This window comes from Papio anubis, chromosome 11 (genome assembly GCF_008728515.1).
Source record: "Papio anubis isolate 15944 chromosome 11, Panubis1.0, whole genome shotgun sequence".
NCBI lineage: Eukaryota > Metazoa > Chordata > Mammalia > Primates > Cercopithecidae > Papio > Papio anubis.
Window position 1 is genome coordinate 76,816,336 of NC_044986.1, and position 144,179 is coordinate 76,960,514.

General features: G+C 45.0%; 1 protein-coding gene across 1 annotated transcript; it reads left to right on the forward strand.

Annotated features, from left to right (window-relative positions):
* Positions 1-2,907: 2,907 nt before the first annotated feature.
* On the forward strand, positions 2,908-113,677 carry SH2D4B (SH2 domain containing 4B). Its single transcript, XM_021943334.2, has 7 exons — positions 2,908-4,111; positions 38,749-38,911; positions 40,021-40,168; positions 54,886-55,033; positions 70,072-70,288; positions 75,934-76,058; positions 111,104-113,677. The coding sequence occupies exons 1-7, from the start codon at positions 3,928-3,930 to the stop codon at positions 111,190-111,192; spliced, it is 1,074 nt and encodes a 357-aa protein (XP_021799026.2). The 5' UTR covers positions 2,908-3,927; the 3' UTR covers positions 111,193-113,677.
* The last annotated feature ends 30,502 nt before the right edge of the window (positions 113,678-144,179 follow it).

Genomic DNA, 144,179 nt, shown 5'->3' on the forward strand with positions numbered 1-144,179 from the left:
ATTACAGGTCCCCACACTGTTAAATTCATTCCAAATTAAAGGATCTTTTCTTTTTTTCACATGGCATTTTCTAAGTAGTTGTTGCACTCATATAGGAGATGCTGTTGATTTTGACATCCATAATTTTTCAGTGGAGACAAGGCAGACACTACTCCAGACTCTCACTTGCTATCACCGATCCTTACGTGTGGCTGTGCCAGGCTCAGCTGCGCTGAGATGATGGGGCTGTCTGGCCATCGTTGGTCATATGGACTTCAGATTTGAAAGGATTTTATGGAGAAGCAGAGTGCCTGATATGACTCTCTGGGACCCCCATTTCTGCCCTCCTTGGCTCCCACTGGCCAGGCTGACTCAGTTCCTATCACCTTCTCCTGGACTTTGGCCAGAGTCCACTGGCTGTTCCCCCTGCCTCCTGCCCTCTCCACACCAGTGCCCTCTCCACACCAGTGCCAGAGCTGCTTCCAAGAGATGCCTCAAAGCCCGCTTCCAGCTCAGGAACCCCAGGGGACATGGATGGTTTCTCCATTGCCACTTCCTAGCCTTCCTGGCATAGGCAGGTCTGGTTTGCCTGCAGGTCCCTCTCTGGGGTGGGTCCCTGCTCCATAGATGCTGAGCCTCCAGAAGTCCATTCTTTTATATCACATTTGAAAACATCTGAAATGCATTATAGTTCAGTCATATGAATTATGTAAGTATATCCTACTCATTGTATAAAACAACACAGAATTGTCTAAAGTGTCATCTTTCTCCCCATTCCAAGAAGGAGCTAAGAAGCAATGCTAAACAATTAGGAGTGTGATCTTCCGTATTCTTCCCTTTGTCTCCACAAAAGCATTCAGACATTCAGAATTTTAAAAATTACCCTGTGCACAGTATTCTGCATCGCGTCTTTTCTTTTTCTCAACGGTGGTCACTTCCCTCGCCAAAACAGACAGTCGACTTCATTGTAACAGGAGTAGAGCTCCATGATGGGCAACCCACCCCCACAGAGGGACACTCAGGTGGTTTCCAGTCACTTGCACAACATTGTTGCGTGCGTGGGCCTCCAGGGCCCGGAAGAAACTGCGTTCGCGTGCAACATTAAACACGCCACATGGGCTGATGAAAAATGAAAGCAAAATAAGACCAGTTGAAAGCCGGCAGGAAACCTGTGTGACTACTCCGTGGCTCCCCTGCCTGGTTTCCAGCCGCGGACTCTTGCTCTTCGGCGCGACCCCTGCTCCTGGGGTCCTCCGGGGTCCTCCCGCACCCAGGCCCCACACACTCGGGTTGCGAAGCCGAGTGCCTCCCCGTGCGGCCGCCAGGGGGCGCCCCAGGCCGGGCCGAGCGCCGCCCCCCGCCCAGGAGAATTGACAGGCGCGCGGGCGCCGAAGCTGGTCTTTCCAGAAACCGCACCCCGCCCGCTCCCGGGCTGCCATGCGCGGCCCGGTCACGCTCACGTCTCCGCGATTCGGTGTCTCTTGGCCTCCTGCCCCACTGACCTGGGAGTGCCAGGAATCACCCCACCCCCAGCGAGGTCCCCTCTGTTGCACAAAATGGGCGCTAGCTGGGGTCATTCTAGTTTGGCCGCCTCACCCTCCTCCAGGGTGGCACTATCACCATTCTTGCCCGCCTCCAGCCGGCCCAATCCTGCTGCTCCCTACAGCGTTGTCCCTGCCCCGTGCCCTCTTGTGGTCGTAGGCATCTTGCAGCCCGGGAAAGACAAAGAAGCTGCCCGCAGGACCCCAGACCCTGGGAGCCTTCCTCCCCTTGTCTCCACTCTGGACTTGGGGGTCCCCCACCAGCCACGGCGAGAGTGAGAAAGATAATAGCTGGGCGGAGGCTGGGGAAGACCCTCGGTCTCAGAAACTGAAGGGAGCCAGGACTCCCGGTTGGGGAGTCGGTGCAAGCCCTGAGGTGGGAGAGGAGGGCGGATGGGAGTCCAGGACCACAGCTCTGCAGGGGACAGGCAAGTCCTGTGGCGGCTCTAGGAAGGTCTGGGTCACACTGGGACCAGCCAGCTGGACCTGGGTGGGGAGGGGTGGGGCGCCTGACTCTACTCCTGTGACCTGGACATTGCCCAGCTGAGCAGGAGCTTTGACCCTGTGGGCTTACAGCTCATCTGAACCTGCTTAGTCCGTCTTCCTGTTGTGTTAACCTTGCAGAGGGGGAAGAGTGCCAACTCTCCACCCCCCTTCCATCACTCCTGGGTACCTGATCCACCTTCCACCCTCATGGGTAAGGAAGGGGACAGGAAGGTCACCAATCCAACCAAGCCACAGTGCCAAATCCTGTTGGTTCGTTTGTTTTCCCCTGGTTGGGTTATGTTTTCATACCATCAACAGATTCATAGCTGCTAGTGGATGTCAAATTTCAAAATAGGGGAGTCCCAATGGTGACTTGTCCATTAGGAAGTCATAGGCAAGCCACTTACTTTCTCTGAGTTTCAATATCCTTGTCCCAATAAAAGGGCATCTGTGATTAGCTCTGAGCACATATTTAGGGTGAGCTTTCACCCTAAAGATCTCAGCAACAGCAGCTTCTACTCACTTTCACACATCAAAGAGAGGGTGGGTTCCCTCCCAGCAGAAGTCCTCCCAGCAGAAGTCAACATCCAGCCCTTCCAGTGTGCTTCTGATCAGGCACAGAGAAGAGCCAGTTTCATCTTCTTTCTTTCTTTCTTTTTTTTTTTTTTTGAGGCGGAGTCTCGCTCTGTCGCCCAGGCTGGAGTGCAGTGGCCGGATCTCGGCTCACTGCAAGCTCCGCCTCCCAGGTTTACGCCATTCTCCTGCCTTAGCCTCCTGAGTAGCCGGGACTACAGGCGCCCGCCACCTCGCCCGGCTAGTTTTTTTGTATTTTTTAGTAGAGACGGGGTTTCACTGTGTTAGCCAGGATGGTCTCGATCTCCTGACCTCGTGATCCGCCCGTCTCGGCCTCCCAAAGTGCTGGGATTACAGGCTTGAGCCACCGCGCCCGGCCCATCTTCTTTCTTTTTGGTCAACTCCAGACATCTGCAACAAACAAGAAGATTAACAACAACCATTAAAAGTGGCCCCTGGAGAGTTTATCTGTCAGCGCACGCATGGCTGCAGGATCTCATTATAGGCCAAAGGCAAAGGATGTCTGCTTCCTTTCTGTCCTGGAATTCTGTGATAAAATCCCCTCCAGTTGTCTCTACTGATTCCATTTTGTTTTCTTTCTTGGCTATAACACAGATAGGAGGAAAAATCTTTCCTCCCTCAAGGCAGAGTTTTAAACGCATCACCTCAGAATGCCAAATGTTCTGGAAAGGAAGAAAGTTGGCAGCGAAGGAACCTGCAGAGAGAGGGACTGAGAGGGCTGAAGGGCCCAGCAGCTCCTGGCAGGCTCCTCTGGTCTCTGTTTGAAATTGGCTGAAAAGACATGGAATTTAGTAGGCAAGTCTGCCTCCTCCTCCTCCTCTTATCTGCAGAGGAGAGATCGGTTCCCAGCTGGCCGGGGCAGTGTCATTGATACAGCTGGTGTCATTGTTACCTTCCACTAACAGATCACTTGACACCTACCGGCTCAGGCAGGGCTGGGACTGGGCATTTCCTGGCTGAGCTGGAGGCTTGGGCCCTCCCCATTGTCCCAGAACCCCAGGTGAGGCCAAGACATGGGCTCTGCTGGGATGCCATGCTTGGTGACCCAGCAGAAGGACTAGATTGCTCCTAGTGGGTGCTCCCCCTTGCAGAGTCCCAGCTGCCCCTTTGGGTCCTGTTGCCTGGCCTCTTTTGCTGTCCTGGGTAGAGGAGATGAGTTTGTTGCTGGCTGCAAGCTGAGGCTAACTGACGCTGCTGCGCAAAGAAGGGGCACTGAGAGTGGCCTCGGATTGAGGAGCCTGTAGTGCAGAGCAGCCCCTCGGGCCTTCCGCCTGGCCCTGCTTCCCTGGCCGGCTGCCCTTCTGGTGAGTGCATCCCAGGTGGCATCATGCTGCAGCAGATCCTGCACGACATGTACATCGACCCTGAGCTCCTCGCTGAGCTCAGTGATGTGCAGAAGCACATCCTCTTCTACAAGATGCGGGAGGAGCAGCTGAGGCGCTGGAAGGAGCGGGAGACTTGGGAGTCCCTGGCCCAGGACAAGGGTCTCAGGCCTACGAAGACCAAGCGAGGTACGTGGCTGGGAGTCATGGAGGGGTGGGCCACCAGTCCCCCAGGAGGTAGAAAAATTAGCAGGGCCAGGCTGTGTCCTTCTTCAAGATGGGCACTGGGGTGATGAGGCCTGGGGGCTTGAAACCCTTGTCCTGTGGGCATCAGGTCCCGTGAGCCTGTGCTTTTGTCTTTTGGCCAGGAACTTAGGGCTTCGAGGCTGCTGCAGAGGCTGCCCAGGGGACCTTATCGGGGTGGGGGAGTTGGACTAGCTTTGTCTTGTTGTGGAAGGCCCGAGTTCTGGGAAGACACCACTGAGACTTCAGATTGTGCTCCAACGTGGTTGGCAATGGTAGGGTGAACAAGGGCATGTTTGTGACCCTTGCCATTGGTTCTGGGCCAGGGTGTGGTATAGACATGCAGTTCCTCTCTCCTTGGCAGGCGTGGCAAACCAGTTCTCGGCTAGGGCCCCATCTGTGGACTGTGCCTCTCCCTCCAGGTCCTCCGGCAGGAGGATGCTGTGGGTTGTCCCTGGAGTCCCACTGGGCATCCAGAGAGAGGGCATCAGGGAACATCCCACACAGAGAATGACCATCCCCAAATGGTCGTGGCAACTGCAGATGAGAAGCAAGGGCCTAGCCTACATTTCAGGTGTTTTGTATGCAAAGTCTTGTGCTAGTCAATCCTATGGACTGGTACACCTGGGGGTGAAGGAAGTCGTTTGGGACCCCTGGGCCAGAAACTGGCAGGCCGCTGAGGCTTGGCTTGGCACAGGACTCAATCTTGCTGGGGATGGTAGTTTCTGTGGATGCTACATGCACTTTACAGTTTGCAAGGCTTTGCCTTTTGAAGTTTTCAATCCAGGACAAAGTCCTGTTTCAGGGCTGAGCACACAGCTCCCTTGGTGATCTGGCTCTTCTCCATGCCAGACTCACTGCTGGCCATTCCCCACCAGGTGCCACAGGCCATGCTCGCACCATCTGGACCTGCTTGCTCTTGTCTCTGGTCTTCACGTGAGTGGCTCTTACTGTTGGGAATGTCCTGCCTTCATCCACCTGACAGACTCCATCAGGACTGGCCCCCTGCCCCGGAATGTTCACGGATGCTCTTGCATAGGGCAGTACTTGCTCCTCTGTGGCTGCCTGGCATGTAGGACCCACCCCTGCCCTGGCACTTGCCACCCTGTCATTGTCATTCCTTGTCTGCTTGCCTGCTCTCCAATGGGCTCAAAGGCCCTGGCGTGTGAGGCCTTACTCCACTCTGTCTTTCTCCCCTGGGCCCAGCACAGAGCTGGCACACGGTGTTAAAGACACAGCAGGACCCTGCCGGGGAGGTTGGGTCAGAGCTGTGACTTGGCTGCAGATGGCTGGTGCCAAGGCTGGGGCCTTCCGGGCTGGGCTGCGCTGGCAGCTGCATCACTAACTGGTGGAATGACAAGCCACCTTGCCAGCCCCACCCGGCCTGAGCCCTGGGGACTCGCGTTGCCTGCATGATGACTCTTCTGGGAGGGAGACGGATGCCTAAAATTTTAACTGCAAAAATATTTGTACAGAGATTTGTCACACATTGACATCTATATTTTCATGTATAAATTATACATTAAACTCATTTGAGTTTCTGGTGCAGAAGATCCTTTTTCTGGTAATTAATTTTCTGATTTATAAAGAATGGAAAAGCAGGGAAACACGCTGAGGAATGTGTGTATCCCAGGTCAGGATCCCACTCGGATCCCGGCTCTTTGCTTTGGTCCTGCCTTCTGGAACTGTCTGGGCATGCCACTGCGGAGCCTGGGGGCTGGCCCCGCCCAGGAGCCCGAAGAGCTTTCAGCTGGAGGGTCCAGGATGTACAGGATCTGCTTCATGTCCTGGGGTCGTGTTGAAGGGTGGCAACAGCCTGTGAGCTTTACGTTGACTGGGTGCCTACCCAGCCCTTGCTGCTCCCATATTCCTGCAGAGTGGCAGGGCAAGCTCCCTGATTTCATTTCAGTTAAGGAAGGTGAGGCTCAGAGAAGTGATGTGCTACATCCAAGGTCACCCAGCTGCTACATCTCATGACTTGGACCTGGAGTCTAGTGACTGATTTTTTTTTCCATTCATTCACTTCCAATCTCGGGACTCCAATTAAACAAATGAGCTGTGCACACATTCACTTGTTCACTCACTCACTAATTCGTTCGCTTATCCAGCATTACTATGTGCTGACTTCTGTGAATGGGACAGTGCTTGTCCTGGAGACAGCGGGTAGATGGATCATAGGGAACACAGCCGACTCGAGTGCCAAGGGTGAGGCTTGGTGCAAAGCAGCCGTGCCGTGTCCCAGGGCGGGAAGTGTGCGGGGACAGGCTCCACGGAGGAATCTTCTCTTCCTTCCCTTGATGTTGCCAGAGGACTCAGAAGGTTCTCCAGATGCTTGTGAGACCCCAGCCCCCAGCTGATGTCCAGGCTCTTGACACTGTCTTGAGAAAGAACTCAGGAATGAGTCAGAATGATAGGAAAGGCAAGAAACTGCTAGTGAGAAGCGAAAGTACACGTTTGAAAGAGAAGTGCGGGCGTGCTCATGAGAGTGTGTCACGCCCAGCAGAATCTGGGTTTCTAATTTTATGGGCGTTTCTTTAATTAGGGGATGGAACAATTCTTAGGTGTTCTGGAAGAGGAGGAGATTTCAGGGAACCTCTTGGGTTACTGTCTCCTTTCTCCCTTCTTTGAGTTTGCCCAGAAGAGCCATGGACAAGTCACCCTGAGTGGGATTTCAGCCGTTTTTGCTCTCTTCCTTTCGGTTTTCTGCTCTCTTGTTGGTTTTTTGTCTTGTTCTTGTTTTCGCTGTTGTTTGGGTTTTCCATGCTCCTGTGACCACCCAGTGCTATTCTTGTCTCATTGACAGGCACCCTCTTTCCTGGTCCCCTCCCCACACATTTGTTCTGAAGGAAGCACCTGCTGTGGCCCTGCTGAGCTGTTTGCCGGCCCCTTGGGATCCCTGAGCACGACCTGGCTCAGTCCTGGTCAGCCTAGAGTGACACCGGGCCTCCTCTGGGCCATCGTCCCCAGTGCTCTAAAGCCTCCCTTCTCCCCTCTTTTCTGGGAATATTCCTCGCTCCTGGCAAGCCTGGCTTTGCCATCCATTGGGCTCAAGTAACACTCTCCGTGGCCCTACAGACAGGCAGGCGGGACAAGGTGTGCCTTGTGCCCGAGGACCTCACAGCCCCGGAGTTGTGCGTGGTGAGGGCGCAAGTAAACACTGGTGATGTGACTCATTCTCGTTTACAGAACCTAGGAGGTTTTCTTGATTCTGGGATCCACATTTGGAACCCACGGGAGTAAGCTGGGGTGAAAGCTTAGAGGCGGACTGTGAAAGGTAGGAAGGAGAGGAGACGAGGGCGTGGCTGGACACGTCACTCCTCTGAGCACATGGCATTTCTTTTCTGTTTTCACTTTATGCTTTGGCAAGAACCCCCTGATGTTCTATACTGTTGTGGATGGTGTGGACCCCTCAGCTTGGTAGGTTTTTTTTAATCTAACATCATGTTTATTGCTCTATCGCATTTCTGACAGTTTGTTGTCCAGTATGTTGAGTATATTGAGACTCAGAGAAGGCATGTGATCACATTATGTCCCAGCAAGACTTAAGTCAAACCCCTCTAGCATGGCCACGACCTGTGCAATCTCGTCCTCTCCTCATTCTGCATGGCCACCGCAGGAACGCACACCCCGTGTTAGGAATTATGAACTTCACAACCCTGTGGACTCCTCTCTGCTTACTCAGTCATCCTAGGTTCTTGGGGCCAGAGCTGGATGTGACCTGGGGACACATGACTCAGGACACATGTCCACACTACTGACCAAGGAAGCTTCCCTGTTTGGACCTGTCAGTTCTATATATATATATATATATTTTTTTTAGACGGAGTCTTGCTCTGTTGCCCAGGCTGGAGTGCAGTGGCGTGATCTTGGCTCACTGCTACCTCTGCCTCCCAGGTTCAAGAGATTCTCCTGTCTCAGTCTCCCAAGTAGCTGGGATTACAGGTGCCCACAACCACACCCAGCTAATTTTTGCCTTTAATAGAGACATGATTTCATCATGTTGGCCAGGCTGGTCTTGAATTCTTGACCTCAGGTGATCCACCCGCCTGGGCCTCCCAAAATGCTGGGATTATAGGCACGAGCCACTGTGCCTGGCCCTGTCAGTTTTATCTTGATTGACAGTTTCTGCCACTGTTAAATTGGTTCCTCTGTGACCGCCTCCTCATCCTTCTGGATGCTTTTGCCTGGGAGCCAGACGTCTTTCCCTCCTACTCTTCCCACTCTCCTATTTGTGAACCAAGTCTGCACACTCAAGAAGCTGCTTCTTTCCTTTGGGTTTCCTACCAGGCAGTCAGCTTTCCTATGCCTGCTCCCTGGCTTGCCCTCATTCCAGCCAGTGGAGTGCTCTGAGCCCAGTGGGCTCCAGCCTCCACTGCCTCCATTCTCCACAGCTGGGCTCAGGATGTGCTCCCAGATGCAGTCCTGACCCGGGGCCTAAAGGGCTCATCCTCTTTAGCATCCTCTTTATTCCTCAGCTTCAAGTCACTCCCACTGCCCTCATGGGAGGTGTGTGACACCATCCTTCTCACTAGGCATCTGGCTTCCCTGTTTCCTGAGCCCATCCGGTAGCCACAGCAACCTTGCCTGCTGGGCTTGGGCCCTCCTGGCCTCCATGTGTCCTCTTTCCAGGCATGGAAGTCCCGACCTTGCATGCCAGCCCTGCCTAGACCCCTGCACGGAGCCCTGCACCTGCCTGCCAACATCCCCATGGTGGCCTTGATCTCAGTGCAGTCCCTGCCTCAAGCTCATCCCTACATTTCCTTCCCACAGCAGCCGCAGACCTTTGGACACACGAGTTAGCTGACTTATCCCTCTGCCTCAGTGGCTTTCATGGCACTCATGAAAGGCACAGGTCTTTGCTGGCACCTGCCCACCTCTTCAAGCTAATTTCCACCATGTGCATCCCACTGCGTGGAATGCTGTTTCCCCAGATCCTCATGAGGCTCTTCTGGGACATTATTCATCTTGGTTGAATGCAGAGTTCTTCACTGGCCACCCGCTCTCAATGAGCCGCATCCCAGTCTCTCTCTTTGAACACCTGCCTGCTTTTCTTCCTAGCACTTAGCATGTCTGCAAGTGTCTTTACAAAATTATGGTAAAATACATGAAATTTACCATTTTAACCATTTAAAGTGTGTAATCCAGTGACATTTAGTACATTCAGAATGTTGTCCAACTATCACCACTGTCTAGTTCCAGAACATTTTTCTCACTTCAAAAACAAACCCCATAGCCATGAATGGTCCTTTCCTATCCCCCCCTCTGCTCAGACCCTGACCACCACTGATCTGCTTTCTGTCTCTGTGAATTTGCCTCTTATTCCTCTTCCTTCTCCTTCTCTTTCTTCCTCTTGTTCCTCTCCTTCTTCTCCTTCTTTTGCTCCTCCTCCTCCTCTCCTCTTTCTCTTACTTTCTCCCCTTTATTTTTCTCCTTTCTCTCCTCCTCTCCCTTTTCTTCTTCTCCTTTTTCTCCTCCCTCTCATCTCCCTTTTCTTCTTCTTCTTCCTTTCCTCCTTTCTTTTCTCCTCCACTTCTCCTTTTCTTCTTCTTCCTCCTCTTGCTCCACATACCTGTTTGCTTGTTTACGGTCCATCTCCTCCATTAGCCTGAAAGTGCCATGAGACCATGGATGTTGCTTGCATTGTTCCAGTTTCTATCCCAGCATCGAGAACAAGGCCTGGGGCAGAGTTGGAGTGTGCGTGGGTGAGTAGCGGCTAAGGTGCTTACATGTGTGCTGTGGCAGGGGTTTGACTGGGGACACAGATGCTAAAGGATTGCTTTTTTGAGTGAAAGGCTGTGTGCTGCGCATTGTGACCCCTCCACCCCACTATACATCAAAAATCCTCTCTGAAAGTATAGAAATCAGAATATATGTGTTCTTTGGGATTTGTTGTAGAGGCTGATATATAATAATATATGTATAAGTAATGACAAATCTGTCACCTTTTCACTTTTACTTATCTCTCATTCCATTTTCTTTTTATTTTTTCTCTCTTTCTTTTTTTAAAAAGAAATTTTAAAAAGAAATACTTTTTAAAAAGAAATATTTTTTATTTTTTATTTTTTCTTGAGACAAGATCTTGCTGTGTCATCCAGGCTGCAGTGCAGTGACGCAATCTCAGCTCACTGCAACCTCTGCTTCCCAGGTTCAAGTAATCCTCACACCTCAGCCTCCCGAGTAGCTGGGACTACAGGCATGTGCCACCATGCACAGCTAATTTTTGTGTTTTTTGTAGAGATAGGGTTCCAGCATGTTGCCTAGACTGCTCTCAAACTCCTGGGCTCAAGCAATCCACCAGCCTGGGCCTCCTAAAGTGCTGGGATTGTAGGCGTGAGCTACTGCGCTGGCCACTCATTCAATTTACATTTCTTGTTTTAGGATTTGAACTTGGGTTTTAGCCTGACCAATGCTCCTTTTTTTCTTTGCATTCACTTGGTGCATATTTGCCTGTATCTCCCACTGCAGCCTTTTGATGCCATTTTGTTTTAGGAGACTCTTTTGGAAAATGTATATTAAATAGCATACGGTATTTTAAAGCTTACTTTTATTTTTTTATTTTATTTTAATTTTTATTTATTTATTTTTTTGAGGCGGAGTCTCTCGGCTTGCTGCCCAGGTTGGGTGCAGGGCTGGATCTCAGCTCACTGCAAGCCCGGCCTCCTGGTTCACTTATTCTCCTGCCTCAGCCTCCCCGAAAGTAGCTGGGACTACTCGCTAGTTTTGTATTTTTTAGTAGAGACGAGGTTTCACTGCAGCACAGGATGGTCTCGATCTCCTGACCTCGCGTGATCCGCCCATCCGGCCTCCCAAAGTGCTGGGATTACAGGCTTGAGCCACCGCGCCCGGCCAAGCTTACTTTTATAAATGTATTCAAGCCCATTATTTTTATCAGGAATGAAACATGGTCTACTGAAGATGAGAAACATAAGCCTATTTTTATATTCTTCCCCATGATTTCGTTGGTGTAATCAAGGATGGTAAATCAGTGGTTGATTTTGTTTACATTATGTATTTCATCTCTCAAGATTTATTTTTTATGCTCATAGTAGAGGTTTTATAATGAAATCCCAATAACAATAGTTATTTGCATGTTAACTCCACTTTGTCTGGTTTCATTGCTCCCTACATGTTTTCTCTCTGAGGGGCAGTGATAAATGCTTTATTTCCCCTTTGCCCCACTGCACAAGTGATTTGTCCAATCAAGCAGTGCACCCCTCACTGTTGGGATTCTTAGCACATTACACTGAAGTCACTAAACACCATGAGAAATTCTTGCTTAAAGCTGCCTTGCGCCCCATCCCTATTCTTGCTGTCATAATATGTTCTCGGGACACCATTGATTTTGGCATGCTGATTTTCCTCAACCTCCTTCTTCAGTTTTTTTTTGTTAGTTCCAACAGCTTTTTGGTTGATTCCCTTGGACTATCTAGGGAGCCATGCTGCACAGGAACACTGGGAAGTCAGTAGAGCACATGCCCTGGATATCTGGACCGTAGCTCTTTGTAGCTGTTGTTTACAACCCCTTTCCTGGACACTGGGGACAGTGATTCTAGGACAGCGCTGGGAGAGGGAGGAAGGGGTTAGGGAGGTGACTGACAGAATCTCCTCCCTGGTGTCTCTTAGTGATGTTTATTTACCATTAGTGCCCCATTTCTTTTGTTAAGAAAACATTTCCTGTCACCATGCAAATATTCAAGGAACAATTCTCTGGAGGAAATACTTGATCACATGTGTATAAGGAGAGAAAATGAGGTGTCTAGAGGTGAGGGACAGTGTCCAGAGCCCTATGGAGGACACTAATTATTTCCAGGAAGACAAGAAGTAAGAAGCCTCTTGTGCCATGAGAGTTGGGAAGGTGGGACTCAGTGTGGGTCTGAGGGACCAGTTAAGGCAGCAGATGGTGAATGAGATATTGCCAGCTTCTGAAGGGGAGCCCCAAAATCAAACAAGAAGAAAATCATTAGAAGTGGATTTATGGTGACATGGGGCCATCCACCTGACCCCAGAGAGATGTCGTATCACCTGTCACCTGTAGGTAGGTACCCCTTGAACCTCGGGGGGATATTTGAAAGGCAAGCAGACCCTGACACTCTTCCAGACTTCCCACCCAAGGGATGCTCCCTTAGCTCATTTTCTGAGGGATTCTACAGTGGGAAATAGTGTCATGGATCATTTTTCTTTTTTCTTAGACAGAATCTCGCTCTGTCGCCCAGGCTGGAGTGCACTGATGTGATCTCAGCTCACTGCAACCTCCACTTCCCAGGTTCAAGTGATTCTCCTGCCTCAGCCTCCTCGTAGCTGAGATTAAGGTGCACGCCACCATGCCCAGCTAATTTTTGTATTTTTAGCAGAGATGGAGTTTCACTATGCTGCCCAGACTGGTCTCAAACTCCTGACCTCACGTAATCCGCCCACCTCGGCCTCCCAAAGTGCTGGGATTACAGGTGTGAGCCACCGCATCCGGCCTCATTTTTCCACCCTTGGGTGGGCTTGATGCTACTTTCAAAATGCCTATAGCATGGTGGATGGATCCAGGCAACTCAATTTCATCCTGATTCCACTGGAGTGGCTTTGGAAAGTCACCCATGCAATGAGAATAACAACTCTTTCCCGACAGTTTTTGGGAGAATTAAAAATGCTTCTTCAACAAGGGGGCAGCTTCTGCCACCATGTAGACACCTAAGAGCCAGGTTGTGTTTGTCTCCTTCCTTTCTTGGTTCTGCTGGCAGATCCCCTTGGAATTAGTCTGGGCCTCTTCCTGAGTGCTCCATTGCTTGCCCTAGTCTATGGGACCAGCCACATCACTGCCTAGCCAAACTCAGTTTTTCTGGAGTCTCAGCAATGGGGGGGGGTGACTTAGGGAGTGAGGTCTTTCCTGTGAGTCTCAGATCATCAACCCTTGTGTACTTTACAAGTGTACTTTTACTTTTTAGGATATACTGGAAGAAATTCAGTTTTTCCAATGAAGGGTCACTCTTGATTCTTGGGATGCTGATGAGCTTTTCAGATGAATGATGTAAAGATGAGGCATCATGGTGGGTGCAGGAAGAGCCCACGGAGAATTGCTGTGATCTGCTGGTAACTGTCGGCACAGCCTGTGGCCTGGGACTCTCTGATTGTGATTGTGTGGCTAAACACAGGGCTCCCTCCTGAGCCAGCCAGTGGAACAAAGACTAGGGATCTCTGAGAGCTGTGATGGGACTTGGGGTGTGTGTGTGTGTGTGTGTGTGTGTGTGAGTGAGTTTGGCTTGTGTTCTGCTGGCATTTGGGGCATGCAGAGAGATGCTGGGGCCAGACCTTTCTATTCCATTTGCCTGAACCATGAGATCCAGTATGGCCCTGCCGTGCAGTGGGTGCCCCACCCAGGTTTGTGGCCTTGACATTGGTGGGGCCTCACTTTCTGGCTCCCAGCCTCCTGTTCTGCCTCCAGATGGCAGCCAGAAAGGTGAGACAGCTGCATGGATGAGTGAGCTCCTCAGGGGTGTAGTCTCAGCATCCCCCTTGGAGCTGAGACCCTTCATCTGTAATGGGCACGGGCTTTACTGAAACCACCTCCCTCCAGGGGAGGTTGTAGGGATTGAGTGAGCCGTGTGCAAAGTGCCTGAAGTCCACCCGGCGTGCACAGCACCTGCCGAGGGCTTCTGGTTCCTTTGCAGCCTGCCACCTTGCTCTTGTTTCCTTTCTGCCTTCCTCAGGCCCAGCAGTGAGGTTCTTAGTGAGGCAGCTCCACCTGCAAAGGCTACCAGGGCCCACTGCTCCCCGTCTTTCACACCAGTGCTTTCCAAAGCTGCAAAACCTCAGCTTACCAGGTGGGCAGTGAGAGGAGCCAGAGCAGAGGCCGCTGTGAGCAGGCATGGAGTCACCCATAGTCACCAGTGGCGACGGCACTTGGCACCTGGCAGGTTTGGGCATCCCCAGGGGTGAGGGTGGTTTTTGTGGCTGTAGAGAAAGATTAATATGTGGAGCCCTTAATTGTCAGCTTTGAGTAATCTGTGTCCACAAGGAAAGAACTTGCAGCCTTAGTCAGCTAAGGGCTTTTGGTGGGGAGCTGGGGGGCAAAGGGGACCCTGGAAGCTAAGGAGGATGCGTCGGGTGGCAGAGCAAGACCTAAAGGCAGCTGCATGCTGTAATATGAAGGCAAACTCCTCCAGATGGAGGGCCTGTCAGGCCTGTGCTAGGCCCTTTAAGGGCCTCAGCTTATCTTACCCCTCAGTGACCTGGAAGATGCACCCCTATGCATTTCATAAAACCTAAGAGTGCTTGATTGAAAGACACACCCTTTACAGACGTGGTGGCTCACACTGACCTTAAAGATTTTGGGAGGCTGGAGGGGAGGGTGATGAGGTCAGGAGATCGAGATCTCATCCTGGTTAACACAGTGAAACTGGCTTACTCAAAAATACATAAAAACTCAGCTTCTGGAGGTGGTGGCGGCTCCTGTAGTCCCAGTTAGAGGTTGAGGTCGGAGACGTGGCGGAACCTGGGAGCCAGTGAAGCTGAGATCAAGATTACTGCACTCCATGGTAACAGAGCAAGACCTGTCTCAAAAAAGAAAGAAAAAAAAAGAAAAAAAAAAGAAAGAATAAAGCACAACAAGGAAAAGAAAAAGTAAAAGAAACATGACTTGATTTTTATTTTATTTTATTTTATTTTATTTTATTTTATTTGAGACAGTCTCGCTCTGTCACCCAGGCTGGAGTGCAGTGGCGCCGATTTGCTCACTGTGCTCTGCCTCCTGGGTTCACGCCATTCCTCCTGCCTCCTGCCTTCCCCGAAAGTAGCTGGGACTACAGACTTCCACCACTACTTCCAGCTAATATTTTTTGTATTTTTAGTAGACAGGGGGTTTCACCGTGTTAGCCAGGATGGTCTCCATCTCCTAACCTCGTGATCCACCCGCCTCAGCCTCCCAAAGTGCTGGGATTGCAGGTGTGAGCCACCACTCCTGGCCAACATGACTTGATTTTTAAAAATCTTAATAACAGATGCCAAACTTAAAAAAGGAATGAAACTGGATATAAATAGAAAAATATTTGCAACATATATAACAGGCAAATAATTAATATCCAGAAAACATAATGAAGTGCTCCAAATCAATTAGCAAAAGACAAATAACCAATAGAAAAATGAAGAAATAAATGAACAAGCAATTCACAGGAGGGAAATTTCAAATCACAATGAAGATGCAAAAAGACATTCAACTTCACTAATAAACCACCTCCATGTAAATTAAAGCAATCAGATTAGCAAGAGTTAGAAGAGTCTAAGAGTAGCCATGTTAATGAGGACCCAGGGAAAGAGATTCTTTCCCACACTTCAAGGGGTGAGACACACAGCGAGTGCCTGTACCTTTCCAATGCTTCTGCAGGTTCCCGAAGAGCTTGGGCAGATGAGGATGGGGTGGCGGTGTCTTAGTCCAGGCTACTATAAGAAATTATCACACACTGAGTAGTTTAAACAACAAACGTTTCTCACAGCCCTGGACTCTGGATGTCTGAGGTCAGGGAGCCAGCACAGTCAGGGGTCTGGTGAGAGCCCTCTTCCTGGATGCGGATGGCTGACTTCTCCTGTATCCTTACATGGTGGAAAGAAAGTGTGCTAGCTCTCTGGTCTCTTCTTATAAAGGCACTAATCCCATTCATGAAAGTTCCATTCGTTGACCTAATTACCTCTTGCCCTAATTACCTCTCAAAGGCCATACCTCCTAATGCCATTACACTGGGACTAGGGTTTCAATGTGTGAATTGCAGGGATACACAGACATTCAGACTTTCAGACCATTTTTAGAGAACAGAGGCTCATGCCCAGGGTCACACAGCTGGTCAGTGATCAGTGGACCAGCAGGGAGCCTGAGTTTCGGTGCAGTTTCCCTTTCCTTCCCTTCTCCCAGCTGCTGCCAAAAGCCCAGGGACTGTTTGAACAGGACTGACTTTTGCTCCACTTTGCATGGAGGGAGGTGCCTCTCCTGCACTGTTTCAGGGCTCCAGCTGGGGGATGCTGACCTGAGCTGCCCTGGCTTCCTCCCTCTTCCCTAGGATTCTTTTCTGTCCCTTCATTTCAGGATGCTAATGCTGTCCCCTCTCTGCTTCCCCATCTCTGCACCTCCCTGCTTCCACTTTCAGCCTGGAGGACAGCAGGGGCAGCTCCCGAGAAAGGCCACCAGTTGCTTATCTTGGCACTCCCTGTAACTCAAACCCCAGTTCTCACTCCAGCTCAGAGGAGCTGGGTGGAAGCAGGTTGTAGACTACCTGTCCCTCTGCTATCTCTCAGAGTGGCTAGCATTACTGCTTTCCAGGTTTTTCTCACCCAAGAATCAGCAAAGCTTCCTATGGTTTTCCCATTTGGAAACAGATTTTGCCTTAGATGTTGGGGTCTAAATTCTTTGGGTTCGTTTTCATGTGTATTTACCCCATGTCCTGTTAGAATTACATCATCCTAGGCTTTAGGCATTATTTATTTATTTTTTGAGACGATGTTTTACTCTTGCTGCCCAGGCTGGAGTACAATGGCACAATCTTGGCTCACTGCAACCTCCATCTCCCGGATTCAAGTGATTTTCCTGCCTCAGCCTTCCGAGTAGCTGGGCTTACAGGTGCTCGCCACCACGCCTGGCTAATTTTTTGTGTTTTTAGTAGAGTCAGGGTTTCACCCTGTTGGCCAGGCTGGTTTTGCACTCCTTAGCTCAGGTGATCCACCCACCGTGGCCTCCCAAAGTGTTGGGATTACAGGTGTGAGCCACCGTGCCTGGCAGGCATCATTTATTTCTATCCTATTATTTCACTGGTGTGCTTTTTTTTTCTGGGCACCATGGTAGGGTTCTCATTCTCAAACTCTGAGATGCTAAAGATTTAGGATGTCCTGTCCCTGTCCCCAGAACATGTGCAGCTACCTCATTTTACAGATTAAGTGATTTGGATCTCAGAGCTTTTAAGGAATGGGACTGAGAGCAGGGTCTGGGCTCCGCACTGACACATTGATTCTGCTATGTCTCTGTATTGAATGAACTGCAGACAGGGAGTAGGGGTTGGAGGTGGGGCATTGTGGATTTCCCAGTGATAGTTACAGCAAGTCCTACTACACGTGGGGCATCAAGGCCCCGGTGAGAGCTGTTCTTGGATTTGTTCTTGTTCTAGCAAGAGAGGGTCCAGGCTTCATAGGAGGTGTGGCCTTGAGCTGGGGTGGGGGGTGCCATTCCACAGTTACAAGGTTGGAGGGCATGATGGTGGTGGCTTAGTATGACCAGCCCCATGTTTGTGTTGCTCATACACAGCAAAGGCAGTGCTGAATACAACATCAAACAGCCTGGCACTATTGGCAGCAGCCTCTGTGCCCACAGAGTGCTAGGCTTTCGCCTTCTTTATGCCAGAGGCATGTATGACAGTAAGAGTGTCTGGGTTCCAAATTTGGCTACCCACTTTCTAACTGGCTGTTTCCCACTTATTAATTTGACTTTGCTAAGATACTTACGACTCTCTGAGCCTCAGTTTCCTCTTGCTTAAACTGGAGATGATGATGATAAGTTCTGCATCCCAGATTTGTGAGGAAGATGAAATGATGGTCCCAGTGAAGCAGGGTGTGTTGGAAGTACTTGATAAACATTAGCAGAGCACATTCCTCCTGTACTTAGTGGAGTTCTAGAAGAACTTTTCCAGAAGACTGAAGTTCCAGAAGATCAAAGTTTACAGCTTAGAACAGAAGACATCTGTGTTAAGAGAACACATTGCTGTTGGGCAGCTACTTCCTTGCAGGATTCTCTGGTTATTAAGTATGATGTTAACTGTAGGTTTTCACAGATGCATTTATCAGAGTGAGGGACTACCCTCTATTTCTAGTTTGCTGAGAATCTTCACTAGGAATGGATATTGAATTTGTCAAATGTTTTTCTGTAACTATTGAGATGATCATATTTTTTTCTTTTTTAGTCTGCTGATAGGATTATTTGGATTGATTTTTGAACGTTGAACCAACCTTAAATTCCTATGATAAAATCATATATAGTCATGATGCTTTATCCATTTTATATATTTCTGAATTTAATTTGTTAATACTTTATTAAGATTTTTAAAAATCTGTGTGATCAATATAGTTCTGTACTTTTCTTGAAATGTATTTAGTTTAATATCAGGGTAAGATCAACCTGAAGAAATATGTTGGAACATATTCTCTCCTCTTCCATTTTCTGTGTTTGTATGCATTTGGTATTACTTCTTCCTTAAATGTTTGATGGAATGTACCAGTAATGTCTTTCATTGTGGGCAGATTTTAACATATAAATTCAAGTTCTTTAGTGTACATAGAGCTATTCAGAAAGTATGTTTCTTCTTTAGTGAACTGTTGTATATTTTGCTTCTTTCAAATAATTTGCTCATATTATCTAAGTTATCAACTTATTGACATAAAGTTGCTCATAAAATTCCCTTGTCTGTAGGATCTTTAGTGATGACCTCTCTTTCATGCCTAAAAGTCATGTCTTCTCTCTTACTATGTTGATCAGTCTGCTGAGAAATTTTTCAGTTTCACTAATGGCTTCAAAAACTAATTTTCATTTGTTTTATTGTGGTTTCTTTTTGTTTCTCTGTTTTCCATTTTATCGGTTTCTACCATTATCTTTTTTATTTCTTTCTTACTTTTACTTTTGGATTTAATTTGTTCTTATTTTCAAGTTTATTAGTGTGGAAGCTTAGACCACTGATTTGAAACATTTCTTTCTGAATATAAGCATTTGATGCTATAAATGTCAGAGCCCTGCTTTAACTACATCACATGAATTTTTACATGTTATTTAAAATATTTCTTCAATTAAAATATTTCATAATTCACCTTGTGATTTTTTTTTTAAATCCATGGGCTACTTAGAATTGTGTTGTTTAGTTTCTGAATATTTGAAAGAAATTTTTTCAAGTATCTTTTTGTCATTGATTTCTACGTTGATTCCACTGTGGTCAGAGAACATAAGACACATGATTTCAAATATTTTATACTTTTTGATTTTTTTTTCAATAGCTGAGAATCCTATCTATCTTGGTGAATGTTCTGTATGTACTTGAAAGAGAAAGTGTTCGGCTGTCATGTGAAGTGTTCCGTAAATGTCAATTAAGTTGGTTGATAACGCTGTTTAGATCTTCTGTAGCTTAATTTTTCCTACTTATCCTGTTAATCACCAGAAGAAACTTTTTTAAAAAAGCAGCTTTATTGAGATGTAATTAATATGCCATATAATAATCATGCATTTATTTATTTATTTATTGAGACAGAGTCTCACTTTGTCACCCAGACTAGAGTGCAGTGGTTCAGTCTTGGGTTACTGCAACCTCCATCTTCTGGGCTCAAGTGATTCTCCCACCTCAGCCTTTCAATTGCTGGAACTGCAGGTGGGTACCACCACACACCCAGCTAATTTTTTTTGTTTTTTTTTTGGTAGCGACAGGGATTTGCCATGTGGTCAAGGCTGGTCTTGAACTCCTGGGCTCAAGCAATCTGTCCAACTTGGCTCCCCAAAGTGCTAGGATTACAGGTGTGAGCTGCTGCACCCAGCCTTAAGTCATGGACTGAAAACATACAATTTAACACTTTTTATTATGTTCATAGATGTGTGCAACCATTTGTTGCTTGTACTTTTGCTGTCATATTTAAGAAACCCTTGTTTCTGAGGTCATGAAGGTCTAACCTTAGCATGAAGATTTATGCTTATATCTATATATTTTCCAAGTTATTAAGATAGAGTAGCACATAATATTCTTTTATAATCACTTGTTTTTTATATTGTCTTTTAATTTCTAATGGTATATATTTTTGTTTTATTTAATTTTTACTTAGGTATGCCAGGCAGTTTCTTATTTTATTACATTTTCCAAAGAACAAATATTTAGTTGTATTTATACTATATATGCTTTGTATTTTACTAATCTTAGCTTTTGTCTTCATTTGTTTCTTCTTCCTACTCTCTTTTATCTTATTTTATTGTTCTTTTTCTAATATCTTAGATTAAAAATTAGTTTATTCACATTATATCTTTTTTACACTGCTTTTAAAATTTCTCATTATAAAACATTTGAATGAACAGGCACAAGAGAAAATAATATTATAAATACCCATGGGCCCATAGTATATTTATCAAATGTTAACGTTAGTGCCTTGTTTTTATTTAAACAATTCAGATTCAATTGAGACCTACTTTGGTGCCTTTCTACAGTCTTGCTCCCCATCTCTTATGCAACCTTTGTTGCAAATTCAATGTTTATCATGCTTATATCTGTTTCTTACTGTAATATAGACTTTGTCCATAAGTAATATGTTGCTTAATCATTATATAAATGGCATTATATGATTATACTATGATAACCTGAATTTAATTTTGTGGTTCTGCATTTTTTTTCTTTTTCGAGTCAGGGTCTCACTCTGTTACCCAGGCTGTAGTGTAGTGGTATGATCATGGCTCACTGTAGCCTCGACCTCCTGGGCTCAAAGGATCCTCCTGCCTAAGCCTCCTGAATAGTTGGAACTACAGGCGTGCACCACCACGTCTGGCTAATTTTTTACATTTTGCAGGAATGGGGTCTCACTGTGTTCCTAGGCTGGTCTCAAACTCCTGGGCTCAAGTGATCCTCCCACCTTTGCTCCCCCAAAGTGGTTCTGCATTTTCAAAAGACTTGTAACTATGTTGTTGAAACCTATTTTCTTGCTATATAGTACTGTATTTTTAAAAATATCCCCCTTTTTTTTTTTTTTTTTTTTTTTGAGACAGAGTCTGGCTCTGTCACCCAGGCTGGAGTGCAATGACACCATCTCAGCTCATTGCAAGCCCCACCTCCCAGGTTCATGCCATTCTCCTGCCTCAGCCTCCCAAGTAGCTGGGACTACAGGTGCCCGCCCGGCTAATTTTTTGTATTTTTAGTAGAGACGGGGTTTCACCGTGTTAGCCAGGATGGTCTCGATCTTCTGACCTCGTGATCCACCCACCTCAGCCTCCCAAAGTGCTGGGATTACAGGAGTGAGCCACTGCCCCTGGCCCAAAAATATACCATTTTAAAAATTGTATTTAATACCACAATGTAGTATTTATTTGAAGTCATTGCAAGCAACCGTAAATAGACTGGTACACTCAAAGTCATCACTTTAGCTCAGGTTTTCTATTTTTAAAAAATTTTTAAAAATTTAAAATTTTTACTTTAAATTCTGGGATACATGTGCAGAACGTGCAGGTTTGTTACATAGGTATACATGTGCCATGGTGGTTTGCTGCATCTATCAACCCATTGTCTATGTTTTAAGTCCTGAGTACATTAGGTATTTGTCCTAATGCTCTCCCTCCCCTTGCCGCCTACCCAAAATATACCATTAAATTTTTTAAAAAGAGATATATTTGTAAAAGAGATGTAACTATATTGTTCAAACCTACTTTCTTGCTATATAGTACTGTATTTAAAAAAATATACCATGCTTTATTTTTCTGTTTTTACTTGCTGGATATTTATCTGGTTTCCAGTTTTTTATATTTTGAACAATGTATTTATCAACCTTCTTATTCAGGCTTCTCTAGGCAAATTTGTAAGAGTCATTAAATTATTTGCCTAAAACTGCTATTCCTTAGTAATAATTAAAAGCATTTTCAACTCTACTAGATATGGCCAAATATTTCCAAAGTGGTTTTATCAGTACCTTCCCTTATCAGCAGTTTGTAAGAATTAGTGTTGCTCTAGATCTTCTCTGACACTTAGGACCATCAGACTTATTCATTCTTTCCAATCTTGTAGGAGTGTGTACACTTGTTTTAATATGCGTATCTTTAATTAGTGATGACATTAAGTATCTTTTAACGTATTAACTATGTTTTCTGTGATGCTTGTTTATATCAATAATCTGACAGGAATGTGTTATGCTGCAAACAACAGAAAATCGAATCACCAAGGATTTCCATAAGTAGGATTTTTTTCCCCCACCTAGAAAAAGAATTTGGAAATAGACAGACCTGGGCCAGCTTAGTGGTTCTATGATATTAATATCTCTGGCTCTTCTTTCATGATCCTCTGATTGGCTTAGCATTTTCGGTCTGCAGTGGCTATTGCGCTTCCTGACATCACATCTTCTCTTTGGTATGAAGAAGAGGAGAAAGAGAGCCAGGGTGGTGTCGATATCAGGACAGCAAAAAGTTTCCCACAACTCCCTGGTAACCTATTTACATTCATTGGCCACCCTTATCTGGCCGACTGAGAAAATTAGAATTTTAACGAGGCATATTGCTGTCTTGATTAAACTCAGAGTACCAGTAGCAAGGAGGCAGTGGAGGGAGGGGTAACAGGTAGGTAACTAACAGCATTTGCCACGATATCTGTTGCGCCTTTTTTTTTTCCAGACAGAGTCTTGCACTGTCGTCCAGGCTGGAGTGCAGTGGCGGGATCTCGGCTCACTGCAAGCTCTGCCTCCCTAGTTCACGCCATTCTCCTGCCTCAGCCTTCCGAGTAGCTGGGACTACAGGCGCCGGCCACCTCGCCCGGCTAGTTTTTTTGTATTTTTTAGTAGAGACGGGGTTTCACCATGTTAGCCAGGATGATCTCAATCTCCTGACCTCGTGATCCGCCCGTCTGGGCCTCCCAAAGTGCTGGGATTACAGGCTTGAGCCACCGCACCCGGCTTTTTAAATTTTTAATTTATTTTTATTTTTTTTTAAAATAAGGCTATTCATTTTTCAATTAATGTATAGGAATTATTTATTTATTCTTTGTTTTTTTTTTTTTTTTTGAGACAGAGTCTCGTTTGGTCACCCAGGCTGGGGTACAATGGCATGATTATAGCCCACTGCAGCCCTGAACTCCTGGGCTCGAGCCATTCTCCAGCCTCAGCCTTCCAAGTAGCTGGGACTATAGGTGCACACCGCCACACCTGGCTAATTTTTTTTACTTTTTTAGAGACAAGGGGTCTTGCTTTGTCACCCAGGCTCGTCTCGAACTCCTGGCTTTGAGCAATTCTCCTGCCTTAGCCTCTCAAAATGCTGGAATTATAGGCCTGAACCACTGTTCCTGGCCAAGTTTACTTTTTTTTTTTATTTTTTATTTTTGGATTTTGTAAGAAAATTAAGCTCCGATACACTGGCGGTGATTCTCAAAGTGTTGTTCATGAATTCCTGGGGTCTGTGACGCTTTTCCTGGAGGTCTTCAAGGTCAACACTATTTTCACAATAACACTACGAAGTTATTTACTTACTTTTTTTTTTTTTACATTTGTACTAATAATGCAAAATCAATAGTGAGTGAATCTTTGGTGGTAGTCATTGTATTTCTCACCATCACACACTCACAATAAAATCAATGATGGTTTCACTCCTTGGTGAAACAGTAAACTTTGTATTGTGTGACAAAATGGGAAGTATGCATGAACCGTTTCTGTTGCAAACTGACGTATGATGAGTGTCTTGAGAAAAGCACGTGTGATTGTTCAAGTTACTTGCTGAATTAGCCTCTTTATTTGTGGAACACCATTTTTACTTGAAAGAACACTGACAGACGAGCTATATATGTTTTTTTCAGACTTGGGTTTTTGAAAATAAAGTGAATCTGTCACTTCAAGGAAAACAACTGATAGAATTCATGCCAATGATAAAAATTCAGCTTTAAAGCAAAAATTAAAGTTTTTGAAAACTTGTGTCTGCCACAATGGGCTTATTAGTTTCCAAATACACAATGACTTTTCTTGTAAGATTCATGGTGATATTTACAAATGTGACTTTTCAGATGTTGCAAAATAAAATAAGTCAGTGTTTGGAAGATATGCTTGACTCAATGAACCAATATTCTTCAAAGAACCAATGAGTAATGTTGCAAAATTATGAATGGGTAAAAGATTCATTCAAAATGAAAAATAAACCAATGGATTTTCAACTTATTTTGCTTTTTAAATATTAAACTTTTTATTTTGAATTAACTTTAGACTTACAGAAGAGTTGCAAAGTAGTTCAAAGAATTCCCATATACTCAGCTTCCTTTTATGGTAACACATTATGTCACTAAGGTACCCTGATCAAACTAAGAAATTAACATGGCTAATAAATATTAATACAATAAAATACAATAAATTCATTGATATGGTTTCAGATACTGCATTGCAACTAACATTTAAGAAATTACTACTTGTTTGAGTTTTGATGTAGTATCAGAGATTATCTGAAAAAATGATTAATTCCCTTTTCTTTTTTCTATATACATAACTGGATGAAGTCCAATTTTTCAAAATATACTTCAACCAAAATTACATTTTGCAACAGACTGAATGCAGAAGCAGATATGAGTAGTCCACCTGCGTTCTATTAAGCTGGGCATTGAATAGATTTGCAAAAATGTAAAGCAAGGCCACTCTTCCAATTACACACACACACACACACACACACACACGTAAATTCCAAAATCTCCTAATCTTCCTCCCTGCCCACAGCCCCCATCCCCTAGTAACAACTTAAAAAAATTCCACATGTGAGATAATGTGGTATTTGTCTTTCTGTGCGTGGCTCATTTCACTTAACATAATATCCTCCAGGTTCATCCATGTTGTTGCAGATGACAGAATTACCTTCAAAGGCTGAATAATACTCCACTGTGTACAAGTAAGTCCTCACTTAACATCACTGATAGATTCTTGGAAACTGTGACTTTAAGTGAAATGACGAATAACAAAATCAATTTTTTCTCATGAACTTTTTAACAAAATGACATTGAACGAAATGACATTATTTAAAAGACTGGCTGTATGTTGTTCTGCTTACAGTTGCAGTTTCCAAGAACCTATCAGTGACGTTACATGAGGACTTACTGAATATGTGCCACATTTTCTCTATCTATTTATCTGTTTATAATCACCTAGGTTGATTCCATATCTTGGCTATTGTGCATAATGCTGCAGTGAACATGGGAGTTCAGATAACTCTTCAGCATACGGATTTCATTTTCTCTGGATATTTAACTAGTAGTGGGATCACTGGATCATAGGATACTTCTATTTGTAATTTTTTTCAGGAACCTTCATACTATTTTCCACAATAGCTGTACTAATTTATGCTCCCACCAACAGTGTAAAAGGCTCCCTTTTCTCAACATCCTCTTCCACATTTGTTACCTTTCATCTTTTTGATCATAGCCATTCTTACAGGTGTGAGGTGATATCTCAATGTGGTTTTAATTTGCATTTCTCTGATGACCTGTGATGCTGAACAGTTTTTTATATACCTGTTGACTATTTGTATGCCTTCCTTTGAGAATTATCTATTCTAGTCTTTTGCCCAGTTTTAAAAATTGGGTTATTTGTTTTCTTCTGTTGAGTTGTTAGAGTCCTTATATATTTTGGATATTAACCCTTTATCAGATGTATGGTTCACACATATTTTCTTCCATTCTGTAGAGTATCTCTTTACTCTGTTAATTGTTTCCTTGGCTGTGCAGAAGCTTTGTAGTTTGACATTATCCCATTTGTCTATTTTTGCTGTTGTTGCATGTGTTTTTGGGTTTATATCCAAAAAATAATTGCCCAGATCAATGCCATGGTGTTTTTACCCTGTTTTTCAATTACATATTTGTTTTAGAATGCATCACTGTTTTTCATTAAATATTATGCAGTATATGTTAATATATGATGATTTACCATTATTTGAAATAAATATTTAAAATTTTCTCAGTTTTAATTAAGGGAAATATTGATAGATATAACCCACAACAACAGAAGCTCTTTGTGATACTCAGTATTTTTAAAGAATGTACAGGGGCTCTAAGAGCTAATTATTTGATAACTCTTGTCCTAAAGGATGCATTATATGTGCTGAGTTAACTCTTCCACAAGGCATATAGGTTGGTACTATCTATATACCATAATTAGGAAAATTGAGAAAAGTCGTCATTCAAATTATGTTTCATAGGGCTTATTTCTCTTACAGAACCCCAGTCGAGAAAAATTGTACTGGATTTCCATATGTTGGTACATATAAAATATGTTGAACTGCAGTTAGTAGCTAAGCCCTCTATAGATGTTAGCTGTTATTATTAGTTTTATTAATAGTTGTGATCATTTGATGGTTACAGGTATTTAAATGTTTTCTCTCATTTGGTGTTTTGATTTTTTTTTAAAATTTATTTTATTATACTTTATGTCCTAGGGTACATGTGCAAAACGTGCAGGTTTGTTACATATGTATACACATGCCACGTTGGTGTGCTGCACCCATTAACTCGTCATTTACATTATGTATATCTCCTAATGCTGTCCTTCCCCCTCCCTCCACCCCACAACAGGCCCTGGTGTGTGATATTCCCCTTCCTGTGTCCAAATGATCTCATTGTTCAGTTCCCACCTATGAGTGAGAACATGCGGTATTTGGTTTTCTGTTCTTGCAATAGTTTGCTGATAATGATGGTTTCCAGCTTCATCCATGTCCCTACAAAGGACATGAACTCATCCTTTTTTATGGCTGCATAGTATTCCATGGTGTGTATGTGTCACATTTTCTTAATCCAGTCTATCATTGATGGACATTTGGGATGCTTCCAGGTCTTTGCTATTGTGAATAGTGCCGCAATAAACATACATGTGCATATGTATTTATAGCAGCATGATTTATAATCCTTTGGGTATATACCCAGTAATGGGATGGCTGGGTCAAATGGTATTTCTAGTTCTAGATCCTTGAGGAATTGCCACACTGTCTTCCACAATGGTTGAACTAGTTTACAGTCCCACCAACAGTGTAAAAATGTTCCTATTTATCCACATCCTCTCCAGCACCTGTTGTGTCCTGAATTTTTAATGATTGCCATTCTAACTGGTGTGAGATGGTATCTCATTGTGGTTTTGATTTGCATTTCTCTGATGGCGAGTGATGATGAGCATTTTTTCATGTGTCTGTTGTCTGCATAAATGTCTTCTTTTGAGAAGTGTCTGTTCATATCCTTTGCCCACTTTTTGATGGGGTTGTTTGTTTTTTTCTTGTAAATTTGTTTCAGTTCTTTGTAGGTTCTGGATATTAGCCCTTTGACAGATGAGTAGATTGCAAAAATTTTCTCCCATTCTGTAGGTTGCCTGTTCACTCTGATGGTAGTTTCTTTTGCTGTGCAGAAGCTCTTTAGTTTAATTAGATCCCATTTGTCTATTTTGGCTTTTGTTGCCATTGCTTTTGGTGTTTTAGACACGAAGTCCTTGCCCATGCCTATGTCCTGAATGGTGTTGCATAAGTTTTCTTCTAGGGTTTTTATGGTTTTAGGTCTAACATTTAAGTCTCTAATCCATCTTGAATTAATTTTTGTGTAAGGAGTAAGGAAGGGATCCAATTTCAGCTTTCTACTTATGGCTAGCCAGTTTTCCCAGCACCATTTATTAAATAGGGAATCCTTTCCCCATTTCTTGTTTTTGTCAGGTTTGTCAAAGATCAGATGGCTGTAGATGTGTGGTATTATTTCTGAGGGCTTTGTTCTGTTCCATTGGTCTATATCTCTGTTTTGGTACCAGTATCATGCCATTTTGGTTACTGCAACCTTGTAGTATAGTTTGAAATCAGGTAGTGTGATGCCTCCAGCTTTGTTCTTTTGACTTAGGATTGTTTTGGCAATGCGGGCTCTTTTTTGGTTCCATATGAACTTTAAAGTAGTTTTTTCCAATTCTGTGAAGAAAGTCATTGGTAGCTTGATGGGGATGGCATTGAATCTATAAATTACCTTGGGCAGTCTGGCCATTTTCATGATATTAATTCTTCCTATCCATGAGCATGGAATATTCTTCCATTTGTTTGTGTCCTCTTTTATTTCATTGAGCAGTGGTTTGTAGTTCTCCTTGAAGAGGTCCTTCACATCCCTCATAAGTTGGACTGCTAGGTATTTTATTCTCTTTGAAGCAATTGTGAATGGGAGTTCATTCATGATTTGGCTCTCTGTTTTTCTGTTATGGTGTATAAGAATACTTGTAATTTTTGCACATTGATTTTGTAACCTGAGACTTTGCTGAAGTTGCTTATCAGCTTGAGGATATTTTGGGCTGAGATGATGGGGTTTTTTAAATAGACAATCATGTCATCTGCAAACAGGGACAATTTGACTACTTCTTTTCCTAATTGAATACCCTTTATTTCTTTGTCTTGCCTGATTGCCCTGGCCAGAACTTCCAACACTGTTGAATAGGAGTGGTGAGAGAGGGCATCCCTGTCTTGTGCCAGTTTTTAAGGGGAATACTTCCAGTTTTTGCCCATTCAGTATGATATTGGCTGTGGGTTTGTCATAAATAGTTCTTATTATTTTGAGATACATTCCATCAATACCGAATTTATTGAGAATTTTTAGCATGAAGGGCTGTTGAATTTTGTCAAAGGCCTTTTCTGCATCTATTGAGATAATCATGTGGGTTTTGTCTTTGGTTCTGTTTATATGCTAGATTATGTTTATTGATTTGCGTATGTTGAACCAGCCTTGCATCCCAGGGATGAAGCCCACTTGATCATGGTGGATAAGCTTTTTGATGTGCTGCTGGATTCGGTTTGCCAGTATTTTATTGAGGATTTTTGCATCGATGTTCATTAGGGATATTGAACATTTAAAATGATAATTTTATTGAATATAAAATTATCTTTTTTTGTTGTGTCTCTGCCAGCCTTTGGTATTAGGATGATGTTGGCCTCATAAAATGAGTTAGCGAGGATTCCCTCTTTTTCTATTGATTGGAATAGTTTCAGAAGGAATGTACCAGCTCCTCCTTGTACCTCTGGTAGAATTCAGCTGTGAATCCGTCTGGTCCTGGACTTTCTTTGCTTGGTAGGCTATTAATTATTGCCTCAATTTCAGAGCCTGCTATTGGTCTATTCAGGGATTCAACTTCTTCCTGGTTTAGTCTTGGGAGAGTGTATATGTCCAGGAATTTATCCATTTCTTTTAGGTTTTCTAGCTTATTTGCGTAGAGGTGTTTATAGTATTCTCTGATGGTGGTTTGTATTTCTGTGGGGTCGGTGGTGATATCCCCTTTATCATTTTTTATTGCGTCTACTTGATTCTTCTCTCTTTTCTTCTTTATTAGTCTTGCTAGCGGTCTATCAATTTTGTTGATCTTTTCAAAAAACCAACTCCTGGATTCATTGATTTTTTGAAGGGTTTTTTGTGTCTCTATCTCCTTCAGTTCTGCTCTGATCTTAGTTATTTCTTGCCTTCTGCTAGCTTTCGAATGTTGCTCTTGCTTCTCTAGTTCTTTTCATTGTGATGTTAGGGTGTCAATTTTAGACCTTTCCTGCTTTCTCTTGTGGGCATTTAGTGCTATAAATTTCCCTCTACACACTGCTTTAAATGTGTCCCAGAGATTCTGGTATGTTGTATCTTTGTTCTCATTGGTTTCAAGGAACATCTTTATTTCTGCCTTCATTTTGTTATGTACCCAGTAGTCATTCAGGAGCAGGTTGTTCAGTTTCCATGTAATTGAGCGGTTTTGATTGAGTTTCTTAGTCCTGAATTCTAGTTTGATTGCTCTGTGGTCTGAGAGACAGTTTGTTATAATTTCTGTTCTTTTACATTTGCTGAGGAGTGCTTTACTTCCAACTACGTGGTCAATTTTGGAATAAGTGCGATGTGGTGCTGAGAAGAATGTATATTCTGTTGATTTGGGTGGAGAGTTCTATAGATGTCTATTAGCTCTGCTTGGTGCAGAGTTGAGTTCAATTCCTGGATATCCTTGTTAACTTTCTGTCTCATTGATCCATCTAATGTTGACAGTGGGGTGTTAAAGTCTCCCATTATTATTATGTGGGAGTCTAAGTCTCTTTGTAAGTCTCTAAGGACTTGCTTTTTGAATCTGGGTGCTCCTGTATTGGGTGCATATATATTTAGGATTGTTAGCTCTTCTTGTTGAATTGATCCCTTTACCATTATGTAATGGCCTTCTTTGTCTCTTTTGATCTTTGTTGGTTTAAAGTCTGTTTTATCAGAGACTAGGATTGCAACCCCTGCCTTTTTGTGTTTTCCATTTGCTTGGTAGATCTTCCTCCATCCCTTTATTTTGAGCCTATGTGTGTCTCTGCAAGTGAGATGGGTCTCCTGAATATGGCACACTGATGGGTCTTGACTCTTTATCCAGTTTGCCAGTCTGTGTCTTTTAACTGGACCACTTAGCCCATTTACATTTAAGGTTAATATTGTTAAGTGTGAATTTGATCCTGTCATTATGATGTTAGCTAGTTATTTTGCTCGTTAGTTGGTGCAGTTTCTTCCTAGCATCGATAATCTTTACATTTTGGCATGTTTTTGCAATGGCTGGTACCGGTTGTTCCTTTCCATGTTTAGTGCTTCCTTCTGGAGCTCTTGTAGGGCAGGCCTGGTGGTGACAAAATCTCTCAGCATTTGCTTGTCTGTAAAGGAGTTTATTTCTCCTTCACTTATGAAGCTTAGTTTGTCTGGATACGAGATTCTGGGTTGAACATTCTTTTCTTTAAGAATGTTGAATATTGGCCCCCACTCTCTTCTGGTTTGTAGTTTTTCTGCTGAGAGATCTGCTGTTAGTCTGATGGGCTTCCCTTTGTGGGTAACCCGACCTTTCTCTCTGGCTGCCCTTAACATTTTTTCCTTCATTTCAACTTTGGTGAATCTGACAATTATGTGTCTTGGAGTTGCTCTTCTCGAGGATTATCTTTGTGGTGTCCTCTGTATTTCCTGAATTTGAATGTTGGCCTGCCTTGCTAGGTTGGGGAAGTTCTCCTGGATAATATCCTGCAGAGTGTTTTCCAACTTGGTTCCATTCTCCCCGTCACTTTCAGGTACACCAATCAGATGTAGATTTGATCTTTTCACATAATCCCATATTTCTTGGAGGCTTTGTTCATTTATTTTTGCTCTTTTTTCTCTAAGCTTTTCTTCTCACTTCATTTCATTCATTTGATCTTCAGTCTCTGATACTCTTTCTTCCATTTGATCGAGTTGGTTACTGAAGCTTGTGCATTTGTCACGTAGTGCTCATGTCATGGTTTTCGTCTCTGTTAGGTTGTTTATGGACTTCTCTGCATTGGTTATTCTAGTTATCCATTCGTCAAATCTTTTTTCAAGGTTTTTAGTTTCTTTGCGCTGGGTTCGTCGTTCCTCCTTTAGCTCTGAGAAGTTTGATCGACTGAAGCCTTCTTCTCTTAACTCATCAAAGTCATTCTCCATCCAGCTTTGTTCCATTGCTGGCAAGAAGCTGCGTTCCTTTGGAGGGGGAGAGGCGCTCTGATTTTTTGAATTTTGAGCTTTTCTGCACTGCTTTTTCCCCATCTTTGTGGTTTTATCTACCTTTGGTCTTTGATGATGGTGTTGTGCAGATGGGGTTTTGGTGTGGATGTCCTTTCTCTTTGTTAGTTTTCTTTCTAACAGTCAGGGCCCTCAGCTGCAGGTCTGTTGGAGTTTGCTTGAGATCCACTCCAGTTAGGCTACTCCCAGTTAGGCTCTCCCAGTTAGGCTACTCGGGGGTCAGGGACCCACTTGAGCAGGCAGTCTGTCCGTTCTCAGATCTCAACCTCTGTGCTAGGAGAATCACTACTCTCTTCAAAGCTGTCAGATGGGGACATTTACATCTGCAGAGGTTTCTGCTGCTTTTTGTTTAGCTATGCCCTGTCCCTAGAGGTGGAGTCTACAGAGGGAGGCAGGCCTCCTTGCGCTGTGGTGGGCTCCACCCAGTTCAGAATTCCTGGCAGCTTTGTTTACCTACTTAAGCCTCAGCAATGGCAGGCGCCCCTCCCTCAGCCTTGCTGCCACCTTGCAGTTAGATCTCAGACTGCTGTGCTAGCAATGAGGGAGGCTCTGTGGGCGTGGGACCCTCCGAGCCAGGCATTGTATATAATCTCCTGGCGTGCTGTTTGCTAAGATCCTTGGTAAAGCTCAGTGTTAGGTTGGGAGTGACCCGATTTTCTAGGTGTTGTGTGTCATGGTTTCCCTTGGCTAGGAAAGGGAATTCCCTTCCCCCTTGCACTTCCCGGTTGAGGTGATGCCTCGTCCTGCTTCAGCTCTCATTCGTTGGGCTGCACCCACAGTCCTGCACCAACTGTCCGGCACGCCCCAGTGAGATGAACCTGGTACCTCAGTTGGAAATGCAGACATCGACCATCTTCTGTGTCGCTCACGCTGGGAGCTGGAGGCTGGAGCTGTTCCTATTAGCCTATCTTGGTGCCCCTCTCTAGGTGTTTTGATTTTTAATTGTCTTTATGATATGTTTTTTGTGTGTAGAAATTTTAAACTTTAATCTGTATTCAAATTTATCAACATTGTATCTTGCAGCTTATTCTTTTTATGTCTTGTAGAACAAATTCTTCCCTTCCCCAAAGTTATAATGATATGCTTTTATGTCTTTCTCTAAATGTTTTCATATTTCCAAGTCTTCTTTTTCACAGGCTTAGGAAACCACTCATGTCAGGATCACCAGTGACCTCCATGTTGCTGAATCCAGTGTCCAATTCTCAGCCCTCACCTCATCTACCCATTAGCCACACTTGCAAGTTTCCTTTCTTCTTGCTTCCTGAAATTGTTTCTACACCTGGCTTGGGATACTGCACTCACAGTTTGTTCTCCTGCCTCACAGGCCTCTCTCTCCAGATCTCCTTTGGGTCTTCCTCCTCTTTAAGTATTGGAGTGTCTCTCCTGGGACAATGTCCTTGGGCGTCTTCCGTTTTCTACCACTTCTCACTCTCTAGCTGATCCCATCCATTTCCTTGACTTTAAATATCATCTGTATACTGATGACTCAAAAAGTTTATTTCTTAGTTCCATCCTTTCTCCTGAATCCTATTTTATTCAACTGCCTGTTGAATGTCTAATAAGCATGTCAAACTTAATTTGGCCAAAACAGAATATTGATATCTCCAGCCTCTTTTTCCCATGTTCTCCATTTCAGTAACATAACTATTAATTTTGTGTCTTAAACCAAAAACATTCATTCTATTGTTAAAAGGAAAACTTCAACTGAATTAAATTAAAGGAATTTAATTGAGGAATGAATGATTTGCCAATCGGGCAGCACTCAGAATCACAGCAAATATGGAGAGACTCCAGGGATGTCTTGTGGTCAGAACAAATTTATAGACAAAAAAAGGGAAATTGGAAGTGAGGTGCAGAAACAGGTGAATTGGTCACAGGTTGGCGTTTGCCTTATTTGAGCACAGTTTGAACACTCAGCAGTCTATGAGTGGCTGAAGTATGGCTGCTGGGATTGGCCATGACTCCCCTGTTGTTACAGGCTCATACTCTTAAGTTAGGGTTTCAATCTTGTATACCTATTAAGTTAGGTTATGGTTCGTCCACAAGGACTCAAATAGAGAGCAACAGAGTCCTTCTCAGACCATTTTTAGTTTACTTTCACACTATCCAACTATATTTTTGTACCCATTAACCATCCCCACTACCCCCACCCCCAGCCCTACTACCCTTCCCAGCCTCTGGTAACCATCATTCTATCCTCTATCTCCATGAAGAACTTTATTTCTTTTCCTTTTTTTTTTCTTTTAAAGAGACATGTTCTTGCCCTCTTACCCAGGCTGGAGTGAGTGCAGTGGTGCAATTACAGCTCACTGCAGTCTCCAGCTCCTGGGATCAGGGCATCTTCCTGCTTCACCCTCCCTACTAGCTGGGACTAGAGGCATGCACCACCACGCCCAACTGAAGAACTTTATTTCTTAAAGTTCCTTATTTCTCTCAGATGACAAGAAATCTGGAGATGAGATGTGCTGCAATGGGTAATATTAGTTTAGCTGCTCAATAAGATCACGAAGTATCTCTTCCCTTCTATCTTTTGCCTCCCCATCCTTAGCATGTTGCTTTTTTTTTTTTTTTTTTTTTTTTTTTGAGACGGAGTCTCGCTCTGTCACCAGCATGTTGCTTTTATCCTCAGGGTTGCAAAAGTTTTCCAGGGGCTCCAGGAACCATTGCTTCATTACCGGCAGGAAGAAGAAGGTGGGGTAAAAGAATGAAGAGTGGGCCGGGCGCGGTGGCTCATGCCTGTAATCCTAGCACTTTGGGAGGCCGAGGCAGGTGAATCACGATGTCAAGAGATCAAGACCATCCTGGCTAACACGGTGAAACCCTGTGTCTACTAAAAATACAAAAAAATTAGCCCAGCCTGGTAGTGGCACCTGTAGTCCCAGCAGCTCGGGAGGCTGAGGTAGGAGAATGGCGTGAACCTGGGAGGCAGAGGTTGCAGTAAGCCAAGATCATGCCACTGGTACTCCAGCCTTGGCAACAGAGCCAGGCTCCGTCTAAAAAAAAAGCAAAAAAAACCCCAAAAAAAAACAAAAAAAAAAGAGTGAAGAGTAAAGAGGTTTCTCCTAAGACTTATCCATTTGTTTGGAGAAGAACCCTTCACTGGAACATCTGCTTGTATCTTCTTTGTCAGAAATGGGGACATCTTGTCACTCATAGATGAATCACTTGCCAATGAGAATAATATTACCTGGTGGGATTAGATCAATTTTTTTTTTTTTTTTTTTTTTTTTGAGACGGAGTCTCGCTCTGCCGCCCAGGCTGGAGTGCAGTGGCCGGATCTCAGCTCACTGCAAGCTCCGCCTCCCGGGTTCACGCCATTCTCCTGCCTCAGCCTCCTGAGTAGCTGGGACTACAAGCGCCCGCCACCGCGCCCGGCTAGTTTTTTGTATTTTTTTAGTAGAGACGGGGTTTCACCGTGTTAGCCAGGATGGTCTCGATCTCCTGACCTCGTGATCCGCCCGTCTCAGCCTCCCAAAGTGCTGGGATTACAGGCTTGAGCCACCGCGCCTGGCCTAATTTTTTTTTTTTTGAGATGGAGTCTCACTCTATCACCCAGGCCGGAGTGCAGTGGCATGATCTTGGCTCACTGCAACCTCTGCCTCCTAGGTTGAAGCGATTCTCCCAGCTCAGCCCGAGTAGCTGGGATTACAGGCATGCGCCACCATGCCCAGCTAATTTTTGTAGTTTTAGTAGAGATGGGGTTTCATCATATTGGCCAAGCTGGTCTCGAACTCCTGACCTCAGGTGATCTGCCCATTTTGGCCTCCCAAAGTGCTGGGTTTACAGGCGTGAGCCACTGTGCCCTGCCAGATCAATTGTTATTTGTCCTTTGAGGCTGGGGTCAAAACTCACTTTTCCTAAAATAGGGGGGGGATCTCTGCTGCTCCCTGAACCACTTGGGGTTCTGTGGTGAGGCAAGCATGGAGGGTGGGTAGTTAATTGGCAGTATCTGCTGTAATAGCTACCCATTTTTTGTTGCTTTACCTTTTCCCCTTGCTTAGCAGGATTGGTAATCCTCTTATCATTTATTTTTACCCACTATTAATTTGAAAGTTTTATAATTCTAAGTAGTGATTGCCTCTCTGTTTCTATCAGTCACAATTAAATCGCTGTTTCTTTGCTACTATATTGCTTGTAACATACTTAAAAATAGCAGTGTACTCCTATATATATCTGGAGAATTACTGCTGCCATGCGCATATAGAAAAGCCTGAAATTTCAGTAGATTAATATGATGAAGGTTTATTACTTAACTATTTCACGGTTTGATGTGGGTTGGGTATTTCTTCTGTGTAACTTGCTTTCAAACATTGGCTCATGGATCAGGCTGCTTTTTTCCTTGAAATTCCACCATTTATTTCCAGCTGGGTGGACAAGAGTGAAAATGTGGAGAAGGCACACCAGCTGCTAACTGTCTTAGCCTGAAAATGGCACAACAAATCCCTTCCCTGACATTCCGTAGACTAGAATTCAATCACGTGGCCCCACAGAACTGAAGGGAAGCTGAGGAATGTAGTCAGTCATCTGTGGGCTGAGGAAGAGACATGGGGTGGTGGACATTGCATTGTCACTGTCCTAAATTGTCATTCTGGCCATCCACACATTTCATTCTTCTCCTGCCTCTAAAATACACTCACCACCTCTTACAGGGGACGCCTTCAGGTCCCAGCCAGTCACTGCATCCAGCTCAAAGTCCACTGTCTCTGGGGTTCTGCACTCGTCTCCATCAGGTCTGAATGTGCTGAGGAGACATCATTTAAACACCTGTCCCCTCTAAGGCACTGTACACAGTATTGGAGCAGGGTCAGAATACCCACTGAGGAAATGCCACCTGGAGAAGTGGAGAACGTGAAAGTCACAGTCTCCAGTCTATAGCATTTCTGAAGTCCTACAGGTCAGGACCATGAAGTTTCCCTGCCTTGCAGTGAAGATAACTCCTTGAGTGAACATTGACTCCAGCCTGGATGAGGCTTTTTGTCTATAATTCCCCTTGGCCTCCTCTGAAGTGAGTGTTGAGGATCACACCCTCTAGACCAGTGAAGCCTTTGAAACCTGCCTGCTGGTCATCAGACTTGGATGCCCAAGGGCCATTTAAGACATGAACAACCAAAGATTTTTAAATCCAGGCTCAAAAACTTAGGTGGCTTCTGTTTGCTTCCATGTCTCAGTAACGGCATCTAAAATTCTTTTCTAGACATATTTCTCAACTTGATGTTCTTCCTTTGCCCCTTCACCTTTGTGCCTCTCAGTTTCACCTGAAGGACATCTTCCTTGAAGCTTTTTCTAAAAATAAGTGTGAGAGATCACACTTTTTTTTTTTTTTTTTTTTGAGACAGAGTCTCGCTCTGTTGCCCAGGCTGGAGTGCAGTGGTGCAATGAGAGATCACATTCTTAATGTGGCTGTGTCAGTCTGGTTTCTCCGAGGAGTAGAGACAGGATGGGATTAATCATGCAAGGTTTTATTAAGGGAAATGTCTGGGAGAGAAAAAGGGCAGGGAGCTGGAGGAGGCTGAGGGAGTCATTACAAGCTTGACCTTGAGTGAAGGAGAGGGCAAGGGACAGTGGGTGGAGGTGTTGTAGGCAGTTGTGCAGTCCAGGGAAAGCGATCTTTTGACAAGGAGGTGGGCGTCTCCTGGGAATGAGTCTGGCATCCTCAATAAAAGGCTGAGCAGCCTCTGGGAAGCAGGGCCTTGGGCAAACGCAAGGGCACAGGAGTTGCGGGGCCTGGTCAGTGATGCTCCCTGTGGTTGAAGGTGGACGGAGCACATCCTCATGGTCACCACAAGAACTTCACAGAGCCTGACCTGCAGGTGCTATGTGCCCTTCATCACTTTATTCACTTTAGAATTTTCCTGTGCTCTGTCATGCAAAACCTTTAAAAATTCCATCTCTTGCAATGTGGGTCCTGCTATATGATGAGACGCTTTTTCCAATCCTACAACATCTCAAATTTCTGTATTTGCTCTATTCCCTTTTCATTTCAGCTTGCAAAGCACTCAGTTCTTTCTTGAATTCGTTTCTTTCTCTTAACATCTTGCCAAACACAGTCACTAGCAACCAACACTTATTCCTCATGTTCTATTTTTCAACCTCCTCCCTTAGAATGAAAAGTTCAGAAAGCATGGCGTCTGCCTTTGAAGTTATAGTGTCTAGCTTTTTAACTGAATGTTTTGCTGCTGCATAACATGGATCTCTAGCCTGTTAAATATCACTCACCACCCAACTGCTAAGGCAGCAACACAGTTTATATTTCTGTTTCAGCAGCACCCTGCTTCTGGGATACATTTTCGTTTTAGTCCTGTAATCAGTGGAATCTGCTGCAATAGGCAAACTGAGAAATCTCAGTGGCTGAATTTAACACATGCTTATTTCTTGCTAGTGTTACAATCTGTTGTGGGCCAGGGAGACTCAGGGCCCCAGGCTGCGTCATCTCACTCCACCACCTGATTCCTTGTTTCTAGCCAGTGGACATGAAGGAAAGACTGCAGAGCAGGCCCACTATCTCCTAACTGCCTTGACCAGGGAGTGACACAAGTTTCTTCCCTCAGAGAGTGCTGCAATGTCCCTTGATGTTCTTGTAGCAAAGTCCAAAGCTTGTACTGCTCACAACACAACAGCCAATAAGTTGAGAGACAAGGTGTGGGGCAAGGAAAGCAACTTTATTTCGGAGACCCAGCAAACCGAGAAGATGGCAACTAGTGTCCTAAAGAACCTCCTAAGCTAATATGAAGTTTGGGTTTCTTTTATGTTAAGGGAAGGGGGAAGAGGTGGGGGGTTGAGATGGAAGGGTGAGTAATGACTGTGGACATCTGGGTGGCAGCGAGGGTAAACTTCTTTGTGCTTAGTCAGGTCACAATGCTCTTATAAATTTTTAACATGACATTGTTACTTGTGTGTACACCCTCTTTGTCTCCTGAGGGCTTCGTTTTGGGGAGAGGCTATTATCATCCATGCTTTAAACTATACACTAAATTCCTCCCATTGTTAGCTCGGCCTATGTGTGGAGGTAAGCAAAAGCAGTTAACCTAAAAGATATCACTGCCGGGGCCGGGAGGTTAGGAGTAAATTGGAGCTAGTCATCCTCGGCCTCCTTTTCACTGTACATTCTCTCTGCTGGAGATAGAAAGAGAGCTCAGTCTTGGACGCCCACCCCTGCAGGGTGGTGTGGCTGTTGCATTTCTCTCTAGAGGAATAGGGAGTGGGAGATGGTTGTGGACCTGCCAGCAGGCCAGTGTCTCACTGGCATTCTTTTTGTAGATGACAGTGTTCTGTAGCGTGATGTGATGGTTGTGTACCACTCGGCAGCTTAGGTCATTCCTTACTGATTGGAAATCAAACCTGTTTCTTCTTCCTTCTATTGTGAAGCAGCAAGTGACAAGCACATCCAATGGCTCCTAGGGGCAGATGGCGAGGTCTGGGTCTGGATCATGGGAGAAGGCCCTGGTGACAAGCCCTACGAAGCGATCTCTGAGGAGCTGATTGCAGAGAGGGCGCGGCTGCAGGCACAGAGGGAAGCTGAGGAGCTCTGGTGAGGGGTGCTATGGGGTGTTGGGTGGGGCCTGGGCATGGAAGCTATGCTTAGCCCCATACACGGCTAATTCTTGTATTTTTAGTAGAGACAGAGTTTCATCATGTTGGCCAGGCTGGTCTCAAACTCCTGACCTCAGGTGATCCACCCGCCTTGGCCTCCCAAAGTGCTGGGATTACAGGCGTGAGCCACTGCGCCTGGTCTTAATGATGGTATTTTAATTGAGAAATTCTAAAATCATGTAAACAACACTGAAAACTATACAAAATAAAGAACAATTCACACCCACCCCCTAAGGTAACCACAGTGAATGTTTAGTTAACACATGCTTTGTAAATTGTTTTATTCACACCTTGACAAATTGACTTATAGATCCAAAACGCAACTTAAGATTACTATATGGTACAGGTATTTATTATATGATATGAGAAACCCAACTTATTGATCTTATTGATGGACATTTGGATTGTTTACCATTTTTTGTATTATAAAAATCCTCTGGCAAGCATCTTTTACATGCATCTTTGTTTTATTATAAATTTATTATTTATTTATCATTTTGTTTTGTTTTTTTGAGACAGGGTCTCACTTTGTTTCCCAGGTTGGAGTGCAGTGTCATGATCAAGGCTCATTGCAACCTTGATCTCCTGGGCTCAAGTGATCCTCCCTCCTCAGCCTCCTGAGTATCTGGGACACAGGTGCATGCCACCAGACATGGCTAATTTTTTAAATTTTTAGTAGAGATGGTGTCTCACTATGTTGCCCAGGCTGGGCTTGAACTGGCTTCAAGCGATCCTCCTGCCACTGCCTCCCAAAATGTTGGGATTACAGGCACGCACCACCATGCCTGACCTACATGCATCCTTGTACACTTGCGTGAGTGTAGAAAATCTAGGAAACGGGGTTTCTAGCATAGTTTTCCTGGCTTCCAGAACAACTGTGCCGATTTACACTCCCATGCTTGAAACTGCCTGTTTCTCCCCGTCTTTGCCAACATTGGATTCTGATAGACCAAGGAAAAATTGCTCATTGTTTTTATTTCAAGTTCTATTGTCATGTGGTCCTTCAGTTTTTCACACAAGCTTATACCTGTGGTGCTCTCTTGGTAGGAGACAGAAGGAGGCAGAGATCACCAAGAAGTTCCGGGATGCTCTGGCCAACGAGAAAGCCCGGATCTTGGCAGAGAAGTGGAAAGTGGAGATGGAAGACCGCAAGGCAGCCAAAGTCTTGGAGGAACGCATCCAGGAGGAATTCAAGGTGGGCCAGCGCATAGGGCCCCTGTGTGCGGCCAACTGATTAGCCCCGAGACCACTGGGACTGGCCTCTGGTTTGGATCAATCCTTGGCCATTGGTTGGTACTGGGTGCTTTATGAGAATAGAAATCTGTCATGTCTGAGCAGGAAGGACATTGACACACCATTTGGGCCAATCCACTTCTTATTTTACAGATGAGGAAACTGAGGGTCAGACAGAAGAGACTTGGCCAAGTTCACAGGTAGTAGTGGTTAGGGATAGAGTCAGGATCAGAACTGGGGACTTTTGCGTCCCAAACCACTGGTCCAGAAATGAGGCCTTGTTTGTAATATTCAGGTAATAATAACACTCTTCTGGAAGTATTTATGAGGATTCAAGGAGATGATATAGTCACATTTTGTGGTCTAGGATAAAGAGTTATTGGTCTATTGACAGGTGCTGGTTAGAACAAATAGTAGGTTTTCTGGTAACATTGAGCTTTTTTGTTTTTTTTTTTTGAGACAGAGTCTCGTTCTGTCGCCCAGGCTGGAGTGCAGTGGCCCTATCTCCGCTTGCAGCACTGCAAGCTCCGCCTACCAGGTTCACGCCATTCTCCCACCTCAGCCTCCCCAGTAGCTGGGACTACAGGCGCCCGCAACCACACCCAGATAATTTTTTGTATTTTTAGTAGAGACGGGGTTTCACCGTGTTAGCCAGGATGGTCTCGATCTCCTGACCTCATGATCCACCCACCTCAGCCTCCCAAAGTGCTCGATTACAGGCGTGAGCCACCACGCCCCGGTCAACATTGAGTTTTTTAATGGAGGTCTAGAGTCATCCTAGGGACATGACCTTATACTGCTAGAAGCCATGGCCAGAGTTTGATGGAGTTGTTACCTGTGTGCAGAGAGTCATGCAGCTGTCAATATACTCATGGCATTTTCCCATTTAAAAAATTTTAAAACTTTGTTTTGCCCCCATACTAATTAGATAGTGAGGACATTGGCCTTTTCTTTTCTTTCTTTCTTTCTTCTTTTTTTTTTTTTTTTTTGAGACGGAGTCTCGCTTTGTTGCCCGGGCTGGAGTGCAATGGCACAATCTTGGCTCACTGCAACCTCTGCCTCCCGGTTTCAAGCGATTTTTCTGCCTCAGCCTCCCGAGTAACTGGGAGCACAGGCGTGCGCCACCACTCCCGGCTAATTTTTGTATTTTTAGTAGAGACGGGATTTCACCAGGTTGGCCAGGCTGTTCTCGAACTCCTGACCTTGTGATCTGCCTGCCTCGGCCTCCCAAAGTGCTGGGATTACAGGCATGAGCCACCATGCCTGGCCAACGTTGGCCTTTTCAAATCATGTATGTTGCAAATATTTTTATCAGCGTTGTTTTTTTCTTAAATTTGGTTTCAGTATTTTCAGATGTACATAGGATTAAACTTTTAATTGGCTAAATCTATCAGTCTAGTTTTTTTTCATTATTTGCTTCATGCTTAGAAGGATCTGTGACATCACAAGCTTTTAAAAATCTACATTGTTTATATGTCTTTCCTGATTTTATTTCTCTCCAACTAGTTTTCCTTCGCTTTGGAGGGTATTGTAATAGAGGGCTCTTACTTTATTTTCTTCCAAATGGTGAGCCAGTAGTTCCCATATTATTTATTATGTAATCTGTCTTTTCCCTTCTCATTTGACTTGCTGCCTTGATTGGATTCTTACTTTTTACTTACTTGTGGGCCTTTTTGTGGATTTTTCTTCTCTGATTTATTATTCCTGAGCCAGACTTAATTGTTTAATTCTTGTAGCTTTAAAATAAATTTTAACATCTGTTTAGGTAAGAACCCTACCATTACTCTTCATTTCCAAAATGTCCTTGGCTAATCTCACCCATTTTTTTTTTTTTTCTGCCAGGGAAACTTGAATTATTTTGTCATTATCTCCCACCCTCTTAACAACAAAGACCTCGGTAACTTTCATTAGAATTGCATCAATTTATAGCTGTCTTTGTGAAAAATGGACATTTTTACACTACTGAATCATTGAATCTTCTTGTTCAGAAGTATGATATGTTATTCAAAGCTTCTTTTTGTCTTTGCTAATTTTTTAAAACACCTTTAAAGGTGCTGACCACCTAATCCCAAACTTTTTCAATAACTTTTATCTATATACCCATATGTTCTACTTTTTGGACCTTGGTAAAATTTATTTTGTTTAAATGCTATTTTTCTTTGAGATAGGGTCTCACTCTGTTGCCCAGGCTGGAGTGCAGTGGCACAATCTCAGCTCACTGTAACCCCTGTCTGGGCTCAAGTGATCCTCTCACCTCAGCCTCCCAAGTAGCTGGAACTGCAGGCATGCACCACCATCACACTCAACTATTTTTTGTGTTTTTTGTAGAGACAGGATTTCACCATGTTGCCCAGCTGGTCTTGAACTCCTGAGCTCAAGCCAACCACCTACCTTGGCCTCCCAAAGTGCTGGGATTATAGGTGTGAGCCACCACGCCTAGCTATACATTTCTTTTTTAGTTAAATTTTAGGTTTAATGTTCGTTGTTGCTATTGTGAATGAGATTGTACCCATTACTTTTAAACCTGTTGCACTTGCTAGTTATATATTTGGATCCACAGCCTGTGGTTGAGACCCTCAGTGAACCTGAGAGTCTGGCCAGATGGCCCTAGTGATCCACCGTGAGTGTTATTATTCTCCTTGTTTAATTTTCCCATAAGTTGTACATTTTTTAGCAGATTTTCCTGAGTTTTTATTATTAATTAATTAATTAATTTGTTTGAGATGGAGTTTCGCTCTTGTCGCCCAGACTGGAGTGCAGTGGTGCAATCTCGGCTCGCTGCAACCTCCACCTCTCAGGTTCAAGTGATTCTCCTGCCTCAGCCTCTCAAGTAGCTGGGATTGCAGGCACCCACCACCACGCCCAGTTAATTTTTGTATCTTCAGTAGAGATGGGCTTTCACCATATTGGTCAGGCTGGTCTTGAACTCCAGACCCCAAGTGATCCACCTACCTTGGCCTCCCAAAGTACTGGGATTATAGGCATAAGCCACCGTGCCTGGCCTCTTGTGAGTTTTTTTTTTTTTTTTTTTTGAGACGGAGTCTCGCTCTGTCGCCCAGGCTGGAGTGCAGTGGCAAGCTCTGCCTCCCGGGTTTATGCCATTCTCTTGCCTCAGCCTCCCGAGTAGCTGGGACTATAGGTGCCCGCCACCTCGCCCGGCTAGTTTTTTGTATTTTTTAGTAGAGACGGGGTTTCACCGTGTTAGCCAGGATGGTCTCGATCTCCTGACCTCGCGATCCGCCCATCTCGGCCTCCCAAAGTGCTGGGATTACAGGCTTGAGCCACCGCGCCCGGCCTCTTGTGAGTTTTTTAAATGGAGTATAATGTGGAAAACAGTATTTGGAAACAGTATTTACCCTCCACACATTTTATTTTTTTAAAATTTCAAACATGAAAAAAAGTTGAAAGAAAAAATAAAATGAATACTCACATATTCTCCGTTTAAATTCACCAATATTAACATTTTAACACATTTGCCTTCTCTCTCGGGCAAATGTGGTAAAATGTTAATAATTAGTGAATTTAAATGGAGAATATTTATATACTCACACTCATATACACTTTGTTGTTGCTATTGTTTTACTAAACAATTTTAATGGAAGCCATGGATGATGATACTCTAACCCAGGGGTTGGCCAACTATTTTCTGTAAAGGCCCAGATAGTAAATATTTTAGGCTTTGGGAGCCAGCTGTCTCTGTTACACAACTACTCAACTCTGCTGTTGTAGCATAATAGCAGCTACCGACAATATAGAAACAAAAGGATGTGGGCTGGGCACGGTGGCTCACACCTGTAATCCCAGCATTTTGGGAGGCTGAAGCGGGTGGATCACTTGAGGTCAGGAGCTGACATGGTGAAACTACTAAAAATACAAAATAGTAAAAATACAAAAATTAGCCAGGGCTGTAATCCCAGCTACTCATGAGGCTGAGGCAGGAGAATCGCTTGAACCCGGGAGGCAGAGGTTGCAGTGAGTGGAGACTGAGCCACTGCACTCCAGCCCTGGGAGCCTTAGTTTGCAGATTCCTGATCAAAACCTAAGAAGTTCAGCATGCATCTCCTATGAAGAAGGACATTTCCCTCCACAGCCACAAAAGTCATTATCACACCTATTGAAATGAACAATAACTCCATGATAGTATTTCAAATCCAACCCACAGTGGAGAGATACTTAGTTTATGTTGCTGGGTTTTGCATATGATTATTTAAGTCTGCTGGGGAAGAAAAGCAATTATTTTTATCTCTTTCCTAACCATGAGAGCACCTGCTCTAATTTCTGGCCTTCCTCTTCCCCAGATGGGGGCTGAGCTCCAAATACTGGAAGAGTGGCTCTGTGGAGCTGGAGTCCTGGGGCTCAGCTCACGAGGAGATCATGAAGGGATTAAGGTATGCGTGGAGGTTTTCTGCTCAGTGGTCTCCTTGAGAACCTCAGTGACAGAGTGGGTGAGAAATTGTGGGATGTTCTATGCTGGGGCTCACGAAGGATCACTAGGGCCATCTGGCCAGACTCTCAGGTTCACTGAGGGTCTCAACCACAGGCTGTGGATGTTATTGCCAAGGAAGGTTATGACTATTATGTGTTTGTTTTGGTTCAAATATTAATTTGCTAAATGTGAATGTTTAAACTTTATTAGAAATAGTGATCCTGATTTGGTATGTCTTCATTTTGAAGAGCCTCAGAAATGCCTTGGAGAGGCTCATTAGGGCAGTGTTAACAACATTAGAACAAGCACTGTGCAGTTGAATGGTCCAGGTTCACGAGCGGAGGTATTTTCTGTTCGCTCTGGCTGTAAGTGCACTGCCCTTTTGCTGTGTGGAACTCTTCATCACAGGAAATAGTTAAGCCTAGGCTGAAACATGATCTGAAAGGTTTCTGTGGTAGGTTAAATGGGATTTGTGGCAAATTGTTTGCCCCTCCTCCCTTTGAGAGGTGGGATCTAGTCCCCCTCCCCTTTTGGCTGCGCCAGCCTTATGACTAGCTGTGATGTGTAGAATGCAGTAGTAATGACTGATACAACTTTTTTATTTTTTAATCCGAGATGGAGTCTCACTCTGTTGCCCAGGCTGGAGTGCAGTGGCATGATCTTGGCTCACTGAAACCTCTGCCTCCTGGGTTCAAGTGATTCTCCTGCTTCAGCCTCCCAGGTAGCTGTGATTACAGGTGCACACCCACACAACAGCTATTTTTTGTATTTTTAGTAGAGACAGGTTTCACCATGTTAGCCAAGTTGGTCTCAAACTCCTGACCTCAAGTGATCTGCCTGCCTCAGCCTCCCAAAGAGTTGGGATTACAGGCATGAGCCACTGCGCCCGGACTAATATAACTTTTGAGGAAAGACTATAAGAGAGCTGCAGTTTCTACTTTTCCCTCTCTTGTGATGCTCACTTTTGGAAGCTGTCCTATAAGAATCCCTACTACCCTAGACTACATAACGTAGGGAAACCCAAGCTAGCCATGCAGAGAAGAAGAGACTACATGGAGGGGCACTGATGCACCAGACACATGAGCGAAGCCTTGGTTCTGCCAGCCCATTCCAGTGAATGACCCCAACCAAGTAATTGACCTCAACTGATAGCACATGGTGCAGAAGAGCCATCCAACCAAGCCCTTCCTGAATTATTAACCTGCAGAATCATACACAAATAAATGGTAGTTGTTTTAGACCACTGAATTTTCTTTTTTTTTGAGACGGAGTTTCACTCTGTCACCCAGGCTGAAGTGCAGTGGTGCAATCTTGGCTCACTGCAAGCTCCACCTCCCGGGTTCATGCCATTCTCCTGCCTCAGCCTCCGGAGTAGCTGGGACTACAGGTGCCCACCACCATGCCCGGCTAATTTTTTTTTTTTTTTTTTGAGACTGAGTCTTGCTCTGTTGCCCAGGCTGGAGTGCAGTGGTGCAATCTCCGCTCACTGCAGACACTCTGCCTCCCGGGTTCACGCCATTCTCCTGCCTCAGCCTCCTGAGTAGCTGGGACTACAGGCACCTGCCACCATGCCCGGCTAATTTTTTGTATTTTTAGTAGAGATGGGATTTCACCGTGTTAGCCAGGATAGTCTTGATCTCCTGACCTCGTGATCTGTCCACTTCAGACTCCCAAAGCAGAGCACAACTGATGGCAATGATGTGATTCAAGTGATGAGTTTTCAGGCAAGGAGACTAGTTAGGAGATTTTTGCAATGGTCAAGGCCAATGAGCGAGGGTCTGGACAAAGTCTATGACAATGAGGAAGGAGAGAAGGGGATGGATATAGCAAAATGGTGGTGGTGAAATCAATAGGGCTTGGCATCAATTAGATGTTGGGGTGAGGGAAAGCAAAATGCAAAGGCATCCAAGTCCCAGGCTGGGAGATGGGGAGATGGCAGTACCCTCCCACCATGGGGAGCTGGGGAGGGTGTGCAGGTTTGCAGGAAGGAGAAAGTGCTTAGACTGGCTCCACTGAGGGATTTTTACCCCACGGAGAAGGGAGATAGGTGGAGGCTTGAGGAGAGGTGACAGCTTGGGTGAGAAGCTGGGTGATGGAGAGAGATGGGCTGGGCTCACTTTCGGCAGCTCATGTTGAGGATGTAGGCAGGTTCTGCTAATTCTCCAGGTCATGGGAAAGGTAATAATGACAACTGCATTCGAAAATGGAAAAAAAAAATTCCGGAATTTTTGTATTGGGTTACAGAGCGAACTCTGAAGATGGAGACAGCTGGAAACCAGTTTTTAAAAACCATTCTGCTGTGGCTGGTGCCATTTGAATGTAATTTACGTGCATATAAAAGTGTTCCTTTAGAAAAAAGGAGATCCTGAGGCCAGATAAAATTTGCATTTCTTTCCCCCATGCTTTCTTAACTCCTAAAATTGCTTCTGGACATTTCTCCTTCTGTTCAAGACCACAGAACACGGCTCAATAAACATCCTGTGCTCTCCTTCCACCCGGGGTCCTGTGACCTTCCTTCTCTGCTTTTACTCTCCCTCCCTCCTCCCACGCCTACCTCTTCCCGGTTTTACTCTTAAGGAACAGACGTGGTTGATACTGTTCAGTTGTATATATTTTTTTTCCATTTTCTATTCAAGGCCACTCTCTTTTTTTTTTTTCTCCTTTAAGTTTGGAGTTCATTTTGGCCACTTAATGAACTCCTATACAACTTTAAAATCGATTACTGCTTTATTTCCAATAAGATTAGAAGTGGTGGGAAAATTTTCTACTTCTCAATTTTCTCTTGAAAAGTTTAGACTTTACCAAAACTTCTCTAGGCAAGGCTGACGCCGACAAAACAACATGATGTGGTGTACCCAGTCCCTCCTGGGGATCATCACAAACCCTGTCTTCTCTTTACCTGATTGATAACTCATGCATTTGTCTGGTCAGCATTTATGGAGCACCTGATATCTGCTGTGTCCTGTGCTGTGAGCTGGCAATGGAGGAATGAACAGCATAGGCTTGGTTCTGCCTATGATAACACTGTGGTGTTATTGGGGCCAGACTAACAACAAAATGAGGATGCCTTTATCACCTGAAAAATGATGAGGTACATAAATTTGGAAAGGGGAGCTTTACTTCTCATAAAGGGTTGCAGCCTGCAGGTGGCTATTCGGAGAGGCTGGGAAGCACAGCTTCTGGTCAGAAGCTGGTAGCAGGCACTTTGAGGCAGGGAAGAATGAGACAGGGAGTTTATGCTGACCAGGTTAGCTGAGTCTACATATTACAATTAGGCCCTATACATCAAAAGGCAAAGCAGAGGGCATGAAGGCCCTTAGGATGCATCCTCTGTAGACTGGCCAGAACCACTCTGTGGTTGGTGGTCTCTTATCAGGAAGGAAGGCTGGTCAGTTGTTGTGTCAAAACCATGAAAAGGGAGGGGCAGCATCAGGCTGTTGGTTGATATCAGTCTTTCAAAAGGGCTGGTTTCTGTTTAATCCTTAGGGAAGAAAGCCTAATGGGTGGTTACAGAGGCAAGTCTGACCTCCTCTCCCATCATGGCTGTGAACTCAGTTTTTAAAGTTTCTCAGGGGTCCCCTTGGCCAAGAAAAGGTCTGTTCAGTTGCTTAGGGGGCTTAGGATTTTAAATTTTTTTTTCATCTTCCAGAAAAGGCATTTGTCTTGATGACATTTTCCACAGGACTATGGCAGACCCTGGCCTCTGTGGGTTCCTGTGGTGTGCTGTTACTGATGGGTTATGAGGAGAAGGGAGACTGAATAAGCTGGACAGCTCAGAGGGCTTTGGGCAGCCAGAGCAAGGCGATTAATTCCCAGGCAGAAGGGGAGTGTTTGCACATCTGGCCTTTCGGCTGCTAAACCTCAGAAAAATGGACTTTTCTTTCAGTGGTATCCGATGGGTCAGAGAATTCTGATAGTTGCAACAACAATGAGAATTTTTAGGCAATTTCAGCTTTGAGCATTATTTTAGCAAGACCACATGTAATGCTGTTTATTTGTAGTTGCAAAATGTTTTCCTTTGTCATCCCCATCCTTGTGAAGAGGGATCAGTAAATGACCAGTCATTTTCCTCTGAGACGGGCGGTTGCTGTAGGCCTCTGGTTCCCTGGGTGGTGTCCTACTCTCCAGGTGAAGAAGAACTGATTGAATGTGGCCCTACCATTTAACTTGCTGCTTCCTGTTAGTCACAGCCAGTTGAAGTAGGACCACTGCATTGTAATCTGAGGTGGCTAAGGGCCACTTATCCGCCATATACCAGTCATACACTTTCCCACTGTATGCCAGTCATTTCCTGGGCTCCTATCTCCTTGTTATGGGCTGAGTTATGTCCCCGCTAAAATCCAGATGTTGAAGTCCTAACGCCTGGGACCTCAGAATGTAACTATATTTGGAGATAAGGTATGTACACAGGTAATTAAGTTAAAATGAGATCGAGTGGGTTAGACCCTACTCCAATGTGACTGCTGTCCTTACAAAAAGGGAGATTTGGACACAGACGGGCACACACTCAGAGGGAAGGCTGTGAGTGACACAGCAAGAAGGCAGCCAGCCAGGGAAAAGGTCCTCAGCATGAAGCCAACCCTGCCACACCTTGACTTTGGATTGTAGCTGCCATGATTGAGGAAACAGAGTTCTGTCGTTTTTAAGCCCCCTCAATCTGTGGTACTTCGTTATGGTGGCCTGAGCAAATGGATACGTTCCTCATCTGCACAAGGCAGTGGCAGCACGCAGTTGACATCTCTCTGGCTCTGACAGGCCTTGACTGTATTTTCCCTGAGATCTGCTTCTGCCTGGAAGACCCCAGCGGGTCAAGGGTGGGTCCTTTGGTATATTTAATTGGATCAACAAGCAGATAAAAAGAGATAACTATGCATTTTTACTCCGTTGTTTTAAAAATGACAAGATTTTTGTTCCTTCTGACATGACATAGATTGGGGACTTTTCTCCAATTCAATGATTAATTTTTTAATGCTAAAAATAGACAAAATTCTGACTTCCTTATGATCCACTCTCTAAGAGCTGGGAATTAAGGGCTAAAGAAGGTAAGTGACTTCTTCTAATTGTTCACCAAATACTTTTTCATCTGTTTTTTCCAGGCTACCACCTCCCTCCCTCTGGCCAGAAGAAGAGGGAAAGTTGAAAGGGAAACGTTGGGGTGTTGGGGTATCAGGCAGAGTAAAGGCAGCAGGAGGGAAATGGGGAGATTAAGGAGAGGTCTGAACTCTGAATGGTGGGACCTGCAGCCAGGGTTGCCCCTAGGGTATACAGAGCTGGCAAATATTTCCCTTTGCAGTCTTTGTTTATATTAAAAATCTGAGTCACATAAAATCAGCCTTTTAGCACTATTCTGGTGACCCAATCTCATGTGATCCTGTGCTAAAAATACTGTGCTGGCCTGCAGGATTCATCTGTTTGCTAGGCTACCCTTCTAGAACCAGGACCCCCACACTGGGGCCCAGGATGATTTCATAAATAGGAATCCTGGAGTTCTTTGGGACATCTGCTCAATCCCTTGATAAGGGAGATGATCAGAGAGCACCCTGAAGGAAAGAAACAGGGAGTCAGGCTCATGTAGAACCTATTCTGGGCCTAGGGCACCTTAGTTGGACACCACCACCTGCCCTTACCATTCCTGGGGGTCTGACTATTTCTGGCCAGTCCTGAGGGGAGACTTGAGGAGGACATTTACAAGAAGGTGCTTTAAAGTATGGGTTTCTGTGAAGCATGGGGCTTAGGCCAGGAGCCTTGCTTGCTGTGGGCAGTCCTGCCTGCAGTCTGCTCCCCTCCAATTCCTGGAATGCTGCGGATGATACCACCCAGGAAGGACAGAGGAGAAGACACTGAATAATCTCAGAGAAAGGGCCTCTAGATACTTGCATCTGAGAGTCCTGCAACATGGCTGGTTCCTCCTACGATTGCCCTAGAGCAAAGTCCTCCTCTCAATGAAGCCTGGAGCATGCTCTCTGAGTTTCCTATTCAGATATTTACTTCTCTCTTGAATATGAATAGTCAGGGAACAACAGACAGCCAAGGAAAACCTTTCACATGTATGACAGGCACCAAATCAAACTTAAAAAAACCACACGCGCACACAGAGGAAACAGACCTAAATCAGAGTACGTGGGAAGAAAAAGCTCTAAAATCCTCAGAGAAATGAGTTATCGCATTCATAAAACAAGTGCAAGATGCAATGAAGAGAAAAGAACAACCAAAGAATAAGAATGAGAGCTTGGAAATTACACATGTGATAGCTGAAATAAAAAACTCAGTAGAAGGTTTGGAAGATAAGGTCAATGAAATCAACCAGGAAGCAGAACAAAAAAGACAGCAGATGGAGCTGGACACAGTGGCTCACGCCTATAATCCCAGCACTTTAGGAGGCTGAGGCGGGCGGATCATCTGAGTTCGGGAGTTCGAGACCAGCCTGGCCAATGTGGTGAAACCCCGTCTCCCTAAAAATACAAAAATTAGACAGGTGTGGTGGCATGTGCCTATAATTCCAGCTACTCGGGAGGAATTGCTTGAACCTGGGAGGTGGAGGTTACAGTGAGCCAAAATTGTGCCACTGCACTCCAGCCTGGGCGACAGTGAGACGCCATCTCAAAAAAAGAAGAAGAAGAAAAAAAAAAAGACAACAGATGGAAAGCAAGAGAGGAAAACGATAAGGCAGTTAGAAGATCAACTCAAGAAAACCGTTATTTGACAAATAGGAGCTCTATAAGGAAAAACAAGAATTGAGAAGAGAAGAAATTATCAAAGAAATCCTAAGCAAAGATGAATTAGACTGGAAAGATAAGAAGCTACAGACTGAAAGTACCCCCAAGTGTCCAACACAATCAGTGCAAGAAAATCCACACCAAGGCACATCATATTAAAAAGTTCAGAACGTCGGTGTTAAAGAGACCTCAGGGGCTTCCAGAGAGAAAAATAAATGCCTTGTGCAGAAGAATGAGAATCAGAGTGGTAGTTCTGGATGATAGAAGACAAAGAAGTCTTTAAAATTCTGCAGGAAAATTATTTTTAATCAAATTCTGTGCTCAGCTAAATTGGCAGTTACATGTAAATGTGGCATATAGACATTTTCAGACAAGACTCAGAAAGTGTCTCTATGCATTCTTAGCTGAGAAGTGCTAAATGTTGCTGCAAAATGGCGGAGTGTTCAAGAAAGAAGCAGGGGCTCCAACTCAAGGAAGGTTGAGAGGTGTGTCGTTGGTGGGTGGATGGAGAGGAGGCTTAGGTGGTAACCAGTGCAGATGGGAGAAAAAAAGATGGCACCCGGGGTGGCGTGTCCCTTGGAAAAATAACTTTTGTATTGTCTGTTATAAGAAAAAGCACTTGGTTAAACACAGAGAATGACTTACTACATCTGGGAAAAATTTGGGAAAATTCAATATTCAGCTTCGAGATGTATTGACCCAGGAAAAACCAGAAAAAAGGACTGGAAAGAAAAGGCTTCCATACCTAGCGTATTTTACTGAATTTAAGTTACCATTAATAGCAAAACATATCATTATTTAAGAGGAAAAAATTGTTGCTTATTAAAAAGCAAGCTGTAAGTTGTAAAACACATCCAAATTTCAGAGATGTTACAAAGTTAAAAAAAATGTACTTTTTGGAATTGATGAAAATAGCATGCTATTTGGCTTTGCAGCAAACTATTTTGATGCTGATTATTGATTTAACCACAAATTATGAGGCAAATTTATTGTGAGGCTGAGGAGAGAAAAAGTATGGAGTATGGGTGTTCACCTGTGGGAAATGTAAGTGCTAAATATGCATGTGCCAAAAAAGAAAGGCAAGATTTAACATCTAGATTGATAAATTGATAAATCAAGGATTAGCAGCATTAATCAGACATATGGACATAGCCCAACAAAGGAACAGCTAACATAGTTGAAAATGGTGGCCTCCAGCATTGGTTTAAGGTTGGTTGGATTGGGTTCTGGTGAAGTTATTTAGAGACTGCTGATTTTCATTAGCAGCCTGTGGTCCATAATGCATATTTAGCACATACATATTACTTTCATGTAAACAAAGGTAGAAGAAAATACACACAGACACAACCTTTTTAGAGCTCAGGAGTGGGACAGAAATGGGAGATTTAGGGCCCTCAAATCTACTCTCTCTTTAAGATACTTTATCCAGACTTAAGGTTAAGACATAATCATACCCTGCTTCACGGGCTTTCAGGAAGAGACCAGGCGCCCCTCACTGTGTCCTTCCTCCCTCTTCCTCCAAAATGAAAGTACACCTAAGGATGGCACAGAGTCCTCTTTTTCTTTCTTTATTTTTTCTTTCTTTTTTTTTTTTGCAAGATGGAGTCTCGCACTGTCACCCAGGCTGGAGTGCAATGGTGCGATCTCAGCTCACTGCAACCTCCACCTCTCGGGTTCAAGCAATTCTCCTGCCTCAGCCTCCTGAGTGGCTCAGATTGCAGGTGCACGCCACCATGCCCGGCTAATTTTTGTATTTTTGTATTTTTTGTATTTTTGTATTTCTTAGTAGAGATGGGGTTTCACCATGTTGGCCAACTGGCCTCAAACTCCTGACCTCAGGTGATCCGCCCGCTTTGGCCTCCTGAAGTGCTGGGGTTACAGGCGTGAGCCACCGCACCCAGCCAGGATGGCACAGAGTCCTCTTACCTCTGCAGTAAGATGTGGAGTTAACACATTGTTCCACATTTCTTTCTTTCTTTCCTTTCTTTCCTTTCGTTCCTTCTTTCTTCCTTCCTTCCTTTCTTTCCTTTCTTCTTTCCTTCCTTTCCGTCCTTTCCGTCCTTTCCTTCCTTTTCTTCCTTCCCAGGCTGGAGTGCAGTGGCACGATTTCGGCTCACTGCAACCTCTGCCTCCTGGGTTCAAGCCATTCTTGTGCCTCCTGAGTTAACTGGATCTTATTTTTTCTGTTTGTTTGTTTGTTTGTTTTTTTGAGACCGAGTTTTGCTCTTGTTGCCCAGGCTGGAGTTCAATGGCACGATCTCGGCTCACCACAACCTCCTCCTCCCGGGTTCAAGCGATTCTCCTACCTCAGCCTCCCTAGTAGCTGGGATTACGAGCAAGCGCTACTACGCCTGGCTAATTTTGTATTTTTAGTAGAGATGGGGTTTCTCCATGTTGGTCAGGCTGGTCTTGAACTCCTGACCTCAGGTGATCCGCCCGCCTCGGCCTCCCAAAGTCCTGGGATTACAGGCGTGAGCCACTGTGCTTAGCCTTTTTTTTTTCTTTTTTAACTTTTATTTTAGATTCCAGAGGTTCATGTGCAGGTTTGTTACAATGGTATGTTGTGTGATGCTGAAGTATGGGTTATGATTGAACCCATGACCCAGGTAGTGAGCATAGTACCCAATAGGCACTTTTTCAGTCATTCCCCTTCTCCCTCTCTCCCACTTACAGTAATCCCCAGTGTCTGTCATTCCCATCTTTATGTCCATGAGTACCCAGTGTTTAGCTTCCACTTATAAGTGAGAACATGCAGTGTTTGGTTTTCTGTTTCTGTGTTCTTTCACTTACTATAACGGCCTCCAGATGCATCTATGTTACTGCAGAGGACGTGACTTCATTCTGTTTTATGGCTGTGTAGTATTCTGTGGCATTCCACCTGTTTCCACCCATTTTCTCCTCACCACCACCTTGTCAGTTAGGTGGCGTGATCACCACCACTTTATTACTAAAACACCAGGGTTCCATCCAGGTCTTGCTGCTTGCCGCACAAAAAGTCAATCACCTAGATGATGAGTATTGCCCAGGAGGAAGGCTTTAATCAGGTGCTGCAGCACAGGAAATGGGAGCTCAGCCTCAAATCCATCTCTATCTCCCTAACTGACTAAAACTAGGGGTTTATGTAGCAGGTAAGAAATGTAACAATGTGTACGAAAACAGGAACTAGGGAGGAGCTAGGAAGCAATCATCTCATTGAGGGATCAGGCGTCTCATAGTCTGGTTGTGGTGATCTGGTGAGTTTCAGTAATTTGATACTTTTTGGGAGGCCTGAGGGATCCTTTCCTGAGGAAGCAATTCAAATAAAACAAATAGAAGTTTCAAGCTTTAAGACCAGAAGGGACAATTTATGTGTTTATCCAAAACAACTGTCTATGGGACTACTGGGTAATTTCAATTTCATACATGTAGGGACTGAGGCTGGAGACGCCACTGCTGCACTCTCAGCCCCACCCACTGCAGAATCCCAGAGGTATTTCTTTCTTGTTTTTCTGAAATGTTGTGGTCATCTCGTGTTGTTCTGTCCCCATGACATTTCAGAGGAAAGAAGAAGAGGAGAGGAAGCGAGGAGAAGAGCAGATTCGCCTCCAGGAAGAGCAGAGGGCAAAGGAGCTCTACTGGACCCTGAAGCAGGCTCAGCTGCATTGCCAAGCCAGTGAGAAAGAGGAGCGAGAGTGGGAAGAACAGTGTGAGTAGAGCTTGTGCCTCAGGCAGGGAGACCAGTTGTGCCTCCCCACCCACCTCCTCCCACTGCTGATTTGCTCAGTCGTCATTTCTGTTCACTCAGCCACCCCATCAGCCTTTACTGGGGCCCGTCTGTGTGCTCAGTCCTGCTAAGAATTTAGAGGGTAAGTTAGGCTTCATCCTTGAAGAGCTTACCTGCCTGTTCGGGATATTTCTTTTTTTGTTGTTGCTGTTCTTTTTTGAGACAGAGTCTTGCCCTGTCACCCAGGCTGGAGTGCAATGGTGAGATCTTGGCTCACTGCAAGTTCCACCTCCCAGGTTCAAGTGATTCCCCTGCCTCAGCCTCCTGAGTAGCTGGGATTCCAGGTGCCCGCCACCATGCCCAGCTAATTTTTGTATTTTTAGCAGAGACGGGGTTTCACCAGTCTCTACTGGTGACCAGGCTGATCTCAAACTCCTGACCTCAGGTGATCCACCCACCTTGGCCTCCCAAAGTATTGGGATTACAAGCGTGAGCCACCGTGCCCGGCCAGGGATATTTCTTGTATTAAAAAAATAAAAGCCTAGCCTGGGCAATATGAGACCCTGTCACTACAAAAAAATAAAAAGTATTAGCTGGGCATGGTGGTGGCATGCACCTGTAGTTCTGGCTACTCGGGAGGCTGAGGTGGGAGGATTGCTTGAGCCCAGGAGGTTGAGGCTGCGGTGAGCCATGATTGTGCCACAGCACTGCAGCCTGGGTAACAGGGTGTGACCTTGTCTCATATTCTACCTTTACTGAGTTGCCAATAATTTCCTGGCTCTGTGCTAAGCCCTGGGGATCCAGGGATGAGGAATCACAGTCCTCATCCTGTAGAAACTCATCAAGAAGAGCAGCAGACAGATACATAGACTAAGGGCTTGGAGGGAGGACGTGGCACATACAACGTGGTTGTCCTAGTGGGTCTCCAGAAGGGGTGTCATGAAGTGAGGCTTGCTGGTGACACAGGAATAAGCAAAAAGACTGGGAAGGGGACTTAGGTGGAGGCTCCAGCATGGGCAAAGGCTTGGTGACAAAGGAACATGTCATGCCTAGGAAGTGTGGGGTGGTGAGAGTTTGGGGAGTGTCAGGTTGGTGAGAAGCTAGGTGGGAAAGGGGAGGTGGAGCTAAGTTTAGAGGGCGGTGCTTATGTGCCTGGGATTTGTTTTATTTGGGTGTGCAGGCCCAGAAATGAGGCTTGTAAAGGAAGATGTTTTTACTCACAGGTCCCTAGAGACAGGAGACACGGCAGGCCATGCAGGGCCACATGGGGAAGCGCCAGGGTGGGTCAGGAGGCAGAGGGAGTGGGGGAAAACATGGGCAAAAACATGGGCAAGAGTGTTTATTGTGATTTCCTGGGGAAGGGTAAGGAGAGGCAGGCTAGGCAGGCTTAGGATTGGCCAGTGTAAATAACTAAAGTGAGCTCTTGGGTGTAGGGGCTATCTCTAGTTTTGCATCATCTGGCTGTGGGGTGATTAAGGCAGGGAGACAATGGCTCAGAGTGTGAAAGCCCAACAAGGGAGGTAGTTGTGGGATGGGCTTCCGATTGAATGGTTTGCATATGAAGGTGCACTTGCAGGCAAGCCCTTTACTGTCCCTAGGAATTGGCTATTCCTGGGAGGGGCAATCTCTCCAGAATCAGAAAGGCCTCAGATGTCAAAAAATCAGAAAATACAGAAAATGAAAAGACATGATTAATACACGTGGACAGTGGGAAACTCCCAAAGGCGAGTGACATGATCTGGCAAGGTTTTGGGAAGAGAGCAAGGAGGCTGTTGTGATGGTACGCTTGAGTGATGATTGCAACTGGGGCCATACGGGGAGAGCAGAGATGTGAGGTGTCTTCTACTGGCCAGCCTTCTGCTCCTATCTTATGCCAGATTCATTAAATAGACTTGAAAATGGAGATACAACTTACATACCATAAAATTTAGCCTTTTAAAGTGTATAATTTAGTGGCTTTTAGTATACTCAAAAAGTTGTGCAATCATTGCCAGTATCTAATTCCAGAATATTTCTATCACTTCAAAAAGAAAGTCTGTATTGATTAGCAGTTACTCCTCCCCCTACCATATCCCTGGAAGTTACTCATCAATTTCTGTCTCTAGATTTGTCTGTGATGGACATTTTATATAAATAGCATCATGCATTATGTGGCTTTTGATGTCTGACTTAACTTAGCGCAATGTTTTCAAGGTCCATTCATGTTGTAGCAGATATCATTCCTTCCTTCCGTTTTATGGTTAATAATATTCTAATGTACGCATATACCACATTGTTGTTCATCCACTTAACAGTTGATGAACATTTGGGTTGTTTTCACTTTTTGGCTATTTTGAATAATGTTGCTATGAACATTTGTGTACAAGTTTTTGTGTGAACATATGTTTTCAGTTCTCTTGAGTATTACCTATATGCCTAGGAGTGGAATTTCTGGGTCATATGGCATCTTAATCTTCTATTTCTATAACTGAGTATCTGAGACTGAGTGACTTACAAAGAAAATAAATTTATTTCTTATGGTTCTGGAGGCTGGGAAGTCTGAGGTTGAGGGGCTGCATCTGGTAAGGGCCTTCTTGCTAGTGGCTACTCTTTAGAGTCCTGAGGCAGTGGAGGGCATCACATGGAGATAGAAGGTACACTAACAGCCAAACTGGCTTTCTTTTCCGAGTCGGAGTCTTGCTCTGTCGCCCAGACTGGAGTGCAGTGGCGTGATCTCAACTCATTGCAACCTCTCTCTCCCAGGCTCAAGCGATTCTCCTGCCTCAGCCTCCCTAGTAGCTGGGATTACAGGTGGGTGCCACCACACCTGGCTAATTTATGTAATTTTAGTAGAGACAGGGTTTCATCATGTTGGTCAGGCTGGTCTGGAACTCCTGACCTCAGGTGATCCACCTGCCTCGGCCTCCCTAAAGTGCTGGGATTACAGGTGTAAGCCACCATGCCCGGCCCAAACCGGCTTTTATACAGGCCTGCTCTCTTGATAGCTAACCAACTCCCATGATAACCCATTAACCCATTAATACATTAATCCATGAAAGGATTAATCCATTCTTGAAGGCAGAGTCCTCATGATCCAATCATCTCTTAAAGATCTCACCTCTTAACTGCCACACTGTTTTCCAAAGTGACTGCACCATTTTATATTCTTACCAGCAATGTATGAGGGATCTAATTCCTCGGCATCCTTGACAATCCTTGTAATCTTTTGTGTTTTTTATTATGAAAGCCTTTCTAGTGTATGTGAAGTGACATCTCATTGTGGTTTTGATTTGCATTTCCCTAATGACTAATGATGTTGAACATTTAAAAAATGTGCTTTATGGCTGTTTATATATCATCTTTGGAGAAATGTCTATTCCAATTCTTTACCCATTTTTGAATTTTTGTTGTTGAGTTGCAAGAGTTCATTGTATATTTTGGATATTAATTTCTTATCAGAGATATGGTTTACAAATATTTTCTCCTATTCTTTGGGTTGTCTTTTCACTTACTAGATAGTCCTTTGAAGCACAAAAATTTTAATTTTGATGAAGTTCAATTTATCCATTTTTTTGGTTGTTTATGATTTGTGTCTTATCTAAGAAACCATTGCCTAATCCAAGGAAGGTCACACTGGCTTACACCTCTCTTTGTTCTAAGAGATTTATAGTTCTAGCCCTTACGTTTAGGTCTTTGATCCATCTTGAGTTAATTTTTGTGTGAGGTAGGGTTCCTACTTAATTTTTTTTTCATATGGCCATCCAAGTTGTCCAAGCACCATCTGTTGAAAAGACTATTCTTTCTCCATTGGATGGTATTGGAACTCTTGTTGAAAATCAATTCACCAAAATTATGTCTGTTTCTGTACTCTCTGTCTCTCTCTCTCTCTCTTTTTTCTTTTTTTTTGAGACGGGGTCTCACTCTGTCACCCAGGCTGGAGTACAGTAGTGTGATCTCAGCTCACTGCAACCTCTGCCTCACGGCCTCAAATGTCTATCCTCCCACTTCAGCCTCCTGAGTAGCTGGACCACAGGCATGCACCACCATGCCTGAGTTGTTTGTTTTTTTTTTTCATATTTTTATTAGAGATAGGGCCTTGCCATGTTGCCCAGTGTGGTCTCGAACTCCTGAGCTCAAGCAATCTGCCTGCCTTGGCCTCCCTAAGTGCTGGCATTACAGGCATCAGCCACCATGCCTGGCCTGTTTCTGTACTCTCAATTCTGTTCCATTGATTTATATATCTGTTTCTTATGCCAGTATGACATAGTCTTGATTACTGTAGCTTTGTTGTACATTTTGAAATTGGGCAGTATTAGACCTCTGTATTTGTTCTTCTTTTTCACGATTATTTTGATTATTCTGAGTCCTTTGTATTTCCATTTCCATTTTAGAATCAGCTTGTCAATTGTTGCAATAAAGGTAGCTGGAATTTTGATAGTGATTACATTAAATCTGTAGACCAATGTGGAGAATATTGCCATCTTAACAATATGCAGTCTTCCAATTCATGATCACAGAATGTCTTTCCATTTATCCAAGTCTTTAAAAATTTATTTATTTATTTATTTTGAGACCGACTCTCGCTTTGTCGCGCAGGCTGGAGTCCAGTGCTGCAATCTCGGCTCACTGCAAGGTCCGCCTCCCGGGTTCACGCCATTCTCCTGCCTCAGCCTCCCGAGTAGCTGGGACTACAGGCACCCACCACCACGTCCAGTTAATTTTTTTGCATTTTTAATAGAGACTGGGTTTCACTGTGTTAGCCAGGATGGTCTCGATCTCCTGACCTCATGATCCGTCCGCCTCGGCCTCCCAAAGTGCTGGGATTACAGGCGTGAGCCACCACGCCCGGTGTAAAAATTGTTTTCAATAATATTTTATGGTTTTCGGTGTAGAAACCTTGCCTTTGTTTTGCTAAGTTTATTCCTAATTGCATATTCTTTCTGATGCTATTGTAAATAGAATAGTTTTCTTAGTTTCATTTTTGGGTTATTTATTGCTAGTGCACAGAAATGCAATTGACTTTTGTATATTGATCTTGTATCCTGTAACCTTACTAACCTTGTTTATTAGCTGGAATGTATATTTTTGTGTTCCTTATGATTTTCTACATACAGGATAATTTCATGTGCAGATAGAGATAGTTCTTCCTTTCCAGTCTGGATTCCTTTTATTTTGTTTTCTTACCTAATTGCTCTGGCTAGAACTTCCAATACTATGTTGAATGGAAGTGGCAAAAGGCATCCCTCTCTTGTTTCTGATCTTAGAAGTAAATTTTTAGTCTTTCAGTGTTTTGTTTTGTTTTGTTTTTTTGAGACAAGATCTCACTTTGTCACTCAGGCTGGAGTGCAGTGGCATTATCTTAGCTCAGTGCAGCCTCAACTGCCTGGGCTCAAGTGATCCTCCTACCTCAGTCTCCTGAGTAGCTGGAACTATAGATGCACACCACTACATCTGGTTAATTTTTATATTTTTTTTAGTGATGAGGTTTTGCCATGTTGCCCAGGCTGGTCTTAACCACCTGAGCTCAAGAAGTCTGTCCACCTTGTCCTCCCAAAGTTCTGGGATTGCAGATGTTAGCCACCATTTCATATGATGTTAGCTGTGGGTTTTCATACAGAACCTTGGGTTGAAGAAGTTCCATGCTTTCTTAGATTGTTGGGTGTTTTCATGATGAAAGGTGTTGGATTTTGTCAAATGCTTGTTCTGCATCTGTTGAAATGATCATGTTTTTTGTTCTTTATTTTATTAACATGGTGCATGCCATGGCTGAGTTTCATATACTGAGCTAGTCTCACATTCCTGGGATAAATCCCACTTCTTTATAGTGTATAATCCTGTTTATATGTTGCTAGATTCCATTTGCTACTATTTTGTTGAGGATTTTTGCATCTGTATTCATAAGGGATATTGGTCTGCAGTTTTATTTTCTTTGATGTTTTTGTCTGGTTGTGGTATCAGGGTAATACTAGCACAAGCTGGAAAGCACAAGTTGGAAAGCACAAGTTGGAAAGTGTTCGTTCCTCTTCTATTTCTCATGATGAACTTGTAAAGAGGAATTAATTTTCCTTGAAACATTTAGTATAACTCACTAGTGAAGACATCTTAGGCCTCGGGTTTCTTTGTGGGAAAGTTTTTTGATTACGGATTTAGTCTCTTCACTTGTTATGAACCTTTTTCTCTTGAATAAATGCTTCTTGAATTCCTGTAAGCCTTTGGTTAATTTCTAACAATCTGAGAAAGTTGGTTCTGAGGATTTTCCAGTGTTTTCATTGTTTTATGGCGGAGAGGATTTTCAGAGGTCCTTAATTCACCTTTTCCACTGATACCTTTTTAAGTTGACATATAATTAATTTGGTGCCAGTCCTAAAACACCCAGAACTTCTGGGACAAATTTGGGGCCATAACTGGGCAGTTGGGAAGGTGCATGGGTGGAAAGTATTTAATTTTGTGTTGAATCTTTTTTTTTATTCCAAGTGACCTAGCATGTAATCAAATGCTGGAAAAGGAATAAACCAAACAGAATCTAAAAAAAAATTAAAATTTAAAATTTAATTTTTATTTTGTACAATTTTTGCACCATGAGGCAGTTGCAAATTTTAAGACACCAGTGTTCCTTTTGCTTCTCAGCATTGATGTCCTCAATCAGATTTTCCTAGGTCTCTTGGGCCCTGGCAGACAGAAGGCTATGTGCCCAGGCCCAGAGCAGAGATTATCCTGTATGCAGATGTCTCAGAGTAGCAATGCCAGCACAGTGCAGTGCAAACTTCATCTCTCAACCAGGCCTTCTGTTTCTCTCTCCTAGGGACTTACTGTTGTATTTACAAAAGAGCTTGAAAACTGGGCTGTCTTTGCTCTCCAAACTCCCTTATGGCTGCTGTTTTCACACATGTTTATGCTGAAACCCATCAGGTAAAGAAGGTGTGAGCAGCTGGCTCAGGTGAGGAGAGTGAGGGGCCCATGGTCCCTGGCCCCCTGAATCCTCCCCGCATCCTGTGGCTTCAGGGTCCCCTCTGTGAAACCCTTTGGGCTGTGTGTAATATATTTTCAACACTATTGCCCTGGCCTAGTGGCTGCCTTTAGCTTGAGAATTTTTTTTCTGTTAAGGACAGTTCCCTTCCTACCTGAGTGACTGCTGCACTCAGAAGCTCTTTCAATCAATGAAAGCCTAAGAGATTGTGCTATCCACATAGAGCCAAATCTCAGGCCCACCCCAGCAGTGTAAGCGGGGGCCAGACTCCTCTGTCCTCTCCTCCTGGAGCACCAGAGTGGCGAGTCCACCCAGTTCTTCAATTTCTGCTTAATAGCGTGTTCAGGGAGTAGTACTGTCGTTGGTTTGTGGGAGGTGGAAAATGATTGGTTCCCTCTATTTGGAACAAGAATGGAATCACACTATGGAAAGCATGTGTATGCAGTTGAAATTACAGTGGGATTTTGCTTTTAAGTCTCAATTCCTTGTTACTTGGGTATTGGCGTGCCCTTGGGCTGGGGAGCAGAAATGTGGGTGGGGTCTGTTTGTATTCAGGACCATGCCTCCTTTTCTCTGTTGACCACTTCCAGCCTTGGGACCTGTTTCACTGTTACTTCTTCCTTTCAGAGTTAAAATTATACAAGTGCAACATTGTGGTCAAAGCTCATTTTTTATCTGGGGCAGGCTCCTAGGCGATGCCTCAGGGGCATATGCTCAGGAGAGAATGTTCCCCTTGCTCATTGATAACGGCTGGGCAGCTGCTGTTGAACTGTTTCATGCCCATTCACACGTAGGTTGGAGTTGTTTTAAGAATTGCCAAATATTGCTAAAAACTGTGCCCTCACTAAACTCATCTGAATGCCCCAAACCCTGAGAGTTCACAAAGCCTTAGGACATTCATTCTCATGAGCCGGGAACAGCCTCACAGCAGAGCATTGGCATTCCTAGTGTATTGATAAGGAAACTCAGGCTCAGACTCAGTAGGGAGGTCGGGGCATCAGGCACAAATGAAGGCTTTTCTTTTTCCTTACTTTTGGCCTAGTGTTCTGGCCTGCAGGTTAGGTATCTCGAAAAGCAGCCTGTAGGAGGGATGTCTTTGGTCATCGGCCTCACGGGCCTCCAGTGGTCCATGCACAGGAAGTTCCTCATGGGTTCCGTCCTGTGGAATCTCTTAAACATACTGCTGGGCATTCCCAGGACTGCCGAGGGGTGGCTGAGGTTGCGGGAACACTAAGCAGACATTACATTCTATAACAAGTTTGTTTGAAATGACAGAATAAAGGCAGATGGAGGCTCTATCTTTACTGATGCTCAGTGCTGATGGTAGCTCAACATTGATCTTACTCACTGAATGTTTCCCTGCAATGCTTCCTCCTGCCGCTTGGGGGATATGCTTGTCATTTGCACCCAGTAAGACTGAGGAGCAAAAGTATATGCTTGGCCTTGGGTATCCTTGCGTTCTGCATCTGCAGATTCACTCAACCTCTGACAGCAAATATTTGGAAAAAAACAATAACAACATGACAATAAAAACAAAAACAAAAATACAGCATAGAAACTATTTACATAGCATTCATATTGTATTAAGTATGATAAGTAATCCAGAGCTGATTTAAAGTATATGGGAGGGTGTGCATAGGCTATACGCAAACACTACACCATTTTATAAAAGGGGCTCAAGCATTCGCAGATTTTGGTATTCATGAGAGATGGGGAATGGAGGAGGGGTTTCCTTGAACCAATCCCCTGAGGATGCTGAGGGACAACTGTACATCAGTTGAGCTCCTGCTGTATGCCAACCATTGTGTTAGACATATTTCCTCCCCTTAAAAATCTCAGCCTGGAAGAAGAGGCTTACATGCCTGAGTTATAGTTCAATAGGTAGATGTGCCAACATAGGTTTGTATAAAATACATGGGGAGGCTGGGCACAATGACTCATGCCTGTAATGCCATGACTTTGGGAGGTTGAGGCGGGCAGATCACCTGAGGTCAGGAGTTCAAGACCAGCCTGGCCAACATGGTCAAACTCCATCTGTACTAAAAATACAAAAATTAGCCAGGCGTGGCTGTGTGCACTTGCAATCCCAGCTACTCGGGAGGCTGAGGCAGGAGAATTGCTTGAGCCCGGGAGGTGGAGGTTGCGGTGAGCTGAGATTGTGCCATCGTACCCCAACCTCGGCAACAGAGCGAGACTCCATCTCAAAAATAAATAAAATAAAATAAAGTGTATGGGGAGAGAGTGAATCCCTTTCAGAAGGGAGAGCATTTGGAAAGGCTCTGCAGAGGAAATGGCATTTGGTTCAGGGAAAATGGATGGGCAAAGAAGGTGGGACAGGGTGTCATAGCAGAGCAAAGCAAGGTCATTGTGTGCATAGGTCATGGTACATGTTGCAGTGTGGTGGCAGCCTGGGGTTCCAGTGATGAAAAATGAGGCTAGAAAGATAAGATGAGAAAGAGTTAAAAAAGAATTCATTCATTTAAATTCAGGACAAAAGAAGAGGCAGATGGAAAGAGGAGGCAGAGCAAAGGTTTATACTGACAAAAAATCATGAACCATTACAAAGTGGTCACCAGAGGCTACTGCAGTGTGTGGGAAGGAGCATTGGACTGGGAGTCCTGTCCTAGCTCTGCCCACTTACTAGTGTGACCTTGAGCAAACTCTTGCTCCGTTGCTCAGTTTCCTCATTTGTAAAATGGGGTTAATCATGTTGAGCTGAGGCCTTTGGGAGGGTGAAATGAGAGAGAGGAAGTAACGGTGCTTTCTAAGTTGTAAACGTCTGTGTTCATGAAGTGCTCTTCTGTTTTAGCCACATAATGGGATGGAAAGTTAAGAGCGGGGCTGGTTTCCCATTAGGGATAGAGAATGGAAATCGTCTGGCCCAGGAGCTGCTTGATTGCTCATTAATGTTCTGTGTGGCAACTGAAAATGGGAAAGCCTCTGAAAAACAAAGAAGATGTGATAATTCAGGCCCCGTGGTTTTAGTTCCTCATCTTAGCCTTTCTTAAAGAATGATGAGTTAAACTCCAGAGCCTGTCATTCAAATCCAACAAAACCATTCTGCACTCAATTAATTTAATATGAAAGATATAGTGGGCCATTAATCTACGGGGGAGCAGCAGTTTTTGATAAAACACCCAAATTAAATTCTCCAAGTTAGAAAAAAAGGAAATTATCCCATTTAGTATCACTTGAATACCGTTAGTTATTCAGTTCAACAGAGAATTCAGTCAGTTATTCAGCAGAGCTCTGGCTTCTGAGACTCTGAATACATCAGGCAGAGAAATTCATTTCATAGTTTTTCAACTGTGAACTTGTAGGAGTGTGGAGTTAGATAGCATCTAGTTGCCCAGAGATTTAGAGATGAGCCAGCCTGACTTGAGAAATGATATTATTTGTAAAAACTGGATATTTATCATTGCTGCAGTTACTAGGTTAGATTTTGGAGGATTTTGGATAGGATACTAGGTTAGATTAAGCAGGATTTTGGAGTCATCAGAGGGACTTGTGTTCACCTCTGCCTCCTTGACCTGTGTCATTCTGGTTGTGGCCTTTAACCAACAATCTGCACACTGGTTGTCTCACTTCTTGCCAGGTTGTTGACAGAGCGGAGTGGGAAATTTGGGCTCAGGCCCAGCTTGGGGTCCAGTGATGTGGGTTCCATTCCCTTTCCTCTTAGAGTGTGCACCAGAGTCGGGGTCAGTGATACTAAACTGCTGTAGGCTTGAGACAGGTAGAGCTGGAAGGGGCTTGTAGGGGTAGAGTCTGGACTGGAGTGGAGTGGGCACAGCAGAATTTTGGGCTGGGAGGATAGCTGAAGGAGAAGACAGACGAAAGGCTTTCTCTATCCCTTCATGGGAATGGGACATCGTGCAGTTTCTCCTTGGACATAACTGGCTTGAAGTGCTCCTTAAACTCTAGGTGGCACATATTTTTGGTATTATAACTTGGAATAATGCTAGCCTGAGCTCCCATGTGGCCGATTCATGTCCTGCTTAGGGTCCTCTTTCCTCTTGAATTGCTCAGGAATCTCTGGGGGCTTTATGGTTCCCCAAGCTGAGTCATTACAACATTCATAGGGGTGTGAAGTGCTCTGGTCTTAAGGAACTCCTGCAGTGGCTCCTGGAGGCCACAGGGGGTCACTGTTGGCAGCCATCAGGCATTGCTCGCAGGGTTCAGGACCACAGGAGTGGTTGGCTGCCGACCTCAGAAGCCTCAGGTAAGGGTTGAGAGCCCTTTCTCTAGGCCCAAGTTTAGCTGTGGTCGAACTTTGCTTACCTCATCTTGAGTGCCAAGCCCATTCTTCCACCAAGGGACCATGGCTCCAGCAGGCCGAGTCACAAAAGGCCTGTGTGATTCCCTTCAGCATCTCGGCTGCCTGTTTTCCCTCCCCAGGGGTCTGAGGCTTTTCCTACTCATACTTGTTTTTTCCATTCTCTGACAGGAGCCTGTGACTCCACACATCGCCTCCGCTCTCACATCATTTCCCCACCTCCACCTAGGGACGGACTCTTTCTAAAGGCGCCATTTCAGCCTCTGTATCTCACAGCAAACACGACAATAACAGATAATGTTTAATAAACCTAGCCCATGCCAGGGCTTTTCAAGCCTGCCATGTACGTCTCAGAGCAACTCAGTCAGGCCCCCACTTTATAGGCAAGGAAAGAAGGTGTAGATAAGGTAATTCAGGTTGCCCAAGATCACACGGAGCAGAATTTAAATACATCCACATTCACATACAATTCAAATCTTTACTGATGCCTTTCCCCGTATTATAGGATTATTCATTAATTTTCAGGGACATGTTCTATTCACACAAGGGATTACTACAAATTAATGTTGCTTTGAAGCATGGAGTTTCTCTGCAGGATGTAAATGGATCATCTGAATTCTGTAGGACACTGAGCTTTTTCGGTCTGGGCAGGGGAGTAGGGTGGGCCTGAGATCTCTGAGCTGACCCGGTTGGTCTGAGTTGGTGAACACGGCTGCACAGAGGCAGGCTTGTAGCTTGGTGGGAGTGTGGTGGAGCTACAGTGCAGAATGATGTGGGGGTGTGTGTGTGTGTGTGTGTGTTTGTGTGTGCTGGGGAAGGAGCCCACTGAGCTGAGAAAGTAAGGAAAGTAGGCAGGGCACTTCACAGGGTCTTACCTGGCAGGCCAAGGTGTTTGTATTTTATTCTGTGTGCAGTGGGAGCCCCTGAAGGCTTTTGAGGAAGAAAGTGGTAAGATTAGAGCTGGGCTTTAGGAGAATGGGTTTAGTCTTTGTGCGACAAATGGCTCAGGGCCCCACCTGTCTGAATTCCAAAAACCCGGCTCCCTAGTCTGCATATAATTTCCTTCTGCAACCTGCATGCCTGTCTGTCACTGAATGTCACTGTCTCTCAGGGGCTGTAATCTTCCAAAAGTCATGGTCCTTGTAGGGCACGAGCTTCTAATTTTCAGTTTGCAGTCAAATGTCTGCAAAGCCCATCCCGGGGCCCCCTGACCTTGTTGGAGCCTTTCGTCACAATACAAGGCAGGTATCATGGTGTTCTTAGGGTCTGGAACTTACAGACCTCCCTTTTGAGTTTCAGAAACCACAACATATGGATGTCTTCTCAGGGCCACTTGGCAGACACAAGACCCTTCCTTGAAGAACACAAAAAGATGGAAGGCTAGTGGGAGGGGTGTCTTGGAGTCTTGTAACATAAGGAGTGACAAACCACTGAAACCTCAGTTTTCTCTCTGGAATGGCCTCTTCCCTTGTCTTTCTCTGGAAAACTCTTACTGATCTTCCCACACCCAGTCAAATTATTTCCTGCGATGACTGCTGGCTCCCTAGTAGCATGCGAGGCTGCTGCTGCCCCTAAACTTTGACAGTACTTCATTGGTCTCTTTTTTAAATGCTGCTCACTACTTTCCTCATTATGCTAGAGATATTTGTTGGTCTTATTTTCCCAGCTTGCCTCTGAGTGCCTTGAAAGAAGGATTTCCTTCACTATTATCTCTGTATCCAACTCAGGGCCTAGTGCAGCGCTAAATACTTAATTGAGTTCCATCAGTCATACAAAAATATGTATCACCTGCCGACCGTGTTACTAGAATACAGCAATGAATAGACCAAAGCAGACTCTCCACCTGCCCTCGTGGAGTTCACAGCCTAGTGGATGTTCTGCATGGGACACCCATGGGGCCACTTCCATAAATACCTTCTGAGGGACAGACTTCATGCTGCCTTCCTCAGATCTGGGAGATGTTCTGTTCCCAGAAAGCGTTCTTTGACAACTTGTGAAGTAGAAATGCTTTCTTTCAGGAACAGGGCAACTGACCTTTATCCTGTGAATACTAACAGCGCAGTTCTTGGTAGGTGCCTGCTATGCATGTGTTGAGTGGCATTGGAGTAGAAACAGACTAAGATTTTACTCTGAGAAGAGAAGGTGACCCACTGGGGCTGGTACAATTAGAAGAACAAAGCCAGCAAGAGGTTTTTGCAAAATAGTTGGATTTTAGAGGCAGATAGGGGCCTGCCAAGATGCAATGAGACTACAAAATAATTGGTTTTAATTCCAGAATTTGCCTGTAATGGGTTTTGTTCCCTTTCCCGCATTTTCCTGGTCCCCGACCTCCCTTTTGAGATTTAGAAGCACAGATATCTTTTCAAGGCCACTTGGCTGAGACAGGACCCTTCCTTGAGGAGCACAAAAAGATGGAAGAGGTCGTGCATGGTGGTTCACTCTTTAACACCAGTACTTTGGGGAGGCCGAGGTGGGAACAAGAGTTCAAGACTAGGCTGGGTAATATAGTGAAGCCCTGTGTCTACAAAAAATTTAAAAAATTAGATGGGCATAGTGGCGCACACCTGTAGTCTCAGCTACTCAGGAGGCTGAGGTGGGAGGATTGCTTGAGCCTAGGAGGTCGAGGTTGCAGTGAGCTGTGATCGCACCACTGCACTCCAGCCTGGGTGACAGAATGAGACCTTATCTCAAGCAAATGAATATATATACTTATATTAATATATGTATATGTGAATACAGAGGGCTAGAGAGCTGGGTATCTTGGAGTCTTGTAAGTTGTTGGAGTTATCAAAAGATCTTCTTCCCCCTCCCCGCCCATACACTCACCTACCAGCTGTCAAGGTCACGGGAAACCAAGAAAGGGCTCCAGAACTGGGACACTAGTGTTTCCAACAACTCATCTTGCAGTAGGAGGAAGGATGGTTCCTGGCCTGGTCCACTTACCCAGTTGGGCAAATTGCTGTCCTTCCTTGGGCCTCAGTTTCCACATGAATAACATGAGGAGGTTGGGCCAGATGGTCTTTCAATGCTTCTTTGTTTTTTAGTAGGAAAGAGCTCTGGTGTCAGATACACAGGGTTTTAAATCGAAGGTAGCTGCTTGAGTGATGGGGCCATGGGGTGGAAAGAACTGTGTGGGTTTTAGAGCCGGGAACACCTGGGTTTCTGTCCAGGTTCTGCTCCTTATTAGCTGATTTACTTTCGGCAAGTTACTTAACCTCTCAGAGGCTGGTTTCCTCACCCATAAAGCAGAAATAGTGATGTGCCCTCCCTGGGTGGTTGGGGGAAGTCCCTTAGATAATGCAGGGAAGGCACCAAACCCAGGGCTTGGCACTGTCAATGAGTGTGACGGTGGTGCTGTCTGGAGATGCTGGCCACCTTGACAGGTGAGCTGAGTGGGCAGAGGATTTGAGGAGCTGCTCTGAGCAGGACACTCCCAGGAAGAAATACATAGGGAGATGGAAATTTCCACTCCAAGATGGCTTGGCCATTCTAGAATGGCGTCACAGGAACAACTAGACAACCCTAAACTGTCAGGGTATCTTTACCTCTGTAGGGACAGGCTTGCCCTAGGGCTGCTGCTAGGGGTGGGCGGGGCCTGCCTGTGATTCTGGGTTCTGAGCTTCCTTGCAGCCAGGTGAATCCTGAGGTTCTTGGACTATTAGGTTGGTGCAAAAGTCACCGCGATTTTTTGCCACTACATTGCAATTACTTTTGCACCAACCGAATACATCCTGTCCCAGCTGGCCTAGTGCACTGCCTGGGCTGCGGATCTGGGCTAACGCGCTGTCTTCCTGTTTCCAGTGCGCCGGTCAAAGGCGGCTGATGAGGAGAGGAGCCGCCGAGCCCAGCGCGCCCGAGACGAGTACCGACGCCACTCGCTCCGTGCTATCCAGAAGGGCACGGTCGCCGGCCTCAGCTCCATGTTCCGGGAGCTCGGCCAGAGCCATGAGCAGGAGGCAAGACTCTACCACCACCTCCCCGGGCCGGGTCCGCCGCAGCCCCTCGCCCTGCCGGTCAGGTGGGTCGAGGCTCCGCTTTGGCGTGGTTGGGGCAAGGGCCTTGGATTAGGGCATGGGACACCGGGGTCCCAGTCCCGGTTCTGTCCCAGATTTGCTGTGTAGTTTGGGGCTAGCATTTCCCCTCTGGACCTCAGCCCTCGTCTGGGGTAGGAGAGGGAGGAGAGGTGTGGGAGTTGGAGATTTGTAATAACTTTGGAGTTCTGAGAGCTTTGACTTTTTTTTTGAGACGGACTCTCGCTCTGTCGCCCAGGCTGCAGTGCAATGTTGCAATCTCGGCTCACTGCAACCTCTGCCTCCCAGGTTCACACCATTCTCCTGGCTCAGCCTACCGAGTAGCTGGGACTACAGGTGCCCGCCACCACGCCCAGCTAATTTTTTTGTATTTTTTAGTGGAGACGGAGTTTCACCGTGTTAACCGGGATGGTCTCGATCTCCTGACCTCGTGATCTGGCCGCCTCGGCCTCCCAAAGTACTGGGATTACAGGCCTGAGCCATCGCATCCCCTACGAGCTTTGACCTTTTTAAGGTCAAGGATTCCTTTGAGAATCTGAAGAAAGCTGTGTACCTTCTTCCCCCTCAAATTTGCGGATATAAAGACCTAGAATGTTTGCATACAATTTGAGACTCTAAGGGCTCCAGGCTAAGAACTTGTAATGAGCCCTCAGATGGGTGAAGCATGGCCCGGCAGCCTGGACACAGGGCTTGATGACTCTGAGTCCCAGGCAAGCCGGTTTTTCTCTAATTGGAATAGTAGGTTTGCAGTTTAGCATGGTTGGATGCAGGCAGGTTCTCACACACATTTGTGTCCCCTGAGGGTTTGCAAGGGCACTTAGATGACTGTCCGAAATTGCCAGGACCAAAGGTTAAGAGGTTGCAGGGAGCCTCTCTTCCCTCTACCCGCCCCCACCTTAGGCCAGCCCCAAGGTTTGGCCTCTCTCCTCTTGGGTGCTCCGGTCCCCAGATCATTGCTGAACAACCACTGTCCCCAGGAGGGCCAGAGGCTGGGTGGTGAGCACCTGCCGGCTCCCTTAACCTCAGTAATCTGCAGAAGAGTCCAGTCACCCCCAGATAATGAAGGGGTGTCTGAGTTTTGCTTTATTTGGGGTTTGGGGTTACTCATAACTTTATTTCCCCTCTGCCTACAGTATAGGGACAGTTGATGATGTCTTCATTTCTTCCCTCCCACCTTCTCACCCTTTCCTTTCTTGTCAAGTATAAGATTCCCAAACCAGAAGGTTTAAAAAGGTGTACTGAGAAATGGCTGACTCCCTCTTTCCCTCCGTCTACTCTGTTCTCCCGTCTTCCAGAGGTCACTACTGTTCTTAGTTTTTTATGTATCCACTCACTTTATTTTTGCAGTTACCATCATGAAAGGCCTTATTGCTCCTTTTTTTTTTTGTAGAAAAATTGGGATTTTATGCATGGAGTTCTATACTTTGATTGCTTTCCCTCATTTAACTAGTTTTTAGAAGGCTTTTCATATCAATTCTTACATTATCTATTTAGGTTTTTTTTTTGTTTTTTTTTGTTTTTTTTTTTACAGGTGCATAGTATTCTACTGCACAGTGTGTTGTAAATTATCTTTTTATTGTGTTGTCTTTTCCTTATTGATATCTAATAACTTCTTACATATTAGGGAAGAGGATTCTTTTGTCTGTGATAAACATATTTTCTCAGTTTGGCACTTATTTTTTGATTTTCCTGATGAAATTTTTTGTCATGCAGGAATTCTTGATTGTTACAAGGTCAAATTTTCTTGTATATTTTCTTTTTTTTTGAGACAGAGTCTCACTCTGTCTCCCAGACTGGAGTGCAATGGCGCCATCTTGGGTCACTGCAACCTCTGCCTCCCAGGTTCAAGCGATTCTCCTGCCTCAGCCTCCTGAGTAGCTGGGATTACAGGCACGCGCCACCATGCCCGGCTAATTTTTGTATTTTTAGTAGAGACAGGGTTTCACCATATTGGTCAGGCTGGTCTCAAACTCCTGACCTCAGGTGACCCACCTGCCTTGGTCTCCCAAAGCGCTGGGATTACAGGTGTGAGCCACTGCTTCTGGCCTCTTTTATATTTTCTAAATTTGAGGGCATAGTTAGAAAAGCCTTCTCCCCATCTATGCTTTTTAAAACAAACCTAGAAATTTTCCTTCAGGCCCATTTGATGGAGCCACATGGACCATGGTGCAGCCTGGCTCTGGGCTGGCTGTGTGCAGCCAATAGGGGAGCAGTGGCCTCACTCCCGAGTGAGCCTCAAAGGGGACAAGCAGCTGTGCACACGGGGCAGCAGGCCCAGGCAGTGAGAAGGTCCTCCTACCAGCCTCTCTCCTGTGGCCGCCCCATTGGATGGGTCCCTATGGCCTCACTGCTCTCACCTGTCTGGTGCCTGCCAGCACACCTCGTCTGTCTGTGCTGAGGGCAGATGCGTGCCGCTGATGGGAGGACAGGTTCAGGTTCAGGAGTGAGGCTTTGGGCCAAGTGGCCTCCTAGAATACACATCTAGTATTTATATGCTTTTTTTGTTTTGAGTTTTGAGTATTTATTATCCTTATTTTAATACAATTTATTTAATTGTATATTTATTAGATTTAAATTTTTTTTAAACAAAATTTGAGACCGAGTCTTGCTCTGTCACCCAGGCTGGAGTGCAGTGGCGGTCCGATTGCAGCTCACTGCAATCTCTGCCTCCCAGGTTCAAGTGATTCTCCTGCGTCAGCCTCCCAAGTAGCTGGGATTGCAGGTGCGCACCATCACACCTGGCTAATTTTTTGTATTTTTAGTAGAGACAGGGTTTGACCATGTTGACCAGGCTGGTCTCGAACTCCTGACCTCAGGTGATCTGCCCACCTCAGCCTTCCAAAGTGCTGGGATTACAGGCATGAATCACTGTGCCTGGCCTATTACATTTAAATTTGAATGATGGCTATGTTTAACTGGCTTAGAAAATTCCTGAAAATTTAACAGTCAGCTCTTGTGGACCAATACACAAGCTGCTCACATATCTTTTTACCCAGGCCCTACTCTTTACTGCTGGTATGACTTTGGCTAGTAATTTCACTGCTAGAATCTATGCTAAGGAAATTATCTGCAAATTGGAGAAAGTGCAAAGATGATTATCATAGCATTATTAGTAATGGCAAAAAGTCAGAAGCAATGTAATTGTTTAAAGTGAATTTTGGTTAAGTCAATTCATTGGAATGTTTTGTGGAACTAAAAGTGACTTCTTTGAAGGCTTTATAACGGAAAAACGCCATAGATTAGCTGAAAAAGAAAAAAGAAGAAGTGCAAACTATCTAATTTATATAGAATGATCAAAATTTTAAGGTATATAAATGTAGCATTTATGTTCTGGGGGAGTCAGATTCCCTGCTTAGAAACGAATTCAAATCGACTGCTTAGAAACAGAGGGACAAGAGTGTGTGAATTTATTTTTTGCTGTTATGTATAACTTCCTATTGCCTTCTAAGGAAAGCGAGTCCTAGAAACTGGAGGAGTTTTTCCCCACCAAGCACAGCTGTTTTTTGGGGGATGCAAATGTGGAGGAAGAGGCTGGGTGAAGCAGGCTGCCCTGCACTGCTTAATGAAGAAGAAAGACATTTGAATTTACTGAGAAGGAAGAGTGTGAGGACTGGGAACATAGGCCGCCTGGCTGTAGGGCTGTAGAGGGTAAAGGAAAGTCCAGAGTGGCAGTGAGTGGGAAGACAGGGTGTGGAGGCCAACTCTACCGATGACGGCTGTAAGCTGCGATGTAACCTCACCCTCTGTCCTTCTGACATCTTTTCTCAAATCTACAGTGTCTGCTACTGTGTGTGTGCATGCGTGTGCATGTGTGAGTGTATTCAGTTTAGGGCGAGTAAAGAAATGCCCTGTGGATTTATTCTGGGCTTGTAAGGAGGTACGCTGAGCACAGTGTCAAAGTGTGGGTACAGGGCAAATACGGAGACCACATGAGAGGACAGCTGACATTGATTTTATAAAAAACAAGGATAACCGTGAATTCTAAATGCCAGTACTATTAGGTGGATAACAACAACAAAATAAGAATTTACCAGGCCCCTGTCACTCAGCTGGAAATGGCGAAGAGGCTGTGGTTGTTCAAGGTGGGCTGTTGTCTTGTTCCTCAGATGCTGTATTATTATTATTATTATTTTGAGACATAGTCTCACTCTGTTGCCTAGGCTGGAGTGCAGTGGCACGATCTCAGCTCACTGCCTCCTGGGTTCAAGCGGTTCCCCTGCTTCAGCCTCTTGTGTAGCTGCGATTACAGGTGTCTCCTACCACGCCCGGCTAATTTTTGTGTTTTTAGTAGAGATGGGGTTTCACCACCACTCCTGCGCTTTTGTAAGGCAGCACCAGGACAGTGAACAGAGAGAGAAACTGGAGAACCTCAATTTGCTCTGGAAATGGCTGAGATTCCCTGCCCAGCAAATAAAAAGTATGACACAGGAAACAGAGGCGGAAGGAAACAAAACAGCACATTGGTAACTACGGATGGAATGGGTAAGGGACTGAGGGCATGGAGGGCAGGAGGAGGAGGGGCACGGGAAGAGTTTAGACGAGGGAGTAGACCAGGCCAGACTGGTCTCGACCTCTCAAAGTGCTGGGGTTACGGGTGTGAGCCACTGCGCCTGGCCCAGATGCTGTACTTTTGTGCCATGATTTCATGCACCGTGGTGTTACTGCATTGTACTTCACCACATAGTTGTGGGTGCCTGTCACGGGTCGTGTGCTGCCAGCTCTTACTGTGCTTTCAGTGTAGCCTGAGTGCAGTGGGGTCTCACTTCGCCCAGTCTGTGTACGCATCTGGGAATCGCAGTTCAGACACGAAAACAATGACGATCTTAGCTCACCTGTGAGAAAACTTTAAAACGTATCTACTCCCTCGTCTGAACTCTTCCCGTGCCCCTCCTCCTGCCCTCCATGCCTCCAGTCCCTCATCCTTTCCATCCGTAGTAACCAATGTGCAGTTTTGTTTCCTTCTGCCTCCGTTTCCTCTGTCATATACTTTTTATTTTCTGGGCAGGGAATCTCAGCCATTTCCAGAGCAAATTAAGGTTCTCCGGTTTCTCTCTCTGTTCACTGTCCTGGTTCTGCCTTACAAAAGCACAAGAGTTGTGGTAAAGGCAGGCATCCCCTCAGAGGGCAGGGAGGGAGAGGTAAGGAGGGGATAAGACCCAGAATTCTTTCTGAGGGAGAGAAGGGGATGGGACACACTCAGTTACTTTCCATCAGGAGCCTCCTTCATCCATGCTGGTATTTATGCCCTGGCCATGCTCGAGGGAAAATGTGCCTTTTCTTTCCCTCAGACACCCCCTCCTGGCTTCTTTTCATTCCCAACTGTGTGGCTGTTTTTTGAAGCAATCGGTAACAGTTTTCTTTTAAATAAACAATAACAGGTGGTACATTATAATCTGCAAAATGCCTTCAAGTACTTGGGCTGTTTTAATCCTCTTTGTAGGCATGGATGTGGGCACCGTGCTTATTCATTCTCTCATGGCTCTCTCCTGCCCCTTCTTCCACCCCCCTTCCTCCTCCTCCTTTTACCTTCCTCTCCCCTTCCTCTTTCCTTCCTTCCCCTCTTCTTTCCTCTCCCTCTGCCCTTTCTCCCTCCTTAATCTTCTGCCCTCCCCGCTTTCTCTCTCTTCAGCAGGACCTGGGAGCGCCCGCTGCGCCCAGTCTCCAGAGATGTCATCGTCCGCTGGTTTAAGGAGGAGCAGCTGCCTCGCCGAGCTGGCTTCGAGAGGAACACCAAGTTCATCGCCCCCTGGTTCCATGGTAGGACCATTTTTCTGGGCCCTGTGCCAGATGATTTCTACGTCCTTGCCTCTCTCTGGGGCTGGGGAGGGGTGCCGAAGGACTGTTATAATCAGGGGACAGAGGACTTTATGCAGTCTCCATTCTGCCCCCGATATCTCCCAGCGGGAGTCCAGGAGGCTGCAGGCCCCAGGGATGCTGAACGGGCACTCCCAACTCTTCTGGGAAGGGATGACCATGGCTCTTGCCCACTGCCGTCACCTCGCAGCCTCCGTAGCCATCAAGGGCTCCTCAGAGGCATCTTCTTTGTGGTCATAAGACAGTGAGCCCTGAGAGTTGCACGAGTTTCTGGTAGGCAGGACCCCCATCCCCGGATCCTGGCCACAGCCTGTCACACTATAGGCTCCGGATACGTGCTTGTTGATTAGATGACAGATGGCTGAATGAAGAGGTCAGCATCACCTAAACATAGACTATTAGGGCAGGGTGGCTCCCTGAAAGCCCCTCCTTGCCCACCTTGTTTCCAAAACTCTGGCCTTTTTTCTGTTCCTCAAACAAGCCATCCTGTTTCCCGTCTCAGACGCTTTGTGCTTGCCGTGGCTCTACTCACGTTTTCTGTTCTTCGGCAGCTCTTTGCATGGCTGACACATTCTCATTTTCCATCTCAAACATCCCCTCCTCAGAAAGGCCTTTCCTGAACTCCTTACCTACCTCAGCCTTCCCCAGTGTCCCTCAGCTCACCCTGCTCATTTCCTGGAGAGAGTGTGCCCAGTTGGTGTTTATCAGATTTTCTTATTGTCTATCCTCCCACCTGAATGTGAGCCTGTGAGGTTAAGGACCTTGTTTGTTTTCCCCATCCCTGGCTTAGTAAGTATCCACGGGAAGAACGGATGAAGGTGGGAAGAAAATGTCTGGGTTGGGATTAGATCCCAGGCTTTCCAGTTCCAAAGAACAGCCCTTGCTTCTCTGCATTGAAAATCTAGAGCCACACATGTGAGGGTCAGGCTAGCCTTCCCAGCTGGTCTTAGGCTTGGTGAGGTCAGGGACCTTATGTCTTAGGCATCTCTGTATTCAGCCCTCACCCCTGCCTCTCACCCAGGGACCAAGTACAGAAATACCTCCAAGACGAGCTCGCCACCTTCCCCTGTTGCCACTGCTGTTGAGCTCTCCAACCCAGTGAATAGCATCCATGTCACGTAGGTCAGATTGGATATGCCTCGGTCACAAATGCTTCTGAAGTCTCAGTGACCCCCACCAGCCAAGGTTTATTTCTTACCCATGTTACGTGCCCTTTGGGAGTTGGTTACAGACTTTAGTCTGGGCCTCAGCCTGAAGGAGCTGCCTCTATTGAAAATGCTGATGGTCGGTCGGGTGCGGTGGCTCATGCCTGTAATCCTAGCACTTTGGGAGGCTGAGGCGGGAGGATCACTTGAGGTAGGAGTTCGAAACCAGCCTGGGTAACGTGGTGAAACCTTGTCTCTACTAAAATATAAAAAAAATTAGCTGGGCGTGGTGGCAGACCCCTGTAATCCCAGGTACTCAGGAGGCTGAGGCAGGAGAATTGCTTGAATCTGGGAGGCAGAGGTTGCAGTGAGCCGAGATTGCAACGTTGCACTCCAGCCTGGGCAATAAGAGTGAGACTCCGTCTCAAAAAAAAAAAAGGAAAAAAGAAAACGGTGATGATCTCACGACAGAGGGAAATGAGGGACTTGGAGAACCACACATTGGCTCCTAAAGCTTTTGCAGGGCACTGACGTGAGGTTGTCGCTCACATTCTGTTAGCCAGAGCCAAAGTGGCGTCCACGTTACAGTGGATAGTTTTGAAGGATAATCTAGTCTGTTGTGACCACCGTCCACTTTCAGACCTCTTTCTTCTCCCAGGTCACCACACATCTGGAAGAAGGTTGGACTGGCTCTTTAGGGCTCAGAGAGAAGACAGCACTCATGGCTGACTGAGCCATGTGTCCCTGGAGCTGGTGCTGGGGATTCTCTGCCTCTCCCTTCTGTCCCAGTTATGTGTCCCTGTACCCCCGGTAGAGCTTCCATTTAAGTCACCACTGTGCTTTTTATTCAGACGTTACTATGGTCACGGAAGAGCAGCACTGGCATCTTAGGGAGCTGCGGAGTGTCACTCAGGAGTGGCACGTGGGTGAGGGTGGGCAGCTGTGCCGGGTGCTCCAACTGCCTTTGGTAGCCAGTGGAGAAGGTACGACCGAGGTGCTCAAATTTATTTTTAGCTTTGTTTTCTTCTTTGACTTTTTTTTTTTTAAGATAACTTTTATGTTGTCACAGAACCAACAGAACCAAGATTTAAGTCTCATAATTTATGTAGCTAATTTCATGTTCTTCTGACAGTTCTACCATAAAGTGTGCAGAAAAGTTGCTGTTACACAGGCTGGAGCTATTTGGTGACAGAATTTTCATTGATCTGTGACAGAAGGAAAGAAAAAGGCTCACATATGGAGGGTGGCCAAGTAACTTTGCTTAGAAAGGATTGTGTCATATTCTAAGATTATATCCTTTCCTCAGTTTTAGTGTTAAAATGTCCTATCTTTTATGAATTGATGGTGATAGTAAGTCATGGTTAATTTTATATATTGCCTTTGCTTGAAAAAGCAAAAAGTTAGCAACCCAGGACCTCCCCCACCCCTTCTTTTTTTTTTTTTTTCCAACTTTACTCACTTGTAAAATCCTGAAGTCTGGAACAGTGAGTGTGTTCCAACTTCTCTTTCAATATAGGAATTCCCTGATGGAGGGCTTAGGAGTTCCCCTGTACCAATTCCTACAGGGGCAGGTGGCCTGCATCAGTCTAATTGTTAAGGAGTTTTTGCTGCAGGTTGGCAGGGGACCTGGGCTTGGTTGGGCATCTCAGCTGGGGCATCTCTGTACCATGGAACTCTTACGCTCTTCCTGGGACCAGTGGGCCAGCTCAGGCGTGCTCTTCTCATGGTGACAGGACAGACATCAGAGAGCAATTGGAAGCATGCCAGGTTCTTGAGCCCTAGTCTTAGAGCCAGCACCTTGTCGCTTTGCCTTAATACCTCACAGAACTGAGGAATGGGAAAATATATTCTGTCTTTTTCTTATAGGAACTGCAGAGTCCTATGTCAAAGGATGTGGCAACAGGGAGGGAAGAAGAATTTGAGCCAATAATGTAATCTGTCAGAATCCCAGTACAAGTCTTCTCTTTCCTGGATAGAAGAGTCTTAGTTAATTTAGTTAGATTTCAGATGCAGGTTAAACATGACTACTCATGAAAGGGATGGTTTCCTTCCCTTTCCTCAAACACATGTGGATTTGTGCCAGTGTTATCCAAACAGCAAGTAGACAGAGAATCTGAAGATATGGGGTCCATTCTAGAACTTAGCAGCTCTGTGACCTTGGATGTGTCCTTTAAATTCCCCATCTGTGAAACTGACGTTGTAACATCTACTTCACAGGAGACTTAGGAAGACTGAGCCAACAGGGGTGCTTTGTCCACCATAAAAAGCCACGCCAGTGTGTTTCCTGATGTTTCCTGGGGTCTGGGGTCAACCACCAGAGGCTCTACCTCCTTTGGGAAATCAGGTTTGGGGAAATGGGCTCAGAGGGCAGAGTGAGAGGGCACCGGGAACAGGCTTTTCTCTGGGACCACAGGGTTCTAGGTAAAGTCTCCTGGGTTACAAAGAGTGATAGTAACTCCTTGTTTCTCCTTTGTTCATTGTTATGTTCCAGGAATTGTGAGAGAGATTTGTAGTTATAACTACTTGCGAGAAGTGCCAGTACATACAAGCTTGGCTTTGGGGGAAAAAAATCTATTTTCGAAATTCGACATGTATCTAAAATTATTAAGAATGTTCTCTGTCAGAACATTGGCTCAGTCAGAACCCATTTCTCTTCCTGAGCTTTACTTCTACAAAAACAGTCACAATGTGGTCTATGATTTATTGTCTGGGCGACAACCTATTGGCTGCCTTGCTGCTTGCCCTTAGGGAGGCTTGGCACAGAATGGGACTACCCGGCGGGTGATGTCGTTGGCATTGGTAAATTATCTCCACGTGACCCTGCTCAGGTGCTGGGAGTAGATCTCACATGTGGCCTCACCTGGGCTTGGCTGGGCCTTTGGCTGTCCTCTGTGGGGTGTTAGTGGCATGCTTCTTCATGAGCAAGCACAAAGGGGGGACCCCACCTGGGAGGAGGCACTCCCTAGCCATGTAGACAGTTCAGGGATCCCAGCAGTGAGGGGCAGCTTTCCTGTGAGATGCGAGAGTTCCAAAGTAGAATGAACACTTCTTCCCACCTGCTTCCACTGCGACCTCAGAATCTATTCAGAGAAGAATGCTGAAGGTCACAGAGCTGCTGGGGTCTAGAATGGTCCCCACATCTTCAGACTCGTCCGGATTGCTGTTCGGATGACAGCACACAAACAAAACATTGCTGTGTTGGAGGGAAAGGAAGGAAATATAAATCACAGAAGTCATTTTAATGATTACTTCGGGAATGTTTATCTTGGAAAGGAGAAGCTGTGGGGAGGAATGGGTAGAGGAACAGAACCACCCGCTCAGTCTCTGGAGCTCTGTGTTGAGAAAGGGGGATTACTGAGAAGGTCAGAACTGGGCTCTAGGTGTGTGAGGCTGTTTTTGTGTTGCTGTAAACAAATACCCGAGGCTGGATAATGTATAAAGAAAGGTGGTTTAATGGACTCACAGTTCTGCAGGCTGCACAGGAAGTAGCACCAGCATCTGCTTGGCTTCTGGGGAGGCCTCAGGGAGCTTTTACTCATGGCAGAAGGCGAAGCTGGAGCAGGCACGTCACGTGGCGAGAGTGGGAGGAAGGTGGGTAGTGGCAGGGGCCACACACTTTTAAACAACCGCATCTCATGAGAACTCATGAGAACTCACTCATGTGGTCAGGACTGCACCAGGCCATGAGGAATCTGCCCCCATGACCCAAACATCTCTCACCAGGCCCCACCTCCAACACTGGGGATCACGTTTCAACATGAGATTTGGGGGGGACAGATATCCAAACCATATCACTGGGGATGGATGGGGATTCTGAAGAAACACATTTCACTTTAGTAGAAGAAAGAACATTTTTGATGGCTGCAGCTTGCTATTGGGCAGTCTTGATGGGGACTGCCCCCAGAATGGGGAGTGGAGGGCCTTTATACCCTCTGCTCCTGGCCTCTGCCGTGCAGTGTGGTTCTAAGGGCAAACACTGCTGACATTGCTCCATGACTGCTGGCCCTGCCCCTGCCAAGCCACTGAAGTTTGCTCAGGTTGTCATGAACGTTGGAAAGGTTGGCCAGGGCCTGGGGCTGGCCACAGGGTGGGTGCCTGGGAGTCTGTGGACTGAGGACTGAGGATATTCTCCACCCTGTGACTGTCGGACTTTACCTTGCTCATTTCTCTGTTGATGTGTTCATGGTGTAGAAACGGAGGTGTAAGCAATGGTGATCCCCTCCCGGATAACCCTCCCAGGAGCCCTGTGGATGAGGGGCAAACCCACTGGCTGTCCTGCAGGGAGGCAGCCCCCAGAGAGGTGGAAAGGACTGTGTCCTGGGAGGCAGTAGCTGAGTGGGAATGGAGTTGGGGGCTTGGCCCCTCTGACTGCATGCACTGGGAGGGAGGTCACCTCTCTGAGCTGCACGGAGCACGAAGGGGTTGGACAGGCTGGCTGCTGCTGACCTTTGCCATCCTCGGGCATGATGCTGCCACGCAGTCCTGCATCCCATGGCACTGCCAATTACTGCATGAGCTGGTCGTGGTTAGCCCTTCACAGGTGACCCCACTGAGGACCAGAGAGCTTGAGAAACTATCTCACATTTGTCCAGCAGTCAGCAGGGAAGCTGGGATGAGAAACAGGGTTTCTGGCTCTTAGTTTTACCTATTCCATTCTGGCTGTGTCTTTGCATATACTGCCATCCAGGGATGGAAACTGGGACAGAAAAGTGCCCTCTGTGCATTTACAATCCCTTACTATATATTCGGTGAACTTCTTTTAGGCTCGGCCTGGGTTCTTTATTTTAAATCTCACCTCTCCTCATTCCTGACCTTGGCAATCAGAGCTGGTACTGGTTTCCTGACCCAGCTTGAGGGAAAATCTGGGAATGCCCTGTTTGGTCTTTGGGATTACTCCCAGGAACTTGAATTTCTGGAGCTAAGAGGGAGAGAGTGTGCCAGTCCAAACCCCTGTTCTTGGCTTCTAGGATTAGTGGGAAGACAGGAAATGCTGGTGAAGATTTGGAATCTGTTGAGAGGTGGGAGTTAAGATAGAGTTTTCGGGATCTTGGCAGTGTGGACTCAGGCACTAAAATTCACGTTTAGCAGGGAATTGCTGAAGACACCAGGAGTGGAGAAAATAATAACACCCAGTACATAGTGGTGTTGTGAGGATTAAATGTATCAACATTTTTAAGTGTTTAGAACATGGTGTCATGCAATAAATGCTTTGGTTTGTTATATGGAATAGACAAACATGGTAGCACATCAGGAACGGAGGCACGTGCAAGGTCGTTCATCTCTTTATGGCATACAAAGTTATGTCACTGCTAAAACTCAGAAATAAAGAAAAAGACCTGTGCACAAAAAGATGACAATGATTTAGCCTTCCAAAAAAAAGTGCAAGTCTGAATTTTCTTCTATTATGAGTATGATACCCATCTTGAAACATTTTTTAAAAGTCATTAGGTGTAACGCAGGGGCCATTTGGAAGGTTGGTTAGCATGTCACAATCCAGCATGGCAAGCGAGATTGCTAATTTTCCTCTCTTGGGCAGAATTTAGAATGGAAATTTTCTACCAACTCTGATCTCAAATGCAGAACTTTCTAGAGGAGAAAAAAAAGTAGGTCAGCTGACCCACTTTCCTGTTAAGTTCTTGCTTTAGCGGTTCCAACTAAAAAATAAAGGAATATTTTCCTTCCTTTTTTTTCAAGTGTGCTCTGGCTATCTAGTCTCAAAAAGAGACTACAAAGAAGAATGAAGCTATTTTTGCTTTAGGAAAGCGTAGATTGTAATGGCGTTCCTGAGATTTTAACCCTTTCCTATCAGCGGTCTGTAGTTCCAGTGTCCACTCTGCTTCCAAGGCCCGCATCATGTATGGGGCTGTGTCTGTCTGGTGCACGAAAGTACCTTTTGGATCAGTGGCATCCCTGGGCAGAGGACATCTGACTTTTTACTTCTTGTCGGGTGTACATTGACTGGTATCTATGGGATGTGGTGGTTGGCCTCACCTGTGGGATCACACTGGCTTTTTGTGTTTTAACTAGTAATTTGGGAACACTTACTTTGCACTGGCCTTGTGTCAAGTAAACCTTGAACATCCAGTATTTCGCTTACTTCCCAAACAACTCTCTGGACTGGGGAACAATGGTGGCCATTATGTACATAGTGCTTACAGTATGCTGGACACTCTTCTAAACATTTCTCATATGTTCATTTTACAGGCACTTGCTACTAGCATTAGCCCCATTTCACAAATGAGGAAGCTGAGGCACAGAGAGGTGAAGTCAGTTGCCCATGGTTATGTTTTTAGTAAGTAGGGGAGGTGGGATTCAAACCCAGGTGATCTGGGTTCAGAATCCATGCTCTTACCTGTGATGCAGTGCAGCCTTGCTGCCATCTCACAGCTGAGGGGAAGGTTCAGTAGCTGCTCCAGGGCACACGGTGCTCTGGGGAATCAGTTCCTTTTTAGTCCAGGCGGTCTCCTTGAGGATGGAGAGGTGGCCATTTTCTTTAGGAGGTGCCCAGCTGTCTCTGGGCTGTGGAGCCAACACTGCCCTGCCTTACTGCTAACCAGGAAAGCGTCTGCTCCTCCTGAGGCCGGTGCCACCCTCATAGAATTGCTGAAGAGTGCCATCTGAGTTCCCATACAGTCTGCAAAGTCCTCATGCAATAATTAGGGTAAAACAGGGAATTGAGTGTTTCAGATTGTTGTTACCTAGACAGGGGCAAGAGAAGGCAGACTCACCGAGTAAAGGCATGTAAATAATTTGTTGATTATTACTGTCAAGCTTGTGTTGAGTGCTAAGTACAGGGTGTGTGGTAATGAACAAAACTGATGCCTTCCCTACCCTCATGGAACTTACATTCACTTGTGAGAAACAACAACAAAAAATTCAAACTGATGTAACCTGAAAGGGAATTTTCAGCTCATAAGACGGAAAAACCCACAGATAGGTCTAGCTTCAGGCTTTGCTTGATCCAGGGAGCTTAGGCTTTTCAGCAACCAGCCTCTCCCCATCTCTCAGCTCTGTTGTTTTCTATGTTGTTTTCATTCCCAAGCAATGCATCAGCCTGAGGTTGCATGCCTGCATTCTCCCAGGCTCAAATCCAGCAGAAGAAAGGGCCTGCTTCTCTCTCAACAGCCCCAGTACTAGTCCCAGTAGTCTGCTTTGTTGGGTCTGGGTTGGTCACATGTTCACTTCTGGACCAATCACTGTGGTCAGGCAGGTGATCTGCCTTGATTAGCTAGCCCTGGGTCATATGGTCATGCCTAGAGTAGGTAGGTGGAGAACACCCTATTGGAACTGCATAGACTGAGAATATATGGCTTCCTGAAAGGTCACAGTTCCCTTGCCAGAAGATAGCCACTGAATGATACTGGGCAGGCAAGACCAATCTATGTCCATCACAGAGGGAAAAATTACCTGGCTTCTGTTCTGGCGAAGCTGTCAGTCTAGTCAGTGAGACTGACATTAAACAATCATGCCATCAATTTATACATCCAATGGAGGTCAGTATTATACAGGATCTTGCTGTAGCCAGTTTCAGAAGTCATTTTCCTGGGTGATACCATTCTCTCATGAACAGCAGCACTGGTGATTAGAACCTGGCGGGTCAGCTTGGAGCAGACATTCACAGGCATGGATATTGCCTCTTGTGCATAAATATATCTGGGACCAAGAAGCTCGTCTAGTGAAACCCTTGTCTCAGCAGTTAGCCATGGTTAAATTTCATTTGGCGTTATAAAAAAATGAAGGCATTTGAGCTCATTCATCATAATCTCTGTGGCTTTAGGACAGTTTTGAGATACTGTTGAGAATGAAGAGCTTAATAATTCCAGCCTCCTTAATGATAGCGTCTGGAAAGTATGGCGGTAAGAAAGGAAAGTCACAAAAATGAATGAGAAATAGCTAAGTGGTAATGGAGGTGTTGTCAGCCGTTGAGGTGTAGCTGCGGTGAAAGCTTTAAGAAATATGCACGTGAGATAAATTGAGATCCATAAAAAGTGAAACGTCGTGGCTGGCCTGCCTGCGTTTCTTTCTTTTGAGGGTGAAGTCCTAACTGAGAAATAAAAAGAGCTCATTTGGTTACTCAGGTTCAATTCTGAGCTAATAATTTCAGGGAATGGAATGGAGGTGGGGGAGCTGGGGACAGAATTCTGGGTTGGCTTTGAGGATTTGCTAACTTATGGATTTATGGCTCTATTATTGCAGAGTGTTTTCTGAAAGTATACTTACAATGCCTTTCCTTTCCCAGGGTGCTGCTGATGAGTGCCGATGGAGTAAATATTGTAATAGTGAACATGAAGTTGTTGGCGCTCTCTGAGAACGTCTGTATGGAATCCAGGGAGACGAATAGGGGAGGTGTCAGGAAAGATGCACCGGGATTTGTGCTCAGGGCACAGTAAAAGAGGAGTTAGGCGCTGATGGGGCCACTGGGGCTGCAATGGCCTCCCTGTGATAGTCAGTGCTGGCACAGGAAGGGTGAAAGCAAGCCTGGACTTGTCAGGCCAGTGTTCCTCTGCTCTTCTGCATTCCCTGCCTTCTCATCTTTACTCACTGCAACCTGTAACCATGGGAGAGAGGGTAGCTACCCTGAAGGATCTCTGTCCCTGTGTTCCAGCCCTGTCCTATCTGTAGAGGCCCAACTGGGAGCGCTGTGGTCAGTATGGCAGCCTCAGGTGCTTGGGCCCAGAGGAGCTCTGGACACCTGCAGATGGGCCCAAATGCGTCTCTCCTGAAGTCTCCATCAAGGCCCCCAATCTAAATGCTGGGCTTCTACCTCAGTTCCCTTAGTTATAACTCTGTTCACTTCTGCCACTGACTTTGGACTTTGTGGCTTAGGCCAAGGCCTGGCTGCAGCAGCCACTGTGGTCCTATCATCCATTATCCACCTGAGATTGTTTCACTTAATATGGCCAATAACTGGGGGTGATACTAATGCAATTCCATCTGACCGCTTAAGAGAGGTTTACGTGTTCAAGATCAGGCCATAGTGGCAGAGAGATGATTGGAAACTGCTTTGTTTGGCTTTAGCAGCAACTTTCAACAGGATAGTATACTTCATCTCTTCGTCCTTGGGATGGATTTACCCAAACTGAAAAGACCCTGTCCTAGAGTCTGGGCACACTTCTGTTTTGCAGATGTTTGCAGCCACTCCTTACCCTCCACATTAGGCTTCTTTGGGCATTGCTTCTTGAACTGTGGTCAGCCTTAAAATTGGTCAGGGCTTGGAAGTGCTATCCTGGCTCATCCAAAACAGCAGTCTGCTGAGAGACTTCAGTAGGCTTTGTGGCAGGAGCAGGTTATACAAATCCACACCTTGCCCACACGTTCTCCAGGACATCGTGCATGGAAGGCTGATATGGTTGGGCTCTGTGTTCCCACCCAAATCTCATGTTGAATTGTAATTCCCAGTGTTGGGAGAGGGACCTGGTAGAAGGTGATTGGATCATAGGGATGTTCCCCCTTGCTGTTCTCATGATAATGAGTGAGTTCTCATGAGATCTGGTTGTTTAAAAATGTGTGGCACCTTCGTTTTCACTCTCTCCTGCCCCCATGTGAGATGTGCTTGCTTCCCCTTCACCCTTCCGCCATGATTGTAAGTTTCTTGAGGCCTCCAGCCATGAAGGTCATGGAAAATGGCCATGCTTCCTGTACAGCCTGTGGAATTGTGAGTCAATTAAACCTCTTTTCTTCATAAGTTACCCATTCTCAGGCAGTCTTTATAGTAGTGCAAGAATGGATCAATACAAAGGCACTGGATGTGGAATCTGGATGTGGGTTGTACCTGAGGAGGACAGGTTGCTTACAGTCTAATAAGAGTACAAGCCTTGTGAATATGACTGACTTAAAAAAAATGCTGTACCCCATCCCAGCTCTGCCATTTATTAACTACGAGACCTTGGCAAGTAACTCAATCTCTCTTAGCCTGATTTTCCACTTTACAAAAATGGGGAGAATAAAAGTATCTATCTCAAAGGATTGTTATGAGGATTGAATGAGCTAGTGCTTATCACACTCTCAGCACAGTGGTTAACATAATGCTAGGATTCCATAAATGCTAGTTATCAGATTGTAATTTTAATTACTGAGTGATTTATTCAACACTCTTTATTGAAGGTCTATGTTCCAGACACTGTTCTAGACATGAAAATGTAGTAGGGGAAAAAAACCCCACAAAATTCTTGTTCTCATAGATCTTGTGTTTGCAAAATTTTGATAATTTTAAAATAAACTCTTATGGAAGCCATGTTTCTTGCATATATTATACCACACACTATAGTTTTCTTGTTCTACAACTTTTCTTTTTATTCAGTTGTCAATGTATTAAAGAGATTTCTGGTCATGTCCATGTAAGTGATTCTCAACAGGGTGACTGTGCTACCAGGGGACATTTGACAGTACCTGAGGACACATTTGATTATCATAACCGGGACGTGCTTTTGGCATCTAGTGGGTGAAGGCCAGAAATGCTGCTAAACATCCTGCAGTGCACAAGGCAGCCCCCGGGACAGGCAAAATGTCAGCAGTGTTGGGAAACTATGTCTGTATTTTTATCTACATCTCCCTCAGACTTAAATTTTTTTCTAGGAGAAAGTGCAACAGATGGAGCTTCTTATTTACTTGTTTTTATAAGTGATCTCATCTTACTTTGGACCTACATTTCCTGTTGATGACTAAAAATAAATAACTTAAAATTTCCAATTAAAGATAATCCTATGTCTGGTGTAAGAGTCTCAGTTTAACTGTGGTTTTCTAGCAAATATTCAATCATTTTAAGCTCAGCATCCTGCTTCTCCTTGCTTGATGGGTCTCTCCAATGTCATTTCCCTTCGTCAAATGTTGTCTGGGTACAGGGAAAGCTCACAGCCTTGGGAGGATGCCAAAGAAAGGCCCTGGTCAGTGGCTCATCTCTGAGCTGTGTCCTGTTTTAGCACATCTACTGCTGATGGTCCACAGCTGGTGGAAGGATGGTCTGATCTCCAGTACAGCGGGGGTCTGAGGGTCCCCTTCTCTGCACTGATCATCCCCTAAACATTACCTGACCCCACCTTGACTCCTCCTGGGGTCTCTTTGCTATATAGCTGGGATTACAGGCACGCACCATGAGGCCTGGCTAATTTTTGTATTTTTAGTAGAGATGGGGTTTCACCATTTTGGTCAGGCTGGTCTCAATCTCCTGACCTCATAATCTGCCCACCTCAGCCTCCCAAAGTGCTGGGATTACAGGTGTGAGCCACCGCACCCAGCCAACTTGTGCCTCTTTTCTTGGTGGCCCCTTGGGGAGCTGGACTGTTTTAATTATTTCTACCACTTAAGAAGTCCTAAGTGCTGAGAGTTGAGTTTATTGGCCATCTCTCCCCTGCCCACACCCATGGCTTATTATCGTCAGAAGACACAGGCTGTTCCTTATTAATTTACTTATTCTCCTTCATTTTCATTCCCTTTCCTCTCTAATAAGCAGCCATTCCGATAGGCTTCATGTGTATCCGTTGAAAGGGTTCTTACATATGCATTGTGTATATATCACCCACAGGGAAGTTGTTCTGCTCTTTGCTTTTTCATATGATGATGTTGTATGTGATTTGACCTTGATGTTTTCTGTGGCTAATCTTTACATGAGATTAGTTTTCTTGAATTTTTCCAGTAAAACGAGGGCCAGGGAAGCGTTTCTAACTCCATGGTGCTGCTGCTTCTGTTGTTTTTATGTGGTGTTCACAAATAGGGCAGCTTGCTTTCTGGAGTCTCCAGGCTCTGTCCCTTCCCCATGGGTCTAAACTTTCTCTTTCTTTCCTCTATTTGCCTGTATTTTGCTCAATTTTGATTTCACTCACAGTGGTGGCAGGTGGCCCTGGGGGGTCTTACGGTGGGCCCCTTGCACTCATCCAGGGTTGGGGAGGGCAGAACTCTCCTGAGTTTTTGCGGCTACTCTCAGTTGGTCTCCTGCTTTCCAGTGAATTCTGTTGACTGCTCTTGGATCCATTAGCCACCCTTGCTGTGTATTTCTTCTTTCTCCTGGGTAGACACTGGTATCATGAAGGTCTTGTGTTAGTGGTTTATTCCCACCACCATTATTATTTGGGGTTTTCTCAGCCCATTTGAGTTGTTATAGCAAAATACCTGAGACTGGATAACTTATTTTATTTATTTATATTTATTTATTTTTGAGATGGAGTCTCTGTCGCCCAGGTTGGAGTGCAGTGGCGCGATCTCATGTCACTGCAACCTCCATCTCCTGGGTTCAAGTGATTCTCCTGCCTCAGCCTCTCGAGTAGCTGGGATTATAGGCGTGTGCCACCACACCCAGCTAATTTTTGTATTTTTAGTAGAGACGGATTTTTGCCATGTTGGCCAGGCTGGTCTCGAAATCCTGACCTCAGGCAATCCGCCTGCCTCAGCCTCCCAGAGTGCTGGGATTATAGGCATGAGCCACCACGCCAACTGGATAATTTATAAAGAAGAGAAATTTATTGCCTTACGGTTCTAGAGGCTGGAAAGTCCAAGATCAAGGCATAGGCAGGTTTGGTATCTCTGAGGGCTCAGTCCCCACTTCAAAGATGGCACCTTGAATGCTGTGTTCCCTTACCACATAAAGGTAGAAGAGAATGAACCTCCTCCTTTATAAGGGGTCTAATTCCATCTATGAGGCCTCCACCCTCACCACTTAATCATCTCCTAAAGACCCCTTCTATTAATACCATCGCATTGGTGATTAAATGTCAACATACGAATTTTGATGGACACAGACCATAGCAAGGCTCATGAGGATACCACATGACTAGTTTTGTTGTAAACCTAGTCCATGGACTTTGGGTTTTGTTCTTTAGTTGCACTGCCTGTTCTTATTTGGAGATTTGGAGAGATTTTAAAATGATGTTGCTGCCCCTGCAGATATCTTCGCAGAATCTACTCCCCTTACCCCATACTTACCTATGTTTACATGAACAGTGAGGTGCTTTAAATATCATTTGTGTTTCCTTATCTCACTGAGCACCAGACAGTTAGATGCATGCTGTGTGTGGCTCTGTTATTTCCAGCTGCTGCACAGTACTCCACTGGGTGTATCGGCCTAATTTCACTGATCTACTCCCCAAGTCATAGATACCCAGATTGCCTACAGTTAATCATTGAGTTCCTTTCACTGGATCCTTATGAACTTGTGCAGTGTCTTTCAGCAGTGGGGCTGTTGGGCTGGAGGGTGCATGTGCACTTTATTTAACTAGGTGGGGCTGATGGCTCTCTGGAAGGCTGATCTAGTTTCCACTCCTCCAGCCATATATGAGGGTTGTTCTACCTGTATGCTCCAAATCCCACACTAGAATGTGGTAGAACTCCTGATCCCCACCATTCCTTACTGGAACTTGGTGAGGCTGGGAATCACCATCCTTAGACCTCTCTCTACACATGCCATTTCTGCTTAGCTGTGGCTACATTATGCAGGCACAGGGTAACTGATAGACTCTCCAACAGAAACTGGGGTACAGGACATCCTGCTTTTAGCTGCCTTCTCAGACTCTCTGGCGTGTGAGTTGCTGAAGAGGGATTAAGGACAGCTCCTCCATTTCTTCTGTACCTCTTCCCAGCTGTAGTCTAGAAAAAGCTCTTTCGTTCTCTTTTTTGTCTGGCAGGGACTTTCATAGGACCTATCCTATATCCCCTCTAGAATAGGTCTATAAAACTCTATGTTCAGATCTCCAAGTATTGCTCTGAATATAGAGGGAGTTTCTAGAATGTGAGTCACTTTTTATATCTCTGCCATTCCTGGCTTGCAAGACTACTGACTTTCTAGCCCAGAGTCTCAAATCTGGCTACATATTAGAATCAACTGAGAATATTTTCAGCCATACCACTGCATGATGTAGCCCAAATAAATTAACCAGACTCGCTCTAGGTGGGACCTGGGCATCAGCCAAGGCTGAGAACCATACTTCAGGGACACAAGACAGCCAGCATGGAAATTGAAAACTCATTAGTGACTCTGTTGTTCTAGGTGGTAACCTGCCCTGCCTCCAAAGGACATTGACCAATTTTGAATGAATGCCATAGCAGTAATGTGTGAGAAGCTGCAGAGCAACAATACTAAATTATTTTTAATATTAAATATTGAATATTTACCATATATATATACATATGTGAAGGGCATAAATAAAGCTTAAGTGGGAATAGCACCAAATCCTAAATCCCTCACCTGTGTGCTTCTCTCCATTGTAACCTTCTCTCTTTAACAGATATGATCCCTATGCTGAATATTTTGTCCATTATTTCTTTGCTTCATTTATTGCTATATATTAATCTCCAAATGTTTAGCATTGTGAGCTTTTCAACCTAATATAAATGGAGTCACAGTGTATTTATTTTTCAGTTATTTGCTTTTTTCATGCTTCATTGAAAACATTTTTTTTTCTCCTTCCATTTTTCCACCTCTATTATTTGGAGATTTTCCCACTCTCAATGTCTATCTTCCAGTAGTTAATTTAGACGATTTAATATGTACACTTAACAGATTCTAAAGTTAATGTGGTTGTCCCTTGGTTTCTTTGGGGGATTGGTTCCAGGAACCCCTGTGGATACCAAGATATGCAGATAAGTTCTTTATGTAAAATGCCATAACATTTGCATATAACGTAGGTGCATCCTCCTATACTTTAAATTATTTATAGATGACTTATAATACCTAATATGATGTAAATGCTATGTAAATAGTTGTTGTAATGTATTCTTTTTATTTGTATTTTAAAAATTGTTTTCTTGTTTTTTATTCATTTTTGGTTTTGAATTTTTTTTTTTTTTTTTTGAGACAGAGTCTCACTCTGACACCCAGGCTGGAGTGCAGTGGTGTGATCTTGGCTCACTGCAATCTCCACCTCCTGGGTTCAAGCGATTCTCCTGTCTCAGTCTCCTGAGTAGCTGGGACAACAGGCCTGCACCACCACGCCTGGCTAATTTTTGTATTTTTTTTAGCAAGGACGGGGTTTCACCATGTTGGCCAGGCTGGTCTCAATCTCCTGACCTCAAGTGATCTGCCCACCTCAGCCTCCCAAAGTGCTGGGATTACAGGTGTAAGCCACCATGCCCGGCCTGTTTTTGAGTATTTTTGATCTGCACTTGGTTCAATCTGCAGATGCAGAGCCCACAGAAAGGGAGGGCTGACTCTATATATCTTTACCCTCTCCCTAAACAGAATTTTGAAACTCCTACTCCCTACTGCTAAGATATCATCTAGTATTATGGTTTCATCTTTTTCAAAACCTCAAATTATCCATTATTATTATTGTCTTGTAAGTCAACCTTTTTAGGTTGACCTACAGTATCTGTGCTCATCATTTGTTCTGGTATCTCAGATTTTCTATCCAGGATAATTTTTTTTCTTCCTGAAGTGCATCCTTTAGAATTTCCTTTAGAAATCAACCAGCTCAAATTATTTTCTGAAGTTTTTTTTTTATTTTTTCCTTTTCTTTGAAAGGTAGTTTCATTAAACACAGTTATTTTTCTCTCAGCATACTGAAATTTTTATTCCATTGTTCTCTGGCTTTTATGGTTGCAACTGAGAAGTCTGCTGTAAGGCTAATTATTTATTCTTTGTAGTGATTTGCATTTTCTCTCTGGTTGACAAAAGAAGAATTGAATATCTTTGCCTAGTTTTATAGTATGTGTCTGTGAAAATTGTTAACTATTCACTCTTAAAATGTTGCCTCCTCTCCTCTCCTGTGGGGCTTGGATTCTATATATGTTAGACTTTCCATTCCATCTGCCATGTGTCTTAACCTCCTGAGATTTAAATTAAGCTTTTCTCATGTTAGATTTATATAAATGCCCCATGGATGTGTCGTTCCTGGTCCTCACTCTGATTTTTCACTCATCTTGTCCCTTCTTCTCCCTCACACCTCATTACTACTCCTCACTGCTTACACAGAATCTATCCGACCTTCAAGGCCCACCTCACATTCCCGTTCAGTGCCTCCACAGAGCCTTCCCTGATTTCTCAACCTCTTCCTTCTTGTTTATTTCACAGCATTTACCATCCTTTGCATGAGACAACATGGTACAGAACAGAGAGAGCACTGGACTTGGAGTCCGAGGACCTGTGTTCAAATCTGCCTCCAGCACTTAATAGATTCTCTGTGACTATTAAGCTCTGTGATTTTGGGTGAATCCCTTCTTTTCCTGACATTCAGTGTCCTCAGTTGTGAACTGGTGATGAGGGTTGGTAGGAAGACCAAAGGAGAAGGGTCACAGAGGCCCCAGATGGTGTCCAGTGCTGGCTGTGACATAAGCGTCTCACAGGAGCTTCAGTGTGTCCCTTTACCTCTATGCCTCAAAATGGAAGCCATTTCTGGGAGGGTAGGGGTCAGAGAGCCAGATATCGATGGTACACTGTGAAATGTAGCCATGAAGCAATTCTTAAGTGAGGAAGCCCTCAATGAGCTGAAATCCTTGGCTCTGAACCATAATCCTTAAATCCATATTCTATACTTGAACATTCTTGTATCTTTCTTCTGTATAGGAAACATCAGTGGCTGTCCACTGCCTTCAGAATTAATCCTTTCAGTGGTGTGGAGAGCCCTTTGGAGCTTGACTGCTGCCTATCCTACACCTCTGGCCGCTGCCCAGCTCCCACCTAACCCCCCACTCCAGCCACAAAGAGCCATGTGCTAATGACTTTTACAATCTTCCCTCCTTGCCTTGCCCACTCTTGTCCCTTTCTGGACTCAGTCTAACCATCACTTCTGCCCCTGGGCTCCAGAACTGGGTGGGGCGCCTCCCCTAGGTGCAGCCACAGTGCCTGATTCAATAGCTTATGTGGCCTTTATCACCATTGCTCACAGTTAACCTTTTCTTTTTATATTAAAAAATTCCCATCAGTCTTCATTTCTGTCCAGAGTCAGAGCTTCTGGAAGGCAAGAACTGTTTCTCATTCACTGCTGACTCCCAGGTGCCCAGCTTGGGGCCTGGCTTCTAGACAGCACTTCATACATATTTATTTATTTATTTATTTATTTATTTTTTTTTTTGAGACGGAGTCTCGCTCTGTCACCCAGGCTGGACTGCAGTGGCCGGATCTCAGCTCACTGCAAGCTCCGCCTCCCGGGTTCACGCCATTCTCCGGCCTCAGCCTCCCGAGTAGCTGGGACTACAGGCGCCCACCACCTCGCCCGGCTAGTTTTTTGTATTTCTTAATAGAGACGGGGTTTCACCGTGTTAGCCAGGATGGTCTCGATCTCCTGACCTCGTGATCCGCCCGTCTCGGCCTCCCAAAGTGCTGGGATTACAGGCTTGAGCCACCGCGCCCGGCCACTTCATACATATTTATTAAAGGGAGGAAGGAGAAAAGGAAGAAAAGGAAGGAAGTGGGGAGAGAAAATGTTCCTGGAAACTACAGGAGAAACAATGTTTACCATTGTCTGGGAATGAGAACTGGCTCAGAATCCATCTTCAGTTGCATTCTCCAATATTCGTTCTAAAATTGTCACCCTGGAGCGTTGGCTGGTTAGGCTGCATCCCTTAGCCAGGCCCACTCGTTAGTAGTGAGAAAGTTTCAAGGACTCTGACAGTATGCTAGCTCCCTAGCTGGAAGGGGTGAGGTGGGGCCCTCCCCTGTTTCCTCAGCCAGGAGGTTGTAGAGTGCTCAGAAGAAGCAGAGGTGGGTGATGATTCATGCTTATTTCCCAGACACTCTGCAGTTGGCTGAGTGGCAATCCAGGGGGAGAGAGAGATGAGAGGGTGATATGGTTTGGCTGTGTCCCCACCCAAATTTCATCTTGAATTCCCACGTGTTCAGGAGGGACCCAGTGGGAGGTAACTGAATAATGGAAGCAGGTCTTTCCTGTGCTATTCTCGTGATAGCAAATAAGTCTTATGAGATCTGACGGTATTATAAGGGGGAGGTTCCCTACAGAAGCTCCTCTCTTTGCCTGCTGCCATCCACATAAGATGTGAGTTCCTCCTTGCCTTCCGCCATGAGTGCGAGGCCTCCCCAGCCATGTGGAACTGTAAGTTCGATAAGCTTTTTTAATTTGACTAGTCTCAGATATGTCTTTATCGGGGGTGTGAAAACGGACTCATACACAGGGCAAAGTGAATGGGGAAGGAAAACATAGCTTCTCCTTGCAAGCATCCTACACTAATTCTCTTGAGGGCTTGGGTTTTCTGTGGAATGCTGTTTGCTATCCTGAACTATGAGGTTATATTACCTTTGGCTTTGTGCCAAATTGCAATTTTGATTTCTAAGCAAATGTGTTAGGCCATTCTTGCATTGCTATAAATAAATACCCTGCTGGGCACAGTGGCTCATGCCTGTAATCCCAGCACTTTGGGAGGCTGAGGCAGGTGGATCATGAGGTCAGGAGTTTGAGACCAGCTTGACTAACATGGTGAAACTCTGTCTTTACAAAAAATACAAAAATTAGCCAGGCATGGTGGTGCACGCCTGTAATCCCAGCTACTCAGGAGCCTAAGGCAGGAGCATTGCTTGAACCTGGGAGGCGGAGGTTGCAGTGAGTCGAGATCGCGCCACTACACCCCAGCCTGGGTGACAGAGCGAGACCCTGTCTCAAAAAAAAAAGAAATACCCAAGACTGGGTAATTTATTAATATATAGAAAAGAGTTTTAATAGGCTCCCAGTTCTATAGGCTGTACAGGAAGTATGACCCTAGCATCTGCTTGGCTTGCAGTGAGGCCTCAGGAAGCTTCAAATCCATGGTGGAAGGCAAAGGGGAAGCCGGCATATCACATGGCGAGATGGGGAGCGAGAGAGAGAGAGTGAGGGGGAAGATCCTACAGACTTTTAAACAACCAGATCTCACAAGAACTCACTCACTATCCTGAGGATAGCATCAAGGGGATAGTGCTAAACCATTCATGAGAAATCACCTCCCACTAGCCCCACCTCCGACACTGCAGATTACAATTCAACATGAGATTGAGAGAGGACACACATTCAAACTATATCAGCAATATCAAAGAGGAGGCAGAATTCACAGAGACCTGGACAGTCTCCCAGAAATGGCCCAGCTAAGTTTATGGCACAGGCTGGGGCCCCCTCGGAGGAAGTCACCTTCAGCAGCCCATGTTTGAGAGAATTGACTGTGTGTGTGTCAGGGGTTGTGGGGTGGGGGGGACACAGCCTGACAGTCCTATGACCATTGCAGCTACCAGCACCAGGCAGTCTGCAACACTAACACGTGTAGAATAGTTAGTGCATCCAGTGCAGCTAGTTATATTGTATTAGATATTTATTGTGATTTTTAAGCACTGTACTAAACATACTCATGTATTAACTTATTAATTCTCAAACAGCCTTAAGATGTAGCTGTTATATCACTACCACTTAATAGATGGGACATCAAACTTGGTTTCAGAGACGTTGAAGTCACCTGCTCTTAAGACCACCCATGGAGTAAGTCCCTGGGCTATGATTTGTGTCCGTGCTCTTGATCACTGTTCCAGAATCCCTGCCAATGTCCCAGGCATGGAGGATGTAAAGATGAGGTGTCTGTGTCCGTCAGGTCTTCCGTGAAGCAGAAGAGGAAGAGATTGATTGGAGGAAATGCCTGTGAAAGACAGAGGGGGAGGGTGTGGGAGAAGGTAGGGAGAGTCTTCAGAACATGGTACACATCTGACACCTGTGGAGGGAGAGAGGGAAGAAGGATGACTGGTAAGGGAGCCTGCTCCTGGAGTGCAGCCCAGAGAAAAATCTTGGCCAGGCTGTTTGAGAGCCCCAGAGCAAAGACTGCCTGCTCGAGGAGTCCTGCCTTGGGTAGGAATGGTGGCTCTAGCACCCCTGTGCCCTGCCCTTGGCTGGAAGCACCCTGGGGAGAGCATGACCCCATGGAGGATCCTGAAGGGCATGTTGCTGCTCCCAGCAACAGGTCTCTGTCTTGGAGGGAGGCCTGGGCAGCTTGCTCCCATGGCAGCCACAGGCCCCAGCCTTGAGCTGCTCACAGCCTATTTACTAATCTACTGTAAGGTTTTGGTAGGATGTTACAAAAACCCAAATATGAGATATCCAAGAGAATCTCCTGGGAGATAAAGGATTTCCTGGTCAGCTGAGCAGGTTGCACACTGAACAGGGGGACCTGAGGGGTGGGGATAGTTGGGGAGAACAGAGGATTGATGTGCAGGCACCGCCTTTCTCAGTCAAGCTGTAGGCTTTGTGGGTTTGGCCCAGAGAGGCATGTTTTTCTAATTCAATTACTCAGAAGGTCATCTTTTCCTAACTTGCACAAAGGTAGAGTGTAGGCTGCCCATGGCCCATGATTCTGGGGAGAGAAGAGGATGGGGCTTTCAATGAGGAGTCAGGGTCAGCTGGAGTGAAGGGGGCTGGGATGTGGCCTCAGTCCAAGGTCAGCTTGTGGGAAGCAGCCAGTACCTAACAGTGCAATGAGCCCAGAGGGGTAGGTTGAGGCGGGGCATAGAGCCTGCTGTCTGCTGTGCCTGAGCTTGGGCTCTGCTGGAAGTCGGGGGAAGCTGCTCAAGGGTTTTAGGTGGGTGAGACACATGACATCGTCACTTTGGTATTACTGGTCATTTTGGTATGTTAAAAAGTCAAGTCCCCAAAATAACATGTGTTGGCAAGTGTTGGAGGAAAGAGACCCTTTGCACATTCTCTTAAGGTATGAAAATACTTAAAAATTAAAGTAGAAGTACCCTATCATCTCAGCAACCCCATTACTGGATATTTATCCAAAGGATATGAAATCAGTATGTCGAAGACATATCTATACTGCCATGTTGATTGTAGCATTATTCACAATAGCCAAGATACAGAATCAAGGGAAGTATTTATTTATTTATTTTTGAAATAGGGCCTTACTCTGTTGTCCAGGCTAGAGTGTAGTGGCATGATCGTAGCTCACTGCAGCCTTGAATTCCCAGGCTCATGTGATTCTCTCACCCCAGCCTCCTGAGTAGCTGGGACCACAGACATGTGCCACCATGCCCAGCTAATTTTTATAGATTCAGGGCCTTGCTATGTTGCGCAGGCTGGTTTTGAATTCCTGGGCTCAAGCGATCCTCCCACCTTGGCCTCCTAAAGTGCTGGTATTATAGGCCTGAACCACCACACCAGGCCCAACCTAAGTGTCTATTAACAGTTGAATGGATAAAGAGATGTGGTATATGTGCACAATGGAATAGTATTTGGCCTTTAAAAAGAATGAAATCTTGTCATTTGTGACAACGTGGATGAACCTAGAGGACATTATGCTAAGTGAAGTAAGTCAGGCACAGAAAGACAACTGCCTCATGATCTCACTTATATGTGGAATCTGAAAACATTGAACTTCCAGAAGCAGAAAGTGGAATGGTGGTTACCAGGGGCTGGGAGAGGCGGGCACTGGGGAGATGTTGGTCAAAGGACATAAAATTTCATTTAGACAGAAGGAATAAGTTCAAGAGATCTATTGTACAGCATGGTAACTACAATTAATGATATATTGTATACTTGAAAATTGCCAAGACAGTTTTTGTTTGAGGCAGAGTCTTGCTCTGTCACCCAGGCTAGAGTGCAGTGGTATGATCACAGATCACTGCAGCCTTGAACTCCTGGTTGCAAATGGTCCTCTTGCCTCAGTTTCCCAAGTAAGTGTGCATCATCATGCCCAAATTATTTTTAAATTTTTTGTGGAGATGGTTGTCTCCACAAAAAGTGTGGAGACAACAATTGTGGCTAGGTTGCCCAGGCTGGTCTTGAACTACTGGGCTCAAGTGATCCTTCCACCTCAGTCTCCCAAAGTGCTGAGATTATAGGAATGAGTTATTATACCCAGCCAGGAGGGTAGATTTTTAAGTGTCTTCACCACAAAAAGTAAGTATGTGAGATAATGCATATGTTAATCTTAAGTAGATTGATTTAGCCATCCCACAGTGCATACATATATCAAAATGTCATGTATACCATAAATATATATAATTTTTATTTATCAGTGAAAAAGTAATAAACATTACAATAAAGACACTTGTTTAAAAGAAAAAAAAGTTGAATCGTATTTAATTTGACTGTAGTTTCCCACCCTAGTAACACTCCCCTCCTCTCCAACCCTAGCCCCGCCTGTGCCTCAGCTTGAGGTGCTTGGAGTGGGGATGAGGGTTATGTCTTCTGGTCCTTCTTCCTCCCAGGCCCTGGCCCTGCCTCTGGCTCCCCTTACTTATCTCCCTACTGCAGCCTCTTTTAGGGCCCAGGTGTTCTGGTGTTAGGTCAGGGAGGTAGGTGAAGGACAGGGCCAAGTTTTGAGGGATCCTGGACTTTCCCTTTCGGTCTTCTTTTGGCTGTCCAGCTTTTCTGCATGAAGCCCCCAAGACCTTCTGGGGAGCAGCACTGGGGCGCATCCTCCCTCTTGCATGGGACAGTGTTTATTTTTCAGGCACCCTGTGGCGAAAGGGCTCCTCACCTCCTTCCTTCTCTTACTCTTCCTCCTTTTCTGCTTCTAGAGCTTGGCTGGGGAGGGGTGACTGGCTTGGATGCCTCTCGCTGTAAGTCCTGGGCAAGAAGGAAATAGGTGGCCCCTGATTGCGCTATCTATCTTTAAAGGGTAGATCATTTGGCAGTGTGGTTGCCTCTGTGTCCTCTGCCTTGGGCCCAAGGGAAGTCTCGAGTGTGCCCTGTGAGGCCGGAGATTGATGGGAGGGGAGCCTGACTGTGACCGGCTCGGGAGTGGCATTGGGTACTGGGGAGAAGTCACAGGTGTGCAGAGCCTCTCAGGGTCATGGAGATAGGCAGCTCGGCCACTCTATCCCCATGCCTATCACTGACAGTGTGGAAAGGGTAAGTCCATGGGTGAGCAAAGGGACAATGTGTTACAATTCACCTCTCCTCCGGAATAACCGATGATAACAGGATCCATCATCTCCACAGCTATTCTCCGTGTATGAAATGAGTTTGAGTCCTTTATTCAACTTGAAAGTCATAACATACCTTTTAAGTATTTGGGTTATGATCATCTAAATGTCAAAGGACATTGGAGATGTTGAGGGCTTGGCTGAAAATTCCATAGCCAGGTCAGCAGAGGTAGGGGGTGGGGGTAACCCAGGTCTTCTGGCTTCCCCTCCTCTTCCCACCTACCTGCCTCTGGAACCTGCTCTACATCACCGCTCTTCCATCACCCAGATGACAGCAGCTCCCTGAGAGCATTTCAGGGGATTGCTACCAGCATATCAACGACTCCAAGGCCAACCAGACTTCCAAACTCTGATGAAACCACATTGTGTAGGACAGCAAGTCCTTAGAAAGTTTTGATCGTTGAGCTGAAGTGAAGCTTGATTCTCTACCCCTATTAAGAAACTTTTTGCCTGGTGTTCACAGGTATTTGGAAGAAATCTTTTTACTTTTTAAGGGAAAACCCTGTTTTTAGGTGCTCATTTATGGTACTAGAGAAATAAGTGAGTTAGTCATCAGCAGCCATTCTGGACTAGTCTTTAAAGCAGGCCTCTTAAGGCTTTTCACAAGCCTGTTGACTTATATTTATAATCAATAATGCTATAATCACAGCTCACTACTAATTCGTTGCTTACTCAATTAATCCAAATCAGCATGGCTCAATGTGGAGGAAAGCGTGCTCAACTCAGGTCCTAATAGAAACTCTGCCCCCAGGCTCACGGCGGGTGGTGCTGGGCCAAGACGCCCTCTCTATGGAAGGAGGCATGTGCTTGGCCAGCCCTTGGGGCTCTTTTCTTGCTGGCATCCTGGACTGTGTGGATGGCATGTGCACTGAGCCACAGGGTTCGGGGCAGGGAAGAGTGGAGGATCATGGGGAGGCAGTTGCAGAACCTGCTGTGTTTTTTTTTTTCTTCCTATTTTAAATCAGGAATTATTAGCCGAGAAGATGCAGAAGATCTCCTGGAGAACATGACTGAGGGAGCATTCCTGGTCCGGGTCAGTGAGAAAATCTGGGGTTACACCCTCTCCTACCGCCTGCAGAAAGGGTTCAAGCACTTTCTTGTGGATGCCTCTGGGGATTTTTACAGCTTCCTGGGAGTGGACCCCAATCGCCATGCAACGCTCACGGATCTCATTGATTTCCATAAGGTATCCCTCATAGGGATACCAATCGGGGTGGGTGGTGGGGCGAAACTGGTGGAAACTCGAGCTGAAGAGAGAGCTAGAGCAAGAGAAGCAAGGCTGCTTGCTGGCTCTGGGCTGTGGGGCTGGAGGGTCTCAGAGATGTAGAGTATTAGGGCAGAAGAGACCAGAGGTTGTTCCCACCAGGCCCTAGGGCCCACTGTTCTGCTCTCTGTTTCACTCTCTGGGGCCTGCGGGCACCTCTTACCCTGGTCCTCAGGCCTTTTCTCACCTTGGGTACCTGAGTGCTCCCTCCTGTTAACACAAGGACTGGATGATCATCCCTTTCTCCAAGCCTGGGTCTCATCTCCAACTCATTCCCTAGAACGTCTCTCATGAAGACCTCCAAGCCAGGCCTTTAGCAGCTTCTGAGAGTTAGCAGAAGTGCAGTAGGCAACCCTGTGATTAGAGAAGCTTTTGTAGTGGTAGAGTTACCATGTCTCTTATTTGAACTCCAGCTTAACCACTTACTTAGTACATGTGTGACCTTTAGCCAGCACCTTAGGCTCACCAAGCATCAGTGTCCTAGCCAGTCAAATGGATGTAAATAATACTTTAGCTCGGACCCTGTGAGCATTAAATGAAGTCAAGTACGTAGCAGCACTTTGTGACTGTGAAGTGCTTATGGAAAGTGTTGTTTCGCGGCATTCTTTTTGTTATTTGTCCTCCCGCCACGGACCCTATATTGGGAAAGATGTTGTCTTCCAAGCAGTGTATGTAGTATAAGAAGCAATGTTTATGTTCGTGTGGCGGTTGGCATCATTAGTAACTGGGAGAAAGCCGGAGGTGGAACTCAGTGACCTGGAACGGCAGGACGAAGGATTCCGAGGGGCAGAGTGGTGGTAGCTCAGGCGTCCGACATCTAACCAAGTTTCGCGGGTGTAGATAGTTTCACAGAATGACTTGACGGTCTCACTGGGGTTTTGCTATCATAGGGACTCTTAGGTTTGTATTGCTTTCTCTTCGTCTCTTCATGGAGGTCCCTAGAACTTCAGGGACAGCCCTGGACCTTATGAATAATACCCATGGAGAATCACCCATTCACAGATACTCAGGCACTGGGTGTGGAGTACTGCCTGGAAACTGGACTAACCAGGATCAAGGTCGATTTCTACGTGTTGGGAAGAGCCTTCTAACAAACAGAGGAAAGAGAAAGGGAGGGGATGTGAGGACATTGGCACGTTCTCTGTGTCAAGTTCTGACCCTGTTGCTCTACATACATGCTCTTATTTAATCTTACCAATAGATCTGTGAGGGAGGCATCTTTTTATTTATTTATTTCTTATACTTTAAGTTTTAGGATACATGTGCAGAACATGCAAGTTTTTTACATAGGTATACATGTGCCATGTAGGTTTGCTGCACCCATTAACTCATCATTTACATTAGGTATTTCTCCTAATGCTATCCCTACCCCTGCCCCCCACCCCACAACAGGCCCTGGTGTGTGATGTTCCCCTCCCTGTGTCCAACTGTTTTCATTGTTCAATTCCCACCTATGAGTGAGAACATGCGGTGTTTGGTTTTCTGTCCTTGCGATAGTTTGCTGAGAATGATGATTTCCAGCTTCATCCATATCCCTGCAAAGTAAATGAACTCATCCTTTTTTATGGTTGCATAGTATTCCATGGTGTATATGTGCCCATTTTCTTCATATAGTCTATCATTGATGGACATTTGGGTTGGTTCCAAGTCTTTGCTATTGTTGAATAGTGCTGCAATAAACAGACATATGCATGTGTCTTTATAGTAGCATGATTTATAGTCCTTTGGGTATATACCCAGTAATAGGATTGCTGGGTCAAATGGTATTTCTAGTTCTAGATCCCTGAGGAACTGCCACACTGTCTTCCACAATGGTTGAACTAGTTTACACTACCACCAACAGTGTAGAAGCGTTCCTATTTCTCCACATCCCCTCCAGCATCTGTTGTTTCCTGACTTTTTAATGATCACCATTCTAACTGGTGTGAGATGGTATCTCATTGTGGTTTTGATTTGCATTTCTCTGATGACCAGTGATGATGAGCATTTTTTTCATGTGTCTGTTGGCTGCATAAATGTCTTCTTTTGAAAAGTGTCTGTTCATATCCTTTGCCCACTTTCTGATGGGGTTTTTTTTTCTTGTAAATTTGTTTAAGTTCTTTGTGGATTCTGGATATTAGCCATTTGTCAGATGGGTAGATTGCAAAATTTTTCTCCCATTCTGTAGGTTGTCTTTTAACTCTGATGGTAGTTTTTTTTTTTTGCTATGCAGAAGCTCTTTAGCTTAATTAGATCCCATTTGTCTATTTTGGCTTTTGTTGCCATTGCTTTTGGTGTTTTAGTCATGAAGTCCTTGCCCATGCCTATGTCCTGAATGGTACTGCCTAGGTTTTCTTCTAGGGTTTTTATGGTTTTAGGTCTAACGTTTAAGTCTTTAATCCATCTTGAATTAATTTTTACGTAAGGTGTAAGGAAGAGATCCAGTTTCAGCTTTCTACATATGGCTAGCCAGTTTTCCCAGCACCATTTATTAAATAGGGAATCCTTTCCCCATTTCTTGTTTTTGTCAGGTTTGTCAAAGATCAGATGGTTGTAGATGTGTTGTGTTATTTCTGAGGCCTTTGTTCTGTTACGTTGGTCTATATCTCTGTTTTGGTACCAGTACCATGCTGTTTTGCTTACTGTAGCCTTGTAGTATAGTTTGAAGTCAGGTAGCATGATGCCTCCAGCTTTGTTCTTTTGCTTAGGATTGTCTTGGCAATGCGGGCTCTTTTTTGGTTCCATATGAACTTTAAAGTAGTTTTTTCCAATTCTGTGAAGAAAGTCATTGGTAGCTTGATGGGGATGGCATTGAATCTATAAATTACCTTGGGCAGTCTGGCCATTTTCATGATATTGATTCTTCCTATCCATAAGCATGGAATGTTCTTCCATATGTGTCCTCTTTTATTTCATTGAGCAGTGGTTTGTAGTCTCCTTGAAGAGGTCCTTCACATCCCTTGTAAGTTGGATTGCTAGGTATTTTATTCTATTTGAAGCAATTGTGAATGAGAGTTCACTCATGATTTGGCTCTCTGTTTTTCTGTTGTTGGTGTGTAGGAATGCTTGTCATTTTTGCACATTGATTTTGTATCCTGAGACTTTGCTGAAGTTGCTTATCAACTTAAGGAGCTTTTGAGCTGGGACGATGGTTTTTTTTTTTTCTAAATATACAATAATGTCATCTGCAAACAGGGACAATTTGACTTCCTCTTTTCCTAATTGAATACCCTTTATTTCTTTCTCTTGCCTGATTGCCCTGGCCAGAACTTCCAAAACTATGTTGAATAGGAGTGGTGAGAGAGGGCATCCCTGTCTTGTGCCAGTTTTCAAAGGGAATGCTTCCAGTTTTTGCCCATTCAGTATGATACTGGCTGTGGATTTGTCATAAATAGCTCTTATTATTTTGAGATATGTTCTATCAGTACCTAGTTTATTGAGAGTTTTCAGTATGAAGGGCTGCTGAATTTTGTCGAAGGCCTTTTCTGCATCTATTGAGATAATCATGTGGTTTTTGTCATTGATTCTGTTTATGTGATGGATTACATTTATTGATTTACATATGTTGAACAAGCCTTGCATCCCAGGGATGAAGCCGACTTGATCGTGGTGAATAAGTTTTTTGATGTGCTGTGGATTCGGTTTGCCAGTATTTTATTGAGGATTTTCGCATTGATGTTCATCAGGAATATTGGTCTAAAATTCTCTTTTTTTGTTGTGTCTGTGCCAGGCTTTGGTATCAGGATGACATTGGCCTCATAAAATGAGTTAGGGAGGATTCCCTCTTTTTTTGTTGATTGGAATAGTTTCAGAAGGAATGGTACCAGCTCCTCCTCTTTGTACCTCTGGTACAATTCGGCTGTTAATCCGTCTGGTCCTGGACTTTTTTTGGTTTGCTATTAATTATTGCCTCAACTTCAGAACCTGTTACTAGTCTATTCAGAGATTCAGCCTCTTCCTGGTTTAGTCTTGGGAGAGTGTAAGTGTCCAGGAGTTTATCCATTTCTTCTAGATTTTCTAGTTCATTTGCATAGAGGTGTTTATAGTATTCTCTGATGGTCATTTGTGTTTCTGTGGGATCGGTGGTGATACCCTCTTTATCATTTTTTATTGCATCTATTTGATTCTTCTCTCTTTTCTTCATTAGTCCTGCTAGTGGTCTATCAATTTTATTGATCTTTTCAAAAAACCAGCTCCTGGAATCATTGATTTTTTGAAGGGTTTTTTGTGTCTCTATCTCCTTCAGTTCTGCTCTGATCTTAGTTATTTCTTGCCTTCTGCCAGCTTTAGAATTTGTTTGCTCTTGCTTCTCTCGTTCTTTTAGTTGTGATGTTAGGGTGTTGGTTTTAGATCCTTTCTGCTTTCTCTTGTGGGCATTTAGTGCTATAAATTTCCCTCTACACACTGCTTTAAATGTGTCCCAGAGATTCTGGTATATTGTGTCTTTGTTCTCATTGGTTTCAGAGAACATCTTTATTTCTTCCTTCATTTCATTATTTACCCAGTAGTCATTCAGGAGCAGGTTGTTCAGTTTCCATGTAGTTGTGCAGTTTTCAGTGAGTTTCTTAGTCTTGAGTTCTAATTTGATTGCACTGTGGTCTGAGAGACAGTTTGTTGTGATTTCTGTTCTTTTATGTTTGCTGATGAGTGCTTTACTTCCAACTATGTGGTCAATTTTGGAATAAGTGCGATGTGCTGCTGAGAAGAATGTATATTCTGTTGATTTGGCGGTGGAGAGTTCTGTAGATATCTGCTTGGTGCAGAGCTGAGTTCAAGTCCTGGATATCCTTGTTAACCTTCTGTCTCATTGATCTATCTAATGTTGACAGTGGGGTGTCAAAGTCTCCCATTATTATTGTGTAGGAGCCTAAGTTCTTTGTAGATCTCTAAGGACTTGCTTTATGAATCTGCATGCTCCCATATTGGGTGCATATATATTTAGGATAGTTAGCTCTTTTTGTGGAATTGATCCCTTTACTATTATGTAATGGCCTTCTTTGTCTCTTTTGATCTTTGTTGGTTTAAAGTCTGTCTTATCAGAGACTAGGATTGCAACCCCTGCTTTTTTTTGCTTTCTATTTGCTTGGTAGATCTTCCTCCATCCCTTTATTTTGAGCCTATGTATGTCTCTGCATGTGAGATGGGTCTCCTGAATACAGCACATGGATGAGTCTTGACTCTTTATCCAATTTGCCGGTCTGTGTCTTTTAATTGGGGCATTTAGCCCATTTACATTTAAGATTAATACTGTTATGTTTGAATTTGATCCTGTCATTATGATGTTTGCTGGTTATTTTGCTTGTTAGTTGATGCAGTTTCTTCCTAGCATCGATGGTCTTTACAATTTGGCATGTTTTTGCTGTGACTGGTACCGGTTGTTCCTTTCCATGTTTAGTGCTTCCTTCAGGAGCTCTTGTAGGGCAGGCCTGGTGGTGACAAAATCTCTCAGCATTTGCTTGTCTGTAAAGGAGTTTATTTCTCCTTCACTTATGAAGCTTAGTTTGGCTGGATATGAGGTTCTGGTTTGAAAATTCTTTTCTTTAAGAATGTTGAATATTGGCCCCCACTCTCTTCTGGCTGGTAGAGTTTCTGCTGAGAGATCTGCTGTTAGTCTGATGTGCTTCCCTTTGTGGGTAACCGGACCTTTCTCTCTGGCTACCCTTAACATTTTATCCTTTATTTCAACTTTGGTGAATCTGACAATTATGTGTCTTGGGGTTGCTCTTCATGAGGAGTGTCTTTGTGGCATTCTCTGTATTTCCTGAATTTGAATGTTGGCCTGCCTTGCTAGGTTGGGGAAGTTCTTCTGGGTAATATCCTGAAGAGTGTTTTCCAACTTGGTGCCATTCTCCCCGTCACTTTCAGGTACACCAATCAAACGTAGATTTGGTCTTCTCACATAGTCCCATATTTCTTGGAGGCTCTGTTTCTTTTTACTCTTTTTTTCTCTAAACTTCTCTTCTCACTTCATTTCATTAATTTGATCTTCAGTCACTGATACGCTTTCTTCCACTTGATCAAATTGGCTATTGAAAGCTTGTGCATGTGTCACATAGTTCTCCTGCCATGGGTTTCAGCTCCTTCAGGTCATTTAAGGTTTTCTCTACACTATTTATTCTACTTAGCCATTCGTCTAATCTTTTTTCAAGGTTTTTTGCTTCCTTGCGATGGGTTCAAACATCCTCCTTTAGCTTGGAGAAGTTTGTTATTACCGACCTTCTGAAGCCTATCTCTGTCAGGTCATCAAAATCATTCTCTGTACAGCTTTGTTCTGTTGCTGGTAAGGGGCTGCAATCCTTTGGAGGAGAAGAAGTGCTCTGGTTTTTAGAATTTTCAGCTTTTCTGCTCTGGTTTCTCCCCGTCTTTGTGGTTTTGTCTACCTTTGGTCTTTGATATTGGTGAACTACAGATGGGGTTTTGGTGTGGATGTCCTTTTTGTTGATGTTGATGCTATTCCTTTCTGTTTGTTAGCTTTTCTTCTGACAGTTGGGTCCCTCAGTTGCACGTCTGTTGGAGTTTGCTGGAGGTCCACTCTGGACCCTGTTTACCTGAATATCACCAGCGGAGGCTGCAGAACAGCAAATATTGCAGAACAGCAAATATTGCAGAACAGTAAATATTGCTGTATGATCCTTCCTCTGGAAGCTTCATCCCAGAGGGGCACCTGCCTGTATGAGGTGTCAGTCGGCTGCCACTGGGAGATGTCTTCCAGTTAGGCTACACGGGGTCAGGCATCCACTTGAGGAGGCACTCTGTCCATTCTCAGAGCTCAAGCACCATGCTGGGAGAACCACTGCTCTCTTCAGAGCTGTCAGACAGGGATGTTTAAGTCTGCAGAAGTTTCTGCTGCCTTTTGTTCAGCTATGCCCTGCCCGCAGAGGTGGACTCTACAGAGGCAGCAGGCCTTGCTGAGCTGTGGGGGGCTCTGCCCAGTTCCAGCTTTCCCATCCGCTTTGTTTACCTACTCAAGCCTCAGCAGTGGCAGATGCCTAAGGGAGGCATCTTAGCCCCATTCCACAGATTAGGAAACCAGGGCTAAGTTTTCATGGTTAGGACCAGGAGTTAAGCCTCAGACTGTTTGCCTCTAAAGAATGTACTTTTTCCACTAAACCACATTGTGTGCTTTTCCTGTATAATAGGAGCTGCTTTAGCAATGATGAGCTCCTTGTTGCTGGAAGTGTTTCAAGCAAAGGATAAATGCCCCTCACTCAGGACAGGTTCCAGAGAAAGGCTAAACCAGAGATGTCTGAAGATCTTTATTCTCTTCCAAATCAAAACCTTTGAGACTCACAATTTCATTTCTAACACTAAGGAGAGATATCATTTATGCCAATGTGGAGATCTGGTGGCCAACATCTACAAATTAAAATTTTAATTATACAATTAATTCATGATTACATTCTAAGAAAAATCAAGCACAATACAAAGTGAAAGCCTCATTTATTTCAAATCTCTATCTCCGTCCTCCACTTTATCAGTTTGCCATATATCTTATCTAAATATCTCCTGAGTAGTAACATAAAAACTTATGTACATAAGGAAATATATAGTTTTGTTATTTTTCATGTAAGTTGTGTAGTCTTTTTTGAGACAAGGTCTTACTCTGTTGCTTAGGCTGGAGTGCAGTGGTGCGATCATAGCTCACTGTAACCCCAAGATCCTGGGCTCGGCCGGGCGCGGTGGCTCAAGCCTGTAATCCCAGCACTTTGGGAGGCCGAGACGGGTGGATCATGAGGTCCAGGGTGAGACCATCCTGGCCTACAGGGGTGGCTCCCTGTCTCTCTACTAAAAATACAAAAACTAGCTGGGCGAGGTGGCGAGAGCCTGTAGTCCCCAGCTACTCAGGAGGCTGAGGCAGGAGGAGATAGAAGTCAACTTCCGGGGCCGAGGCTTGCAGTGAGCTGAGATCTGGCCACTGCCTCAGCCTGGGGACAGAAGCGAGACTCCGTCTCAAAAAAGATCCTGGGCTCAAGTGATCCTCCCACCTCAGCTTCCCTAGTAGCTGGAACTACAGGCATGCATCACCACACCCAGCCCGAGTTGCATATTTCCTTACATATAAATGAGTGACTTGATTTTTTAACATGCTTACTAAATAATTGAATGCAGTTTTAAAAAGCATGGTCCCTAAAATGAGGCTGCTGAGTTTTAAATTCTAACTTATGTGTTTGACTTTGGATGACTATTTAGCTTTTGCACCTTAGTTTCCATCTTAGTAAAGTGGGTTGCATAGTAGCACTCAACTCTTCAGGTCACTGTAAGGTTTTAATGAAACATCACTGTGTGAAGTGCTGAAACAATATATCTGACACTTGTAATTTCAGGACATGCTGATTGTCATTCAAATATTTCTATGAGCTCTTCCTGTGTTAATCCATATACCAAACCTTGTAAATGCTGTGTGGTATTCCATGGTATGGATGCATATTACAGTTTAATTACCCATTCTCCTTTTGATGGCCACTCTTATCTGGCTTCCAATTTTTCATGATCTTGAACAGTGCTGCAGGGACTTCCCTGTGTGTGTCACTATGGATACATGTGCAGTATTTCTCTAGGATGGGTCCTGGAACTGGAATTGCTGGAGAGAAGAGTATGCACATTTTAATCAGGAAAGATCTGCCAGATTGCCCTCCAAAAATGTGGCGCCAGTTCAGTCTCCTGCCAAAACTATGTGAGGCTGTTTCCCTGCATTGCTGCCAACACTGGGGCCTATCAATCATTTCATTTTTCTCCATCAGATGGGCAGACACTGAATCTACTGTGGTTTAGTTTGCATTTGTCTGATTACCACTGATGCTGAGGATCTTTTCACACATTTCATGGCCACTTGGATTTCTTCTGTGAGTCATCCTTTCATATCCTTTGTCCATTTTTCTATTAGGATGTCTCTTTCTTTTTGATGTGACATTTCTTTCAGCTGCTGAATTGCTCTTTAGTTATGAGCATTCTGCTATTCAGTTCTTCTGAAATTTTTTCCTTTTAATTTAAATGGTCATGCTTTTGGTTTCCAGGTTCTTTAATTGGTTCTTTTTTTTTTTTTTTTTTAATAATGCCCATTCTCGTTTCATGGATGACTTATTTCTTATTCCGCTGAGGAGAGATTAATGTACATCTCTTAAAGCCTCTTCTGTTTGCTTTATAGACTTGATATTTTCCTGGAAATCATTTCTATTGTTGAGTTCAGCATCTTTCTTTTATGGTTATAATTTTGCTTAAATGCCTATAAATTTTAGGCTATGAAGCGATATTCCAACTTTGAATTTTCTGTCCATCATGAGTGAATATAGTTTTGTTTCCCAAATCCAGTGTCTTCATGCTGTAGGAGTTGGAGCTGACTGTGAGTGGCTCATCTTTTGGGCATGGGACTGTCTGAACTTTTTGGGTCTCTTGGGGCTTCCAAGGAACTGTGTGCATCTCCTCATTCCCCAACCTGCTTGAGGCAAACACCTACTGGAGTCCCTCAACCCTTTCTCAACTTGCTGTAACTGGTGTCCCACATTGACTCCTCTGACAAGCCCCTCCTGCATGTCTTTTGTTTTTCAAGGATTCTTCAATATGTTTCACTTTGTCAATGGCATTCCTTTTTATTTTCCAGTACTTTTTATGAATTCATTTTTTTTAAAGGCAGAGTTTTTAAATGTCATTTCTAGCAATCTGAATGAGGGGAGACAGATGCATATTCTTAGTTTCTCTGTCTTGAACCTCTCACTCGCTCTCATAGATGTGTATTTCCCTGTCTTGATGATAAATGGATTTTCCTTTTTTTCTTTTTTAGGAGGAAATTATCACTGTTTCAGGAGGAGAGTTACTTCAGGAACCCTGCGGACAGAGGGACAGCCCACCAGACTACCATCCATTGTTTGAATAATATTTTTTTCCTTATCAGTTGGATTCCTTTGGGCATCCTGTCTTTGAACTGAGCTTAAGAACTTCTCAACTCAAATTCTATGGCCTTCTGGAAGATCCACCACTATCCAGAGGAAAAAGTAGATTAATATGTCTCAAGGGATATGACATCTATGGCATAGGGCTACTGGTCTCATCCCAGTGATCAGGACAGAAATTGCTAATAGCTCATGCAACTCTTTCATGAAGAGCTTAGCTATATGACCTTAGAAGACAAAGCCTGTTTGTTATGGCTTCCATAAACTGAGCTTTTACAGTACGTGGACCATGTTTTAATAATCCAAAATAATTCCAGTGCCGAACCCTAAATTTAACATATGGTAGACATTCAGTAAATGTTTGTTAATGAATGCACATTTTCTAAAAGTTTTCCAACACAAATTAGCAGTGGTTTCTCGTAAATTATTTCCTACTTGCGTCTCTATAAAATCATGGCAATAATGGAAGATTATGAAGGATTTCTATGGAGGACATAAATGCTGCATCTTTCATAATCTCCATTATTACCCTTATTGATGTTATCATTGGAATTATCTAAGGCGAGCCCCAGTTTCCAGGGCAGCTGATTGACACTGTCCTGCCTTCCTTATTTGACCTCTTCTTTTGTCACTCTCCTCTGTCTTTGAATCATATCTTGGCCCTGGTTTTGCAATGGTTTTATGTAATCCTACAGATGTCTTCAAGACCTGGGGTGAGTTATAAATGCAAGAATGGTTTTGAGAAATCTAATGTGGCTCTGCTCTCTGGGATATGGCCCTCTTTATGCAGGTTACTCCAATGATTAGCTCTGTCCTCATTGTCCTTTTAATTCCCTTGTCAACTTAATCTCAGTATGTTCCTTATATTAACAAGAAGACTCACCCAATAACTCCTCAGTAACTCTCAGTGATGGTGTCTATTGGTGCATACTTGTGTTCCACAGTTATAGCCATATACACAGAGGTAGTATATTATGAAGAGAAGATTACAGTCTTTACAGTCAAGAAAACTTGGGTTCAGATCCTCACCCTGGAACTTATTAGGATTATAATGCTTGCAGCATTGTGTTTGGTGAGAGGGAACGAATGAAGGGACCCTAGGGATGTTAGGGAACAATTTATTTTACTTGATGGCTGTATCAAACATTTCCTATGCCCCTCTTCTTCTCTTGCCTCACCTGTTCCTTAGATTCTTGGTCACTTCTCTACCACAAGCCACCAGCACTGTAACCAGTTTTGCATGAGTTCTGCTCTTCCTCCCTATGTTGATCAGTGTCATGTGAGCATAAGCCAGTGGTAGCTTGCCACATGTCCTGTCTCCCGTTGCTGCAGAGGCATAAGACAGAAGAGATGGGAAGTGAATGCCCATGTGGTGAATCTGGGATGAATGGGAGTCACAGGCTGGTAGATCGCTTTTTCCCCGTTCTTCCTCCTGGAGGAACTATTCTGAGAGGCAACTGTTTGACTGTTCTTTTAGAAGACGGCCCTGCAAGATCGGGCAACCAGTCACGATGAAACCAAGTGGTGGCTGGATCAGTATGACACCCCCCTGCTCCTGTTTGTTCCTTCTTCTCTGCCTTGCCCTGCTTTCTCCTGTTGCTCTGGGATTGCACTTCTGAATGAAGTAGCAGCTTGTAAGCTTTTGCCACTGGCTCTACCTTTTGGGGAATCCAGGATAAGAACCCATCATAGAGAAGTGTTCAATAATAACAATTTTGCACCTCAGCTCCGTGGCTTTCCCAGGTCTGCCTGTCTCACTACATGCATACAGTGAAATGATGGAAGGAACCTCCTTTCTGAACTCTAACGTGCCTTAATTGATTATCATTAAAATTATCATTAAAATTGCCTTATTTCTATGGACTCAGAGGAATGATGTTTTAGTTTTGGCTCTCTGATGATTTACCAACTATGTGACTTTGTCCAAGTCATTTAACTTCAGTAAACCTCAGTATGACTGAAAAGGGAATTTTCTGTATGGCCGTCACTAGGTTTTTTTGCAGGTCAGTTAAATGATTAACATGAAAGCTCTGTCCAAATGAAAAAGGTATTTCTAACAACAACCACGATAACAACAACAATTTAGTCCTTAGCCATGATGTGTCGGGGGATATGATGTGATGATTTTCAAGGTGTTGGAAGAAACTTTTGTTCCAAGAACTAACAGCAGCTTTGAAAGCAGACCAAGATGGGTTGAGACCCTGAATCCCTGGGCTGTTGTTCCTGTCACCCCTAATTAATATGTGAGAGACAACAGCTGGGTTTTCCATCCCTAACACATTTATTTCATTTTATTTGGGGCCTGCAATTTCTGCATGTCTCATATATTTTAGGTTTTACCTTTTTACCTGGCTTTAAAATAAATCCCTTGTAAGTTGTCCTGCAAATGAAATTACTGTCTGGAAAACTGCAGTTTCATCTTGAGAGTTTTATTATGCTAATAAATGTCAGGATTCTCAAATAAAGGAATTGCCTTTTTTTTTCCCCTGAGCCCTACAAATATAGTAAAAAACAGTTGGTCAGCTCCAAGACTCAGCAAAGGAAAAATTTACGATCTATAACTAGAAAGAGAAGTTGTAAAAAAAAACACTATGCGACTTAATGGAAAATAAATTTCAAGGAATGAAAGGGTAACTTGGGGTACAGATTTGGGGAGATCCGAAGTATTTTTAGGGATTATCTAAGGGGCATGAGCTGAGAGGTTATGGAGAGTGTTCCCCGAGAGGGGCACATGGGCTTGAAGACCTGGGAGCCTGGGGCATTTGTCCCCCTTTTGTCCCTTTGATCATTATTCTCAGGACTAAATTGTGATCCTAGGTGAATTTCTGTATTTTTTGGACTACAGTTTCTTCTGTCAAATTAGGTCAACATTGCCTGTTTCAGAGGGTGGCTATGAAAATAACAGAAGATTTTGTTATGGTAATGACAAACATTGTTTTAAGCCATGTGTGTGCATGTGTGTGTACGCGCGTGCGAATTCTCACAGCCATGCTTAAGGGAGGAAATGCTATCATCTTTATATTGTACATGGGGAAACTGAGGCACAGAGAGGTTCAGAACATTCCCAAGGTAAGGTCACTTCCTTGGGAAGCACAGGGATTGACCACAGTCATGTATCAACCTGAGTGGACCTTAAACTGCGTAAACAAACACATGATGGTTGTTGAAAATGTAGGTTCTCCTTCAGCAGATCTGGGATTGGGCATGAGGTTCTGTATTTCTGACAAGCTCCTGGGTGTTGCTGATGCTGCCAGACTATGGGTTACACTTGGAGAAGTCAGGCTTGAAAGCGGGAGTTGGCAAATTATAGCTGCAGGCCAAATTCAGCCTGCTGCTCGTGTTTCTACAGCCTGAGAGATAAAAATGGCTTTTACATTTTTAAATGTTTGGAAAAAAGAATATTTTATGACCTGTGAAAATTACATTAAATTCAAATTTCAGCTTCATAAATAAAGTTTTATTGGAATTCAGCCATACTCATTTGTTTACATATTGTCTTTGGCCGCATATGGCCTGTAAGGCCTTAAATATTTACTTTCTGGCCCTTTACAGAAAAAATTTGCCGATTCCTGCTTTAAATTATGATGCATCTGTTAGGAATTACTCTGCTTTCTTTCTCTGCTTTATCTAAATCTACTCTTTTAACACCATCGTTTATGCTTCAGAGAAATCTAAGTGAATGTGTTAAATTTTCTAGTAGTGTTCCATTTTAATTTTGAATCTCATCTCTAGAAAAAGGAGATTCTCTTCTTTGTGAAAGGATTCTAACCAAATGTAAGTGAGTAGTATCACAATTATGTAGATATTTAACATGGGCATATGATCATTTACCTTCTAGATTTATTATATTTCTTACACATAACTATGTATTTATGTTTTGCCCTTCAGTCTGTGAGGTCCTGGAAATCAGGCAATGCCATATTTATCTGAGTATTTTAGGGTTCCTGACATAGTTGATACGGATTTAAATCTGTTATGTGTTAGGAACAGACAGATTGTGCATATTTCAATGAGCCGTTTTAACCTTTAGAGGACCCGTATGATAGAAAAGTCCACGGTGAGAATTCTGGCAGCTTTGGGTTGGAATCTCGAATCTAGTACTGCTTTCAGTTGTTAAGACGAATAAACAAACAAGCAAACAACTAAATGAGATTGAGAAAGTGAAAAACAGCTCTGCTGACAGCTAGTCTGAGATGGGGGAACTGAGAATTAAAACACAAATCACATATTGCAAATCTGCTCTGTGACTTGCAAAACAGTTAAACCGAGCCAAGCCACAGCATACAGGAGAAAGTATCTAAACTCAAACACTAACCAGCACATGCAGACCCGTGTTTTTTAGAGGACATCAGACAAACTGATCTAACAGTCATTCCACGTGACTTTTAAAAAAAAAAATTGTAGTAAAATATACATAACATGAAATTTACCATTTTAACCATTTTTAAGTATACGGTTCAGTGGCACTGAGTCCATTCACATTGTTACTCAACTGCCACCGCTATCCACCCACAGAAAACTTTTCATCTTACCAAAACAAAACTCTGTACCCATTAAACATAACTCCCCATTCTCCCCTCCTCCAAGCCCTGGCAATCACCATTCTACTTTCTGTCTCTATGAGTTTGGCTACTCTAGGTACCTCACGTAAGTGGAATAGTACAGAATTTGTCTTTTTTGTGTCTGGTTTATTTCGCTTAGCATAACGTCTTCAAGATTCATCCATGTGTAGCATGCATGCCTTTTTAAGGCTGAATAATATTCCATAGTATGTATACATCACATGTTATTTATCCATTCATCTGTCAATGGACACTTGGATTGGTTCTGCCTTTTGGCTATTAGGAATAGTGTGGCTATGAACATGGGTATACATCTCATGACTTTGGCGTTCTGTAGATAAAATTACTGACAGTTCCAGCAACTTCCTGGTTTCCAGATTCTGACCAATCCCTGCCAAGAACCTTTAACTCCAGCTCCCCAGTCTTAGTAAGTACGCTTTCCTAACTTTCACCTTTTCATGTTCCACGATTCCTCTTGCATATGTGCTCTCTTGCTGCAACAAGTTAATAACCCTAAATTTGGCTGTGTGTGTATTGCTAGTAGGTGTTAGCTGATAGGCTTTAAGAAGACAGACATTATCTGTGAAGCATGCTGTCCGTAAGAGACACTCAGTAAGACTCCGTGCCTTCTCTTGGCTGACCATGCTGGATAGCAGCTGTGAAAGCCCTGCTGTGAGTGGAGTCTTCTGTCCATTTATATCCTCATCTCAAGATGAGCTCACGGTCTTGCTGGGCTTATGAGCTCATCTCAGGAGACTGAAGTGGCGTGAGGCGGTAGAGGCAGAGACAGACTCAATAATGGCTGTGCCAGCTGCTCTTCTGAAGGGAACTTGCTTACCCTGGAGGCACTGAGTGTCAGAGGTCACTCAGTCATAGGCACCCCCTGGAGAGAAGCTGAGGAGGAGGAGGCTGGGGGAGAACTCATCCCCTGTAGAATGTGGAGGCTAGCAGAGCTTGTTCATAGGGCACCCATGACCTGTTCGCCAAGAGGCCTCTGCTATTTGTGGACATCTCCTGCTGCTTCCCCACCCCTAGTTAGGAGTAGACAACAGAGTATAGAAGGAAGAGTAATTCTTGGGGGTCATCAATGTAAATCTGAATTTAAATGGCAGAGGAAGAAGGGAAGACGCTTCCAGGAAGAAGAAACAACTGGCATTAGCAAAGATCTGGAGTCATGAAACTGTGTGTGTGTGTATGAATGTAGGCCTGAAATGGGCTTTTTTTTTTTTTTTTTTTTTTTTTTTGAGACGGAGTGTCGCTCTATAGCCCAGGCTGGAGTACAGTGGTTGCGACCTTGGGTCACTGCAACCTCTGCCTCCTATGTTCAAGCGATTCTCCTGCCTCAGCCCCCTGAGTAGCTGGGATTACAGGCGCCTGCCACCACACCTGGCTAACTTTTTATATTTTTTAGTAGAGATGGGGTTTCACTATGGTAGACAGGCTGGTCTCGAACTCCTGACCTGAAGTAATCCAACTGCCTCGGCCTCCCAAAATGCTGGGATTACAAGTGTGAGCCACTGTGCCCGGCCTGAAATGGGCTTTTTATACACTATACTTTACCCATCCCTGATTGCAGAAACTAAACATTTGCACAACCAAATTCTTCATAAGGGAGATATTCTGTCCAGATTCTCAGCCAGGAGCCAAGGGTTTTGGACACTTCTGCAACCTATGGGGCAACAGCAGTTTGTACTGATAACTTGGTTATTGGCCAAAAATTTAGCCTAGACCTTCCGTAACTTGATTTGTTCCTCATCTGTCTTTCCCTGACTCTTTTAATCACTATTGTATGCTGTTAACTACCTTTTATGTCCTTATGCTCACAAGCCTCTGGTTAATTTCCCGCTTATTCTTACATCTTCATGGGTTTTTATATTTGGCTTATTCAGATTGGCTGCAATTATTGCTTTTCATTCTGTCATTAACAATTCTTTTTTTCTTGGGCAGCTGCTGGGCAATTTGATAAGGCGGGGGAACCCAACCCCTTATGTTGGGCACATGTGTGCTTTTCAGCCTCATATTTCTTGTTTTCTTTTTAAAATTTTTAAATATCTTTATATTTTAAAAACATAAGCATTTTTATTTTTTTTGAGACAGGGTCTAGCTCTGTCACCCAGGCTGAGTGCAGTGGTGTGATCTCAGCTCACTGCAGCCTCGATCTCCCGGACTTAAGTGATCCACCTCAGCCTCCTGAGTAGTTTAGACTATAGGTGTGCACCACCATGACCCCTAATTTTTATATTTTTTGTAGAGACGGGTTTCATCATGTTTGCCAGGCTGGGGTCGAACTCCTGAGTGAGCACAAGCAATCTGCTTGCCTCGGCCTCCCAAAGTGCTGGGATTACAGGCGTGAGCCACTGTGCCCGACCCAGCTTCATATTTCAATTGGTAGCTGGTTGTTGAATAGAACCACAGAAAGTTATTTGGGATGATTATGCCTCTTCCCTTATTTCTAGTTTCTAATTTATGGAAAGTTGGAAAAACTTATGGCAAAGAAAATAAACAGGACAACCAAAATATTATACCACAATTAAAAAAATTAGTATTCTAATATATAACTAAATTCATTTAAAAAAAATCTGTGAGCTAATAGCCCAGAGTCTTCCTCTAGCACACTATTTTAGGAATTAATCAGACACCTCCCTGAGTCTACCTAACAAAATATAATTTTCTGTGAACAACTGAGCAATTTGTTCAAGAGGCATGGAATCCCTGAGCAAATGGGCCATTGGAAAACTAATTAATGATGTTCTGCGTTAGAATCATTCTTAATTTTAGAAGCAGATACTAACTCATAGCTGAAACAGAAATGTAAAATCATTTTCAGAACAACTTAACCTTTATTACTTAGTACCTACCAAGGGAGGAATGCTGTGTGTTAAAAGCATTTACCTGACACATATATAGAAACAATGAGGCCCAGGCTAGTGGATAGAACGCACATAGCTGTTAAAGAGAAAATGTCAGTATTCACAATGGAGATTTATGTTCCCAATTAAGCAATTCAATTATTGGTCTAAGGGAGACACCATTACTCCAAACAATTTAAAAAGCCCGTGAACATTAATTTTTAACTAATTGTACTCAAAAGTACGATGGTGACTCAAAGAGGGGAAGTTAGAGACACATTTCGTAGACCTTTGCAAGCTTCTTCTCTTGTCACTGTTTCTTTTCTTTGGGTGGAATCATTCTTCGGTTCCACCGAATAGTAATTTGTCTTTTTCCACAGATCCCAGAGGATGGCTGGGAAGAGAAGATCCAGAGCTGCTGGTGTCCGTACTAGTTACAGCCCTTATAGGAAAGAGGGGGGAGCCTAAAAAAGGGTCGCTTAAGGAGGGTTCATTTAGAAAGTTGGGGTACAGGAGAGTCACAGTGGGAAACCTAGTGACCCAGGGCTTAGTAGCACCCCAGCCTTTACCCACCTGGCCCATAACAACAAAGGAGGAAACAGTTTAGATGAGAAGAGAGACGCACACAGAGTTGGCCATTTTGGAAGGGCAGGGCGGGACTGTGTCCAGGGACAAAGCCAGCCTGAGCCAACCTTGCAGTGAGGCAGCCAGGCAATAAAGAAGTACCAAACCTCACCTTCCTTCCTTCCTTCTAATCTCTGCTGTGCTCTCATTGGCTGAAGCAGCCTAAGGCCATAGGGTTAGGAACTGTTGGCATAATCTATACAGGTAAGCAGAGAAGGAAGAACAATACATCTTGTTGGCGGGCAGGGGGCGGGGAGGGGGGGCGAGCTTAGTCCTATGGTGATTCTGTAAGAAATGCAAAAATCACCAGTTGTTCCTACTCACATACAACACATAGCACTGAACACTTGACCTCTCATCACCAAAAGGTGTGGGATATTTTTCCCCACCAACAACCAATTCTCCAGCAGACACCAGCTGGATATCCTATAATTTGATTCAATTCTGACACTGCCTGGAATTAGAGTCAGACTCTGCAGGTTAAGGGCTCAGCCCCACAATACTGCCTCCACTGCAGAGATGCCACTCACAAGCCCCCAGGTTGTTGCCTGTACTTCAGACCAACCAGCTGTAAATCAGGGTTTCCATGACACTCTCCTTGGGTTGAGCTCATAGACCTCAGGGAGACACTTCCTTACTAGTTTATCGTAAACTACTTGATGAACAGCCAGATAGAAGAGATGCACAGAGTAAGATATGTGGGAGGGGGCATGGAGATTCCCTGCTTTCTTGGGTGCTCCACCCTCCAGGTACCTCCATGTGTTCATTCATCACTCCAGGAGCTCTTTGAACCTTGTCCTTTTGGATTTTTATGGAGGCTTCATTACATAGGCATGAATTGATTATATCATTGGCCATTGGTGATCAACTCAATATTTCACCCCTCTCCCTCCCCAGAGGTTGAGAGGTAGGACTGAAATTTCCAACCCTCTAATCACATGGTGGGTTCTGCTGGCAACCAGCCCCCATGCTGAGGCTATTCAGGAACCCACCAAGAGTTAGAACAAAGGGTACTCCTATCATCCAGGAAATTACAAAGGTCTTTGGAGCTCTGTGTCAGGAACCCTCATCAGAGACCAAATATTAGATAAAAGATTCTTCCTAGCATCGCTGTCTACAAAGGTTTAGGAGCACTGTCTCAGGAACTGGGGGCAGAGACCAAATATATATTTCTCATTATATCATAATATCACAGCATCCCAACTTGTCTTGCCAAACTTGAGTACTCTGAGATACTCAAGAGGTTGTGTCTCTGCCTATTCTCCTGTTTCATCCACCACAGTCACCTTTCCAGGTCTCCTCAGAACATCAGTTAATATACCTCTTTCTCTTGCTTTTAAGCAGAAGCCATAGCTCACACCAAACCTCCAGCATCTAAACTTTGCTGTGGAGTCTACGTGACCCCACCAGGAGGTGACCTTCACCTTTCCCTCCATACCTAGGGAGACAGACATGGCAGTGGTCACTGAACCCTGGGATGACATGCTGCCTCATCCATTATGACGCCCTTTGATATGTTGCTTTTGATCCATTTCTTTGTGTCCCACTTCGTTTCAGTTTTAGCAATGAACTCATTCTTGGTACATTTCTGTTCTAGCTGTGATCATTTGAATAGTCTCTAATTAAAGGTTGACTCCATTTCTTCCAGCTTCCTCCACTCTCCCTATGGAGTGAGTAGATTCTTTCCTTTTTGGTGTCTCCAAAGACCAAGTAAACAACAGACTTTTGAGATTCCCCAGAAAAGGACATAATTGAAGTCAGCACACTCTGAGCTGTCTTGTCTTGGCCTCCCTAGTGGTTCTTTAACTGAACCTGGAATTCAGGGTCCCTGCCCGAGTCCATCCAGGCTGGAAGTTGGGGCTCTGCTGATAGGAGAACATGTAGACTTTGGGTTTCACCTACCAGAAAGCTCTGTCCAGTTTCTTCATGTAGTTGTTTTATGGTTTCTGCAGAAGTAGGAGATAGCCATTCAAAATGACTGTTGTCATTTCCTAACTGGATAATTGGAGCATGAGATGAAACTCCTAAGGTGATTTCTGGCAAATTAGAAGGGAGAGGTGAAGTTTAACTATAGTTGGGGTTTCAGGCTGAGTCTGATATGGCCGCATTTGAACCTTTGCAAGAACAGAAGGATGGAACACAGTCTCGCAAAGAGGTAAAAGATCTTCAGTTGTCTGCTTATGTCTGTGTAGCTGATACATTGCAGGATTACATGCCAGGTGTGAACAGGAAGATATAAAGCAGTTTCTAGTTGTACTCATATTAGAATAATCCAAACAAACAAACAACTGTGTTCTGAGTCAAGAGATGCTGATACCATTGATGTGGGGTGGGCCTCTGCCTTGGTGCATTTTAAGGAAATAGGGTGTCTATGTTTCCAAGGTTAAGTGCCCTCTTCTGTGTGGGGCACTGGATAGTGAGAATAGGGTGATGTCTTTGTGAGGATTATGGCATTTAATCATCAAAACTATGGAAGCTGTGCAAAAAATGCAACTTTGATTTTTGAACCCGATTTATATCAATTTCCCATTTTGCTGAGAATAAAATTTGGTTATTTTAGGTTAACATCAGCCAATTTGTTATCCCCTCCTCTTCCTAAGGTGGACTTACTGCACTGGGGGATTCACGACTTATCTTGGCATGTGATGGGGCTAAGTGTCTTCCTTTCAGGAGATACTCTATCCTACTCACCATCCACTGATCCTTGGGTTCTATCCTGCTTCCCTGATGGACCCTGGCAGAGGTTTCCCCTCTGAGCTCTCAGCCATAGGATTCACACAGTACCAGCCCATAGTCTCATCACAGCTTCAAAACCCTCCAGGTATGCTCTCTTTCAAAGACATCCAGGAAAGGGCTTGTCTTCTTTCTGGACTGTCTCCATCCAGATATATGGGGACTGCCTTGGGAGAACAGGTACTTTGGGTACCTCCACGTGGGCCTCCCTCCTCTGCTTTGATGTGGGGGATGTGGGCGGGCTTGCTGTCTACCCTCAGAACCCCAGCCAAGCTGGGTGTGCATGCCCTTCTCAGGGCTCACCCTGCAGGGCTCCAGGTGCAGGCTCCTTTTGACACTGTACAGCAGAATATAACTATCTTGTTCTCTTCTCCAGTTCTTTTTCATTTGCCAACTTGGAGGGTCTCTTTCTAGCCCAAGAGTTGCAGTGGGCAAGGGTGAACTGGTTTCTTCTAATTTGTGGTCGTCTAAACAGGTCGTTTACACTTGGACTACAAGCCTTTGACCTTAAAGCCCAACTGTGCATTGGTAATTGTGAAGCTCGGCGATGTGTACTTGGGGGTTCATGACACTTAAGTCTACTTGTGTACGTGTTAGAAATTTTCTATGGTTAAAAAAAAAGTTTGAGAAAAATTTCAAAAAGGTAAGAATTTGATCCACAGGTTCTCTTGTTGCCTTGTAACAACATTTCTGCCTGGATAGTTTCCATGTTCAGATTTCTGAATGGAGGGAGTCTTGGGCAAGTGCCTTAGGGAAGTATGCATGTGTCTGTGTTTGTATTTGTGTGTGTCTCTGTTTGTCTCCATGTCTGTGTGTCTCTGTGTGTGTCTATCTCTGTGTGTATCTATGTCTGTCTGCCTGTGTATGTATATGTGTGTGTGTGCTGTGTGTATGTGTGCTTGTGTGCATATCTGTGGCTGTGTGTGTGTATATGTGTGTGTCAGTGTGCCTGTCTGTGTGTGTCTGTGTATGTATCTGTGTCTGTGTATATCTGTGTGTGTGTATCTCTGTGTTTGTGTATCTGTGTGTTTGTATATCTGTGTGTCTGTGTCTGTGTATTTGTGTATTTGTTCAGCGGTCCTCAGGTCCATCCGCGCCCCGTGTGTATTGTCCGTAGGTCCATGTTCTCTTTGCGTATCCGTGCCCGTGGGTGCGTCCCCGTGCGGCACCTCAGTACATCCGTGCGTCAGCCGCAGGTTCCCCAGATCCGTGCGCCCTCAGGTATCCGCGGGTAGGTGCGGTCCGTAATACGTGCCTGTGCATCCGTGTCATCGCGGCATCGGGTGTGGTGGTCCGTGTGTCCAGCCCAGTGCATGTCCGTGTCTCTTTAAGGTGCTCAGGTGTCCGTGCCCGTGCATACGTCCTGCATGCGTGTCCTGCATCCAGGTCCGCTGTGCGGTCCTGTATTACCCCACAGGCATCCCGGTTATCCAGGCAGGTCCGTAACCCAGGTAGCCGCTTCAGGTCCGTGTCCGTGGCGTTTCAGCCGCGTTGCATCCAGTGCGTCCGTGCGGTAACCAGGTGTCTCTTGTGTGTCTGTATCTGTGTCTGTGTGTCTCTTTGTGTGTGTGTCTGTGTGTATCTGTGTCTGTGTGTCTCTTTGTGTGTCTGTGTGTTTATGTCTGTGTGTCTCCATGTATGTGTCTGTGTCTCCGTGTGTGTGTGTCTGTGTCTGTGTGTCTCTGTGTCTGCGTGTCTGTGTCTGTGTGTCTGTGTCTGAGTGTCTCTGTGTGTCTGTGTTCTCTGTGTGTGTCTGTGTGTGTGTGTGTCTCTGTGACTGTGTGCATCTGTGTGTGTGTGTCTCTGTCTGTGATGTGTGCCTGTGTCTGTGTGGTTCTGTGTCTGAGTGTCTCTGTGTCTGTGTTCTCTGTGTGTGTCCGTGTGCGTCCTGCGGACCGTGCGCATCCGTGCGTGCGTGTCCCCTGTGCGTCCGTGCGTGTCCGCGGTCCCCGTGCATGTCCACGTCCATGTGATGTCCCCCAGGCAGGTCCGTGCGTGCGCGTCCCCAGGTCCAGTGTGTGCGTCCGTGCGTCCCCGTGGTGCGTGCATGTCCACGTCCGCGTGATGTCCCGTGCGTGTCCGTGCGTGCGGTCCTCTGCATGTGTGCGCGTCCGTGTCCATGCGATGTCCCAGGTCCGTCCCACGATGCGTCCTTTCGCGCGGAGCGGACCCAGGTGCGGACCGTGTGCGCATCCCGCGGTCCATGTGCGTCCCGTATGTGCGTCCGTATTACGCGGTCCAGGTGGCGGTCCCGTGCGCGGTCCGGTGTCCGTGCGTCCTCCAGGTCCGGTGGTCCGTGCGTCCTTACGTCCAGGTCTGTGTGAGTGTCTCTGTGTGTGAGTGTCTCCATGTGTGTCTCTCTGTGTGTGTGTGTCTTGTGTCTGTGTGAGTGGTCCGTGTGTGCTGCCTGGAGGAATTCCTCTGGAGCTGTCCCGAAGGCGCATCTGTCAGCGGCTTATGAGTCTGTCCAGTCCTGCCTTCCACTTGCTGGCAGGCGCAGAGAAGTGAGCCACTGCAGCCACTCGCCCGTGTCCTTTGGGTGTTTTATGTGTGTGTGTCTGTGTGAGTGTCTCCGTGTGTGTGTGTGTGTGTGTGTCTGGAGATGCAGGGAAATGCTGATGTTGCAGTCCAGTCCGCAGGCCTCTGCTGCAGATTCTCTCCTGCTCCAGGGAAGTTAGTCTTTTGTTCTATCCAGGTCTTCACCTGAGCGGATGAGGCCTACCCATATGATGCAGGGTGATCTGTTTTACTCAAGGTCCATCTGTTTAAATGTTAATCTCATCCAGAAACACCTGCACAGAAACATCCAGAATCAATTTTCACCACATATCTCGGTACCAGGGCCCAGCTGAGTTGACACCTACAATTCATCACTAGAGCAGTCGTCAGCTCCAGAGGCCAACGCCAGTGGTGAGCACTGAACTACAGACGGCATAACTGGTCATGGTGACCTAGAGGAGGGCCTTGCTTGGTGGAACCCTCTCTTGGTGGTCTGCCACACTCCTAGGGCCACCCTCTGTGCCTCAGACTGAAAGGACTCAGAACATTTTAGCATCCCCAGACAGATCTTTGCCAAATCACCCACTCTGCTGCTTCACTCTAAAATGGGAGTGGGAAATTGCCTCCGGCCTCTGTGCTTTCTCTGGGTTTGGCCAATTCCAAGGCACCGGACTAAAATTAGCCCTCCCTCCAGAGGCTGCCTGGAGGAATTCCTCTGGAGCTGTCCCCGAAGGCGCATCTGTCAGCGGCTTATGAGTCTGTCCAGTCCTGCCTTCCACTTGCTGGCAGGCGCAGAGAAGTGAGCCACTGCAGCCACTCGCCCATGTCCTTTGGGTGTTTTATGTGACTTCTGAAAGCCACTCGCATCAGCTCCAGCTTCAGGCCTCTTCCCAGAGGGATGGGAAGTTGTAGCGCTGCTGTGTCTCAATCACTGCTCTGGAGATGAGAGTTCGTTGAGTAGGGACAGGAGACTCCACCAGATCCTTTCTAATCACAGGGAGCCTCTGACCTCGGACACACTGGTCAGAACTTGTCAATAATGAAGAGAAGGTAAATCCAGATAGGAATGCCCTTACCCTTGCCTGGTTTCCCGTTCTTTGGGTCTGTCACTGTTCCGATTGCTTCATTTTACACCCTGAAAACCATATGCCCCACCTAAGCAGCTTTTATTCCCTTTTGGGACACTTTCTGGTGGCCTGCTAAGCTCCTGCCCAGTGCCGGGTGCTGGGAACAGAGGCGAGTTAGACACACAGGCAGTGCTGGTGGGGTCTAGTGGGCTCACAGGAGCAGATAGCCTCATGGCTCTGCCCCATCCCCAGGAGCCTGTTTTGCCCTTGCTGCCATTGACACGGCACGTTCAATAGCTCATGGCTGCTGCTCCTCTTCAGAGGACTGCTCTAGGGCAGTTGGAGTCACTTTGCAAGGAGATGTCTCAGAATTTATGTTTCCACCCTCCTTCTCCAGCCCTGGCTGCCATGAAGACAGGCCATTCAGGTATGGGGTCTGGAAGGCCAGACACTTGCCTTGGGTTGGGACAGTGCTGAGGCATAGCTTACCCTCTTGAGTTCCCCTGGGGGGTCAGCCTGAAGACACTTTCTGCGTGAATTTTGCCTGAGATGATTCCGTGGCTTGGGTCCTCCTCTTCTGGTCCTGCCCACTTCCGCGCTCCCAGCTCCCTCACCATCTTCCCTGGGAGAACGTCCTTCATAAATCACATGTGTGTGACATGACTCCTCCTCTCAAGGTCGGCTTTGGGGAGGTTTGTCCTGTGGCAGTCACAGAAACTTAGAAAAATACAAAACCATGTGACTAAGTTTAGGGGTGCTGGGAGTACAGTTCAAGGACTCGTGTGTATGTGACACACAGAGGAAGGTGTGTCAGGGAAGGTTTGGTTCTACCATGATGCTCATGGAGCATTGCTGATGGTGGCAGCGCAGGAGCAGGCTCAGCTGGCAGGGCCATGGCATTGGCAGTGCATACACTGATGGCTTCAGGTGCTTGGAGGTGGTGGCAGAGGGTTCATCCCTGGAGGGTTCTGCGCTAGTCTTGCTTGTGGTTCTGACTGTGCTTTTCTTCATCCTGTCCACTTATCTAGCTGCTTCCTCTAGCCTTTCCGGTAATACTGTGAGTTCTTTCTCTGCCGTCCTCTTTCCGTTGCAACAAAGAGCCCTGCCTGGTCCTCAAGTCACAAGTTTGGCAAGGATTGAGGGAGGGGGAATGTGAGTGGCTTGTGAACAGGCACAGAATTGCGAAAGGGCACCCTCCTGGGGAGCTGCAGGAGTTTGGCATTACTGGGGATGGAGTCAGGGGTGAGCTGGAGAGGGCTGGCAGCCGGTGCAGAAGGATCGTACGCCCTCTACTATGGAGGTAGGACCTAGGTTGTTTCAGTCACTCTTTGCTTCAAAATGTCATCCAGATGTGGACATAGGCCTTCAACACTCAGGGACCTAAACTCTTTGATTGTATAATACATTGCACTCTGTTTTATTTACAAATGGACATTTCTGTAACATCTGCTGCCTCTAACTTCCTGGATCCATGGATACAGAGCTAACAGTGCAGAAAGGGTCTCCATTTATCTTAAATTCCAAGCTCTCTCACACGAGAGGAGCCAAGGGAAGGGGGATGATCATTGTCAAAGCACTTCACATTCTGTGTCTAATCTGGATGTATTATCATCATCATCTCACTTTACAGATGAGGAAACTGAGGCTCAAGTAGCTTGCCAAGCTTATTGAGGTTGCTCAGTTACAGAATATTGATGCTAGTCCTTCAGTTCCACAGCATCCAGTCTTTCCCTACGTGCTCTTAGACGATTTATCTGCAGGTTGTGTTTCATTGTCTGCCTAGCACACATGTGAATTACAGCTCACCTCCAGTGTGGTGACAGGGCATCAATCTTATTTCTTCTGTGTCTTTCTAGTTTGGATGTGAGAGAAGATGTACATTCATCAGGGATGACTGAAACCACTGCTAAGGATTCAGCTCTAAACTGACTGTAACCCTTCGGGTTTGCAGCTAACGGGGGCGGGGGCGGGGGGGGGTCTAACCTTGGCAGCCAGGGACTAAATAAATGAAACAATGACATCCATAAGTTTGAGACGCTGTGATTTACACTTTTGTGTAAATCAGTATCCATATCCAGTATCTACGGGCAGTGAGTTGCTGAAGCTATGAACCTACTGTGAAAAATCCCCATGATGGTGACAGTCACTACTTAATGTCCACTACATGCCAGATACCACACGAGGCACCTTTATATGCTATCTATACAGTCCACACAAAAGTCCAGTGAGGTAGGTGGGGTCATGCCCATTTTACATATGTGGAATTCAAGGTTCAGTATATTTAAGTCCCTTGTGTGGAACCACACAGCTAGCAAGTGGAAAAATTGAGGTTCACATAATTTGGTCTGACTCCAAAGTCCATGCACTTCCATCTAGAATCTTGTTCCTCCAAGTCTTGTGCTTGGACCAGCAGCATTGCCTGGGGGCTTGTTAGAAATGCAGGATCCTAGGCTCTTCCCTAGGCCTAGCTCACCAGAATCTGGATTTTCACCAGATTCCCAGGTGATGTCTATGCACGTGAAATTTCAAGGCACTGTTCTGGGCTGCACAGCCTCAGCTTCGACCTTTCAGGATCTTGTGGATGGAATCCTGATTGCCATAGTCTCAATTGAGCATGAACACAACGACTCTCATGGAACCTTTCCTTTGCCCTCTAGTGTGGAGAGTTGTCCCGTTTTAGTCACCTATCTTACCTAAGGATCTTCAACCGCTGGGGGCTGGCCCCAAATCTGTGTATGTAAAAATCAGGAGCTGCCGGGCCTGTGATACTGTGATATTCCGTTTGGCCAGCAGGGGGTATCCGCAGCATCTGTCGCGGCAGCCTCTTGAGCATCAGAAAGAAAGCGGGAAAGTTCAGCTTCCTGCCTGTAAGGAGGGTGGCGGTGGACGGATTAAGAACAACGCTGTGAAGGAAAAGCCTGGCTCTCAGTTTGCTCCGTGTGGAGCACCCGGCTTTGCAGAGCTGTGGTGCAGAGGTGGAGCGGAGCTTTTGTCAATGTGTGTGTTTCAGAGTAAGTGATGGATCTAATCCCTAGGAAAAGCCCATGCCCCTCTCTACCAGCTGCAAACCAGCCCTGGGAGGCAGGTGCGTGTGGTCGGGAGGCAGGGGCCTGGCTTCTAAATTTGGTTGTGCCAATAACTCACACCGGGACTTTGGGACTTGGTTCTTTTTCTCGGCCCTGGTTCCCTGGGCTGTCTAAGAAATAAAGTGCATAAGATCACCTCGAAGGTCTTTTCAAGCGGTAACAGTCTATGAAGTCATAATTAAAATGCCTTAGGAGAACACTCTGTACTTAAAAGAATTTTTTTTGTTGTTGTTAAACTGTGCAAAGCTAATTATCACTCCTTAATTCGTCTATTTTATAATTTCCATTTTTTCTATTAAGTTTTCTTTTTTTTGGTGTAAAAGTGAACATTTATTTAAAATATGAAAAGAAAACACAAAACACAAATTGAACAAGCGCCAAATACCACAAACATCCCCAAACCCAGAACGATGACATAATATTTTTTACAAAATAACTTCCTAACACATCTCTATAAGAACTTTCATCTTCCTACAGTTTTTCTTTTTCTTTTTTTTTTTTTTTGGCTTCATATGCTGTAGTCATGTCTCCATATATTGCAATTTTATAATATTTTTCATACAAAAATTAAAGATAAGGTAACCTTTTCTCTAATGGAGTTGATAAACTTTTGTTTTATTATTGATCATTGTATGCAATTCTGAAGCCATACAACTTCAGATACTGACTACTCACTGTAGTGTTGCTACAGGATTGTATTTTTCAAACAGGAAATCTGAAAATTCATATTTCACCCAATTCCCATCAGTAAAGAAAAAAATGGTGCATTTACAACTGAATACTCTGTGTTCTTGAATATATTCTTGAGAGTCAAGAACTTCCATTTTGACTAAATGCCAGTGAGCATTCCAGATTGTGGAATTAATTGTATATATTTGATGACTTAAAGACGTTTTCACAGATTTAACTTCTGGTTCTGTATATTCTAAGCCTTTTTTCTCCTCCATTCCCGTTTACTTCTGGTGCCAGGTACAGTGGGACACGTTCCTAGGGCGACAGAACTGGTGGTCCTGTACCTGCCGGCGAGGGTGTCAGGTGAGTCGCCTGGGGAGGGGTTCTGGAAACCATTCCCTCCACAGGCTTGCTCCCTGCAAAGCTGTGCGCGGAACCATCGTCACTGCTGAAGGATTTCTGCCTGCAGGGGGCAGTGCAGGCCACTGGCTGTGGCTGTGCCAGGCTTTGACATTCCCCAGGAAAGGCTGCAGAGGGATGGGTGCCTGGAAAATCGTCTTTCACGTGTAAATTTTTTTCACCTCTCCTGAGCTGGTTCAAACCTCAGTGTCATTTCCCTCCTCTCTGATGTGTCCTTTGTTCCCATTCACTACTTTTGAATGGAAAGTCTGGAACATTCCCAAAGTCCGCTTGGAACAGACATAGCTGCATCCTCTCACTTCAAACCACAAGTTGAGGATCAGCATCAGAAAAGGAAGCTAATGTTTTGTTTATTCTGTTCCTCTGGAGGATATTTCTCAGGTAGGTCTCCCTGCCTGTGAGTCTCCAAGTTTTTTTTTTTTTTTTTTTTTTTTTTTGAGACAGGGTCTCACTGTTGCCCAGGCTGGAGTGCAGTGGTGCGATCTCGGCTCACTGCAGCCTCAGCTTCCTGGGCTCAGGTGATCCTCCCACCTCAGTCCCTCTGAGTAGCTGGGACTACCAAGTACGTGCCACCATGCCCTGCTAACTTTTGTATTTCTTTTGGTAGAGATGGCCCAGGGTGGTCTCAAACTCTTGGGCTCAAGCAATCAGCTCACCTCAGCCTCCCTAAGTACTGGGATTACAGGTGTGAGCCAACATGCCTGGCCAGTTATCTAAGTTTTTATTTTATTTATTTTTTTAATTAAATTTCGTAAAAGGATGTAGTGAGCCAAACTCAGAATGAGGAAAAGTCTGTTAAAAAGGTAAACTGAGGCATAATAAAATTTTATTTTAGAGTTTATTTGAGCAAACAATGATTCATGAATTAGGCAGCTTCAAACCAGAAGTGGTTCTGGACAGCTCCACCGAGGGAGAGGCTTTCACAGGCACATGGAAGTAAAGCCAAGAAAATGTTTGATGGGTTAGTTAGACAGTTGCCTTATTTGGTCTATCCCACTGGAAAGTCCCTCATAACAATTGTTAAGTTTTGTGGCTGTTTCTGATTCGTTGAGCTTCAGTTTTGTTTTTCTTTAACGTAGGCATTTACAAGAAGTAGCCCAAGTTAAGTTTTGCTTGTATTTGCAAATCAAAAAAGGTTAAAGTCACTTATAAAGCCTAACTGGTTTTGTCTCTGCAGGGATTCTTCAGGCTTGGCCCCCATTTTAATTTACCTGAACAGCTTTATAGGACAAATGACTCCACTTTTTCATAAAAGAAATGGCAAACTAGCCGGGCGAGGCGGCGGGCGCCTGTAGTCCCAGCTACTCGGGAGGCTGAGGCAGGAGAATGGCGTAAACCCGGGGGCCGAGCTTGCAGTGAGCTGAGATCCGGCCACTGCACTCCGGCCCGGGCGACAGAGCCAGACTCCGTCTCAAAAAAAAAAAAAAAAAAAAAAGAAATGGCATGGAAAAAAGGGGGTGAGGTGAGGCAGTAACTTTTAGGTGAAAAAAAAACTTAAGAGACAGATCACTGAGTGCAATGTGTGGACATTGTTTGGATCCTGACTTAAACAAACCAACTATAAAAAGGCCAATTGTAGGCCAGGCGCGGTGGCTCACACCTGTAATCCCAGCACTTTGGGAGGCTGAGGCAGCGGATCACGAGGTCAGGAGATTTGAGACCATCCCCATAACATGGTGAAACCCTGTCTCTACTAAAACACAAAATTAGTCAATGGTAGTGGAGCCTGTAGTCCCAGCTACTCGGGAGGCTGGCAGGAGAATGCGTGAACCCGGAGGCGGAGCTTATAATGAGCCGAGATTGCGCCACTGCACTCCAGCCTGGCGACAGAGCCAGACCTGGCCCCAAAAAGCCACCTATGAAACATGTAGGGGCATTTGTGCATGGTCTAAATATTAGTCGACACTGAGGAATTAAGATGGTTAAGTGTGATAATGTGATAGATGATAGTTTGGATTATGCTCCAGCAAATGGGTGTCACCCTCTACTCCCCTTTCTTAGCTGTAGGGGTTAGACAGGAAGGAGGCAGCAGATGCAAAACCCCAGGGATTAGGTGACAGGGACCTTAGTCGGGGTGACGGTAGGGTTAGTGGGAAGGGGACGGACCACAAAACCATTTTTCTCTCTCCATCTTTCCCATCTTCTCTTCCTCATACAGTTACACATTTTCTTGCGCTTGGGCTTTCCATAATCTGTCGCCCCTTTTCAGGAAGCCCTCCCTCATTCCTTCCTCTTCCATCTTCCCTTCAGTCAGTCAGGACTCTGATCTTGCTGTCTCCACTGCAGCACACTCTGTCCATTCCCTTCCCTGAACACCGCCTGTATTCCCAGGCCATTGCTCACAGGTCAGCCCTGGGTCATGTGCTCATCTCCCCAGTCGGACAAGGGACTCTTTGAGGACGGGCCAGAGCTGGGTCTGATGTCAGCTTCACCCCCTACATCCTGTGTGCTCAGAAAAAGTTCACTGATTGAGAGGTCCACCAAGTTCACCAGGCAAACACAAGTTATCTTGGAATATGTCTTTTCTTCGACAGAGGGTGGCCCCAGCAGTGTCTGTGCCACCTGGAAGGGAATTTGGAGGCAGTGGGAGCACCAGGCAGCAACCTGCAGAACCCCCGGAGGGTAGTAAGTGACAAGGCTTTATTTCATCTTGTCCCATCCCTGACCATGGTCCTTCAGAGAAGCTGCCTTGGATAATGAGGCAGGACTTTTGGCAAATGAGACCCTGGTGGGCTCCACTGCAGTGGCTGTCAACCCTGGCCACACGTTAGCACCATCTGGGAGGGCTTAAAACTCAAGTCTGATGGTGAGCTCTCTGTACCTCCTCCGGACTAATTAAAGACTAATTAAAACAATCTCTGGGGAGTGGGAGCCCAGGCATCTCATATTTTCAAACCTGTTGAGATGAGAATGATTGTAGCTGAGGCTGAGAAGCACTGGAATGTGGGACTCTTTGCCCCACTACAGAGCTGGGATTTAGTGGAGTCATTTACAAAGCTACTGGCTGGTCCTTGTTGGCTGTGCCAACAGGGAGAACAAGCTCACAGTATTTTATTTCTATATAATACAGTCAGTAGTCCCAACAGAAAGCAAGGGAAGGTTTGTAAAGCCATATGCTTCGGGAGAAAACTGGAGTGTGGGACCTCCTGCCAAGAGGGGAAATTCAGAGGTATGGGATAGAGACTTGTTTGCAGAAGAAAGAGGGGCTGGACAAGTAGTTCAGAAGCATGCACATTCCTTGTTCTGGGATGGGATGAGCAAGGGGCAAGGATGTAGGAGGGAGGGAGCCTGAGGAAACATCACTACCCCTTGAAGTCACAGTACAAGGAAGAGCTCTTATGGCCCCGAGAGGATGGGGCTGCCTGGAGCCCAAGGTCCCAACCTATCACTTCCCAGGGAGGGTGAAAGTGTTCCTGTCCCTAGAGGTCCTCATGGAGGCCTCTGTATCATTGCCAGCCCTTGTCCAGAGGATGTGTCCTGTTGGGGGGAAGGCGTGGCGTGGCGTGGTGTGGCTGGGAGCTGAGCAGGGCAGGTATAGGTGGCAGAGGGGCCATGCTAGGAGGAGAGAAGTACTAGCCAGCTTGGCCTCTCTCCTTCACAGCACCGCCCCGCTGTGTGACCACTGAGTGGGGAAAAGGTATGAAGTACTTACATGATGCTTAAGGCACAAAAAGTAACACATTTTTTATTCTTTCTAAATGATACACAAACTAGCCCTGAGATTCAGCTCCTGAGGAGGCAGGTCTGGTCGCTTCTGGTCCCTCCCTAAACAAGAACCCTGAGGCTCACAGGATCCACGTTGGCTGCCTGTTTCCTTTCCTTGCTGTGCCTGTTAAGGGCATGGCTTCCTCGAGAAGGCTGCCCTGAAGTCCCATGCAGCAGCCCTTTCCTCTGCCTGCAGCTCGGGCTAAAAAAGCTTTGTTTCCTTTCGGTGCCAGGCTGCCATTCCCATCTGAGACCTTGCCATCCTTGGAGTGTTGGGCCTGAGAGGGGTTCTGGTTACAACTGGGAGCAGAAACCCAAACCCTTCCCCTCCTGCAGCTGATCTGGAGGGACTGAAACAACACTTTCTTCAATCTGCAGCATTCAAAGCTGCAAACTCTTCGCCTTTGACCAGCTGTTCCTATTGGATTCACCTGGGGCACTTTAGGAACTGCTGACTGACTCTTACTTCTGGATTTCCTGATTTAATTGGTCTGGGTGCAGGCTGGGCATAGAAACTTAAAGTTCCAGGTGATTCTAATCTGCAGCCAAGGTTGCGAGCTGCTGCCAGCCCAATTCCTCTTCATTAGGCATAGAGAAGTTTCACGGACCCAGCTGTCTGCAGGAAGCGAGTGGTTAACATCAACACAGGATGCCAAGTCTCCCACTTGCACAGATCCAGTGTCTTTAAAAACCTGTGCAGGCTGAAAACAGTGTCTAAAGGGTGGCCCTCAGTGACCAGCATGGCACCACTCACCTGGGTTTTTTAAAACAAAAGCTTACTCACATCTCATCTAGCAAGTGAGGGAAGCCCACGCCATTGGGGCCAAAAGTTCTGGCTGTATTTGAGGCGGAATAAAACACAGCTGTTTTACATCAGGTTGTAGTACATTTCTAACAAACCATTCTGCTATACTAGCTTACTTCTTTGTGCCCACCTTGAATACCAGGTTCCATAAGGCCACGGATAATGCCTATGAGTTTTCTGCCGTATCCCTACATTACAGGACAGAGTCTGGCACTAAGCCAATTTTTGTCACAAGAACAGATGAATACCTGAATGGATGGATGGATAAATGGGTGGGTGGGTGGATGGATGGGTGGATGGGTGGATGGAAGAATGAATGGATGGATGGGTGGGTGGCTACAGGTTGAGCATATGGATGGATGAACCAGAATCACTGCCTCCTGAGATGCTCTGGAAAATCAGCCTCTCACTCAGGCTTTGTAGTAGTTCATTCTCATACAGCTATAAAGAACTACCTGAGACTGGGTAATTTATAAAGAAAAGAGGTTTAATTGACTCACAGTTCTGCATGGTTGGGGAGGCCTCAGGAAACTTACAATCATGGTGGAAGGCAAAGGGGAAGAAGCTTGTCTTACCGTGGTGAAGCAGGAGAGAGAGAGGGAGAGAAGGTGCTAAACACCTTCAAACAACCAGATCTTGTGAGAACTTTATCATAAGACAGCACTAGGGTGATGATGCTAAACCCTTAGAAACCACCCCCATGATCCAATTACCTCCTACCAGGTTCCTCCCCCAGCACTGGGGATTACAGTCCAACGTGAGATTGGGGTGGGGACACAGAGCCAAACCATATCGGAGTTCTTTTCAAAAGCCAGAGTTGGCGAGGTACTCCTAAAAGCAGAGCAACACATCAATTCAATTTTTAAAAAGGTGAGAACCCCAGAGCCTAGGAAAGTTTCTTTTTAGCTATTCACGTGGTCACCATTTAAGATTTTGTGAGTAGCGACTACATCGGCCTCTCTATCTTGTGATACACACTCCCCATGATTGGGAAGGGAAAGAAAGCACATTCTTAGGAAAGCCATCAACCTCACAGAGTAACCTTTCAGATGCCATGATTTATAAGGGAAGAAAAAAACACTGCCATAAAAAGATCTCTTTCTTTCATTCTTTTCCAGCTACCTTTATTCCTAAAGGGAATATCTTTCGAGTTGCCTTTTATTCTATCATTGTATAGGCCTTCTGTCTGCTGCCTGTATGGAAGGGAATCCCTCAGGGCTGAGATATTTCTGAGCAGGTTGGGGATGATGGGAGGATTTGAGGTGGCTGTTGTCAATTCCTGTCCTGACCTGGTTTCATTCCAGCTGTTCCTAATTGGCATGCAGGGCCTGCTGGCTTCTCCCGTCTGTCTCTTCCTAGTGAGTGAGTAGAAGGTAGGCCTTGGCCCTGAAGTATGCAGCCTCCCATCTTCCAGGGACATTGGATCCAGGCCTGTCTGCAGGACCGTGTCTTGAGTGGCTGCAGGTTCTTTGCTCACCTGATGGAAGCTTTCGGATCTTGACGTCAGGCCTTGAGGACAGAGGGGCGAAGAGGAATGCAGGCCATGGCCTTAATTTTGCTTTCTCTTTGTTTAGTAAGAACTCCTCAGTCAGCAGTTTGTTCCACTACCCTGATCAGCTCTCACCTCTGACCCTTGCCTGGGCAGGAACTGAGCCCGCCAAACCCTGTTTCTAGACTTTGCCGTGAACGGTAAGCCCATCTCCTGGAGGGGAGTCAGTGCTCTGCTCCCATTCTATGCAGCAAGTGCACGAGAAGATGGCTGAAGTGTGCTTAGTATCCAGCCTGCCTAAGAGGAGCCACTTAGCTGACGTGGCTCCTAACTCAACACAGACAGTGCTGCATGCTAGAACCAGAAAGGATCGGGTGAACCAGGAAAGGGGCATCTTTTTTTGAGGATGTGATCCTTCCTGGGGGAGTCCTGCTCCTGTCAGGTATGACATTCTAAGTACTTACAGATGACCTCCCAGAAACCAAGGGCCAAGACCAGACCTCTTGTTGGGCAAGGTTAAATTGTTTACTACACAACATCCAAACTGAGACGTCAAGTAGACTGTTGGGTATATGAGTCTGGAGTTCCATGGAAATGTCTGAACTAGAACTAAAATGGTTGGGAGCCTTAGACATGAGGATGTTATTGAAATCCAGGGGTAGGTAGAGGAGGCTTGAAGACAAAGCCTGGACACTGTACCATTTAGAAGAGGCATAGAGAGCCCGAGTCAGCCAAGCACACTGAGTGGTAGCAGCCAGTGAGTTAGGAGGAAACTAGACCCTTTCATGTCTTTGATATATAGAGAGATAGATCATTATGGTACAATACCAGAATGGTTAAAGGTGTCAGACTCATAAGTACCAGAGAGTTTGAAAAGAAGAAATATTACTAGTGTTTAATGGAGCACTTAATATGCATTAAGACCTATGCTTGCGTTGTGCACAAAACTTCAGCAGCCATCTACTCCTTTAAATTCTGCATTTTATAAAAATTACTAGCATTTAGTGAGTGCTTAATATGAGTTAGGATTGCTGTTCACATTATGCACAAGACTTTATGAGGTATCTTTTCTACTAAATTCTCCATATTACAGAAAAGGCGTGAAGTCTTAAGAGGGTAAAGTGACTGGCCCAAGGCCAAATGAGATTTACTGTATGTCCATCTGACTCTAAAACCCTTTGGTTAAGGACTAGGCAACACTGCCTCTCTGGGGCACTACGGACTGAGGAAGGAATGAGAGGCCCTCAGAGGAGACAGAGAGCACTTTCTGTAGGGCTATTGGAAGCAGACGTAGAATTGCTCTATGCAGCAGCAGAAGTCAGCCCCAGGGCCATGTTGGAGCTACTGAGATGATTTCATTTGGCACAGGGAAGCCTTTCTGATACCTGTGGCTCTGTGATTCACATGCAGGTAGTGGCATTCCTCACAGCAGTGTGTTCAGGGAGGCGTGGACAGTGTCTTCTTTCCATTTCACCCTGCTGCGCCTTGTGTGTGACAGATTTGCTACTGGGGGCCAAGCTCTTTTTCTGAGCTTCCCCCCCGCCTTTTTTTCCATGCTTTCTGGGCCATTAAGTGTAATTCAAATACCACAATCCACTTACTTTTTTCACACCTTACCTCCCAGGTTTATTTCCCATACCTTCAATTTTCTTAAATGAAAATCAGCCAGTCAATAAGCTGCAGTTTAGTGCATGTCATGTGGCTGGCGCTATACAGGACTAAACTGGGCACTAAATGTGTGTCAGGTACTGTGCTAGGCACATTCCAACAACCCAGTAAGGTAGGGATTATGATTCCCATTTAAAGGTGGGGAAACCTCAGAAAGGTGAAGTTGCAGAGCCAGGATTCAAACTTCAGCCGGCCTGGCTCCAGCCCCCATATGTAATAACGATGACTTGACCGTGGTGTTACACTTCTTGAGGTTGTCTAGGCTCACGTGCAAGCTATCTTGTCAACCTCACTGGTTAATTAGAGGATTGCTGTGTTTCTCACCATAAGCCATTAGCAGTAAATGAGTAAGTATTGAAGTTTTGGTGAAGGCTCAACCTCAGAAAACTTAGCTGAGGAATAACGTGGTTCTTCCTTGAATATCAGCTGTGGGCAATAGGGGCTGGACAGCCACCCACGTCCATAGCTGCCAGTATTTGTGCTGACCCAACACTCAGGCAGGGCTCAGCCTGGGATGTGGGTGCATGTGGTAGGGGAACAAGCACTGATTTCTGCATAATTTGAATCTTTAGCTTCATGCTGTTTTTTTGGCTAATAATACTTTGTCACTAAATCACTGTAGAGTTTGCAAAGTGCATCCGCCATAATCTTATGTGATCTTACACCTGGAAGCACACAAGGTAGGTGCTGTTTTTCCTGTTTCATAGGTGAGGAAACTAAGATCCAGGGAGGCTGAGCAAAATGCTCAAAATTACAGTCAATTAAGGCAGAACAGGGACTCCCATCTGCTTTCTGCTGCCTTTCCAATGACCTACATCTGCCTACCAGCACCTTGACTGTGGGCCCAGGGAGAGGAGTCCAACCGCCTTCCAGAATTGGAGGGGTAAGTATTGGAGGAGAAAAAGAAAAAAGGCAACAGCTATTGTATTTTTCTATGGGAAATGCTGTACAAAATTTGATTATCTCCAGATTCCAAGCCAAACATGGCAGCTGGGCTAGTACCCAATTCTTAGGCTTGCCCACGCATGGAGGAAAATGGGATATTGAAGACATATAAGGCATTATTGCTGCATTAATGAAGGAGCTCGCAGTGATTGCACTGTGAAATTTACCTGGCAGCTCAGCAGGGAAATTGCAGCTAATTAATTTTGCCTGACTTTATGGAAGCCTCCTCATTTTTAATCCTCTCTCTGCTTTATGCCAGAATGTGAGTGAGGGGGATGTGGATGGAAATGTAATCTGTTACTTGCAAAGTAGCTTCTATGTGTGGCGGCCTGGCATTTACTCCATAACCCACCCTGCATTTTCCAGCATAGACATTCTCTTCTCATGGGGCCTGGGCAGAAAGAAAGAGGGTTTCATTCAATTCAGCAGAACTGCAGAGGAATTGAAAATAAGGAATTCAGAGAAGGAAGGAGAAGGGGATTTAAGAGGCTGGCTGTGCAGGTTTGATGGAAAAATTCAGACATTTTTTTGGAGCTGGAAATGTTCTCAGAAGTCATCTATTCAATCCTGTCGATTCTAGCCCTTCTTGTGAAGTGTGGCAATCTCTGAGTCAGTTTGGACTGTGACCCAGGAAATTGACCTGTAAGAGGTGAGCTTAGACAAGGGCCCACGGAGCGATTATTGTCCGGTGCTTGATAAGGCCTAAGGATTGGGGGTGACATCTGAAAATGATCTGTGGCTGTAAGGACGGAAAACAGCATCTGATCCAGGCAGGTCATTTAGATCTGAACTGAACCATGACTAACTATATCTAGTTGCTCTGGCTGGTGGGGGGACCCGTATTAGGCCAATGTTGGGAATCCAGCCTGGGCTGCTGCACCTTCTTAGTCTTCAAGCTTAGGGAGTGGAGCAGCAAGAGTTCCTCCAGCTGTGACTACATGTCCCCAAGGCATGCCAAAGCCCCTTTTGGGGAACCATAGAGAATGCTTTGCAGATCAAAACCAGGGGCCATCCCCAGGCCTAAGCCATTTTACAGAATTCTCTTTTCTTTTGCTGGACCCTGTCTTTTTTAGTATTCCCACACGAAAGTCATTCTGTTCCATAGCCTGGGTGAGTGGTACTGACATAGTTTGGATATTTGTCACCTCCAAATCTCATGTTGAAATTTGATCCCCAGTGTTGGGAGTGGGCATGGCCAGAGGTGTTTGGGTCATGGGGGGTGGATCCCTCATAAATGACTTGATGCCATCCTAGGAATAATGAATAAGTTCTCTGTTAGTTCTCAAAAGAGCCTGGCACTTCCTTCTCTCCATTTCCACCTCTCACCAGATGATGCTCTCCCCTTTCCCTTCCACCATGTGGAAGTTTCCTGAAGCAGATGCCAGCACCGTGCTTCGTGTACAGCTTGCAGAGCCGTGAGCCAAATAAATCTCTTTTCTTTATAAATTACCCAGCCTCAGGTATGCCTTTATAGTAGTGCAAATGGACTAAGACAGATAAGAAGCAGGCTTCCCATGTCTCTCCATTCTTGCTGTCCTGGTCTCTGGTTTTGGCCCCCCTTAGGAATGATCTTCTCTAAGCATTTCTTCTAATCCCTCCCTCCCACTTCCACATTTCACAATTACCAGAGCTACAGGTCCCTGGAGCACTTGAGTGTCCCTGTGTGAGCAGCCAGTACCGTGCAGGAGAGAACTTTGGCAGGAACACTGTGCACATCTGCAGCACAGCAGAAAGGTTACCAACTTGGCTGAGGCTGGCCTTCAGTCATCTAGAGAAATGTGAAGGGACATTAGCCTTCCTCTTCCCTTCCAGGGCCTCAGAGGTCAGGAGAAAGCAGATCACCTCAGGGAGAACATTCTGAACTACAGGGCTCCCTGTGCATGAAGCTTCCGGCTACCCCAGGACAACCCTGAGGGAGGCCAAAGGTTTTTACCCATTGGTGTGAATCCATGGGTGCAGGTACTGGGTGGAGAGAAGGGGTATTCCAGGCACAGAGAAAGGCAGAGGCAGGAAGGAGCAGGACATATTTGGAGAAGTGGCTGGTGTGCAGAACACAAAGGGGGTCCTCAAGTAGATGAGTTTATAGTGGTTGGCAGGGGCAGCCACCAAGGCTGTGCCTCTTGACAAGGGACTTGGATTTAGAAGTACAAGAGCCACTGAAGATTTTCTTTTTCCTTATTAGATTTTAAAAATGTAATAACTTTTTATTTTACTTTTTAATTATATATTTTTAAGGTGTGCAACATGTTTCCACATAGTAAAATGGTTACTATAGTCAAACAAATCAATGTATTCATCATCTCACATGATTACCCTTTTTTTGGTATATGGCAAGAGCACCTAAAATCTGTTCTTTAAGCCAAAATCCTGAACACATTATGAGCTATAGAGTTGTCACGTTGCATGTTAGATCTCTACACATGTTCATTCTACATGCCAATAACATTTTATTTAGGAGTAGTTTTTAGATTTACAGAAAAATTGCCAAGACAGAACAGAAAATCTCCATTTCCCCTGTGATGTTGTGATCTGATTGGAAATATGTATAGGCATACCTCAGTTTATTGCATTTCACTTTATCATGCTCTGCAAATATTGGGTTTTTTACAAATTGAAGGTTTGTGGCAATCCTGTGTCAAACAAGTATATCAGTGCCATTTTTCAACAGCATGTGTTCACTTTGTGTCTCTGTGTCACATTTGGTAATTCTTGCAATATTTCAAACTTCTTTATTATTATTATACCTGTTTTGGTGATCTGTGCCTAGTGATCTTTAATGTAACCATTTTAATTGTTTTGGGATGCCATGAGCCATGCCCATATAAGATGGTGAACTTAATCCATAAATGTTGTATGTGTTCTGACATTCACCTATCGGCCATTCCCCCAGCTCTTTCCTTCTCCCTAGGCCTCCCTTTTCTCCAAGAGGCCAATGAATAATCCTACAATGGCCTCTAAGTGTTCAAGTGAAATGAGGAGTTGGACATCTCTCACTTCAAATCCAAAGCTAAAAATGATTAAGCTTAGTAAGGAGGGCTTGTCGAAAGCCAAGACAGCCTGAAAGCTAGGCCTCTTGCTCCAAACAGCCAAGTTGTGAATGCAAAGGAAAAGGTCTTGATGGGAATTAGAAGTGCTATTCCTGTAAACACACAAATGATAAGAAAGTGGAACAGGCTTATTGGTGATATGGAGAAAGTTTTGGTGATCTGAATAGAAGATCATGCCAGCCACAGCATTCTTAAGGCAAAGCCTAATCCAGAGCAAAGCTCTGACCCTCTTCAATTCTATACAGGCTGAGAGAAGTGAAGAAGCTACAGAAAAAGGATTCTAAGCTAGCAGAAGCTGGTTCATGAGGTTTGAGGAAAGAAGCCATCTCCATAACATAAAACACAAGATGAAGCAGCAAGTGCTGATGTACAGGCTGCAGCAAGTTATCCAGAAGACCTAGCTGAGATCATTGATAAAGGTGGCTACCCTTAACAGACTTTCAATGTCCAGAAAACAGCCTTACTGAAAGAAGATGCCATATAGGACTTTCATAACTAGAAAGAAGTCAGTGCCTGGCTTCAAAGCTTCAAAGGACAGGCTGACTCTTGTTAGAGGCTAGTGGAGCTTGTGACCTTAAGTTGAAGCCAGTGCTCATTTACCATTCTGAAAGTCCTAGGGTCCTTAAGAATTATGCTAGATCTACTCTGCGTGTGCTGTATCAGTGGTACAACAAAGCCTGGATGACAGCACATCTGTTTATATGGCGTGGTTTACCAAGCATTTTAGGCCCACTATTGAGACCTACTGCTCAAAAAGAAAAGATTCCTTTCAAAATATTACTGCTCACTGACAATGCAAGTAGTCACCCAAGAGTTCTGATGGAGATATACAAGGAGATGAATGTTTGCATTCATGCCTGCTAATACAACATGCATTCTGCAGCCCATGGGTCAAGATGTAATTTTGACTTTCAAGTCTTACTATTTAAGAAATGCATTTCATAAGGCTATTATCATTGCCATAGATGGTGATTCTCCCGATGGATCTGGGCAAAGTAACTTGAAAAACATCTAGAAAGAATTCACCATTCTAGATGCCATTTAGAACATTTGTGATCTGTGGGAAGAGTTTGATATCAACATCAACAGGAGTTTGGAACAAGTTGCTTCCAACTCTCATAGGTGACTTGGAGGGGTTCCAGTGGAGGAAGTCACTGCAGATGTGGAGGAAGTCACTGCAGATGTGGTGGAAACAGCAAGACAACTAGAATTAAAGTGGAATCTGGAGATGTGACTGAATTGCCACAAAAGTTGAACACTTGAGGAGTTGCTTGTTTTGGATGGGCAAAGAAAGTGGTTTCCTGAGATGGAATCTCCTCCTGGTGAAGATGCTGTGAATATTGTTGAAATGATAACAAAGGATTTAGAATATAACATAAATGTAGTTGGTAAAGCAGCAGCAGGGTTTGAGAGAACTGACTCCAATTTTGAAAGTTCTACTCTGGGGAAAATGCTGTTAAACACATGCGCACATAGAAGGGAACAACACACGCTGGGGCTTATCAGATGGTGGGGAGTTGGGGGAGAGAGAGGATCAGGAAAAATAACTAATAGGTACTAGCCTTAATACCTGGGTGACAAAATAATCTGTACAACAAACCCCCATGACACAAGTTTACTTATCTAACAAACCTGCACATGTACCCCTTAACTTAAAAGTTAAAAAAATGGTGTTAAACAGCATCATATGCTACAGAGAAACTTATAATGAAGGGAAGAATCACTTGATGTTGCAAACTTTATTGTTGTTTTATTTTTAGAAACTGCTGCAGCCATCCCAGCCCTCAGCAACCACCTCACTAATGAGTCAGCAGCCATCAACATGGAGGTAAGACCCTTCACCAGCAAAAAGATTATGACTCGCTGAAGGCTCATTAGCATTTTTTATCAATAAAAATATATATGTATTATTATTATTATTTTTCGGAGACAGTCTTGCTCTTGTCGCCCAGGCTGGAGTGCCATGGTGTGATCTCAGCCCACTGCAACCTCCGCCTCCTGGGTTGAAGAGATTCTCTTGCCTCAGCCTCTCGAGTTACTGGGATTACAGGTGCGTGCCACCACGCCTGGCTAATTTTTGTATTTTTAGTGGAGACAGGGTTTCTCTATGTTAGTCAGGCTGGTCTCGAACTCCTGACCCTGTGATCCACCTGCCTTGGCCTCCCAAAGTGCTGGGATTACAGGCATGAGCCACCATGCCTGGCCAATAAAATACTTTTAAATTAAGGTATTATAAACCAAAAAAGTGTCTGAGACAGATGTCAATCAAATTAGAGGTTTATTTAGCAAAGTTTGAAGGCATGCCTGGGAAAAAGAGACACAAGTTACAGTAGGATCTGTGGCCTGTGCTTTTTCTAAAGAAGGTTTTGAGGACTTCAATTTTTTTTTTTTTAATTTTCTTTTAGACAAAGTCTTGCTCTGTTGCCAGGCTGGAGTGCAGTGGTGTGATCTTAGCTAACTGCACCCTCCACCTCCTGGGTTTAAGTGATTCTCCTGCCTCAGCCTCCTGAGTAGCTGGGACTACAGGCACGTGCCACCACATCCAGCTAAGTTTTGTATTTTTCATAGAGACTGGGTTTCACCATGTTGTCCAGGATGGTCTTGATCTCTTGACCTCATGATCTGCCCGCCTCAGCCTCCCAAAGTGCTAGGATTACAGGCATGAGCCAAGGTCTTCAATATTTGAAGGGGAAAGAGTGGCAGGAGGGAAAGGGGGGAAGAAAAAAAAAGAGAGGTTAGGTAGTGAGGTAAATGGCCACATTTTTGTGAGGCTTTGATTAGCCCTCACTGAATCCA

Coding starts and splice junctions, on each gene's coding strand:
- SH2D4B (XM_021943334.2), top strand. CDS start 3,928: ATGCTGCAGCAGATCCTGCACGACATGTACATCGACCCTGAGCTCCTC. Junction 38,912..40,020: donor AGGGAAGCTGAGGAGCTCTG/GTGAGGGGTGCT, acceptor CTCTCTTGGTAG/GAGACAGAAGGAGGCAGAGA. Junction 76,059..111,103: donor CATCGCCCCCTGGTTCCATG/GTAGGACCATTT, acceptor TTTCTTTTTTAG/GAGGAAATTATCACTGTTTC.